This window comes from Tenrec ecaudatus, chromosome 7, assembly GCF_050624435.1.
Source record: "Tenrec ecaudatus isolate mTenEca1 chromosome 7, mTenEca1.hap1, whole genome shotgun sequence".
NCBI classification, from domain to species: domain Eukaryota; kingdom Metazoa; phylum Chordata; class Mammalia; order Afrosoricida; family Tenrecidae; genus Tenrec; species Tenrec ecaudatus.
The window spans coordinates 73,607,953-73,752,131 of record NC_134536.1 but is presented as its reverse complement, the minus strand read 5'-3'; the positions used below and the strand labels follow the sequence as shown (position 1 = coordinate 73,752,131).

General features: G+C 45.1%; 1 protein-coding gene and 1 pseudogene across 1 annotated transcript; both read right to left on the bottom strand.

Annotated features, from left to right (window-relative positions):
* Positions 1-29,821: 29,821 nt before the first annotated feature.
* LOC142452808 (geranylgeranyl transferase type-2 subunit beta pseudogene) lies at positions 29,822-31,056 on the bottom strand (annotated as a pseudogene).
* Positions 31,057-80,967: 49,911 nt separating this feature from the next.
* Positions 80,968-143,633, bottom strand: FAXC (failed axon connections homolog, metaxin like GST domain containing). Its single transcript, XM_075554747.1, has 6 exons — positions 143,353-143,633; positions 137,068-137,203; positions 127,144-127,340; positions 118,519-118,742; positions 104,450-104,566; positions 80,968-93,041 (listed from the first exon to the last, which is right to left on the bottom strand). Exons 1-6 carry the CDS (start codon positions 143,616-143,618, stop codon positions 92,752-92,754), a joined length of 1,230 nt encoding a protein of 409 aa, XP_075410862.1. The 5' UTR covers positions 143,619-143,633; the 3' UTR covers positions 80,968-92,751.
* Positions 143,634-144,179: the final 546 nt, after the last annotated feature.

Sequence of the window (144,179 nt, the reverse complement as noted above, 5' to 3'; positions counted from 1 at the left end):
GAAAATCCAAGAAATATATTCACAGATGTTCCCTTGTTTATTTGTTGACTCTGTGTAATTTGTTTGCCCTAATTTGTTTTTGTCTACCTTGGGACTTCCTTTTTTAATTTCCCTTTCTCTGTTTACCTCTCTTTGTGGAGCAGCGGTCTGTTAAGCTGTGAGAGGCACACGCCAAATTAAAAAAAAAAAAAAGCACTGCAGATTGTTTTAAGCATGGGCTGCCCCTTTGGGCCTGAAGGCCTTGCTTGGAGCCTGCACCTGCTCCTCCTCCTGAGACGCGGGGCTCCTGATCTTTATCCCTTGCCTTTAAGCTGCCTGATTCCTATTATCCAAAGTCAAACAGCGTTCTCTACATTCACGCCTCCAGCACTTGGCATGAAATTAATAAGCCTGGCTGATATATTTCCCTGGAAGCCTGCCACTCTTTAACAGTGGTGTTAGATTAAAAATTTTGGCATGGTTAATGAACAGGGAAAAGCTGCAGCCAAAGTTCCATGCAGCAATGCAAAGATTCGGGAGTTATGAAAAAATACCAACTTTCCTCATATTTTCTGAATGCCACCCTAATTGCAGGGTCAGATAACAGACACAACTAGGCAGTGGGCACTCCAAGACAGGGCGTATTCTCGGACTCTTCGCATATCTCGATAGTATCATTTGTCCTTTCAATCACGTGGCCTCCTGTTAGGATGCGTTATCTCAAATTATAATAGTAGCTATTTGTATTCTAAACAGGCCTCCCTCCTCCCAGTCACTCTTTTTCTCATTAGAGGAGCCCTGTGAATGTGCCAGGGTCAAACTTGATCTTCCTGAAGTGAAAGTCACCCCAGTAAGCAGAGGGTATTTGAACCTATTAAAGATTGAGGTCGTATTTGGCGGAGTGCCAGTTCTCATTGTTGAAGTCTGCATCCACGCTCCTCAAATCAAAAAGAGCACACCTCCCCACCTTCGGAGAAACACTTCTTACCTAAGTCCACCCCTTGGTCTTCCACTGCCTTCTAAATAAAGCACCCGGATAGAGAGAATTAGTCTCATCCAGAAGATGTAAAATCAGTGAGTCCTCATGACCCATGGTATCAGATAAGGTTTCACAAAATGTTTGACAAAATCTGGGCCCACTTTTCTGTTCCATCCAGAACCATCTGAGGACATGGAGGGAATGCAGGCAAGAAGGGCTCTGTTCTCATTCACCAGAAGTTGACTGTTGGTGCTACGTGACCAGACACCTGGGAGAGATGAAAGCAACGAGAGTGGTAGGAAGCAGAAGAGGAAGAAGCCGTGAAAAGGAAAGCTATGTCTGAGTCGTGGAAGCACGAGTGTACGCTACAGCTTTATTCTGACCTTTGACGAGTGGCTATGTGGTACAATGACTAATAAGGGTGCATGACACCCCTCAACAGAGCCTCTTGGTTCTGAGTCCCAAACACCAGGAGAACAGAAGAGGTCCTCAGTTCTTTGAACCAACAGGAGAAGCACAGGTCAAGAGCTCCAGGGGGGCTCAGATGAGCAAGTGGGAGGTCTGCTTTTCACTGGTTCAAAAGTAGAGGGTCAAGTCTATCTAAACCTGTCTATGATCCATGGGAAACCTAAAGCCAGAAGACAGTTATTCTTAGTTTCTGCTTTGTTCAATGATCAATTAAATCGGTATAAGAAAGAGCATCCTGTCAAAATTACTAACATCCACCTCAAGAGTAAAACAATGGATAAATACAATATGCTGTATCTATGCAATGGAATATTTTTTTAATATTGTGAAATAACATTATGATGTATGCTACCACATGGATGAACCTTGAAAACATTGAGCTGGGAAAAATAAGTCAAAAATAAATATATAGATATTGTATAACCCCACTTATATGAAATACTTACAATAGGGATAGAAGTTTATTAACAGTTACCAAGGGCAGCGAGAGGCACTGTGTTTCTATTTAAGGGAAGAAAACATTTGAAAGTAGATAGTGGTAATAGTTGTATAACTTGGTGAGCGGTAATTAATGCCATTAACTTAGACATTTAAAATTGTTAAGAGGGCAAAAGATACATATACTTTACCATGACCCCCCCCTGAAAATTAAAAGTAACCAAAAGTTTGCTTCCAATGAATTTTATATATATATATATATATATATATACACACACACACACACACATCCCAGAGGTAGACGCATGACGGGAATCATGCCATCACTTGTATTAGCCAATTTGACAGTCATTCTAGCATATACACCTTATTTAATCAAAGATTTTTTTAACCATTAAAAATAGGAAATGAGCTAAAATAGGAAATATGACTAATATGATCTTAGGTTATAAGAAGCAAAAGGCACAGGAAGGTGTCATCAGGAAACAGGCTTCCCCTGGGTAAAGTCAAGTCATTTCATAGCAACCCATTAGAACAGGCGTCTACTATATTCATAATTGCAGGACGCTTCGAAGCTGTTCCTCAATATAAAGAAAGTATAAAGAGATCAAAGCTCACAGCCCACCCGTAATGCAGTTGAAAGTTGTCCCAATATGTTCTCTGCCTGCAAGACAAATAAGTTAAACATATTTGCAAACGTCAACTCTGCTTCTTTTAATGTCTCTTAAATCAGGTCAGTGAGTCTGTTTGGGAACCAGAAATGGGATGACTCACAGGTCCTTCCTTGGCTCATTACCAGAGCTTACAAAACAAAGCAACTCAATTTGAAGCACTCTGGAGTGGCCTCCTATCCTCCACATCTTCAAACACTGTTCCCCTCTGACCATCTGCCTTGCCAGGCAGCCCCTTGCTCAAGGAGAAATGCAGCCGTTGTGTACTTGCGTCGTCATCATGCCACCTGGGAAAGAAAGCCCACTTCCATAAAATATGGCTCCCTTTGCTGACCCGCGTTGGCTTCTGGGCGACACTGAGAGTGTTCTTTCCTAAACTGAACTTATCTTGAATATTGAATACTCCTTTCAACAGGTGATCTGCTCCATTTTAAAGACTCATTCTCATGTGGCAATGTGTTAAGTTTGTTTTTACTCAGAGTTCTCCAGGAAATGTTGCTGGGGAAACCAATATTAGGCGTCAATGACTGACTCCATCTCTCCCAAAACAGAAAGATCTATCTTCTCTAAAAACCTGACTAGCTAGATTTTAGTCTGAACTTTTCCAAGGGCTCATTATTTGCTGAGCCTTCTGAGACTCAGATGAACTGTCTCTGATGGGAGAACTCTCTTATAATTATCCTTAGTATAGACTTTTCTCTCTTTTTTTATTTGAAAGTGAACTCAAATTACATAAGGCACAGATGTGAATTTTACTTTTTTCCTAGCTTTATCAGCAGTGAAAAAACAATCCGAAGAAAACTACAAAGAGACGTTCTCTGATCAAAAACCTTCCATGGTTCCTATTGAACTCGTCAGTCCAGCAAGCATCACCTCACCGGACTCCCTTTAGCACTTCCCACTGCCCACACTCACAGAGCCTGGTGGCTTGGCGGGTTTGGGGTGGGGCTGCTATCTGAAAGGTCAGCCATTCGAAACCACCTGTCACTCTTCAGGAGAAAGATGAGGTTTTCTACTCTTATAGTCACTGCCCCAGAAACCCCAGGGGCAGTTCTACCCTGTCCTAGAGGGTCACTGTGAGTCAGTGAGTTTGGTTGGGGGCCTCCCACTCTGGTAGCATTGGTACGGCGAACTGCTGGTTCAGTGGTTCAAATCCACCAGCCACTCTGGGAAAAAATGAAGCAATTTGCCCTTGTAAAGACTTCCCGCCTTGGAAAGCTCGCCTAATATTGTGCTGCTATTAGTCAAGTCAGTCCATGGAGTAGGTTTGGTATGGGTTGCTTGGTTTTGTTTTTGTGTTTTAGAATTACACCCAAAGGACTGAACTGAACTGAACTGAATAAACCCAGATAAATGTTCTTAGAGTACCAAGCCCTTTATCCAGAGGATCTGACACCATGAAATTTTTAAAATTTATTTATATACCCTATATACTAGTGTGTAAGCCAAGTTTTTCAGCACATTTTAAAAAATCATTTTATTAGGGGCTCATAAAACTCTTATCACAATTCATACATACATCCATTGTGTAAAGCAGATTTTTACATTCGTTGGCCTCATCATTCTCAAAGCATTTGTTCTCCACTTAAGACCTTGGTATCAGCTCCTCATTTTCCCCTTCCCTCATGAGCCCTTGATAGTTTATAAATTATTATTTTGTCATATCTTACACTGTCCGATGTCTCCCTTTACCCCCTTTTCTGTTGTCCGTCCCCCAGAGGAGGAGGTCACATGTAGATCCTTATAATCGGTTCCCCCTTTTTACCCCACTTTCCTTCCACCCTCCAGTATCACCACTCTTATCACTGGTCCTGAAGGGATCATCTCTCCTGGATTCCCTGTGTTTCCAGTTCCTATCTGGATCAGTGTACATCCTCTGGTCTAGCTGGATTTGTAAGGTAGAATTGGGATAATGATAGTGAGGGGAGGAAGATTTAAGAATCAGAGGAAAGTTGTATGTTTCATTATTGCTACACTGCACCCTGACTGCTTGTCTCCTCCCTGAGACCCTTCCGTTAGGGGGGTGTCCTGTTACCTACAGATGGTGAAGTACTTTGTTTATTGTGCCAACCTGGCCAATAAACACATATGAGGTTAATTGAAGGGTAGAGGGATAAATGGCTCGTTAAGCCACGCTTTTCTAGTTCTCAGGTCTGATGGTCGGACCAGGGTGCAGCTGCCTTAGCCAGTTCCCTGCTTTAGCTGGCAAGGCTCACTTCTTGCAAGACATCCCTGAGGAGAAGCCACATGGACCTACCCCAATGCAGCCCTGGGTGCTGGTGCTGAGATGTTTACACATTCACTGACTCGGCTTTCCTCCTGTAGTCGGCATCATTGCATCTGTTTCGTGAGATGGAGGAGGACTTTGTGGACTGGTGTTGGACATATGGGTTAATGGGTTGATGTTGGACTTGTGGGCTTGGACAGCACTGGGTTCGGATGTTTTCTTGATGCACACTTAACCTTTATATAAAACTCTCTCTTATACATGAAATTCTGTGGATTTGTTTCTCTAAGTACTAAGACTAACACAGAAGAGCTTTGGGTCTCCACTCTGCACTCCCCCTCATTGATATGTTTTTTTTCTTTGATGCCTGAGACCTGATCCCTTCGACACCTCATGGTCACACAGGCTGGTGTGCTTCTCCCATGTGGGCTTTATTGCTTCTGAGCTAGATGGCTGCTTTTTTATCTGCAAGCCTTTAAAACCCCAGATGCTATATCTTTGGATAGCCGGGCACCATTAACTTTCTTCACCACATTTGTTTATGCACCCGTTTGTCTTCAGCAATCATGTTGGGAAGGTGTGTGTCAGGGAATGTCAATTTAATAGAACAATGTGTTCTCGCATTAAGTACTTCAGTGGAGGTCCAATGTCCATCTTTCAGCGCATTTTTATACAGTTTTTGTGGTAAAATTAGGTGCCTCAGCTGATATTTGTGTCGGCTTATACGAGAGTATATATGGTAACATCTGTCAACACTGATCCTAGTCCACTGTCTGACACAGAGCAGATGCTCAATCTAAAGTTACTAAAGGAAAGAACAAATGGATGTGGCCATGACCTCCGTGCCTGTCTACTACCAGCTCACTTAGTTTCAGCTGCAGTCGCTCACGCTGTCTCCATACAGTCCAGCTTCATGGTAAAACTCAGCTTGCACCAACTCTACCTTACTAAGCCAGGAAACTGCCTCCTATGTCTCCATACGAAACAAAATCCTTAGGCAAACATGCATTGGATGATTGAATGAGTAAATAAACATGATGGCCAGTCCATTACTCGGAAGAAAAAGGAGGAAAAAACTCTTTTCATGAGGCTTCTTCTGTAAATTACAAACCTCCTGAAGCAGCTGCCAAGGCTGAACAGGACAACAAGATAGATTTCAGGGGTTCTTAATGATTTAAATGAAGACCCCAAAAGTACGTCTCGGGAGTTTACAAATGCTTCAGGGTACCATCCCTCTATCTTCCCCACCCCTTTAGCTATTGACCTAATTTAGACACATTCTGCAGAACCTTCCCAGGTGGCCATTCCCGGTAAGGTCAGCTGCTACACAGGCAGCCCATGCCAGCAGAGACTACACCCAACCTTGAGCTGGGTGGAGAGGGTCCGCTAATGCCTCTACTGGGACAGAAAGTGTGGCCATAGGAGTAGGGTACCAAGTCCCAGAAGAAAGCCTGGTCCAAGATGGAGCAGAGAAGGGATGCTCCTCAGAGCAGGTGCCAGTGAGGCGACTCATCCAGGGCTTCCCACCAGAGCACCCCGCCTCCAGGATGTCTCCTTCCCTTCTTCCCGGAAAAAAGGGTAGGGCAGTCAGTTTCTCGACACTAAGGGACTTCCCAGGTCCTTCCCATGACCCGGGCACGCCCTGAGAATGGGCAGTGTGAGACACCACAGGATGATTTACCAATTGCAAAATTCCAAACTTCATTTGGGAAACCATTTGGGTCACTTCCCTACATGTATCATGTATCCACTCCTTAAACCACCTTTGTCGGAGTCCTGGTGGCATAGTGAGTTCAGCTCGGGGCTACTAACCAAAAGGTTGATGATTCAAATCCAACAGCTGCTCCATTGGAAACGAGGCAGTCTGCTTGGGTAAGGATTTGCCGCTTGGGAAACCCTAACTGGGAGGGTCCCACACCGTTCAATAGAGTCACCACGAGTTAGGAACCAATTCAATGGCAATACTTTAGGTCTGGTTTCAGAGCCACCTTTACAGGGAGGCTGAGCTGGCACTAAAACAGTAAGAGGCATCACATGTGAGTGAGAGAAGGAGGAGACAGAGGACAGGAGACCCAACACCCACAAAGAAAACTTTGTTTCTGTCTCTCTCAGATAGCCAAAGAACCTTTTTCTGAATGTTAAGTAGGAAAGCTAACTTTTCCATTACCGTTTTCTGCTGCCACCCTTAGGGGGTAGCAGTATGGGTCGTTTAATGTCCTGTGACGAGCAGGGGTGAGATTCTTTATGGGGTAGTGTTTACCCTCACCATATGCTGTCTAGCATTGACTGAGATTGTTCATTGGTGTTTCAGGAATCAGGGGGGGGATATCAAGGGCATCTAGGGCGACCTCATCATCTCATGCCCCCTCCCCTCCATTAGTAAGTGATCACATGTCTGAACGCTCATCATTTGTGCTGATCTATTGCTTAGCCAGCAAATGGGACCCACTTGGGATGTGCTGTATGTCAACCTTAAGAGTGTTCCTGTCTTAGAAAAAGAGGAGAGGTGGGCGGGGGGGGGTGTTTTTTAAATCTGGTAGTTGCAAAGTAAAGGTGAGGGTGGCCATATGGAGGCTCAAGAATAGGAGAGGTTTTATTGGTACCTGAGTATCCTGGCTCAACCTCCTCTTCCCAGACGAATCCCTCACGCAGCCATTCTGCCCACCCTCCCATTTCCCATGCCTCATCCCACACTCACCAACCTCCCCAGGCATGGACGCCTGCCCTCCCCAGGCATGGACGCCTGCCCTCCCTAGGCATGGACACCTGCCCTCCCCGAATATGCAGGGACCCTTCCTCTCTCCCCACACCTGCCTCACTTCTTCACAAAGTTTCCAAAATACTTTTTGAACATTAAACCTCACAAAAATCAAGACACCTACCTTCAATCTACAAGCAAAGATGGAAAGTCAAAATGGAAAAGGCTCTACAACTGAGAGTGCTCAGTACAGTCAAGCTGTTTACCATGGGGATTAGTAAGTGCCAGAGATTGCAGTTCAAGGACAACTAATCTGGAAGGCAATTTGGGCAAATTATCAAGAGTTATTTCACGTGTGTGTGTGTGTGTGCGCGCGCGTGCGCGCACGCACGCGCGCACACTCTGACTCAATGATTCCTATTAGGAATTTATATTAAGGAACTAAAAAGAAATATCAGGCATTTAAGTATGTTAGCTTGGGGCTGGGGGTTATCTTGGAAACAACTTGGATGTCTCACTATAGAAAAATAGTTAAATCAATTATCTGTTCCTTAATAAAAATGTCTTAGGAAAATGGCAAAAAATATAATTTAAAGTGAAACAGCAAGGTATATTCCCAACCCAAAATTTATTTGACACATTGTATTAATAGCCAAGTTTTCCCCTAATATTTCTGACTCTTCCTGCTCTTCTTCATGATTTAGTAATTACCTCAGGGAAGAGATGACAAAGCAGAAAGTAGAAAACAAAGAAGCCGTTTCTTAGCTTTAAATGCCTTGGTCTGACAGACCAAAAAATCTAGAAAGAGGCAATGTGAAGAAGAGCAAAGTCCCCCTCACATGCCAATATAAGACATGTGGCCCCATCATGAGACACGGCATCCCCTTACTGATCCACAGCACTACGGTGGGCAGCACCGGAGACAACAGTGCAAGAACTGTGCCCAGACTGACACCCCCACACCAGGACATCACACAAAGGTAGCACAAAGAGCATCAAGGGAGACAAGCAACAAAGTCTCCGAGGAATCCTGAAAATGGACTTTGGACTCAGGGGGCAGGGCTTGGTATTGCATCAGACCTGATCAGAAAACGTTCATAAGGGTCAGCAGACACACCTGAAACTATTCATAGGCCATTTTTTAAATGTCTATCTATATAAGATAGGCAGGATAAACAATCCTGAGGAGAAAACAACGGGACCGACGGTTCCAGGGGGACAGGGAAGAGGAGGAGGTGGGGGGAAGGGGAAAGGAGAACCAACAAACCCCGGGACAAGGGAACAACAAAAGACCTAAATTCATGTCGAGTAGGGCATAGAATTCCTGGTGAGGTTTGATCAAGTGCAATGTAGCTGACAGGAAGTACAGAGAGCCGAATGAAAGTCAAACATGATAGTGAGGCAGAAGAAAATAAAAGGAAATAGAGGATAAAATTAGGAGGCAAAAGATATTTATAGAGGTATAAACATAGGCATGCACATATGTAAATATATTAATACATAACAATGGGGATAGGTCTGTGTACATATATTTATAATTACATATTAAGGTAGCAGATGGACATTGGGCCTCCACTCAAGTACTCCCTCAATGCAACAACACTTTGTTCTATTAAACTGGCATTCCATGATGCTCATCTTCCGGACAGGATCGCCGAAGACAAATGGGTGCATAAGCAAATATGGTGAAGAAAGCTGATGGTGCCCGGCTATCCAAAGATATAGCATCTGGGGTCTTAAAGGCTTGAAGGTAAACAAGTGGCCATCTAGCTCAAAAGTAACAGAGCCCACATGCATGGAAGAAGCAAACTAGCCTGTGTGATCATGATGTGTCAGGGATCAGGCATCAAAGAACAAAAATCATATCATTGTGAATGAGGGGGAGTGCAGATTGGGGACCTAAAGCCCATTTGTAGGCAACTGGACATCTCCTTACAGAAGGGTCACAGGGAGAAGACAAGTCAGACAGGGTGCAGTGTAGCAACAATGAAACATACAACTTTCCTCTAGTTCTTAAATGCTTCCTTCCCTCCACTATCATGATCCCAATTCTACCTTACAAATCCAGCTAGACCAGAGGATGTACACTGGTACAGATAGGAACTGGAAACTCAGGGAATCCAAGACAGATGATCCCTTCAGGACCAGTGCTGAGAGTGGCGATATCAGGAAGGTGGAAGGAAGGTGGAATAGAAAGGGGGAACCGATTACAAGGATCTACATATAACCTCCTCCCTGAGGGATGGATAATAGAAAAGTGGGTGAAGGGAGACATCGATGTAAGATATGACAAAATAATAATAATGTATAAATTATCAAGTGTTCATAAGGGAGGGTGGGGCAGGGAGGTATGGGGAAAATGAGGAGCTGATACCAAGGGCTCAAGTAGAAAGCAAATGTTTTGAGAATGATGAAGGCAACAAATATACAAATATGCTTGACACAATGGATGGATGTGTGGATTGTGATAAGAGTTGTATGAGCCCCCGTTAAAATTATTTTTTAAATGAGGAGCTGATACCAAGGCCTCAAGTAGAAGGCAAATGTCTTGAGAATGGTGATGGCAACAAATGTACAAATGTGCTTGACACAATGGATGGATGTATGGATTGTGATAAGAGTTGTATGAGCCTCCAATAAAATGAAAAAAAAAAAAACCAACCAACTATGGGCCAGTGTTGCTCTGTCCCAAGAGGTTGCTATGGGTTCAAAATGAACTCAGCAGCCCCTAACAACAAGAAATGCTGTGTCCCTAACAGATCATAATAGTGTCAGGCAACCCACAGCAAGTGCCACACAGCACACAAATGAGGGGGAAACATTCCAGACTGCGAGACCTGTGCTCAGATCTCCAGCTACAAAGATTCTCTGCTTTCGATGTGATCTGTTTCACTGGGTGTTGCCATCTCTGTCCTCCCCTAACAAATTGAACAAATGTGAGATGTGATTTTATGAGACACCCGAGATCTTCGCCTATGAAGAAAAGAGCCGAGGTTCAGCGTCCGTTCACCGTAAGTGCTTGCTCAGCTGCCTGGGAACATGACTGGAACCACAAGGCCAGCGGACAGTCTGTGAAGTTGGGCTCTGCGCTCCCAGACTTCCAACAGAGCAGTCGACATCAGAAAGCAGGCCTTGGCTCTGACCGAGCAGAGGGTGCCTTCAAAGGTGTGCATGTCTGTGCCTTGGCTGGAAGGGGACCCGGGTCTGCCGTTTCTGCTTGTTAAGAGTGTTTGGCTAAATAGAACAATTCAGGAGGTTTAATCAACTCAGCTGGGAAATCTTCTGAAGAGGGGCAACAGGCCTGGTTTTATGTAATGGAAGAGAAACCTATGCTCTCTGGTTCTCTCTGCTGAACGGCACATAACTTGTCCAGACGGGGAAATATGAAATCCATTCCAGCCATTGCTCAGCACCAAGGAGGTTCCACCTTGATGCTTGAAGGGAGATATGCTCCAAACCACACCCAAACCCACTCAGAACAATTCCGACTCATAGAGACCCTGTACAATGGAATAGAACTGCCCCCATAAGGTTTCCAAGACTGACATCTTTATATTGTGGAGCAGCTGGTAGTCCAAACGCCCCAGCTTTCTGATAGCAGCCGAGCGCTCTCATCGCTGCGCCACCAAGGTTTCCAGGATACACTCCAGAGCAATGAACTGTCAGCAGTCTGCCAGAGTTTGCTATTTTTCACCAGGTAAAGCCATAGAAGTTCCACTATGCCTTTCAGAATTGCTTTTTGATATTCTTGTTTCAAAAAGCTCCCATCCCAACCTGAGTTGATTTCATTTCAAAAGCTTTGTATGAGTCCTTAGTATGAGGCAGACACTGTACTAGGGCCCAGGGATATAGAAGATCAATAGGACACAGACCTGCCTTTATGAGCTCAGTACGAAGAGATACAGTTTTACTTTCTCTGCTAGGAGCCACTTGGCAGTCTGAACAGTGGCTTACAAGTCTTTTGTCAGAGGGGATTAAAAAATAATAATAATAAATTTCTCCAAACCAACTCTTTGGTTGGCAAATGAAAACACTGTATAACCGAAAATACGGAAAGATTTATTTTTAGAACCCATTAACCTCTAGTAAAGGTAACACTGAAGGCAAAAAATGAGGAGCAGATGCCAAGGACTCAAGTAGAAAACAAATGTTTTGAGAATGATGACGGCAACAAATAGACAAATGTGCTTGACACAATGGATGGATGGGTGGATTGTGATGAGTTGTAAGACCCCCCCCCAACAAAATAATTTTTTAATGAAAAGGGAGATACATGACTTCTTCTGGGGAGAATAAGATTAGCAAAGGTAATTAGAAAATACATTATAAAACTTTCTTCAGGATGAAAATGGATCTTGGCTGAAAGCAGAGTGACAGGAAGATGCTTACCTGTGTTGCATTGACTATGCAAAGGTATTGACTGTGAAGATCACAACAAATTATGTGTAACATTGGGAAGGATGGGGATTCCGGAACACTTAATCGTGCTCATGTTAGATCTGTTCACAGACCAAGAGGCAAGGAGGTAGTGAGTGGTTTAAAATCATGAAATATGTGTGAAAGGGTTTTACCCTTTCACCGTATTTATTATATCTGTTTGCTGAGCAAATAAACCAAGAACTCAGCCCCAGGCCTGGAGGAAGATTCATCAAGAACCTGCGCTACCAGAGAGGACCACATGGCGGGCCCACTACGAGACACAACGTCCCTCACTGACCATAGCACCACAGGGGACAACACTGGAGACACAGAGCGGGAATTGCACCCATCTGATCCACCACACCGAGGCAAAACAACTAAGGGCGTGCAACAGAACAGCAAGGGGAACAGAGCAAGGAAGTCCTGAGGGAATACCAAAAATAGACTTTGGGGCCAGGGTGTGGCACCCCATCGGACTCGACCAGAAAACAATCCTAAAGGTCAACAAACAGGCCTTGAACTATTTACAGGCTTTTCTCTTTTTTTGTCAGTGTTTTTGTTGTTGTTGTTGTTGTTTTCTTTTCTTTTGTTCTGTCTTACTTTGGGTGCATATTATTATCTCTGCAGGTCTAGCCAAATAAGATATGTGAGATAAACAATCTGGGGGAGAAAACAACAGACTGATAGAGATATAGGAGAAGGGGACTTGAGGGAAAAGAAATGGTATTAACAAACCCAGAGATAGGGGGAACAACAAATGATCGATCCAGAAATGATGGTGAGGAGGGTGTAAGAGGCCTGGTAGGGCTTGACCAAGGACAATGTAACTGAGAGGAATTACTGAAACCCAAATGAAAGCTGAACATAATAGTGGGACATTAGGAAAGGAAATAGAGGAAAGAGCTGGGAGGCAAAGGGCATATATAGAGGTCTAAATAAAGGCATGTACATATGTAAATATGTTTTTACATAAGTATGGGAAATAGATCTTTGTGCATATGTTTATAGGTTTAGCATTAAGGTCACAGATGGACATTGAGCCTCTACTCAACTACCCATCAATGCAAGAGCACTTTGTTCTATTAAACTGGCATTCCATGATATACACCTTCCATACAAGATTAGTGAAGACAAATGGGTACATAAGCAAATGTGATAAAGAAAGCTGATGGTGCCTGGCTATCAGAAGATATAGTGTCTGGGGTCTTAAAGGCTTGAAGATAAACAAGCGGGCATCTAGCTCAGAAGCAACATAGCCCACATGGCAGAAGCATACCAGCCAGTGTGATCACGAGGTGTCCAAGGGATCAGGGATCAGGCATCAAAGAACAAAAAAAAATCATATCATTGTGAATGAGGGGGAGTGTGGAATGGAGGCCCAAAGCCCATCTGTAGGCAACTGAACATCCCCTTACAGAAGGGTCACAGGAAGATACATGCCAGTCAAGGTGCAGTATAACACAGATGAAACATATAACTTTCCTGTAGTTCTTTAATGCTTCCTCCCCTCCACTATCATGATCCCAATTCTGCCTTACAAATCCGGCTAGACCAGGGGATGTACACTGGTACAGATAGGAAATGGAAACACAGGGAATCCAGGACAGATAAACCCCTCAGGACCAATAATGAGAGTAGCAATACCAAGAGGGGAAGGGAAAAGTGGGGGAGAAAGGGGGCACCGATCACAAGGATCTACATATTACCCCCTCCCTGGGAAATGGACAAAAGAAAAGTGGATGAAGGGAGATATCGGACAGTGTAAGATGTAAAAAAAATAATACAAATTATCAAGGGTTCATGATGGAGGCAGGGGGCGGGGGGAATGAGGAGCTGATACCAAGACTGAAGTAGAAAGAAAATATTTTGAGAATGATGATGGCAACAAATAGATAAATTGCTTGACACAATGGATGTAAGTATGGATTGTGATAAGAGTTGTATGAGCCCCAAATAAAATTATTTAAAAAACTAAAAAGAACCTGTGCTACACAGACGAGACAGCCTCACTTGCTGAAAACTAAGAGGCTCTCAAGTACCTACTGATTAACATCAGTCCTCACAACTAGACCAATAAGCAGCATCACAATAAACAAAGAAATGGCTAACGTCGACAAAGATCCTTTTACTCAGATCTACAATCAATGCCCATGGTGGCAGTAGTCAGAAATTAGACAATGTACTAGACTAGGGAAATGTGCTTCAAATTACCTCTATAAAGTCTTCAAAAGCAGAGACGTCACTTGGGAAATTAAAATGCACCTGTCCCAAGCCATAATACTTTCAGTCACCTCATATGCATGTAAGAAGTGATGCATATAACATCTGGTATTGGTAAAGAGTATCAACTGCCCCATAGACTGCCTGAAGAATGAACAAATCTGCCTTGGAATAAGTGGTCAGAAAGATTCTTAGATGGGAGAATGGTGACACTTCATCTTTTGTACTGTGGACATGTTACCAAGAGACCTGACCCTGGACAAACAGAGAGTCAGCAAAACAAAAAGAGGAAGACTTCCAATAAGGCGACTGAAAAAGTGGCTGCAACGATGCGCTCCAGCATCGTGGCAATTGTGGGGATGGTGCTGGATGAGACAGCGTTTGTTCTGTTGGACACAGAACTCCTGTGAGTTAGAGCCAACTTGGTAGGACCTAACAACAGAGCAAAGGATCATGGCAGCCTCGGTTTCTGTTTGCCCAAGTGTGGAGTTACACCTTTTCATTCCTGTCAACTGGTGATGTGGTGCTTCCAGAACCTGCTCCAGCCTCTCAGGGGCAGAATGTCTCTATTGACTATGTCCAAGTTTATGCCTTTTTGATTTTCAAGAATTATACTATCAAACCTTTCCTTCCTCCATCACCATTCATGATGGGGTGGTGGGTGGAAAGGAAATCAAATGATGGGAAAAATGACTCTCCAGTCAAGAGAATCTAGAGAAGGAGGGCCTCAGAGAGAGATAATAAATGTTCCGTGACATTGCAACACCATACACATCCTTTTCCTAACATTGTTCATAGCCAGCTGTAGGTCCTTATGTATACACACGTCTCCACCATCTGCAGTGGAAGTCCCCTGAGGCAGAGGCTGTGCTGAATTCATTTTTGTCAATGCCCCCAAATGAGGTCCGGGGAGCTGCTTGATGCATGGGCTGTGCTTGGCTTCAGCACTGTAGCAGGAACCCTGGGAGGAAGGACAGAAAGAGATGCTATAACCCTTCCTCTAGGAAGGACCGCAGAGGCAGTGTGATCCCGCAGGCCCTGAACAAGAGGGGAGGGGGGAAAAGAACCACTCCAACCTCCACACAATGCTATCACCAAGGCTGACAACAGCCCGTGGGGGCTCAGGGGAAAATGCAGGAAGCTTTGCTCCAGAAAAGATCGGGAATTTCAAGACAATGGCTGCAAAACATTGAAATAAGTTTGCGACTCTTCTGAGTGTGGTGTCCTGTGAGACCACAGCCCTGGACTCCTCCCCCAGTTATGAATCTTGCCATAAAATCATCTTCCTTAGCTCGATCTTGCTTAGGAGACTGGTGGAAAGATTAGCTGATCTTTGCTAGTTGCTTCTTTTTCAGTTTCCTTTTTTTGAAAGCACCTTTGCCAGACCCAAACTCACTGCCATTAAGCCTATTCTGGCTCTTAGCCCCCTGTAAGGCTGAGTAGAACTGTCCTTGTGGGCTCTGAGTCGGTCGTTCCTAATTGGTGCTCAGTAAACATCAACACAACAAAGGCAGCGTGCCCATTGCTGTCCAGTCACCTTGAACTCATGGTTGCCCCACGTGGGTCAACAAAGAATCGGGTTTTCCACTGTTGACTTTGTTTAAGTCCATCACCCGACCTTTCTTCCAAGACGCCTCTGGTGGACTCAAGTCTCAGCCGGTCAGTTAAAGGCAAAGCACATGAACCCTTTAGACGCTCAAGCACTCCTCGTGAAGCACAAGTTTACAGACATGCAGTGGAATGAGGTAGAACAGACTGGAATGCCAGGCCCTCGGTTGATCCTAGCCCAGGGATTCCAGGACGCTCTGATGTAAGAATCTGGGGATAGTGGTTTGCATGGGGTGGGGGTGGGGTGGGGGCGTTCCATGGGTCCATGGCTATGACCTGTTGAAAATGGAGATATAATTTGTTTTTCTCCTCTGTCCCTTCTCCCTGAACTCCAAAGCAGGTAAAGCGAGCACATGCTGGGATGCGATAGGCCTGACCAAATGGCCTTTTCTAAGTTGCGTCTGAGTACAAATATGCACTTCAGTGAAGACAACCCTCTGACCGTGATTTGCCTAATGGCCGCTCTTGACGGGAAATCCCTGCCTGTTACAGTGAGGACAGGGTCAGGCTGACTCCCTGCTCCTCCAGGCTCTCCCTGAGTTTGCACTCGTCCAGCCCCTGCCACTCCACCCCCTGCCACCACCACCATGGGGGTGCTCTCAGGAGCATGTTGGAACATTTTCACGTAAGCTTTCATTGAATCTCGCCTGTTAAGGTGTCATTGACCCCACTTGGCAGGTAGAAGGGAACATGGGAAAGTTAGCTTTCTAAGGTCGAAGAGCACGAAACCCTGACCATGTACAGGGATTACACGTTCAAACTCACTGGGGAAAAAGAGTGTTTGGATGGGCCCGCTCCAAAAGTACAGGGACGGGAGCGTGAGATGGAGATGGAAACGACTGTCTTTGATCAACGAGAACATGTTTCTGGAAATCAGCATAAGCCAGGCCATTTCATCTATTGGCCTTGACTTAAATATTTTATCCTGTCACATTCCCTGGAAACATGTGGGGTTAATGGGGAAATTATTCATATAGTAGGAGGTTTTAATAAGCCTGTTTAGATGAAGGAATCTCACAACGAGACGTTCTCTAAGCAATCTGCAGTCATTTAGTCTAGCTCTCCAGGACTGTTTGTTTCCGCTAGCTGCTGTGACAGATCACCTCCAACTGGTGGCTTAAAACAGTGCAGATGTATTATCTTCTTACAGTTCTGTAGACTGTCATGAATCAGCCCTGGGTCTCACTGGGCTAACTAACATCCAGGGTCAACAAGACTGCATCCCTTTCAGAGTTCCTTGCCCACATACCTTGGGTTGTGACCCCTTTCTCCATCTCCACAGGCAGCATGCTGTCTCTCTCCCTGGCCATTCTTCTACAGTCAAGTCTCCCTCTGTCCCCTTGAGGATTTTATACTCTTCAGGAACCATGTGATGGCATGTTTTACCTAATGGCTGCTTCTAAAAGAAAATCCATGTGAATAATCTGGGATAAACTCCCCATCTCAAACTCCATTACTGAATCCCATCTACAAAGTCACCTTTGCTGTGTTAATTTAGCATACACACAGGTTCCAGGGATGAGGATATGGAGAGGTTTAGCACCATTATGCTATCGACCAAACCTATCAAAGGAGCCCTGATGGTGTAGTGGTTACTCATTGGGCTGCTAACACAGAGTCAGCAGTTCGAAACCACCAGCTACTCCGAGGGAGAAAGATGTTCTGCACCCGTAAAGAGCTGCAGCTCAGAAACCCACAGGGGCGGTTCTACTCAGTCCTAGGGGGCGACTACAAGTCAGCGTTGCTCAGTGGCTCTGACTGGTGGCTGACTCTCAAGACGGCCCAGCAATATGGCTGTGAGACAGGCGCTGCATTGTAACAAGCTCTATCTCAGGGCCTAGAGCTTCTTATGAGCACAAAGCCTGCTTTTCAACTTCTAATCTAAATTTCTGGTTTTCAGCCTCTGGTCTGAATTTCTCTCATTACCGTACTTCAAAATTGGAGTAATCCCAGTCACCAACCCCCCACAAACTCCCAGACCAAATCTAGGCTCATTAGAATTAAGGACCTGCAAACATGATAGTGAGACAGGAGAAAAGTGAAAAGAAATAGAGGAAAGAACTAGGGGGCAAAAGAGATTTATAGAAATAGAAATACAGACCCCTAATAAAATGTTGTTTAAAAAAAGAAACACACACACACAAAAAGAAATAGAAATACAGGCATGCACATCTGCGAATATAATAATATATAACAATAAGGATATAGGTCTATGGACATATATTTAACTGTTGAGTCTTAAGGTAGCAGATGGACATTGGGCCTCTACTCAAGTAATCCCTCAATGCAAGAACACTTTGTTCTAATAACCTGGCATTCTGTGATGCTCACCTTCCCAACACCATAGCTGAAGGCAAAATGGGTGCATAAGCAAAAGCGGTGAAATAAACAGATGGTGGCTGGCAATTAAAAGATACAGCATCTGGAGTCTTCAAGGCTTAAAGTTAAGTGAGTTAAGTAATCGGCCATCTAGCAACAAAGTCCACTTAGAAGAAGCACACCAGCCTATGTGATCACAAGATGTCAACAGAATCAGGTTTCAGGCATCAGAAGTCCCAGAACAAACAAATATATGGATGCAAATGAGGGGGGTTGGAGTGGAGACCCAAAGCCCAGCTGTAGACAGTTGGACATGCCTTCACAGAAGGGTCACAAGGAAAGGACTAGTTGCCAAGGTGCAGCGTAGCACCCACAGAACACACAGCATTCCTCCAGGTCTCTAATGCTCCCTCCCCCCACTATCATGACTCCAGTTCTACCTTACAAATCAAGCTAGACGAGAGCATGTACGCACATACAGATGAGAGCTCTGGACACACGGACTCCAGGACAGATAAACCCTTCAGGAACAGTAATGGGAGTAGCACTTCCAGGAGGGCAGTGGGGAGGTAGAGGGAGAAACGGGGAACCATACCCCCTAGAAGGATGAACAATTGTAAAATATGAAAATAATAACATAATTTATCAGGGGTTCACGAGGGTGTGGGGTGGGGGAGGGAGTGAGAAAAGAGGAGCTGATACCAAGGGCTCAAGCAGAAAGAAAATGTTTTGAAAATGATGATGGATACAAATGTGTTTGATACAATGGACCTATGGATTATTATGAGCTGTAAGAGACCCCCATAAAATGATTTATTAATTTAAAAAAAGAGTTAGGGATCTTGTCAATCTGTTCATCTGAGTGTCTGACAGAAACTAAATAACAGCCACACTAGCTCGCCCATCTTCCCTCCTCTGATAGCCGCGGTGCAAAACTCAGAACTCCCTGTGTCTCCTTTCCTCGTGGATCTTTAACGGTCTCACGCAGTCCACACGTCCTACATGCCAACAGCTCAACCTTGTGCGTAGGGGCTGGGCAGCCATCCCCACAATCAGTTCAAGGGCATGTCTTCTTCCTTGTACTCCTTGTTAGCTCCCCACGTCCCACCCGCCTCCTCTGCCACGTCTCTTTGAAACTATGAATCCAGTTGCGACAGGTAACTGTCTCTACAGGTGTACTTATCCTGGGTTTCATATGCAGAAAAAACATACAAAATCAAAACAACACATAAACAAGTGTCAACAATGACAGTCTGAATCAGAGAAAAACCTCAACTGAAAACAAAGTAGAAATTTTTAAAAACTGGAACAAAGTATACATTAGATGAAGGAGATTGAATGACATGTTGTACCACGTTTTGGCTAAACTACAATTGCAGTAATCCACCCCACAATGCACTCTGATGGCAAGGCCTTTCTCATGGGGCGGGGAGGGGGTACCATCAGAGGGGATTCGCCAGAGGCTTAATCAGAATGGGGAACCATGCAACTGCGTTAGGGACTTTCACTGTCATCCATAGCCTTCTGCAAATTGGTGTTCAGAATTTAAGCTTTAATCCCATTCCCTCCTCCGGGTTTGGATTTTCTTATTTACAATTCTTGAATTACATGGGCTGGTGTGCTTCTTCCATGCTGATGCCTCACTTAGCCCCCTACATCTCCCATCTCTTTCTGTAGGAGGCTGCACTGATTTGTGGCTCCCTGTATCCGTGGAGCTGTGGATTTCCCCTGTGTTAGCTTGATCCTCTCCTGGCAGTGTAGCCCCGCGCCTGCCCTTCACTGAGTCCCACCCAGACCCACCAGGACCTGTCGCTGAGGCTCACCACGGGACACAGCCAGTGAAGGATGTGGGTAGCCTTAGTGACCCCTAAACCTGCACATCGTTCCGAACCTGAAAGACATGAATAATGTTTTCTGTACGCCCATTTTCTCATGCATAAGCATTGTAAAAGCCTAAAAGTAATAGAGATTATTTGAGATAAGTAGCATAGCTATTTTTATTGGAAACTTAAGGCAGAAAAATATGCAAATCAAACCCACAACATTTGATTAATAAGATTTTATACAAAAATAGAGCTATAACTGTATCTTCCTATCAAAATATGATTTACCTCAGTATAATTGACAGAGACCAAGAGAAATTCACAAAGCCTCTGGCTGCTCTGTGAAACATACATGCTTTTCAAAGGGCACATACATATATTATTAAAGCCAAAGAAAGAATGACAGCCAACAATATAAGCAAATTCGTCAAAGAAGAATATTCTAACCTTTCTGGGAATTAGAGACTCTTTTAAAAAAATTTTTTTAAATGTTCTCTCTCCTTGGCAGAGCAGATTTGGCTAACAAATGTTTACTTGTTGTTCATTATCTCCTGTCTCCCCACAATAATAAGTACTAAAGTTCTTTATGCAACATTCCTGTTTTTCTGCTATTAATTATATAAATGGGTTTGGGGGGGTTAGTGCTAAAACTTATAAAGTCTTTAATGTTATTATTCTGAGTCATGTGTGATGCTTGCAGGGGGATTCTCTCTTTCTTTAACTATTTCTCTCTGCTTCCTATCAGGAGGAAAAAATATGTGCATCACCATCTCCAGAAAGCAGCTGGCTTCTGAGTTTCCCCCACTCTATCTTAAATTCTCCACGTCTGGCTAAGGTGCCTGCTTCAGGTACGTTCGTCATAACTGGGGCCCTGGTGGTGAGTGGGCTGCGAACCAGAAGATCAGCCGCTGGTCTGTGGGATAATGCTCAGGCTTTCTACTCCTGTAACGCAGAAACCCCCACGGGCAGTGCTACTCTGCCCTGCAGCATCTCTCTGAGTGGGCACCGAGTTTTGGGGACCTTTCATGCACAAAGTCCATGGACTAGTTCAAAACGGGTCCCTCTCAAGCAAAGTACAGGGGTGGGAGGAGAGGGCAGCCCCAAAACCTGAGACCTAAACAGGTCAAGGAGAAGAACTTAAAAATCAACGTCTCTGCCTGTGGCTGTCCTGGACAAGTGACTGTGAAGTCATCTCCTTCTTCCTGCGTGTGCTCTTTGGGGTTCCAATCAATAGAGCGGCTAATGAATAAAATATTGTATTCATGTTAAGTATAAAACACCAGAGAGCCCTGGCAAGCCAATACACTCCAAGCACAGTTCCCTGGAGGCTTGTGTGTTGCATTGATCTGAACAGGTGTCAGCAGATCTTCCAGACTAAGATAAACCAGGAAGAAAGGCCTGGCAAAAGGCTTCCAAAAACCAGTCAATTAAAACCCCAGGGAATCACAGCATCTCAATCCCGGAAAGGACGCCAGAGCAGCGTAGGACCATTCCAATCTGTGCGAGGTCGTCAAGAGCTGGGGTCCACCCCATGCAATTCACAATAATATCGACTTCAGTTTGTTTACTGCTCACTCTAAGGTACAGAGAAAATGAGAAAGACAGTGGAAATGAGCAGGGGCAGGGGGAGCATATGAACTTCAAGTACCTTCTCTGGATCAGGTGCCTTGGTGAAATGATCTGCCATAGTCCTCCTACTTGTCCAAGGTTGCCATCCTTGTGCCCAGAGCAGGAAGGCAGTGGAGCCTAGCAACTGACGTGGACAACTGGCCCATGGTCACAGTGTACAGGTAGCAGGCTTAGTGAGTGGCCTTTCCCTGCTGGCCTGGATGGTTTTCACTCTGTAGTCCACTCTTAGCAAGCCATTAGACTGGGCAGGCACCTCCTTCCATCAGCGCCTGTGCACCCACCCCCACCCCCACCTCCCCACACCTGTTTGGGTGTGGCTTTGCCACGGGACATGGGTGACATCGCTTCTGCCACACTGGACCCTGGGGCCTCAGCAGTCCACCAACCCGCAAACATTCAAGTGGCTAAAAGTCTGAGTTGGGGCCTCCTCATCGTCTCCACAGTTCCACCACCCTGAGAAGTATCCAAGTGCCCGCACCCGCCACCCACCCCACCCCTCGGATCCCCAGTGGAGTCCTGCCCAACCCCAGCCCCCAGGGGTTCTTCAGGCTGAGATCAGACCCTGGGGCACTATCTGAGGGATTTTAAACCTTCCCTCCACGGTTCAGAGTAGTCTGAATTTGATAGGCTGCACCTTGAGTTGGTTTCCTGCATCCATGGGCAGCTGACAGCTGTCAGGGAAGCAGGCCTCCCTGTTGCCTCCGGCCAGTCCTGAGGCTCATTCCCAGAGACAGGCCCAGAGCCCACACTGACAGACCATTTTGGCAGTTTCTGTGAGGCCCCAGCAAACTGAATTTGGCTGCAAATGGCCTCTCAAGTGTGCAGACAGGCAGGCTTCCAGAATACCTTTGGATCAACTTAGATGAACGGACACTGGTCTGGACAAAGGCTCTGCTGACCCCTCCTGGAGACTGCTTTGTTCCAACCCAAGACAAGGCGTGTTTCCTTGCTGCCCGCATCTTTGAGCTCTTTCCTCGTGCTGATGGCTGTGGATCCGCCTAGACCCCTCCGAGGAGGGAAAGGCTGCCATGGACACCCTCGGTCATTCATCTACGTGTCCAGTGCTTTCGCTGGTTGAGGAGACACGACACGGGTCTACTCGGTGAAAACTCCTGCGGGCGGCACTGGGAAATAAAGCGCGTCTCCGCCTCCCTTGTCCTCAAGAGGCTTGTCTTTTAGCAGGCAGGGGAGCCCTGGGAAGAAAAGCTCTCAGTGGGATGCCCTAGAACAGAGGCTGAGCAGGCGCCCCGCAGGACTGCTCTGAGTTCAGGGGCGGAAAGACACCACGCACGCACACTTGGAGGATCGGGCAGAGGTTCGGGTTGAGTTCAGACAAAGTTTGGGAGACAGTGGTTTCCCCGAGAGGAAGAGGGGCTGAGGAAGGACAAGGGCAGAGCGGATGCTGAGTCTGAGAAGGAAGGCAAAGCAATGCGGGACATTTGAGCGATGGGTCCCCACCACACGGGGGCCTCTGAAAATGTGTTAAATGTGCGTGGAGGGGTGAGGATGACTCCGTGCCCGCCCCTCGTGATGGGGGAGCTCCTCCCTTTGTCTCCTGCAAAGCCAAGGGGCCACCTTCCAGGGAGCGAGTAGGTGTCATGCCTGGGGGGCGGGGGGCGTGGTGTTCCAGTCTGGAAGGGAGGGTAGGACAGAACTACAGGCGAGGAAACAGCCAGGACATAGGTACAAGGCCATCAAAAGAGACCAGGGAAGAAATACTTCAGCAAGTTTCTTCCACATCCACCTCGTGGGCCGCGAGGAGACGTGTGGCAGGCACTATTGTCAAGGCTCGTCAACCTTGTCGCCTGCTCTCTCTCCCCGTGTCATCTCCCACTGCACCACTGCCGGTCTGCTGTTGGGGGTCGGGTTGAAACACTGGGCGATTGTGAGTTTTAAAAGCTGGGCGTTTTTTGTGCAGTGCGGTCAGCGCTGTCGTGTTTGTGATTTTAACCAAAAATGGCCCCAAAAGGTCTTGTCCCAGGTGACTTTTTATAGGTGAATGACAAAAGGTATGACATTGCGAAAACGGGCCTCTCTTTGTTTTCTTGATCTGAAACCGAAAAACCACGGCGCCAGACGGATAATATTGAAAGGTTCATTGTCTCTCAAAATAAAAGTTCATAACTATTTCTTCGCATACATTTCTGGGCCTTCTTGGAGTTCTCTTCACAACTGAAATGCCTGCTGTTCTCCACATCACTCATTCTGATGTAACTAAACCAGCCTTTGATGGAATCAAATAGGTCAACATCCCGGACTTTTCAAAGAGAGGCCTTTGGAAAAGCAAGTAGGAAAGCCCAGTGGGAATATTTTCCGAAATTCCTACCAAAATATTCCTTTCGGCCTCTGTACAACAGTCCCCTCACTGGGACAACTGGTTTTCCATTTGCAATCACAGTCCCATGCCCGGTTCTAGTCTCAACTGGGGCAAAGTTGTGTCAGAAGCCACTCGTATACGCAGTTGGTTCTGGGTGCTTGAGAGAACTCACCTCGTTTCATCCTCGCAACACCTCCCAGGGTTAGCTAGTGTGAGCACAAGTCACAGTTAAGACAATTGAGGCTTTTGCCAAATCTCTCCCTGCTACCAGAGTTCGAACCCCAACAGGTCAATTATAAGCCTACACTGCCCCCGTGAGTTTCAGAGACAGTACATCTTTTTGGAGCGGCTGGTGGTTGGAAATGCAGACCAGGGGGTTAGCAGCCCAAGGAATGCAGGACCCCTACGCCACCAGGGCTGCGCCTCTGCACTCAAGAAACCAGCAGGAAAGTCAGAGTCAAGCTTAAGTCTGTCTGACTCCACAGCCAAGCTCCTCCCGTTGCAACACACAGACTTACCCCATTCTCGGTTGATGCAAATGCTTATCTGTGCTCTCATATATTGGCTTACCATAACCACATATTACTTTGAACATAAGAAAAATAGAGAGAAAAAAATAAATAAAAATTTTTAAAATAGAGAGAGAGACCTCTCTGGACTGACAAAGGAAACTTGAAACTTACAAGGTGCTCAGGAGTACATAAAAACCAAACCCACTGCCATTGAGTTGATCTGACTCATCCCGACCCTCCAGTAGCCCACACTGTAACGCTTTCGGGGGCGAGAGCGTCCTCTTCCTTCAGAGGAGGAACTGGCGGTTTGGAAACACTGACCATATGGCTAGCAACCCAACGCTCGCCCGACAATGCCAACCATAATTCTCCTCCTTATTTCCTTCAGTGTTAGGAGTTCCTTTTCCCCTTCCCTTTGCAGGACATGCTATTGTCAATTCTCCCGGCTACACTAGAAACTACGCGATTTCTAATCAGGCTGGACAAGGAGCATCCCACATCTTGCACTGATCTCCATTTCCTGAGGACCAACGGGAAAATAGTTTTCGTGGATGCCCTGATTTACTTAGAAAATTGCCTCAGCTTCACAGACCCCTTTATTGCTACAGCACTGACTTAAGACAATCCAGAGGCCAGAGTGCTTCCTGGGATGGAATGAACAGAAACCGCTTCTAAATTGGGGTAGGAACCTACATCATGTGGTTTTCATTGAGAGCACGCTTCCCCACCTCCTGAGAGCAGGTGGGAGTGTTCTCACCCCCAGCCCAGGCATGTCTGAACATCAGGGGGGAACAGTCTGGTGCCTCACTTTTGAAAGGTTACCAACTGATCCTCAAGAAAATTGCTTTAGTTCTCCAGTTACTGCTAGTTTGGCCCTGGTTGTCCAAGATAAAAGAAAGGCTAAGAAAAGTAAAGAGAAAGTTATGGGGGTTTTGCTTTACTTTGTTTTGTTTTTAGGGTTGGAGACTATACATCTGACAATTTCTGGGAAATGGCATATTCATTTCTTTTGGAAGTCAGCACTAAGTTGGTCTTGTGGACATGTTATTGCTGAATTTATTGCCTGACACCTCCTGTCTCTTACTGATTCTCTCTCCTTTCTTGGGATCCACACAGCCCTGGATCTGGTGCTTACAGGCAATGGGGTGGTTGTGGGTAACTAGGAATAAGCCCCCCATTGCTCTGGTCTGCACGCAGGGACCAAGGGAGGCTTGGTCTGGCCAGCCAGAGAGTGTGGAAATAGCAGAACCCAACCCAACCGTGCAGCCGGCGAGGGCAACTCAAAACAAGGTAGTTCGAGTCCCAGCGTTGATGTCTAGGAAACAATAAGCAGAGATGCACAGGTTTACACACAGAAATCAGAAACAACTTACACACCCAATAGCAAGTACCGCACAGCCCTTCAGAGCATGTTGTAGGAAGGTTTAGCAAAACTATTCTAGTCCTATATTTTGTACATATGTGTTTGTCTCTTGATTTTTATCTTTCTACAACAATGAAAGCACATTGTAAATATGACTTGTACCCTGCTTATTTCACAATAATCGTAAACGAGGAGGATATATCATCCATAATGATATATGAGGAATAGATAGGAAATTTCTTGGAAAATTTGAATTGAAAAATAATTCATCACTGAAATGAAACATTTCATTCAACTTTCAAAAAGGGGGAGGACAGGGAAAACTCCTGGGAAGTTTTATTAGTTGTTTACATTGTTAAATATTTTTTAAAATGAGGATCTGAAATATAAACTCCCACCTACCAACTCACAATGAAAAAAGGTTTTAAGATAATAGCATTTTTTCCACGAACCTTTTGAAGCCCACATTAGATGTGAAATCATCACCCACCACACGGCTCTTCCTGCGAAGACTCACTTTGAAAGGTTGTGTTGTGCCGGCGTTCGGGTCTTGACGCTGTTTCTAAGCTTCACGGTGGCACATATCACCTGTGGTGGTGAAACTTCTGGTCCGTAAATCAGTTTGGGTGGCTCTCCTTATAATCGCCCTGAGATCAATCCCTTGAGGGGCTCGAAGTCTGACAGTATGAATTTTTTAAACTTCTGATTTATATGAACCAGCTCCTTGTCAGAACCTCTGCCCATTTCTACAGTGTGCCCTCTACCCTACCCCTTGAACAGTGGTGGGCGATTTTTTTCCCCCCATTTAAGATCTTGCTGTTTGTAATTGACATTTCCTTGGTTCCTAGTCAGATGCATCAGGGTGTCCTGTGCTTTTTGGACACCTGCTTAAACATTTCTGACCTGTGTCCATGTTCTGTCTTCTGCCTGTTCATGTGCAGGAGTTCTCTATGCATTAGAACTTTCCATCCTTGGTCTCTCATACATGTTACCAATATTTTCACAGACTGTGGTTTCTTTTGAATATTGCTTAGGGTGTTTTTTACATTAGTTATAAACTGTATTCAATTCTGAAAGTGCTTTATGAACAAGGACACTTACTCCCTGTGGTCTCTAAGGTCCAGCGGTGGCAGCAAGGCAAATTGTGTTAGTCTGGGTACTTTAGAGAAACAAATCCACAGAAACTCCTATGTATTAGAGAGAGTTTTATATAAAGGGTAAGTGCAAATCAAGAAAACATCCCAACCCAGTGCCGTCCAAGCCCACAAGTCCAACATTAGGCCATATGTCTGACATCAATCCACAAAGTCCTCCTCCATCTCACAAAACACATGCAGTGATGCCGACTGCAGGAGGAAAACCAAGCCAGTGAATGTGTAAGCATCTCAGTGCTGGCAGGGGTCTCCACATGGCTGCTTCAGGACCCAGGGCTACATCACAGTAGGTCCATGCAGTTTCTCCTCAGGGATGTCCTGCAGGAAGTGAGCCTTGCCAGCTGAAGCAGGGAACTGACTAAGGCTGAAAATCACCAGAAAGCAAGAGACCCAAGAACTAGAAAGGCGAGCCTCGCCGAGCCATTTATCTCTCCACCCTTCAATTAACCCCACGTGTGTTTGTCAGCCAGGTTGGCACAATAAACTTTAACTATTTCACAAATATTTGTGATAAAGGGACAGATAGTAAAGAATTTAGACTTTGTTTCTCTCACAACCCACCCAACGGTGCTAAGCATGATACATACACAAATGCCATGATTTTGTTCAAATAAAGCTTTATTGACAAAACACTAAAATCTGAATTTCATGTCATTTTCATGCATCCCAAAATGTTATTTCCTTTGGCTTTTTTTCCAACTTTTCAAAAAATTTCAATACCAATCTTAGCCTATAGGTCATACATAAACAGACCTGCAGACCACATTTGGCCATGAACATGACTTTGCTGATGTAGGATGAATAGCAGGAGTCCACAAAGCTCACTAGAGAAGTATAGGAAAGAGGCCTGTTCTTTGTGAGAAGAAGTGGTGTGGTGTGTGTGTGTGTGTGTGTGTGTCATTTCCAACCATCACGTGTCCACACCGTATTATCTTTTCCTCTACCCCAAGCTAGTCAACCTGAATGAGAAATAGACCTCTGTTGATAGACATCACCACGGCTTGATGATTCTTTTGTTACTACACATCCCTTAGCTGATGCTGACTGATGCATACCTGGATGGGTTCTTTTCTATTTGTCCTTATTTGGCTCCTGTAGGTAGTTGAGTTTTGTTTTGTTAGTCATTCTATTGTGGGGCTCTTATAAAAGGTATTTGCGTTTTAAAGTTTTTAGTTGAGCCTCAATTTCTTCACAAATCAATTGACAAGACTATGCAGTCTCGTAAGGTTGTGAGGAGGATTGAAATTGGGCGATAATGCTAAAAACGTCTTCATATATTGCAAAGCACCTAAAAAGGTTCTGGTTATAATATAGCCAGAGTCTGCAAAGCCCTTCCACAGAAGTCAGAGGTACTGTGGGGAGGTGGGGGCGGGACTCCGAGTAGCTCAGCTCCTTCCGGTCTTCGGGAGATGGTGGCATGGCACTGTTCCTGGCGGTCGGCCGCAGGCAAGCGGAAACACACACAGCAGAGGAGCACAGGCTCACTGGGCACAGCCTATAGTGGCCTTACTTGCCGCCCTTGTCCTCAGACCAGTGTCTGATCATCAAATTGTGGAGGGGAAAGTGCTCTTACAGGTAAACAGTCTCTTCTAGAAGGGGACTTGGAAAGGTTCGTTCTGAAATTTTGTTATATTTTAAATTATTTCATTTCAACAGGCAACCCACAGGAGTTGGTAACATAATTGCTCTTTGACCATCCCAAAACACCCTTCGCACATTTCATTATTCCATAATGACTTATACTTATAGCCCAGTGTGGAAATTATATGTGGATTATCGATCTTCATAATGAATATAAAAGAAACCAGTCGTTCCTCTCTGTCCCCAGAAGATCTCCTCCCCTTCTAAGGAGGACAAGCAGCCCTCTCAGAGCGAAAAGGAAAATTTAGGGACAGGCCTGGAGGGCAGAAGGGCCGTAGCTGAGAGCTTGGAGACCGAGGTACAAAATGCTCACAAATTTCACCTTCAGCGTATCATTCCCAGATTTGCAAATCACAAGACACCAGCTATTCAGTTAGCAAAGCTCCTACAAACCTCAAATGTTGTGAAAGTCAAAAGCATTCAGGTCCAGACTAGCAACCTCAGTGATGGAAATAAGCATGAGCTACTGAACTGTTAGCTCTCCCCTGACTAGCTAACCAGCAACACGGCACCTTGCCATTTATTTTTTTAAAAATCATTTTATTGGGGGCTCATACAACTCTTATCATAATCCATACATCAATTGAATCAATTGAATGTATGTTTGTACATATGTTGCCCTCATTCTTTTCTAGACATTTATTTTCTATTGAGCCCTTGGTATCAGCTCTTTTTCCCTCCTCCCTACCCCACCCACATAACCCCCTGATAGATTGTACATTGTTATTATTGGAACCTTTTCCTTTTACGTCGGGAAGCATGCTTCCGACCTGTAGCCTCTGCATTTAGGCTTCAGACACTCAGTTGTCAAGGAGTCCGATCTATAAAGGCCCATGCCAGTCCAATTGGAAATGTGCTCCTCAGGGTTCTTCAGAAGGGGGTCGCCAAGCCTTTCTTCTGAGGTGCTGCTAAGTGGCCCGGCACCACCAGCCTTTCCGATGGCGGTCAAGTGTGTGACCTGTCCACACCCGGCAGGGGATTAGGGCTAGAAAGCAACTAATGGGAGATGACATTGAAACACTGCTGTGGCGAAAGCTGATGGCATTAGGAATCCTATGTTCACCAAATTGGTGCAAGGAAAACTGAAAAATACTCTGCTCGCAGCTCCTGCTGCTCCCCGGGTCGACTCGGATCTGAGACGAGCACAGACTGGCACTGCGTGCTTACCGGAACAATTTTTTTTAATAATGTGCAACTTTTAATAATCACTGTGGAGTCATTGTTAACAGGCAACATTCATGACACAAACCAGTGTATGCAGTATATGAAAGGAACACATTAAGAATCAGACACTCAAAAGTGCTTTAAGCTCTTAAAATTGTTCACTATTAGATATACAAGAAAATACTACAAAATAAAATTCAATCTCTAATGATTAATGTTGGCAGAACTTAAAGTGAATTCTACTCAGAACAGTGCTTCAGCAAACAAAAGTTAAATATAGGATAAAAGATCTGTATTTTACAGTAATTACATAATTAAATACATATATAAAATATTAACAAATATGACATACTTATTTTTAAAGTCTGATGATCACTCAAATAACAAATGTGAAATGGCCAATGTATACTGACAATCTTTGCCATTAATGACTCTAGCTCACTAGTTCAGGCGGAACATTCATCCTCCGAAGAACTTCTTCAGGCATACAAAAAACAGGATTAACAGGCACAATCTGTTCGTCTCCCAAAAGTGATAGTCCAGCAATTCCAAATAATGTGTAAAAGGATCAACCATATCTCCTGGTCTGTCTGCAAACCCCCCTGTTTCCTCATCTTGACATGCTAACATGAAACTACGCAGCTTCTCTCTGTCAATCCAATGAAGCCTTCCGATGATCTTCAGGGAAGCCAACATCCACCAGGAGTAGCAGACATCTGGTAACTTCTCTGGCCTTCCATTGAGTCCACCTGATGGCAACTGCCGTTCACAAAGCCACCAACCAAGTAAGTCAGAGTTTACTTGATGCAACTGACTAGTAATAGCAAGGAATCCTGTCCAGCATGAGATTCAGACCCTGGTCTGCAACCAAATCCACCATCAAAGTTCATACACGACAAAACAAATTCTATTGCCTTTTCCATATTAATAGCATCCAGCTTCCCCAATAAAGCCAAGGTTGCCACCGCACAGAACGAAAATCTTGTGTCAATTTCTCCCCAAATGTCTCCAGCAAAAGAACCATCATCTTTCTGTAGACTCTGAACATATTCCACAACTTTATTTACATCAATAGCATTAATGCTATCATACAGAGTAAGACTCTGAACAGCACTAAGAGTGTACAAAAGATGTGGGTCATGTCCAATACTAGCACTTATTCCACCAGATTCATGTTGACATGACTAAATAAACTTCAGTATTTCTTCTCTGTTCATGCGATGGAGTTGTCCCATGAGATCCATTACCGTCAGACCCCAATAGATGCCACTCATTCTTAAGTATTCAGACATACAGTACTCATAATCATCTTTCTTTGAGCCATATGACACTATGTAATCTGCATGTTTCTCCAGCAACAGAGTATTCAGTGCATCTGACTTGATAACAACATCCTTTTGTGGTGTGCCCATGTCTGAAAAGGGAAAGAGGCTTACCGGAACAATTTAAGGAGAGTCTTTTTTGCGGAAGACCAGTATGGTGTTAGAGGGGGAAGTGGCTACTGTCCTTTGTCCACATGTGGGTATGGTATTAAATCCAAACCTTACCGATTCCATTAGATCTGGTAAGCTTCCCAACTGCCCGAAAGAACAACACTTTGTCCTTTGGTCTCTTTCTAGAATCAACTAGCTCAAAACAAAGCTCTCCGTCACTTAGTCCTTCCGTCTCTCTTGCGGGAAGAGCACTATGGTTAGACAACGCCTCTGGTCTCCTGAAGTTTGCCTTCTAGTTAGAAATCAAGACATGGATTAAAACCCGGCCCAAGATTTGAGTTCCTGTACAAAGTACTGTCAAGGCTGTACAAGCATGAAGGAGAAACACGGGGCAGTTCTTCAAGAATTCAGAGCACGAGAGAATAACTATGGCCTGACATGAGGATGGATACCTGGGGTGAGGTGAGACCTGATGTAAGGATGGATAGAATGTTGTTTTCCTTGGTGCAAAGAAAGGAAACAGCATTCCCAACTAATGGACACACTAAGCTTCTCCAAGGAGAAATGTGAATAGGGAGTTCAGTGACAGACAGTGAGACAAGCTACATCCAAGAGCCCAAAGGCAAGTCATGCTAGATAGGACTAAAAAGACAAGTGGTAAGGGAACTGCGAGAGTCCCGGATAACACACTGCCGAGTCGAGAGGCCCATTTAAGTGTCAGCTGGGAGCATGAGCTTGGGTCTGTAACACAGGGTAGTGGCTAAGAACCCAGCTTCAGTGTATCAGCCAAGAATGAAATGTGTATGTGGTATGCATGTGGTATTGTGTATGTCTGGTGCATGTATCTGTGGTACTGCGGTGTGTGTGATGTGGGTGGTGTGTTTGTGTGTGTTGCTTAAAATAATCTGCTTAGCATAAGCGCTATGTGTTGTTGTTAGGTGAGATCTCGTTGGTTCTTACTCATGGTTACCGTTTGTACAACAGAATGAGGCAGTGCTCCGTCCTGCCCCATCCTCACGATGGTTAGGCCTGAGCCCATTGTTTGGGGCCATGTGTTCATCCACCTCTTTGACAGTCTCCCTCTTGCTCACAGGCCCTCTCCTTTATCAAGCATGCTGTCCTTTTCCAGGGACTGGCCTCTCCTGGTCGTGTGTCCAACTACGTGAGACAAGGTCTCTCCAGCCTCACTTCCAAGCAGTCTTCTGATTATTCTAGGTGCAAACTAGGTATTAGTATTTTTGTCATATTCCATCATCTTTGCTAAGGGGTTTCATGGCCCTCGACATGGCTGGGCAAGAATAAGAATGATCCTTTTCACCCCACAACAACTAGGAACCTATTTCACAGCTGCACCCCAAATGGAACAAAGGCCCTGAATCCGAGGTCCTGTGAGTCCCAGGCCAGTGCGAAGTCTGTTTCTCACAGAGCTGTCCCCTGGCACCTGGGAATTGAGAGTCCTGCCCATTAGAGCCCCAGAAACAGTGATTAAGATGGACATCTTCTGAAACGAACCGGAAACTTTTTTTAAAAGGGGAAAAAGGCTAAACTTCCCCAGTATAAATATTACTAGATGGCCCCGGGCTCAGATGCCATTCGCAAACTCCTCAAGCTGCGCGCTCGCCGTTTATGACATTTAGCAGAAGCCCTGGAGAGCGCCGCGGTCCGGCCTTCACTCCAGAGCCAAATATTAGCCTGCCTGTGTTAATGAGGCCAAGTCAGGGAAGAGCACAACGGAGATCATTTGAGTGATTTTGCTTGTTAACTTTCAGCCGGCTCCTCTCCCCGCCCCCTCCCTCCTCGGGGGCTCCCCAGAGAAAGCTGGGAGTCATCTGGAGGCTGGATGCTTTCCCTCCACCCGGAACCAGGGCTGGAAAGGGAACACGCCTCATCCCCCGAAAATCCAGGTAAGCACGGGCTTGCTGTGCTTACTCACTCATCAGTCATAATAGTTCCACAGATGATGAAAAATGCATAGGAAATTGTTCATGACAGATCAGGGAGTAAGCACAGGTCAGCCGTGCTTACCTTGCCTTTTGGGCAAATCCAACCCTGAAAGTCACCCCAATTGTCATGGGCTGCTCAATCGCAGGACGGCTGCAGGGAAGGGAAGTGGGTAGACACACGGGGCGGAGGGGGGGCGGGCTGCGCAAACAGGAGCATGGCGGGTGGGGGTATCTGGTTCTTTTATGCCACATACCTGCTCTGCCAGTCTATTCCCACCCACAGAGACCCAACAGAAAAGAGTAAGGGTCCCAATGCTGTCAATCTTTCCTTTTTTTTTAAAAAAAAGATCATTTTATTGGGGGCTCCTCCACTACAGCTCTTATAACAACCCAACCATCAATTGCATCAAGCATATCAGTACATATGTTCCCGTCACTGTGCTTTTTTTAAATCATTTTATTAGGGGCTCATACAACCCTTATCATAATCCAGACATCCATCCATTGTGTGAAGCACATTTGTACATTTGTTGCCATCATCATTCTCAAACATTTGCTTTCTACTTCAGTCCTTGATATCAGCTCCTCATTTCCCCACTTCCTCCTCGCTCCCCCCTCCCTCATGAACCCTTGATAATTTATAAATTATTATTTTGTCATATCTTACACTGTCTGATGTCTCCCTTCACCCACTTTTCTGTTGTCCATCCCTCAGAGAGGAGGTTATATGTAGATCCCTGTAATCGGTTCCCCCTTTCTACCCCACCCTCCTGGTATTATCACTCTTAGCACGGGTCCTGGAGGGTTCAACTTTGAGCCCTTGGAAGGCTGTCATTCTCTCTCTTTTTTTTTCCATTCTGATCATTTTATTTTATTGTGTGTGTGTGTGTGTTTCATCGATACTTTTTTTTAAAACATTTTATTAGGGGCTCATACAACTCTTATCACAATCCATACATATACATACATGGATTGTATAAAGCACATCTGTAAATTCTTTGCCCTAATCATTTTCTTTCTTTTTTTTTCTTACGTTTTATTAGGGGCTCATACAACTCTTTTCACAATCCAATCATATACATACATCAATTGTATAAAGCACGTCCATACATTCTTTGCCCTAATCATTTTCAAAGCATTTGCTCTCCATTTAAGCCCTTTGCATCAGGTCCTCTTTTTTTTCCCCTTCCTCATGAGCCCTTGATAATGTGTAGATTGTTATTTTGTTGGAAGGCTGTCATTCTTAATGAAGACAGACAGGCCCCTCTTCCTCCTGCAGAGTGGCTAGAGAGTTAGCACCTGAGGGTTTTAACCAGTGCTCCCGTATGCAACCTTATCAGGCCAACACCCACTTTTGGATAGGAGACTGACTGGTCATTTAAACTAGCTCCCCGCCCTGCCCACTATGATTCTCTGCCCTGAGCCCCACTTGGGCAGGGCACTGGGGTGTATCTAAAGGATGGTCGGTATGACATCCTGTGCCCTGAGCGCCACTTGGATGTGGGACAGTGAGGGGAGGTGTCACTGGACACTTTGTATCAGCTACCCAGTGGTGGTGTCCATAACCAGCTGTGAGAGATCTGTATTCAGCAATTTCAAACTAATGCTTCCGTACGTGAGGCCCCCACGCATCAAAGCAGGCTGCTTGGTCTTGTAATACAGAAATGAAAACTTTAGGAAAAAATTACTCTGAGCCCATCACAGACCAATTTTCTGCGGTGAAAGCAAGGAAGATGTAATTCTCCTGTGGTGCCATGATGTGTTAACTAAAATATTAATGCACTTGACCTGTTTTTTTAGGTGGTATTATGATTAAGTTTTCTAAAAGATGATGTCAGATGCTTGGATAGGAGCACAATGTTGGCCCTTGCCAAAGATGTGCCTCTGACAGGGCAGTTTTCTAGGTCTAGGGTTACCATATTTAACACACACACACACACACACACACAAATACATACAGGCAGGAAGGGGTTAAAAAGAGAAGCTGACACCGAGGGCTCAATAAAAAGTAAAGGTTTAGAAAATAATGATGGCAACATATGTACAAATAAATCTTGATGTATGGGCTGTTATAAGAGCTGTAAAAGCCCCCAATAAAATGATCTTTTAATTAAAAAAAACATATACATATGTGTATGTATTACCATAAGTGTGCTTCACGCAACCTGCTTATATGTAAATATTTTTATTTGAATTTAAATTTGATTGAGAATTCTGTAGGTTAACTGGCATTCTATCTGGGCCTCAGTTTCCTGATTTATACATGTGATATTCAACTACATCAGCCATCAGCAATCGTCAAACTTTTTAAGGGTTTTTGGGATTTCTGAGATTGTAAAATTTACAGGAACAGACAGCCTAATCTTCCTCCTTCTGAGTGGGGTCAGAGGTGATCTGCTGACTGGGCAGTTAGCAGCCCCACCCCTCGCCCACAGAGCCATCAGGGGTCCTTTAAATATGCAAACTAAAAAAAATTAGACCACTGGTTCCTTAGGGAAAATGGCAGGAGATGGGAAAGGGAAAGGTTACCAAGAGGCGCAAGGACATTTTGTTGATGATGAGTCTGTCCACTATCTTAATTTTGGTGATGTTGTCAGAAAGTGTATGTAAGTGAAAGCATCAAGTTATAAAAATGTGTTGTTTGTGGACTGTCAATTAAATCTTAGCAAAATAAATAAACACACAAACAAAACACCTTCAAGTGTTAGAAATCAATACGCAGATGTGACTATTGCTATTATTGTGCTTATTTGTATGCTGTCAGAAAAATGTGGCAGCTAGCAATGACTTCTGGGTTTGAGGGTTATCGTTTTCTCCCTCGAGCCAAGTGCAGTTCTTAAAATAAAGTTTCATACTGTGTCGTTCTGTCGATGCCCAAGGCTCATGGAATGTCATCACCTCAGGGGTACAAAGAATGTGTTCATAATCTAGGCCAACCCTCTACCGAAGGCACCCTGACTCCTCCTCCTGGTCCAATCCTGTTGAGTCTCTCTCCTACTCATTTCCACATCTCAGTACATTTCTCTATCTCACTGGCCTCAACTGGCCAGACACTACCACGTCGAATCTCCCCTGGACTCTGAACGTTTCCTTCTGGTCTTTGCATACACTAATTTTGCTCCTCTGCTAACAAATCATTATCCATTCTTGAGCTAAAGGGGTCTTTAAAAATGCAAATACAAGTATAATCATCCTTACTGCTCAAATCTGTGTGACAGGTTGCCATTGCCCTTGAGTGGGGGGAATCCCTACCATGGCTGACAGGACTCCCACGACAGAGTCCCTGGCCAGCCATACCCTGTGCCACTCTTGCTTGCTCTGCTGCAGGCTGGCTTCTTGCAATATGCCGTGTAGCTCAACTCTAGACTTCCCCGGATTCTCACAAGTTAGTCACTCTCCCTAAACTATTTCTTCCCTGGCCTCTCTCCCCTTGCTAATTCATCTTTTGGGTTTCAGCAGAAACACTATATTCTCAGAGAAGTTTTAATAAATTCTCTAAGCCAAGTCTGGTCCCCCTACTTCATCTCTCCAATTCATGGTGCTTTCATTTAGATAATACATAATATCTATCTTCCTATTTTAAGAAAGACCACAGGAATCATGTCTGTCTTATTATACCTGACATATCATACACACACACACACACACACACAAACATAGTGCCTTATCCATAGTAGGTACTTGAAAAATTATTGTTGAATAAATGAAAAGCTTTCTGTCAGTGTAAGGTAGTATTGTAATGCATGCACCATGTAAAGGCCTTCAAAGTTCAGAATCCAAATTTCCATGGATTTTGGAAGTGATCTTTTACTCTATAAGCCAGGTTCACCTGTGGCAAGTCTTGAAAACAATCTGAAGAACTTTGTTAATGGTAATTATAATTATGGCTCTATAATTCCAAGGTAATAGTTCATCTGTTAGATTGGCAGGGATTTAAAAGACATGCTTCATGCTGATGAAAATGGAGGGAAGCAAGCTCACTCAATCACTGTCAGTGGGACTATCAAGGCACATAAATTTTGGGTGACTCACTTGACAATATATATTTATATTCAAAATGAAAAAAGCATTGCTGCATTGCTTGTAAAAGCAAGGGATTAAAAACAAATCAGATATCCATCAAGAGAGGACAGGTTAAGCAAAGTATGGTATAACCCTCAACTAGACCCTGTGGAAAGGATGAGAAGTTGATACCAAGGGCTCAAGTAGAAAGAAAATGTTTTGAGAATGATGATGGCAACAAATGTACAAATATGCTTGACACAATGGATGGATGGATGGATGGATTGTGATAAGAGTTGTACTAGCCCCCAATAAAATGATATTTTTAAGTATGGTGCCATTTATCAATTAGGTAGTAACAACAACAATATGTCGTGATAAGGAAAAATGTCCAACATATAGTACCAAATATAAAAATAAGAAGCTCATAGTAGATACAATTTTGTGAAGTAGATATTAGTAGTTCATGGGAGGATGCCTAGAAAACATGTAAATTGGGAAAGACAGATGGGGATAGTTTCCCCTTTTTTACATTATTAGTTGGTATTTTTGTTTTAATTTTCACATAGATAGACATTAGCTTTGAGAGCACTAAAGCAATAGTGGGTTTGGTTTTGTTTTAAAGACACTTAGAGATGATCTTAACCAACTCTGTTATGTTCTCATTGAGGAAACGGAAGCCCAGAGAATCCCCCAACGAATGGGCACTGTCTTCCACGGCAGTTATTTTTCAGTTGGTCCTCCAACTTTGTCCTTGGGTGGCTTTCTTTCTCTTTGGTGGGGCTTTCAGACAAAGCTGTGGGAGGAGGGAATTCTACCTAGCCAATCACGCTACACCAACCCCCAGGACAGAAAGCTTGGTCCAGGAAGGCGCATGCGAACAGAAACACCATTGACTGGAATCATTTGTAGGAAGTGGTATGCACAGTTGGGCAAAGTGTCATAGGTTGACCTTGGACTGCTATTTTTGAGGAATGTCCACACTTAGAATTAGTGAGCATATCTTTTGCTACAACGTGGAAATTTTCCACCCAAAAAATAATCCAAGCAGACACAAGAGAAACTGGGGGAGATGCCAATGACCCCTGGACATCTGAAGAGGCGATGGGCTCAATTGTGACTGTGGCCTGCTCCATCTTCTTGGAATGCCTATTGTTTTGGTCTAGTTTGTTTTTCCCCAGGGAATGACAGCCACCAGTCATGGCCAAGGTGGCATAGCAGGGAGAGGGTGGGGCTGGGATAACTCCCAGCTGACCAGCACCTGTCCTGACGCCTCCCTCACAGCCCTGCAGGGGCAGTTGGTGCTCAAATGCTACCTCTCTGGTGCAACTGCACAACTGCACAACCTTGCTGGAAAGCAAATGCGCAATATGCATCCTGAGCCTCCCTGCGATCTGTACTTCCGGATGGCCAGGACTGAATGTGTTGATGAGTGAGTGGTCTTTCTGAAAGTTTCTCTTTCTTTCTGTAAATGACTGTCTTTTTCATTGTGTTTCAATGTTTCTACTCCTTGACTCACTCTCTCCACTTAGGAAATAAATCCTGAGGAAATTATACAAATTATAAACAAAAGGTTTCCAGGAGAAAAAAAAAAGATGTCCATTTAAGACAGGGGTTAAAAAGTTAAGTCTACAAAAGTTTAGCCAAGGAAATTATGATCGATCCAGAGAATGGAATATTAAACAGCAGTTTTTCAAAGTTGTTGCATATGTATGGTTTTCAATGGCAGGAAAAACACTTCCGTTTAAATGAAAAAGCTAAAGTTTACTGCACCTATCCTGTTTTAATACATCGAATATATCTTAGGAATATTCCACTGAAAACATCTCTAATTTGGGAAGGAAACTGACACAAGGCAGCCAAGAGTTAGAGTTGTGGGAGAGAATTACAGGGGCAGATCATTATTATGATTATTTAGTTGAAGTAAATATCAGTACATACATATACATCATTGAACATATTTCTAGTCAGAACAAATATCCCTCATAGCCAGCTGCCTGAGTCTCCATGAACTGCTTGCACACAACCTTGGAGCAAGCAGCCCGAGCACGATGCCCTTGAGGCAAACAAAGGAGTAGAGAGACAAGGAGGCTTGTAGAATAACGGAGGGAGGCTCCCCCACAGGCAATTTTGGTTCCTCCAGACTAGAAATCAGGCAGAGTACCCCCCACTTAACTACTTGAGGATAGCTCCTCTTTGAAATGAATATTCAACCTATCCCTGGGACTCACGCCTCTTCCAAAGGGAAGTTTCTGTCCTGCCCCCAGCTTGTGCCTGAAAAACAACTCTCAGCCTTACTGGGTTTCTCCGTCATGAACAACGTATTTTACCAATCTTTCCTTGAATGGTACTCTTGATAAATAGAGTTAAGAACGTTATTATTTGGGTAGCGTTTGGAAAAGTACTGTTTATTCTGGTTTATTGTTTAAAAACAAACAAACACCCATACCTCTAAAAGACAAAGACCTCCAAGGGGGTCGTCAAAAAAAAAAGTGCCTGGGAAAATCCAGTCTCTTCTAACACTTTTAATTATCATTTAAATCCTTCCATTACACATCTTTTAACTTAATTTTTTCCCAGGCAATTTTTAAGCCCACTTGTACAGTTAGGAGCCCTTCGGGGTTACAGAAAGAGTTTGTGTTTGGGAGTAACCAGAGATTCAAATTCTGACTGGGCCTTTTTTGAGATGGTTAACCTGCCCAGGCCGCAATTTCCTTGTAAAATCATGCTAAAATACCACACATCAAAACGCACTGCCATCAAGTCGATTCTTGCTCACAGAGACCTTACAAGACAGGGCCGAACTGCACCCTGAGGGTCTCAGAGACTGTAACTCTTTATGGGAAGAGAAAGCCTCATCTCTCTCCCAAGAAGCAGCTGGTGGTTTCAAGGGGCTACTTTTGCAGTTAGCAGCCCAACGCGGAAGCACTCCACCTGGGGGCTCCTCATCCCTTGTCTGAGGAGGGGTCCTCGGAAGCCTGGGGCAATGTCCACAGCGCTCCGTGTGAGAAAGATGTGCTGTGTGCATTCATAAAAAGGAGAGCCTTGGACCCTGGGGGGCAATTCTACTCTATCCTTTAGGGTGGCCAGGAGTCCAAATTGACTTGATGGCAACAGGTAATCAATTGTTTATGAATGAATGGTTCTTGAGTGCTCAGCAGGGGGCCATCAATATCTATCAGGGCGTTTTAAATTTTAAAGTGCATACGAATGCATCTTGAGATCTTGATAAAATACAGGTTGTGATTCAGTAGGACTGGGGCCGGACTCAAGGGTTTCGACATGCACCCAGCTTATGCCAATACTACTAGTCCACAGCCCAAGCTTTGGTTAGAGGTTTTATTTACAACACTGGTTCTCAATGTTTCCTGTGTCTTGGACTTAAGCAATCATGAGGATGCTAAGTGAGTCCCAGAGTTTCTGATTTAATGAGTCTGAGGGTGGCCTGGCCATTAGGATTTTTGAAAGGTCCTGAGGTGACTGGTAGGTGTATCCAAGTTTGAAGACCACTGTTCCCTGTGCAGCTGTTAGCTGGTCCCCAACTCGTGGGGACTCTGTGCACAACAGAATGAAAAACTCGTGGGCCAGTCCTGCTCCGGTGCTGTGATGTCCTACAGACAGGACTGTTCTGCGCCACAGGGTTTTCGCTGGCTGATTTTCAAAAATAGGTCAGTAGCCCTTTCCTCCCAGGGTGTCTTACTCTGGAAGCTCCCCACACACAGCCTCATCATAGGATTCTCGATTCTTGAGCTGCTACTGACCCCCAGGAGGTGGCCACGCCCGAGGGATACTGGCCCAGAGTCAAACCAAGATCTCTTGCATGGAAAGCAAGGATTCTCCCACTGCGCTCTGCCCCCCAACTGTTTCTTGTAATGTGTGCTTAATAAGTAGAACACAATGTAATTATGGAGCTGATGAGGGCCCAAATGAGTGCCATCATGTTTAAATAACACCGATCATGCCGGAAACCCTTATAAACAGCAAATACCATATCGTAACACGGGCAGAGGGAAGGGCTGTATTGCTTACTAGGTAGGTCGCAGCTAAGTGATTCGCCAGAAAGCAGAAGAGAATGAATCGATCAGGATTTACAGTTATCTAAGCTTTGGATTTAATTACTTTAAACGAATGGATATGCAATGTTTTAAAGGAGTGCGCTTCCCCCCTTTTCCCCCAAGGGTGTCCCTTCAGATGTCTGGCACATGTTGTGGAGGGGGGGGGGGTTCTATCCCATCTTGAGTGTTTAGGGACCTTTTAACTGTGTATTCGCCTCTCCAATGGAGAGCGGAAGCGCCAGGCCCGGGATCCAATAGGGGAAACATGGAGGCAGCATTTTCAAACATAATCAGCCAAATGCGAAGGGACGCGTGGTTCAGAAGGAACAGCGTGGGATGACACAGCGAGGGGAGCGGAGAGCAGGTGACGCAATCGGATGTGACGCTGACATGCCAAATCAAAGAGTGCATCGGGAGAGGAACATTTCATTTGGGAATCACAGAATTGCTATAAAGTTAAGAGAGAGAAAGTAGAACTGTGAAGATAACGGGACTGGCTTGCAGCCACCACTTCTAAGGACTTTGCCCAGAGGAATTCTTCAAGTGCTCCCTCGCAGCGCACTGCCTGGAAGCTTACAAGAAAAGGAACCGGAGACGTTTGCTTGTCTTTAAATGTCTCCACCCTAATTCAGGGACCTCTGACCTTCCAGAGCATGTCACCCAGATTCCAACGAGCTTCCTCAGAAAGGACGGGACCCCTCTCTGAGATCCTTCTGCATTCTACCAGCCGCTGACTTTCACATTGAATTTGCCTGCGCCACTTGAACTCTATCTACTAACTTATTGTACATGGCACTGTTGATTAATAATAAAAATTCCCTCACCAGAGTTTTAGGGTATTGAATGCATTTCATACTCCTTCAAACCAAATTTTAAAGTAGTAAGAAATAATAAAAAGTTAAATTAATTAAAATTTTAAAAGAAATAATGAAAATGATATTTTATCATTTCCTCACTTTTCAGAACACACCCCTCACTTCGCGGTGACGAGGCGGCGCAGTGCTTTGCAGCGCTGCACAGTAATCACCTACCAGCCGCTGAAGAAAGCACAGATGTCTGCTTCTCTGCTCCGACGGTCCCTCCGTGCGGCCGTGCCTGCGTGGCATCGAGGCCGAGCTGTTGTTTTGACTTGAGTCCACTTCATTTTTTTCGGAGTGGTCTGCACTGGAAAAAACAGGTTTTTGTTTGTTTGTTTTTCACTCATAATCACCTTGAAAACACAAACACTTTTGACAAAATAGTCCAACATGTCTCAGAAGGACCTAACGTCAAAACAAACGGAACAGGAGGGTTAACACGAGTTCACTGTACAACTGAGAAGGAATCTGGATCCCCGAGACCATGGAGTCATTCTCTGTACTCGCCAGCTCCTGCGTCTTAGTAAACAAAGTGCAAGGAGATACCATATAGATAATATTTTAGTCTAAAATGTGCATCCAACTGTCTCCATAGCCAGAGTCACACACAAAAATACGAGCAAAAAGTTGAATTGAAGATGCTACCATACATATGTGGCCAAATAAGAAATGTCAGTAAACAAAGAAAGAGCAGCTGCAAGGGTTTGAGATGATAGAAGAATGTTCTATGCCTGGACCCGCCGAGAGGGGTTTAAGCACTGGGAGAAAACTCAGCCTGCAGGTGAAGCATGGCCTCTGAAGAGGACAGTCACGGGAGATGATGCCCACCACACCGGGGGAGCTACATACCTACTAGATGGATGCATGGGTGTGTGGACAGAGGGGCGGGTAGACGGATGGATGGATAGATGGATGGATGGATGGATGGATGGATGGTGTGAGCCCTTAGTGTTAGAATCCAAAAGGAGATATCATGTTACTCATAAAAGGCAGAACATCAAAGGGTCTGAGAGATTCAGGAGAATCCCCACAGCCCCAGCAAAGAGGCAGCCATCCAGGAAACCATCAGCCTTTGGAAGGTAGGATGGGAATAGGGTCAGACACAGAGCATTGTAAAGTCAATGATGGCAGATGTAGTTAAGCTAAAGTCTAACACCATATCCTTTGATCTCCCTTTTCACTCATTTTAAAGTTTTTTCCATTTTGAATGTTTTCTGCTTTCGCTTTGGTTAAGGTTTTTGTTTTGTCATTGTTGCTAGTCATTTGTTTGTTTTCTGTTGGTGTTCTGTATGGTGTTCTGTACATGAAATCTGAGAGAGGTACCTCAGGGCAAGGCAGTGGAGGTTGGGGAGAAATGGGATGCTAACAAGTATGAGAAGAAAATGTTCTGAAATGGACAGTGGTGTATGATTAATCAACTCTTCTTTTTATGATTGAACAATTTCACTGTGTGATTTGTGAACTGTATGCCAATCAAACTTTTCTTTTTTTTTAAGAAAGAAAAGAGAGACTCTAACAGAAGCAGAACTCTCACCTAGAGGAACAGTGTAAATGGAAGACCGTTCAAACCATCCTTTGCACACAAGGAAATAACCCCAAGACTGAGCTCTGCAAGGAGAAGGCAGTATCAACGAGCAGCGGGTCTCACAGGCTCGACAGAACCTCGGGCCGAGAGGGCGAGATCATCTCAGAACCAGCACACAGCTCCCGCTCCCAGAATCGGGGCATGAGGTCCACCGGCTGCACTAGCAGCAAGGAGCGCTGGATGCGGAACCTTAGGGCCTCCTTAGATTTCTCCCGACCCCTCGCAGTATTAGTCCCAGAGCCCAGGGCAGAGCTGAGGATGCAGGTTCAGTCAGAAGCAGCTGGTCTTGGGAAGAGAAGACCACAGAAGCTGGCAGCCAGAAATCTGGGAAGAAACCAGAACCTCTCCAGAGATGGAGATGAGCTTCCAGAAAAACACAAACTACAAATCCTCTGGACCATTTACCACAGCCACCTGACAGAGAACGGGTCTGCCCCACAGACAAAATGGTCAGGGACTAGGGCCCACTTTACCAGCCCCGCCCCCAGTTACAGTAGGAACCTACCAACCCTCAACTCTCCCAGACTCCTTCCAGGCAAAGGGCCCTGCCACGGGATGCAGTCAGGAAAGAGGACTCCTGGGATTTCAAACATCAAGCTGACAAGAATGCTGAGGCTGAGCAAAGACTGGGTGGAAACTACCCATGGATTTCTTTTGCCCAAAGGAAATAAAGACCATTCAACCAAGTAGCATGGATGCTTCTGTCTATCAGAAGGGTCTGGAAGGGGCCCGTTGGGCTCATGGGAATTCTGCTTGCTGAGTGGGCAGAAGACACTTGGCTTGCCAATCACCTCCAGACCTTCTACACCCTCTTCCCGGGAAGCACAGACCACGTGGTAGAGCTGAAGTCACTGGCAGGGTGCCCCAGTTGGCTCGCATGAAAACAAGCCCCTTTGAAAGAGGGACCAGACTTCAACCCAGTGCTCCAAGATGTGAATTCAACGTGCTGGCATGGAGTAGGGAACCAGTGGAGAGGTTTCAGGGGCTGGCCTCAATCCCAACTATGTGGACACCTGGCCCTCCCCCAAAAGAATGTATCTCAGAGGATAGCACTGAATCTGCAGCTCCAGGAGAGGGATGTGTCTGATCAGAGCACATGGGAGCAAATGAAGGGGGAGGAAGAGAGAGTGGAGCACATCCTGACCCATCAAACCTTGACAAAGAGATTCCCGCTCAGAGCAGCCAATCCACAGAGAAGACCATATGGCCGGCCTCACTATGAAACACGACATCCCTCATTGACCCATAGCCCTACAGGAAACAATACTGGAGACACAGTGTGGGAATTCTGCCCAATTTGATCCCACCATGCCGAGGCAAAACACTAAGGGCATGCAACAGAACAGCAAGGGGAACAGAGCAACGAAGTCCCCAGGGAATACCAAAAATAGACTTTGGGGCCAGGGCTTGGCACCCCATCAGACGTGACCGGAAAACACTCCTAAAGGCCAACAAACAGTCCTTGAACTAACTACAAGATTTTCTTTCTTGTTGTTGTATTTTGTTTTTTGTCATAGGCTTGTTGGTGTTGTTGTTTTGTTGTATATTGTTGCTTGGTTTTGCTCTGTCTTGTTTTTGTGCATGTTATTATCTCTGCAGGTCTGTCTAAATAAGATAGGCTGGATGAACAATCTGGAGGAGAAAGCAACAGGACTGATAGTTCCGGGGTGGGGGGGGGACATGGGAGACGGGGAGGTGGGGGTAGGAGGAAGTGATGATATTAACAAACCTAGGGACAAAGGAACAATAAGTGATCCAAATCGGTGGTGAGGAGGGTGTAGGAGGCCTGGTAGAATGTGATCAAGGGTAATGTAATCAAGAGGCATTACTGAAACCCTGGTGGGGACTGAGCATGATAGTGGGACAAGAGGAAGGTAAAAGGAAATAGAGGAAAGAGCTCAGAGGCAAAGGGCATTTATAGAGGTTCAAATAAAGACATGTACATATGTAAATATCTTTACATATGAGGATGTTAAAAACAGATCTATGTGATATATGTATAGGTTTAGTATTAAGGTAGCAGATGGAAATTGGGTCTCCACTCAAGCACGCCCTCAATGCAAGAATACTTTGTTCTATTAAATTGACATTCCATGATGCTCACCTTCCCGACACATACACAGAAGACAAACTGGGTGTATAAGCAAATGTGGTGAAGAAAGCTAATGGTGCCCAGCTATCAAAAGATATAGTATCTGGGGTCTTAAAGGCTTGCAGGTAAAAAAAGCAGCCATCTAGCTCAGAAGCAACAAAGCCCACATGGAAGAAGCACACCAGCCTGTGCAAACATGAGGTGTCAAAGAGATCATGTATCAGGCATCATCAGAACAAAAATCATATCATTGTGTATGAGGGGGAGTGTGGCATAGAGAGCCAAAGCCAATCTGTAGTCAACTGTACACCCCCTTACAGAAAGGTCTCAGGGAGGATATGAGCCAGTCAGGGTGCAGTGTAGCAATAATGAAACATACAACTTTTCTCTAGTCCCTAATTGCTTCCTTCCCACCTACTATCATGTTCCCAATTCTACCTTACAAATCGGCTAGACCAGAGAGTGTACACTGGTACAGATAAGAACTGAAAACACAGGGAAACCAGGATGGATGATCCCTTCAGGACCAGTGGTGAGAATGGCGATACCACGAGGGTAGAGGGAGGGTGGGGTAGATAGGGGGAACCGATTACAAGAATCTACATATAACCTCCTCCCTAGGGGATGGACAACAGAAAAGTGGGTGAAGGGAGACATCAGACAATGTAAGATATGACAAAATAATAACTTATAAATTATCAAGGGAGTGGGGAGTGGGGAGGGAGGGAAATGAGGAGCTGATGCCAGGGTATTAAGTAGAGAACAAATGTTTTGAGAATGATGAGGGCAATGAATGTACAAATGTTGTATGTATGATTGTAGTAAGAGTTATATGATCCCCTAATAAAATGATTTTTTTTTAAAGAAAAAGAAAGCAAGCCCCTTCTCTCACTCCATCCACGCTACGCTGCCCCTAAGGAGCCACCTGCCCCACAGAGTATTCAGAAGGGTCCCTCTGCAGAGACAGTGGCGGTGTGGCAGTTGCCTACTGATGTTTGCTGGGAGCGTCAGCAAGATGTGATGGTGCAGCGTCTGCTTAGCAAATAAACCCAACTTCAAAGAAGAGAGAAGAGCTGCCCTGCCAGGGCTGTTTTGGAAGTTTCCAGAAGGGAGGTTTAGCTTTTCAGAACCGAAGGCCGGTGGTGGTGCAGCCTCCCCCAGCTTTGGGAAGCACCAAGCAGCAACAGCCTCATCCCTGGGGCAGAGCCTAGATTCAACAGGGAAAAAGAAGGGCTTCCCACAAAGTCTGGCTCCCTGTTCTGAAAAACAGGAAAGACCACAGCCCTCTGGGTGTTAGTCAGTGGGCTCTGTCTGGAAGGCACCTGTGGCACCCTTGGGTGGTGCTGGCAGTGGTATCCAGAACAGCTCAGCCCCGGTGTCCCATCCTCTTTGTACCCACGCCCCCCACCCCCCCCCCCCCCCGCAGCTGCTTGCATCTCTTTCCCCTGAAACTCCTCGGCTGTGTCAGACACTCTAATGTGCTCAGAGGAGAGCGACTGTATTCCACTTGCCTGACCTTTTTTATAATATGGCATTTTATTGGGGCTCCTACAGTTCTTATCACACTCCCTATGTCAATTGTACATAAGTTGCCATCATCATTCTCAAAATATTTTCTTTCTACTTGAGTGCTTGGTATCAGCTCCTCTTTTTTCCCTCCCTCACCCACCCTCCCACCCTCATGAATCCTTGATAAATCATAAATTATTATTATTTCATATCTTATAATATCTGCTGTCTCCCTTCACCCACATTTCTGTTGTCCGTCCCCCTGGCGGGGAGAGGAGTGTTATATGAGAATCAGCCACCTTCCCCCTACCCTCATGGTAAGGCTACTCCTATTATTGTTTCTGAGGGGTTTATCTGTCCTGCATTCCATGTGTCAAGAGTTCTCGTCTGTACCCGTGTACATGCTCCAGTATAGCCGGATTTGTAAGGTAGAACTGGGGTCATGATAGTGGGGGCGGGGGGGTGGGTAACATTAAAGACCAAGAGGAAAGTTGTAGGTTTCTTCGGTGCTATACTGCATCCTGGCTGGTTCGTTCCTTCCTTGTGACCCTTCTGTGAGAGGATGTCCAATTGTCTGCAGATGGGCTTTGCGTCTCCACTCCAACGCTCCCTGTTTGAATTGATATGATTGTGTGTTTTGGGTCTTAGATGCCTGATACCTGATCCTGTCAACACCTCGTGGTCACACAGGCTGGTGTGCTTCTTCCATGTGGACTCCGCCTTCCCTTCCCTTTCCCAAGGAAAACTCTGTGCTTTCCCTCGCTTGAATCACTGACGCTATCCCACCCGTACCCCCCTTTTTTCCTGCTCCTTCGCCTTTCTCTCCTTTGACCCTCCCTGTCTCCCACACTGCTCAGAAAAGTAAGGTCAAAGTAGAAGGAAGCAAAGAGATAAAAGCGGGGGACAAGGCTGGGTCTGGCAACCATGCCAAGTAACTCTTCGTCTTTGGTAATAAGAGTTTTACCAAACTCTTTGGTATCTGGGTCCGTACACGCCATCCTTGCAGAAAGATGAAGCCCCCTCTTCTCCGAGTCTCAGTTTCCTCCACTGTGAAATGAGAAAATTCGTGTCTCCCTTGCAGAACCGCTGAAGGGCACCAATAAGACGAAGTGCCTAGCACACAGGTGGCTGACGTAATGGTGGGAGCCATCATCGTCTCCTCCGCTGACAAGTCACGTACTTGTCTGCCGCTGTCGCTTTCTCTACCACTGCCTGGGCACACGGTGTACCACACAGAGCCCAACTCTGAGACCAATGCAGCCGGGACCCCGCCTGTCTGCCTTGGCTGTGGCCCCTCAAAGGCAAGCAAATTTTCATCGGGTCTGAGTGCGCCCCGGAGGACAGACTAAGCTTGCCATCAGAGGAGACTGACCTTCAAACTCTAATGGAAATGGAATAAAAATTATTTTGAAAGTTCAAAACATGCATGTACCTCTCTTTCTCCATTTCATAACCCTGCCCAGTATTTGCAATCACAGGCTGGCTTCAGAGAGCAATATTGTAGTTCTGCAGAAAGACGGTATCCATATTTCTGATCTACCTGAAATTATGTAAGTGCCCGGGAAAATCTCAGACCCGGTAAGATTTACAGACCAATTTTCTCAGCCAAAGTGGTTTGCATAGGCTCTGGATAGAAATCTGAAATCATGTTTCCTTATCTAAACTGGCCCACTTGCAAAGAAGAAGACACAAGATTAGCTTTCCGGGAAGTGGTTTGCAGCCACACAAGACCAAGGAAAACAATTATCTAGACAACAAGGGTTGAAAATCAATTGCCGCCACACAGAAGAGACGTGACACCACACTTCATAGGGCCTGGGTGCGCACACCTGAAATAAACACCAGGAAACAAAAACCGCCAATTGAACTTGAGTTGTATCATTTATTTGGACCCTGACTACTCTCTTCTAGGTTATGACAGGGACGTGATAAGAGGAGATACTGGCAATGTAAACGCTGACTGGGGCTGACCTGGCCGGAGGGGCTGGGGGTGTCGTAAATCTTCAGAGGTGTTAACCTTCCATTACTGCCTACACACAGGCCTCGGCATGGAAGTAATGATGGTCCTGGGGCCCGTCTATTGCAGATATAAGGAAAACACGGATCTCTGTTTAGCTATAGCAAAGGCCAGAAGTTTCTTTGGTATAAGCTCCTATCATTCCATTAGTATTGAGTGTCCGTAGGAGAAACAAAGGAGCTATGGGATACACATTGGATCATTAACCATAAGGTTGGTGGTTCAAACTCACCAGACACTCCACAGGAAAAATAATGAGGTTGCCTGTTCCCATCAAGATGTTCAGCCTTGAAAACACAGAGTAGAGCAGTTCTACTCTGTCCTGTAGGGATACTATGAATCAGAAATTACTTAATAGTAGTGAGTGGTGGTGAGTAAGATAAACAGATTATTAGTGGGAGCCTAGAGGCATACACTTAGAACTAGAAATTACTCCACACTACTTAGAATGGTTGCTACATTGAACTGAGAAAACAAAAACCTTGCCGTGGTAGCACATAATCTGTTGTCAATTTGAGACTTAAGAGTGAAGGGGTGGAGTTTATCTGTCATCAGGTAGTAGCTTGATGGCCTCATTTGAAGGCACTAGGAGATATGAATAGCTCGCAGGAGGAGGGACACTCACTCAGTCTCTGTGAGACATTCTTGTGGACAAGCCACGTGGAGACAGGCTAATGGCAGCCAGAGCCCTGGAGCTGGAGAAGCCACGCAGAGACCCCTGCCAGTGCTGAGATGCTTACAATGCTACTGGATCCACAAGACTTCCCACTCACTGGCCTGTGATTTTCCTGCATTTGGCATCATTGAATGTGTTTTGTGAATCTGAAGAGGACTTTATAGATTGGTTATCGGACATACGGGCTAATATCAAACTTATGGGCTTGATCTGGACTGGGCTTGGGTATTTTCTCAATATTCAATTGTTCTTGTATATAAAGCTCTTTCTACTGCACATGTGAGTGTCTATGAATTTGTTTCTCTAGTCTACCCAGACTAACACACTTGCCATGAAAACAAATGGTGACTGGAGATGCCTCAGTGATACACCTGAATTAATGGCTACAAAATAACTGGTGGCCGATCCCTTTGGGGCACCCCTGTGGTAAAGTAGTCAAAGTACTGGGCTGCCAACCACAAGATACATGGTTCAAACCCACAAGGCACTCCACAGTTGAAAGATGTGACAGTCTGCTTTCATACAGACTCACAGGCTAGGAAGCACTATGAGGCCGTTCTACCCCATCCTGTGGGGTCACTATCAGTTAGAATTGACTTGATGGCAGCAGATATGGCTTTCTGGTAATCCATTGTTGGCAATGCCCTAGAGCAAAACGTCTGTTTTAACAACTGCACGATGCTCTCACCAACTAAATTCAGGGAGTAAGAAGAGGGCTGATGGTATTGGACAGTAATGGAATGCTGCCATTACAATTGTTTAGAATATTGATGTCATGGTCCATGTTCAGAATACAGTGCTCCACACTGAGGGCACTGCTGGCCACTGCCTCACCTCTGTGTTCCACGATGCCTCACCTTGAGAGGGAGGTGACAGCACAATGCGCTGTGCATTTTGGCACACAGGCAGGCTTCCTCACACGCTAACATCCCCAGGGGAACAACCGTAACGCAGGGTACGTTATCATCACTTTGAAAACCCTTCTTTCTGCTTTCTTGCATAGAGGGACCCAAAATGATGATGCATCTTAGACTGGCTTAGGTAGGACCGACCTGGCTGGGTGGCTATACGGCTTACACATGCAAATGCATGTTGGAAAGCATTCAGCAGAACCTCACAGCGGCAATTCCTACACGCTATCATAACTGGGATCCGATGGGTATTGGTTTTCCACATGGGTATTCACTCTGACCCAAGTCCCTGGGTGGCAAACATGATTAAACACTGGACTACTAACTGAAAGGTTGGTGGTTCAAACCGACCAGGAAGTGCCTTGAAAGGAAGGCCTGGTGACCTGCTTCCAAAAGGTCACAGCCTTGCAAACCCTAGGAAGAGGAGACCCACTCTGCCCCCAGGGGCCCCGTGAACGGGAGTCCTCTGGACCGAGACTAGCAACAGAAACAGACGAGCACCTGCTGGAGAGTGGGAACCAATGTGACAGGCAAACAACAACAACAACAAAAAAACCCACCGCTATCAAGTTGATTCTGACTCATGGTGACCCGATAGGACAAGGTAGAACTGCCCCTGTGGGTTTTTGAGACTGTAACTCTTTAAGGGAGTAGAAAGCTTTGTCTTTCTCTCTCAGAACCTCTGGTGGTTTTGAACTGCTGACCTTGTGGTTAGCAACCCAACGCACTACCACTCCATCAACAGGGCACCTCTCTTAGGGGGAACCGATTACAAGGATCTACATATAACCTCCTTCCTGGGGGACGGACAACAGAAAAGTGAGTGAAGGGAGATATCAAACACTAAGATATGCAAAATAATAATAATTTATAAATTGTCAAGGGTTCATGAGGGAGGGGGGAGTGGATTGGGAGGGGGAAAATGAGGAGCTGATTCATGTTTTGAGAATGTTAAGGGCAACAAATGTGCTTTACACAATTGGTGTAGGTATGGATTGTGATAAGAGTTGTATGAGCCCCCAATACCATGATTTAAAACAAAAACAAAACAAATAAACCTCAGAACATAATAGATAAAGAAGGGATGTTGAAAGAAGAGAATATGCGTAAATTAACTACTAAGGCCACGCTGCGGTGTTTTTCTGGGGACTGAGCCCTGACCTTGCAGGCCCTGCGAACAGACCGTGATCTCCAGCCCGCGGGCGGCGACTTCCAGCGACCCGCTGTGCGAACAAGGACGCGCAGGAACGCACCGAGCCGGCATCCAAAGCGTCGGTCGGCGCCAGCAGCGCCAGCGGGGAAGCAGCACCCGCTTCCGGAAGGACGCGGAAGCCGAAAGGAGGTCGTCTGGCGCCCTCTTGTGGCTTCCGGCCGCCGGCGCCCCGGACGGGGAGGGGATTTCGGGGCCCACCGGCGCGCACGCCCAGCGGGAGCCTGGAAAGCGCGCTCCCCTTCCTCCCCCGGACGCGGGCCCCTCCGCGCTGCCTTGAGATCTAGAAGAGACCAAAACAACACGAAACGCACGCCACTCCTAGCGAGCCTGCACGGCCGGGCGGACCGGCCCCGTGGTCCCCGGACTGAAACGGCACGGGAGTAGAAAGCCCGTCCGAAGCCCCGCGGAGTGGCTTCGAACTGCTGACCTTGCGGATCGCAGCCCAACGATGTAAGGATTGTATTCTTAGCTTTGAGAAAAACCGGAAAGAGCGGAAACAACAAAATGTCTTCGCTTGCCATCCATGCCACTGCGTCAGTTTCGACTGGTTTCAGCCTTCAGGGGAGCGCACAGGACCTGCTTTGTCCCAGGAGAGGCCGGTGGGTTTCACCCGTCCGCCTTGCAGGTAGCAGCCGGTGCCTATCCCGCAGCGCCCCAGAACCCTTCCACTTGACGTGGTCTTCCTCATTTCTCTGTGCTACAAATACAGATTTGGACCACTGGGGAGATGTTTGTGTCAAGGAACTGGTCAATGAGGTACCCCAGGGCGAATCTTTAGGGTCGCATCTCCTCTGGAAGAGCTGGGGTCAGTCAGGGACTTGGAGCGATTATGAAATCTATGAATCCAACAAGCCCCAGGGAACAGAGCCAGCAGTGTGCTCCTCGGAGATTTCCACGGCTGGTTTTCCCAAAGCCTATGTCCTGGTCTTCTAAGGAGCTACCTCGAGTGGACTTTCTGTTAGCGGGCAAGCCTGTCAGTGGCCTGGACTAGCCAGGGACTCTAAGGACCCAAGGGGAAGGCCAAGTGACACTGGACTCCAGCGAGGTAGGTCCTGTGGGCCTTACCACCGCTTTATCCCGGGTGGACCAAATAAAGCGTCCGTCCTTCCCGCGCAAAATGAATTGTTTTCTGTTTTTGAGGAATGGTGCAAGACAGCCTCCCTAACTTGGGACCTATCCAGAGTGTTGGTGGGAGTCTCTCCCAGGCTCTCTGGAGACCACCCTGTGCTGATGGAAGATTTCAGATTCCCCGGTTTAGCTGCCACATCATTTGCAACTTAACGTGGCAGATAAATGAACCAGAATGGATTTTTAAATTATTGTGTGTGTGTATGTATATATATATATATATATATATACAAGAGGACAAGCTATTGCTTAACCCTGTGCCATACTCATAGTTGTTGCTAGGTTTGAACCCATTGTTGAGCCACTTTGTCAGTCACCTCATTGATGTTCTCCCTCTTTTTCAGTGACCACTACTTTGCCAGGCACGATGTCCCCCTCCAAGGCTTGGAGGGCCAAAGCATGGGAGCCAAGGTCTCACATCCTCCATTCTAAGGAGCATTCCGGACAGTCCGATTTGTTTAGTCTTCTGGCAATTCTTAGAATCTTCAATGTTCTTCCCCAACACCATACTTCAAATGCATCATTTCTTCTTTGGCCTTCTGGATTCATTGTCCAGTTTGCACATGTATATGAGGGGAAGGAAAATGCCATGGTTGGGTCAGGCACATCTTAGTCCTTTCTAAACACTTTACGGAGGTTCTTTTGTAGCAGGTTAGTCCGGTGGAATACATCATTCGATGTCTTGGCAACTGTTTTTGCGTGTTGACTGCGGACCCAAGTAAATCTAGATCCTTCAGAAGGTCAACACTTTTGTTTATCATAGCATTGCTTATTGGTCCAGTTGTAAGGATTTTTGTTTTCTTTGTGTTGAAGTGCAATCCATACATGGATGTAGTCTTTTATCTTCATCAGTTAAGTGCATCAAGCCCTCTTTATTTTCAGTAGAGTTGTGTTAGCTGCAAATTACAGGTTGTTAATGAGTCTTCCTCCGAGCCTAATTTAGCATTCTTTTCCATATAACCCAGCTTCTTAGGTTATTTGCTCAGATTGGATAAGTATAGTGAAAAGATCCAACCCTGACATACATCTTTCCTGTTCAAGCAACTGCCTCTTGGTCTATGCACGGGTTCCACGTCAGCTCAATCAAGTGTTCTGGAATCCCACTCTTTGCCATGTGAGCCATATTTGCTTTGATTCACACACCTGAATGCCTTTGGATAGTCAGTAAAGCACAAGTAAGCATCTTTCAGGCATTCTCTGCTTTTAATCTAGATCCATTTGACGTCAGCAATGATATCCCTTGTTCCCTGTCCTCCTTTGTATCTAGCTTAAATTTTGAGGAAGAAATTATCTTTTTTGTTTGGTTGTTTCCTTGACTAGTGTGTGTTCATGCACACACTAAAAGACTAATATTAAAAGAAGAGGATTATGTCTGTCTAATTCAGAGTGGTATCTCCAGTCCCTGGGATAATGATTGACACATGCTAAACACATAATAAATATTGATAAATTAATGAATAATTGAAGCAGAATAAACCCTACAGTATATCTGTGTTTTGTAGTATTTTTTAAATTCTTGCTATACATTTGTTTGCCGGTCAGTATTGTGTAGCTATTTCAGAAAATCTTTTTCGTGTCCTGGAACTGCTCTTTTCTACTCCAATAAGGCCATATTCCTCCAAGGTGCATTAACCATGGTATGGCACTCACTTTACACTACGCCGTGGCTTTAGTCAGAGCCCTGGTGGTACAAAGATTAAGAACTGGCTTGCTAGCCAAAAGGTTGCCTAATCAAACCCGCCCTTAGACTATGGCCCCTAGTCACCCTTCAGGCCTTGAACTGAACTCATTTCTATGCCTCGACTTTCAGCCAAACAATAGACAGATGAGCCAGAACACCAAGAGGTGCACACTCCTGAACTCTATCTTTTCTGCAGCATTTGCACAGTGACAAAGTTCAGAAGGCAGGAAAGGAGGACAGAGGGAAAGACAAAAGGAAACAGGGTGGCAATAGGATGCGTGCTGTTACGCAGTGGGACTGTAATCAATGGCATGAAATAAAATGGGACTAAACGGTCCAATGGAAAAGCTATTTTCTCTATAAACTCACAATGAAAAGTTTTTGAAACTTTTTAAAAGAGTTCAGCCTAGAAGCAATTGTACTCTGTCACCAGGGTCACGATGAGTCAAGGTTGGCTCTCTGGCACCCAACAGCATGTTAGGTCTCACTGGAGTTGGAAGGAGGGGCTGCTTACCTCCTCTTCACTGAAGTCCAGAACACGGGAGCTGAATCTCAGTGATTCTGTGCGGTGCATAACACAATTCTGACTTTATGCCCCCTCACAGTGAGGCAAACAAAATTGGGGGTGACAGAAACTAAAACAGCCCCAGGGACCTGAGGAACATCCAATTCCAAGGAATCAGGTCATATCTCTGAGTGTGTTGAAACTTAGTGTGGAGAAAGAGTGTGGGTTCACCAATATCTAGGGGCAAAACTGCTATGAATTCTCACCACAGAATTATCCCTGATGAAATTTGGTTATCCTAGTCATCCTCTAACTTTGTTAAATATGACAGGGCTCTTCTGATTGGTTCGTGTTGCTTGTAATCAAATCAAGATTAACCAATGCAAGATAAAGTAAATTCTGTTCCACTCTAGCATGTAACTGGGTCACTTACATTTGCTTGTAGATAGGCCTATAATGGTATGGACACCATTATAGTGAAACTAAATGTATACATTGATCGAAGCTGGCTGTAGACCCATGGGAAGCCCTCCATGAATTGTAATAAGCAGAAAACCATTGTACTGTAAAGGGCAAAAAGCTACCAACCTAGAGAGAGGCCATATTTCTGAGAAAATTGAGCAAAGCCAAAATGACAGAAATTTCCAAGAAGGACTATTAAGACAATGTTATAATAATCTAATGATAAGATCTGGAAAGATCTGTCTTGTTGTCATGGAAAGTGAAGAGATCTGAGATTTGCACATGACCCTCAGGATGAGTCAATAACCGAACTAAAGTGTACCTACTTTCATAAAGTCAGTTCTGATTCATGCGAGCTGAGCCGATGGGCTGCAGTAATTCACTGATACAATGGCCAGATTAGCACAGCTAAAAATGACTCTGCCATCTGTGTCTACTAAATACTATTTAAATTGTCAAAATCCCTTGATGATGCTGACGAGAAACCATCTAGGGAAGGGCTCTAAGGTGATGAGTGTGTGAACCATGTGACAGGAACATGCACAAAGCTGGGGATGTTTGCCTTAGGAAAGGTAACGTCTGAGAACATGTCATTGCTTTGTCACTTAAAAAACAAGCACCTGAAAGGGTTCATTGCAACTCTGAGAAAAGTCAAACAAAAGTCAAATCCATGAAAGAAAGTTTGGAGGATCAGATTTTTTTAAAACATTTTATTAGGGGCTCATACAACTCCTATCATAATCCATACATACATCAATTGTGTAAAGCACATCTGTACATTCATTGCCCTCATCATTGTCAAAACATTTGCTCTCCACTTAAGCCCTTGGCACCAGGTCCTCTGGGTCTTCTGTCATAATTCCCATAACTATAATAATGCATGTAACCAGAAAGTGAATACTCTCCCTGGAAATATGAATATTCTCCAAAAGGCTAAGTTCATTTCTCTTGGGTTTTTCAGCCTCACCTACAGTGGTCTTCAAAAGTTGATGATCAACACCAGAGACAGGGGAATTAAAATCAACAATGCTGGGTGGGGTGAAGCAACAGCAATCTAGCTGAGAGGAATTACTAAGAGGCAGAAGATGGGCAGGCATGATGGTGAGAAAGGAGGAAGGTAAAATGAAACAAGAAAGATCTAGGAAGCAAAGCTATAGATAAAGGTATAAACATAGGTATGCACTTATGTAAACATATTAATTCATAAAAACAGAGGTATTGGCATAGATACATATATTTATATGGCAATACATTGAGAAAGTGGATGGTCTTTGGACCTCTGCTCAAGCCATCCCTCAACGCAAGAACACTTTGTTCCAACAACCTGGCATTCTGTGATGCTCACCTTCCAGGCATAATCGCTAAAGACAAAATGGGTGCAGCAAATGAAGCAAATGTGGTGAGGAAAGCTGATGGTGCCCAGCTATCAAAAGATAAAGCATCTGGGGTCTTAAAGGCTTGAAGGTAAACAAGCGGCCATCTGGCAAAGAAGCAACAAACCCACATGGAAGAAGCATACCAGCCTGTGCCACCATGAGGTGTTGACAGAATCAGTAACAGGCAGCAGGTAGGGAACGAGTGGAGAGGTCTGAGGAGCCAGCCGCAATCCCAACTACATCGACACCTGCCCTTCCCCCCAGAGGAATGTATCTCAGAGGACAGCACTGAAGCTGCAGTTCAGGGAGAGGGACATGTGTGATCAGAGCACCCAGCAGCAAATGAAGAGGGAGGAAGAGAGAGTGGAGCACATCCTGGCCCACCAAGCCCTGAGGATGATATTCCCACTCAGAGCACCCACACAGAGAAGACAATATGGCCAGTCCCACTAAGAGACAAGACATCCCTCACTGACCCACAGCCCTACAGGGGACAACACTGGAGACAGTATGGGAAATGCGCCCAATCTGACATCACCACACCGAGGCAAAACACTAAGGGTGTGCAACAGAGCAGCAAGGGGAACAGAGCAACGAAGTCCCCAGGAAATACCAAAAAAGAGACTTTGGGACCGGGACTTGGCACCCCATCAGACGTGACCAGAAAACATTTCTAAAGGCCAACAAACAGTCTTATAACTAACTACAGGCTTTTCTTTTTTGTTGTTGTGTTTTTTGTCATTGGGTTTTTGTTGTTGTTGTTTTGCTTTCTTTTGTTGCTTGGTTTTACTCTGTCTTGTTTTTGTGCATGTTATTATCTGCGGGTCTGTCTATATAAGATAGGTTGGATGAACAATCTGGAGGAGAAAACAACGGGACCAATGGTTCTGGGGGAATATGGGAGAGGGAGAGGTCTAGGGAAAGGTATTAAATAAAGGTATTAATAAAGGTATTAACAAACCCAGAGACAAGGGAAATACAAGTGATCCAAATTGGTGATGAGGAGAGTGTAGGAGACCTGGTAGGGCATGATCAAGGGTAATGTAACCAAGAGGAATTACGGAAACCCAAATGAAGGCTGAGCATGATAGTGGGACAAGAGGAAAGTAAAAGGAAATAGAGGAAATAACTAGGAGACAAAGGTTATTTATAGAGGTCTAAATATAGGCATGTATGTATGTAAATATATTTTTATATGATGATGGGGAAATAGATCCATGTGCATACATTTATAGGTTTAGTATTAAGGTAGCAGATGGACATTGGGCCTCCACTCAAGTATTCCCAATGCAAGATTATTTTGTTCTATTAAATTGGCATTCCATGATGCTCACCTTCCCAGCAAGACTGCTGACGACAAAGCAGGTGCATAAGCAAATGTAGTGAATAAAGCTGATGGTGCCAGCTATCAAAAGATATAGCATCTGGGGGTCTTGAAAGCTTGAAGGTAAACAAGCAGCCATCTAGCTCAGAAGCAACAAAGCCCACATGGAAGAAGCACAGCAGCCTGTGTGATCAAAAGGTGCCAAAGGGATCAGGTAGCAGGCATCAAAGAACAAAAATATCATGTCATTGTGAATGAGGGGGAGTGCAGATTGGGGACCCAATGCCTATCTGTAGGCAACTGGACATCCCCTTACAGAAGGGTCATGGGGAGGAGATGAGCCAGTCAGTGTGCAGTGTAGCAACAATGAAACATACAACTTTCCTCTAGTTCCTAAATGCTTCCTCCTCCCCCACTATCATGTTTCCAATTCTACCTTACAAATCTGGCTAGACCAGAGAGTGAACACTGGTACAGATAAGAACTGAAAACACAGAATCCAGGATGGATGATCCTTTCAGGACAAGTGCTGAGAGTGGAGATACTAGGAGAGTGGAGGGAAGGCAGGGTGGAAATGGGGAACTGATTACAAGGCTCTCCATATAACCTCCTCCCTTAGGAATGGACAAAAGAAAAGCGGGTGAAGGGAGACATCCAATAGTGTAAAATATAACAAAATAGTAATTTATAAATTATCAAGGGTCTATGAAGGAGGGAAGAGAGGGGATGAAGGGGAAAAATGAGGAGCTGATGCCAAGGGCCTAAGTGGAGAGCAAATGTTTTGAGAATGATTAGGGCAATGAATGTACAAATGTGCTTTACACAATTGATGCATGTATGGATTGTGATAAGGTTGTACGAGCCCCCAATAAAATTATTTTATAAAAACATGTATCAGAAGACCCAAAACAAACAAATATATTGTTGAGAATGAGGCGGGTCAGAGCAGAGACCCCCAAACCAATCTGTAGACAGTGGGACATCTCCTCACAGAAGAGTCACAAGCAAGGGATGAGTCAACCAGGGTACAGTATGGCCCTGATGAAATACACAATGTTCCTCTGGTTCCTTGAGGCTTCCTCATCCCCACTATCATGACGCCAGTCCTGCCTTTCAGTTCTGGCTAGATTGGAGCATGCACACTGCTACAGATAAATACTGAGGACACACAGAATCCAGGTCAGATAAACCCTCAGGAACATAAATGTGAGTAGCAATACCAGGAGGGCAGGGGGAAGGAGGGGAGAGGATGGGGGGAAGAAACTATGATGGAAGGGAGACAGTGGTCCATATAAGATATGAAAATAATAATAATTTATCAAGGGATCATAAAGGTAGGAGGGGAGAGGAAGGGGGAAAAGAGGAGGTGGTACCAAGGGTTCAAAGAGAAAGTAAATGTTTAGAAAATAATGATGGCAACATGTACAAATATGCTTGATACAAGTGATTGTTATAAGAGCTGTAAGGGCCCCCAATAAAATTATCTTTAAATTTTTTTTTAACCAAAAACTTTTTTTTAAGTTGATGAAAAATTCCATTACCCTTTCATTCCATTTTTCCACAAACTTTTTGAAGCCCTCTCAAATAAGAATAGGAAACTATATTGATCTTCTCAAGGTCCCTCATATTACAAAATTCCACAACTTACAATAGGGTATCTGAGTTCGAGGACGGCGAGGTGCACACAGAATATGGGGCAGGGGAGAAGGGAGTCTGTACGTAAAGGAAAGAAGAAAAGTCGATGAAACAGCAGTGTAAATAAAAATTGTTAAGAAGGGGAAAGAGATATTATAAATAGAATCATATAAGAGGAAAGAAAAGAATGAACAAGAGGAGCAAACAGTGGGTGAGATAAGAGGAACGTTCTGCCTTTCCCCAGCACTTCCTTGGACTTTTTAATAGCGCCACCTCCACCTTCTTCGTAGCTATTTTGATCAGCATCAACTGGAAGTAATGTGAAGTGTGCTGTTACTACCTTGGTTTTAACTTCAGCTGAATATCATTACCAAAAGCATCCTTTTCCCAAACAAGGATTTTCCAGAGACCCATTGCATCTTTCCTTTGTATTCCTCACATATTACAGGGGCCCCTTAAAGTCCCCATTTATGCTGGTACTCCCATTTGGTATGCCGAAGGAACTTCATTGCCATTTGTCATGAATGAGCTACAAGAGGATTGCAACGGCACTCAGCAAACAGCTCCTGACTTTCAGGTGTCGTTACGTGCGCGTTCAACTAAATGGATGAATTTTTAGCAGGAATAATGTAGTTCATGTTGACATTATTCAGAGCTTCCCCAAGAATACAGCTATTAATCAGACAACACTGGTATAGGTCTCAGTATATAAATATTTGGGCATCTGGCTAAACGGTGCCCTAACCTTTAAAAGGCATATAGACCTTATGCTTTAAATAGGATCATCAGCATAAAGGGCAATTTAAGATAAATACCAGGAAGTACTTCTTCTCACAGGAGTACAGAGGCATATGGAACCCAGTATCTCAAGAGTATGAACAGCACAAAAATAAAATAAGTCTAAGAAAGATTTAGATAAGTCACGAATCAGAAATATCTGTGATTTCTTCCTTGAAAGTTACACATAGGCCTATCTTTGACCATTTATTACCACTTGCCCATTTTGGAAAACTTATAATTATTGAGCCCTAGGGGGAAATAAAAAGAAATACAAGAATGCAGGTATTTTTTTCTGGAAGTTTATGATATATAAAATAGGATATGATCTGCAAAAAAGGATGAATAGAAAATCAGCTAGGCACATGAGAGATTCTAAATGGCCAGGTAAACCCTAACTGCTTCAGAAATTAGGAAGAGACGATCTTTCAGGGCAGAAAGGCTTCCTGGAGGATGAACTTGTATTTGGCCTTCATATATATGTTTGTTGGCTGCCTGAATATCTTCCTTGATGAAATTTCTGTTAATGTCCTCATGTTCTTGGATCATCTTTTTGTTGTTGTTGGGGTGTTGAAATTGTCTATACATTTTAGAGATTAATACCTTGTTGGATATGTCATTGCCAAAATTGTTTTCCAAGTCTGTAAATTCTGTTTTTAATATTTTGGTGACATCTTTGGATGCACAACAGTATCTAATTTTTCTGAGATAATCTATTTTGGCTTCTGCAGTGTGTATATTTTTCATTAGGTTTGATAGTGTGTTTATGGCATGTATTATAGTCCCTATTTCTTCCTTGATGATTTTTATGGTTATAGGTTTTACATCTAGGTCTTTAATCCATCTTTAGTTGGTTTTTGTATATGCTGTGAGATATAGATCCTGTTTCATTCTTCTGCAAATGAAGATCCATTTGTGAGGGACTTTCTCTTCTCCCTTTCATGTTTCAGTCCTGTGCCAAAGTTCAAATTCTGTTCCACTGTATGTATCTATGTCTGTCTATGTGTTGTATGCCTATGTATCCATCACTAGGGTGTTTTAACTGCTGTGATCAAATCTACTGCAGTCTTCTTGATTAGTGCATCATTTATCTGGGTCTCTTTCTTTTCCATATAAAGACGGTGATTAGTTTTTCCATCTCTAACAAAGAACATTAGAATTTGGACCAGGACTGCATCATATCCGTACATTACTTTGGGTAGCATTGATGTTTTCACATTGTTAAGTTTTCCTATACATGAGCATGGTACATTCCTCCATTTGCTTTCTTGTAGTAGTGTTTGTAGTTTTCTTTGTACAAGTCTTTTGTTTAATCTGGCTACATTTATCATTAAGAGTTTCCCTGTTGTTTTTTATTATTATTATTTTAATAAGTCGTTTTATTGGGGGTTCTTACAACTCTTATAACAATGCATACATCCATTGTATCAAGCACATTTGGACATATATTGCCATCATCCTTTTCAAAACATTTTCTTTCTACTTGAGCCCTTGGTATCAGCTCCTCTTTTTTCCGTCCACCCTCATGAACCCTTGATAAATCATAAATTATTCTTACTTTCATACCTTACACCGTCCGCTGTCTCCCTTCATCCATGTTTCTATTGTTCGTCCCCCTGGGTGGGGGTTATATGTCAATCATTGTGATCCTTTACCCTGTCTCTCCCACCTTCCCCCTACCTTCAGGGTATCTCTACTCCCATTACTGTTCCTGAGGGATTTATTCTTGCCTGGATTCCATGTGTCAAGAGCTCTCATTTGTACCAGTGTACATCTGGTCTAGCCAGATTTGTAAGGTAGAACTGGGTCATGATATTTGGGAGGGATTAAGAACTAGAGAAATGTATGTTTCGTTGATGCTATACTGCATCCTGGCTGGCTTGTCCCTTCTGTGAGGGAATGTCCAATTATCTACAGATGGACTTTGGGTCTCCACTCCAGCCTCCCTCCTTTGCATCGATATGATTGTTTGTTTTGGGTCTTCTGATGCCTATTACCTGATCCTGTTGACACCTCATGATCACACAGGCTAATGTTCTTCTTCCATGTGTGCTTTGTTGCTTCTCAGCTAGATGGTCGCTTGGTTATCTTCAAGTCTTTAAGACCTCAGCCACTATGTCTTTTAATAGGCCGGCACCATCAACTTTCTTCACCACATTTGCTTATGCACCCATTTTGCCTTCAGTGACTGTGTCAGGAAGGTGATCATCGCAGAATGCCAAGTTATTAGAACAAAATGTTCTTGCATTGAGAGAATACTTGAGTAGAGGCCCAATGTTCATCTGCTACCTTAACACTAAACCTATAAATATATGTACATAGACATAAATGTATGTAGACCTCTATAAATGCCTTTTGCCTCCTACTTCTTTCCTCTATTTCTTTTTACTTTCCTCCTGTCCCACTATCATGTTTGACCTTCATTAAGCTCTCAGTAATTCCTCTTGGCTACATTGCACTTGATCAAACCCCACCAGCCATTCTACTCCCTCCTTGCCATCGATTTTACATCACTTGTTGTTCCTTTGTTCCCTGGGTTTGTTAGCTTCCCATGTCACCCCAGAATCATTGGTCCCATTGTTTTTTCCTTGGGATTGTTTATCCTGCCTATCTTATACAGATATATTTTTTTTTAATTTTTTAATCCTATAAATATTTCCAGGTCAGTCTGTTGACCCTTATGAATGTTTTCCGATCGAGTCTGATGAGGTCCCAAGTTCTGGCCCAGAAGTGTATTTCTGAAATTCCTCAAGGATAGGTGGCTACTGTAAATGATATTGTTTTCTTGATTTCTTTTTCAGAGTTTTCTTTGTTATTATAAAGGAATTTGATTGATTTTTGCATGTTGATCCATTGCTGAATTTTTTAAGTAGTTCCAACAATTTCTTGTCAAGTATTTGGAATTTTTTATATATGGAAGGAATCATATCATCTGTAATAGAAAGATTTTAACTTCTTTGACAATTTTTATGCCTTTAATTCCTTTGTTGTCCAATAGCATGGGCTAAGTCTTCCAGCACACTATTAAATAATAATAATATATAATAAATTAAGGGTCCATGGGGATGGTAGGATGGGGGAGGGAGGGGATCAAAGAATTCAAGAAGAAAGAAAACGTATTGAAAATGATGATGACATCAATTGTACAATTCTACTTGATCTAAAAGAACTATGGATTGTAATAATATCTGTAATAGCTCCTAAATAAAATGTTAAAAAACAAAAGAGTGGTGATGACAGCAACCTCACCTGGTTCCCATATGCAAGCAGAATATTTTCAGTTTTTCTCTATTGAACATAATGTTGACTGATGGATTTGTGTATATGCATTTTATTGTGTTGAAGAATTTCACTTGTCCCTAATTCCCTGACAGTTTTTATTAGTAATGGGTGTTGGATTCTGTCAACTCTCTTTTCTTTGTTGATTGATGTGATCATGTCGATTTCTCCTTTAGTGATATGACAGCTTATGTTGTTTTCTAATGTTGAACCATCCATGCATAATTAGCATGGATCCACCTAGTTGTAATGCATTGTTTGTTATTTGGTTTTGTTTTGTTTTTTGGGAAATACATTGTTGGATTGGCAAGGATTTTGTTGAGAATTTTTTGCATCTGTGTCCATGAGGGCTATTGGTCTATAATTTTGTTTTTTAGTGATGTCTTGCCCAATTTTGGTATCAGAGTTATTCTTGTTTTAAAAAATGAATTCAGGAGTTTTCCATCCTTTTATATACTCTGGAATAATTTGAGTTGAATTGGTGTCAGCTCTTCTTTGGATGTTTTGGTAGAACTCACTGATGAAGTTGTCTTGGATTGGACTGGTTTTGTTTTGGATTTTTTTATCATTTTATTGGGGGCTCTTACAGAACTTATAGCATTTCGTACATCAATTAAATCAAGCATATTTGTACATATATATTTCCATCATCGTTTTATAAACATTTACTTTCTATTTGAACCCTTGGTATCAGCTCCTCTTTTTTCCTCCCTCCCCACCCTGATTCCCACCCTCTCGACCCCTTGATAAATTATAAATTATTACTGTTTTTATATCTTGTGTAAAGCACAATTGTACATTCATTGCCCTCATCATTCTAGAAACATTTGCTCTCCACATAAGACCCTGGCATCAGCTCCCTATTTTTCCCCTCCCTCCCCACTTCCCTCTCCCTCATGAACCCTTGATAATTTATAAATTATTAATTTGTTATATCTTACACTATCTGACATCACCCTTCACCCACTTTTCTGTTGTCCACCCCCAGGGAGGAGGTTATATGTAGATCCCTGTAATCAGTTCCCCCTCTCAACCCCACTCTCCCAGCATCGCCACCCTCACCACTGTTCCTGAAGGGATCACCCACCCTGGATTCCCTGTGTTTCCAGTTCCTATCTGTACCAGTGTACATCCCCTGGTCTAGCCAGATTTTTAAGATAGAATTGAGATCATGATAGTTGGGGGTGGGGAGGAAGCATTCAGGAATTAGAGGAAAGTTTTGTTTCATCATTGCTACACTGCACCCTGACTGGCTCATCGCCCACCCATGACCCTTACATAAGGGGATGTCCAGTTGCCTACAGGTGGGCTTTAGGTCTCCACTCCACACTGCCCCTTATTCACAATGATTTTTTTTGTTGTGATGATGCATGATACCTGATCCCTTCGACACCTCATGATCACACAGGCTGTTGTGCTTCTTCCATGTGGGCTTTGTTGCTTCTGAGTTAGATGGCTGTTTGTTTACCTTCAAGCCTTTAAGACCCTTATCTTTAGGTAGCCGGGCACCATCAACTTTCTTTAACACATTTGCTTATGTACCCGCTTTGTCTTCAGCGATGCGTCAGGAAGGTGAGCATCATGGAATGCCAGTTTAATAGAACAAAGTGTTCCTGCATTGAGGGAGTACTTGAGGGGAGGCTCAATGTCCATCTGCTACCTTAATACTAAACCTATAAATATATGCACATAGATCTATTTCCCCATCCTCATATATAAATATATTGACATGCCTTTATTTAGACGTCTATATATGCCCTTTGCCTCCCAGCTCTTTGCTCTATTTCCTTTTACCTTCCTCTTGTCCCACTATCATGGTCAGCATTCATTTGGGTTTCAGTAATTCCTCTCGGTTACAGTACCCTTGATCACGCCCTACCAGGCCTTGTACACCCTCCTCACCACCGATTTGGATCACTTGTTGTTCCCTTGTCCCTGGGTTTGTAAACACCACTTCCTTTCCAGCAACCTCCCCCTCTCCCATGTCCTCCAAGAACTGTCAGTCCCGTTTTTTTCTCCTCCAGATTGTTCATCCAGCCTATCTTATTTAGACAGACCTGCAGAGGTAATAACATGCACAAAAACAAGACAGGGCAAAACCAAGCAACAAAAGAAAACAACAAGCTAATGACAAAAAAAACACAACTACAAGAAAGAAAAGCTTATAGTTAGTTCAAGACTGTTTGTTGGCCTTTAGGAGTGTTTTCTGGTGGAGTCTGATGTGGTGCCAAGCCCTGGCCCCAAAGTCTATTTTTGGTATTCTCTGGGGACTTCGTTCTTCTGTTCCCCTTGCTGTACTTTTGCACATCCTTAGTGTTTTACCTCGTTGTGGTGGGATCAGATCAGGCGGAATTCCCACACTGTGTCTCCCATGTTGTCCCCTGTAGGGCTATGGGTCAGTGAGGGATGTCGTGTATCATAGTGGGGCAGGCCATTCTCTGTAGATTGGCTGCTCTGAGTGGGAATATCATCCTCAAGGCTTGGTGGTCCAGTATATGCTCCACTCTCTTCCCCCCCCCCCCTTCATTTGCTCCCATGTGCTCTTATCAGACATGTCCCTCTCCTGGAGCTACAAATTCAGTGCTGTCCTCTGAGATACATTCCTCTGGGGGGAAGGGCAGGTGTAGATGTAGTTGGGATTGGGGCCGGCCCCTCAGACCTCTCCACTGGTTCCCTACTCCCTGCCAGTATGTTGCATTGACATCGTGGAGCACTGTGTTCAAGTCTGGTTCCTCTTTCCCTGTGGAGAAATAAACAATACCCACCCCTGTGCCCCCGCAACCCATCTTAAGCCACTTTTTGCATTTTTTTTAAAGCTTACCTCAGCAGATTCATGTTGTACTTGTCCTTTTGTGCTTGGCTTGCTTTGATAAGCATGATTTCCTCCAGTTCTTCCCATGCAGCAATGTGCTTCATACATTCATCACTGCTTTTTAGCGATGCATACTACTCCATTGTATGTATATGCCACAGTTTTTTATTCCACTCGTCAGTTGATGGAAATTTGGGTGTTTCCAACTCCTTGCAATTGTGAACTGTGCCGCAATGAACATTGGAGCACAGATTTCTGGCCTTGGTTTGTTTTTTGCCTCTTCTGGGTATATGCCCAGTAGGGGGATTGCTGGGTCGTATGGTAACTCGATTTCCATCTGTTTTAGATATCGCCAGATTGATTTCCATAGTGGCTGTACATACTTACAGGTCCACCAGCAATGGATGAGAGTTCCTGTCTCCCCACGGCCCCTCCAACACTTTTTGCTTTCTGATTTTTTGAATTGGGCTACCTTTGAGGGTACCTCATTGTTGTTTTAATTTGCATTTCTCTTATGGCTAAAGATCGGGAACATTTTCTCATATGCTTATTGGCCATTCGGATTTCTTCCCTGTGAAACTTCTGGTCAGATCCTTTGTCCACCTTCTCAGTGGGCAGTTTTTTTCTTTTGGGAAGCTAGCAGAGTATTGTAGATTTTTATAGTAAGGCCTTTGGTGTGTCATTGCTAAAGATGTTTTCCCAGTCTGTGGACTCTCTTATTACTCGCTTGGTGATTTTTTTAGATGTACACGGGTGCTTTATCTTCAGTATATCCCATTTGTCAATTTGTGCCTCCTCTGCATTTGTGTGGTTCCCTATTTCTGATACACTATGTATTCCCTGCGCCAAAGTTCTCAAGTTGGTCCCAATTCCCTCATTGATGGCCCTAATAGTTTGGGGCTTAACTTCAAGGTCTGTGATCCACCTTGAGTTTATTCTTGTGCATGCAGTGATTTAAGGGTCTTGCTTCATTTTTCTGCAGGTAAATATCCATGTTTTCCAGCACCATTTGTTAAAGAGGGTATCTGCTTCCCATTGGATATTTTTGGGGCCCTTATCAAAGATCAGTTTTCTGTATCCTGATGATTTTATTTCTGGGTTTCCAGTTCTTTTCCATTGTTCTGAGTAACTGTCACTGTGCCAATACCATGTGGTTTTGACAACTTTGGCTGTAAAGTATGTACTGAAGTCAGGTAAAGCAAGCCCTCCCACTGTGTCCTTCTTGAGGAGTTCTCTGCTATTCTGGGCTTCTTCCCTCTCCATATGAAGTTGGTCATCAGTTTTTCCATTTCTTTGAAGAAAGATGAGGGTCATTGTATCGGGAGTGCATTCAATTTATATAGTGCCTTGGGCAGACCTGTCATCTTTACAGTATTGACCCTTCCAGTACACGAGCATTTCCATTTGTTGAGGTCACTCTTGGTTTCTTCTAATAGTGTTCTGTAGTTTTCCTCATATAGCTCTTTTGTTCTTTTAGTCAGGTGTATCCCTAGATATTTCAATTTGTGCTTGACTATTGTGAAGGGTACCACCTTTTTAATCTCCTCTTCTGTGGTCTTATCCAATGTGTATAGCAGTCTGATGGACTTATGTTTGTTAATCTTGCATCCTGCCACTCTGCCAAACTCCTCTATTGCTTTCAGTAGTCCCCTTGTGGAGCTTTTGGCATTTTCCATATATAAAATCATATCATCTGCAAATAACGATAGTTTCATCTCTTCCTTCCCCAGATGAATACCTTTGATGTCTTTTCTTTGCCTATGCTGTTAGCTAAAGCCTCCAGTATGATGTTAAATAAGATTATGGACAAGGGGCATCCTTGTCTGGTTCCCTTTTTCAGTGGGATTGTGTTAGTCTTTTCTCCACTGACTACCACGTTGGATGTGGGTTTTTCATATATAGCTTGTATTGTCTTGAGGAATTTTCCTTCCATTCCTATTTTTTCACGTGTCTTAAAAAGGAATTGGTATTGGATGTTGTTGAATGCTTTTTCTGCATCTATCAATATTATCATGTGGTTCTTATAGTTTTTCATGTCAATGTGGTGAATGATACTAATGTTCTTTTGTATGTTGTACCATCCCTGCATTCCTAGTATGAATCCCACTTGGTCATGGTGAATTATTTGTTTTATATACTTTTATATTCTATTGGCCAGTATTTTGTTAAGGATTTTTGCATCAATGTTCATTAGGGATATTGGTCTGTAGTTCTCAATTTTTGTGGGATCCTTGCCCAGTTTTGGTATCAGAGTGATACTAGCTTCTTAGAAGGAGTTCGGGTGTTTGCCATCTTTTTCTATGTTCTGGAAGAGTTTGTGTAGGACTGGTGTTAGCTCTTCCCTAAATGCTTGGTAGAATTCTCCTGTGAAGCCATCTGGTCCAGAGGATTTTATTGTTGATAATCCCTTGATCACCTTGTCTATTCCTTCTATTACTATGGGTCTGTTAAGATTCTTGGGATTGTCTAGGGAGGGATTGTTTTTCCAAGAATTTTTCCATGTCTTCCAAGTTGTTGAATTCATTGGAGTACAATACTTCGTAGTACTGTGTAATTATTCTTTGGTTACATTGGGGTGTGTTGTAATGTCCCCTCTTTTATCCCTTATTCTTGCTATTGAAATGTGTTAACCTCCTTTCTTTGGTTAGGTTTACCAGCAGACTGTCAATTCTGTTTATCCTTTCAAAGAACCAACTTTTAGCAGCATTCATTTTTTTCCATAGTTTTCTTATTTTCCCTCACCTGAATCTCAGCCCTGATTTTTATTACTTCTTTTCTTTTGCTATTAATGGTATTTTCCTGCTGACTCTACTCTAGTTGTTATAAATTTTGTGCTACATATCAATCATGAGTCTCTCTTCCCTTTTTCAGGTGTGCATGTATTGCTGAAACTTCCTCTGATAACTGCCTTTGCTGTGTCCCACAAGTTTTGGTACGTTGTGTTCTCATTCTCGTTGGTTTCTAGAAATTTCCTAATTACATCTCTGATCTGTGTTGGTACATGTTCCTTTTGCAATAGAGTTATTCATCCTCCAATTGTTTGCTCTTGTTTTCTTAGTCTTCCTTTTGTTGATTTCCAGCCTTATGGCACAGTGGAGAGAGAGAGAGAGAGAGAGAGCTGCATGATATCAATGTGCTTAAATTTATTTAGATTCGCCTTATGCCCCAGCATGTGGTCTATCTTTAAATATGTGCCATGTAAGCTTGAAAGAATATTAATTTTTTTGCATTTGGATTAAAAAAACTCTGTAAATGTCTATCAGGTCAAATTGTATAATTTTAGTATTTAGATCTATAGCCTCCTTTTTGAGTTTCTTTCCCTGTGATCTACTTTTCTCAGAGAGCAGTGTATTGAAGTCACCCACTAAAATGTTGAGGCTGTGATTTGTTTTTTAATCTTTTGGAGTGTTTGGTTGACATTTTCAGCGTGTCTCTCATTCGGGGAATATATGTTTACAATGCTTAATGGTTCTTTGTCTACCGTTCCCTTGAGCATTATATAGTGTCGCTACTTAGCTCTTTTTATGGTTTGAACTTTGAGGTCAACTTTATCCGAGATTAGGATTGCAACCCCTGCTTTTTGTGTATTGCTGTTTGCTTGGTATGACTTTCTCCAGCCTTTAATTCTCAGCCTATTTTTGTCTGTAACCTTGAGATGTGTTTCCTGTAGGCAGCAGATTGATGGGTTGTGTTTTCTAAGCCAGTTTGCAATCCTCAGTCTTTTAATGCCTGAGTTCAGGCCATTGATATTCAGGGTTATTATCTCCATCTGCAGACTCTGTGATGTCGTCTTATACCTTTTGTGTTGGGTGTTTTCCTACCTTTCTTCTTATTAGTGTGTTGTGCATGTGTGTGTATCATTCTTGACTTCTTTTCATCCTTAAGCCAATACTACTTTGGGGTCTGTTTTCTCTTTGTTGCCCTCTGGGTAAACTTGTTCTATGTGGTGGTCTCTTATTTATGCTTGATGAGTGTTGTTCTTCTGCCCATACTGGGTCTGCAAGGATCTTTTGTAGGGCTGGGTTTCTTCTAACATATTCTTTGAATTTTTCCTTGTGTGGGAAGACTCTTACTTCTCAATCTATCTTGATCAATAATTTGGCTGGGCAGAGTATTCTTGGGCTTGTGTTGGTTTCCTTCTATTTTTGGAATATGTTACTCCATTCTCTCCTCTTCATAGTTTCTGCTGATAGATCTGAGCATATTCTCATTTGGGAACCTTTATATGTGATTGCTTGTTTTTCCCTAGCTGGTCTCATTATTTTCTCCCTTTCTTCAAAGTTGGATAGTTTAACTATTATGTGCCTTGGTGACTTCTTTGGATTCAGTCTACCTGGAGTTCTTTCAGCCTCCTGAATGGTTGCCTGCTTTTCATTCATTAAGCTGGGGACGTTTTCCTCCAAGAATTCTCTCACTATTGTTGCAGATGACTTCTTTGTTGTGTCTTCCTCCAGTAATCAAAAAAATTCTAATGTTATTCCTCTTCATAGCATCAGACATAGCTCTTAGGTTTTCTTCAGCTTCTCTGATGATCTTATTAGATTTTTTTGTTTGTGTTTGTCAGCTTTTGTCATCTCCTCCCTAAGTTCTTGCATTTCCCTTTGGTGTATGGACTTTGTCTCCTCTCTCATTTCATCTTTTTTTCTGTATTGTTTCCCTTATATCTTGTATAACTCCGAGCAGCATTCTGAAAAGTTCTCTCTGTGGCAGATCAATGTCTGCTTCATCTATGCACGTTGTTAAGTTCAGGACATCTGCCATTGCCTTTTGTTTCTCCTGTTTTTTTCAATGAGGTCATTGGGCCTGATTGCTTCTTGCATTGTGTTGTTTTACAGGAGCCAGGTGCCATTTTCCAGGGAGTTGAGAGCACTGGCTCTCTCTGGGAGACTTGTATGAATTCTTTAACTGCGTACAGCTAATTTCACTATGGAATTAACCTACAACTTTGTCCTCCTGTGGCTTCCCTCTCAGGGAGTACCCCAGAAGGCTGGTGGTTGCGTACCTTGGTGTAGAACACAGTGAATGGTGGGCGGAATTGCCCTCACCAGGTAGATCACTGCAGAGGTTGGGCAGAGGTTCCTGCAGCAGCTTGGAACATTGGCAAGTATTGGCAGGGCGTATTTAGGCTATGCGAGGCACTAAGGTAGGCGGGAGGAAGTTCCCTCAGTCATGTGGGACAAGAGGCAAAATAGGAGCTCCCCCAGGCACACAGGCAGGAATTCCCTGGTAAGAAGTTGGGGCTGGGCTTTCCCCAGCCTCGGGCTACACTGCACAGGGTGGATCTTACCTGACTGGGTGGGGGGAAAGCATAAATGCCCTAGGCTAAGAGGAGTGATCTGGAGGTGGGCTGTGAAGGGTGAGAGAACAGGGAACAGACAAAAGAGGAGAATTAAAAAAACTAAACCCACTGAGACTGTGGGGGGGAGGGGGATAGAGATTAGAGAGGGAAACAAAAGTAACAATATAACTGAGCCATAATCCCTGCCCATGGGGCTGCAAGGGTTTAATCCCTGCCCTGAAGCAGCGACAAACTGTGGCTGTATTGAGATTAAGCCCCTGCACTGGCTCTAAATGGTCTCAGCTCCAGCTGAGACAGTGGCGGGGCTAAAGTCAAATCCTAGCCAGCCTCCACTGAGGTAAGCCAAAAGCCCCCATCCCCTCAAAACCTTGTGGATCTGTGCCTACTTATCTTTTCGATGCTCCTCCTGCGATCCAGCAGTGTTTAATTTCCTTCTTAGCAACTATCCTGAGCTGATTTCTGCAGAGTCCCTCTGGTGTGTGTACTCAGTCGCCATCTTCCCGGAAGTCCTGCCCCTAGTTTTTAAAGTACCTGATCAATTTCTTCTTTGTTATGGGTCTGCTCAGGTTTTAGACTTTAGTTTGTGTCAGTTTAGGTAAGCAGTGTTTCTAGAAATTTCTTAATTTCTTATAGGTTTTCAATTTTGTAGAATTACAGTTCTTTATTACATTTTAGTGTCCCTTTTTATTTACTTTGGTTTCTTATGATAGCACTCATTTCATCTTTTATTCATGTTATTTTTTATCTTCTCTTTTTTGTTAGTGTTGCTAATGGTTTGTCAGTTTGTTAATCCTTGCAAAGAACCAACTTCTTGCCTGTTGATTCTATAGATTTTTGTTTTGTTTTCTGTTTCATTTCTGCTCTAATTTTATTTTCTTCTGGTGCCTGTTTTTCTTAATTGTTGGAGTGGTTAAGATGTTGACTCCAGCTTTTTTAGGATGTGTTTGCTGCTACAAATTGTCCTCTGAAAACGGCTTTTGCTAAATCCCTATGGTTTTGGTGTGTTATGTTTTCATTCTCATATGAATATATTAATATATATATATTCTATTACACAGTAGCTTTTAAGTTTCCAAGTATTTGATTTTCCCCCATGATCTTCCTATTGTTGGCTATTAATTTTATAGCATTGTGGTTTGAGAAGATGCTTTGTCATATCTCAATGTTTTTTTTTTGTTTTCATCTCAATATTTTATAACTTGAGATATGCTTTGTGATGACATGTCGTCTATTTTGGAGAATGATCCATTGCACTGGGGGAAAATTGTGTATCGTGTTGTTGTTTTTGGATGTAGTGTTCTATGTACATCTATGAGGTCAAGTCAATTGTGTTTTTTAGCTCTTTTTTGTCTTTGTTGAATTTCTTTATACTGGTATTATCCTTCATTGAAAGTGATATATTAAAATCTACCATTATTACAGAGTTGTCTATTTCTCTCTTAATTCTCTAAGAGTTTGATTAATGTACTTTGAGTCTTTTACAGGGTGCATATGTATATTTAATTGGTTATGTCCTCCTGTTCAATTGACCCTTAATATGACATAGTGCCCTTTTTGTCTCTTATGCTTAACTTTATCTTAAAGTCTATTTTATCAGAAATTAATATTGCCACCCCTGCTCTGTTTCAATTGCCCTTAGTTTGATATTTTCCCCATCTTTTGATTTTTTTTTAGTCTATTTTTTGTCTTTGTGTCTCTTGTAGACAGTATGTGTCTCGTGACTGATGAATTTAATCCATATACATTCAGTGTAAATATTGATAGGTGGCATCATTTTGCTGTGTTTTTTTGTGTGTGTGATATTGTTGACTTCTTTATTCCACATAAATATCTGTGCTGAGTTAACCCTATAATCTTAATTTCAGGGAAAAAATTTTGTTTACTTTATTCTTTACTTTCATATTATCTATATATATTAATATACCCATTTAATTAAATGTTACAAAAACATCACACTCAGGGATATAGGGTTAACTTTGCTCTTGTATTTTCTTCATTGTTGTTTTAGTGTTTAACAAATCTTCATAATTTTGCTCTTTTTTATTTTAATAAAATGTATTCATTTTCTTTGAAGTTATCCTATAATTTGTTAAATAGAAGTGAAGTCCCGTTATATATTACAACATGGATATATGTTGAAGATATTATGCTGAAAAATGAAATCAAATAAAGAGAAATATTTTATAAGTTCACTTACATAAAAAGATAAGAATACACATATAGAGAGAGAGACCAGAGTTTATTACTTGTTACTGTGAGTGGAGCATAAGATTACTTCTTTGGAAGCCCTGAGTTTGGGTTTACAGTGATGGTAAAATTACATTAATTAAAAGCAAAGATTCCATAGCCAATTAATGTAATTGACATAAAAAGATGAGCTGGCAAATGTGTGATACACACACACATATATTTAAAACAACAACACAAAGAATAGTTGCTGAGGTTGCTTGTGTACAAGCAAACACCTTATGGAATCTAGTCTCTTGGTTTGGGTTTCAAGGAACATCTCAATTAATTGGCCCATTATCATATTTAATGCTGTTCTCTCTACTAGTTCTCTACAAAGTGCATAGGGGGTCTTAAAAGTTTGCAAGTTTCCAAGGTACAGCAATTGGTCTCTATTCATCTGAAACAAAGGGGGAAGAAGGAGAGTCAGAAATAGGAGGAAGGTGTGGAGTGAGGAGCTAATGATCTCCATGAACAATGGCCTTCTTTTTCATGAGACTGGAATAAATGGGTGGTGCCCAGCTACCATTACTGAAGGTTTTATTAAGAAATTTTTTAGAGAAATCTTGATGAAAGGCAGGGAAATGCATAAAGGAATTTCAAATTCTCAAGGAATCCAGACTTTCTGAAGTGATGGAGTCTGTGTGAACCCCTAAAATGAGTACCCTGAAATAATCTTTAAGTCTTGAGCATTAAACCAAAAACAATTCCTAAAATCTTCTTTAAACCAAGCAGTTTAGCTTAACTAATAAATAATATCTGCCTAGAGCATTATACTCTTTCAAGAACTATCCTCAGGGTATCAAACTGACAATCGCCACTTAAAAGATTCCATAAGGAACTGAAGGGACAGTAAACTGATGTTAATGGTTGAGGAACAATTTGTACAAGGAAGATGAGAATGGATACACAACTTGAGGAATGTATCAATGTCATTGAATGAACATGAGGAAATTGTTGAATTGGTATATGTATATATTTTCAATAAGAACAAGTGTTTTTTAATTGACCTTCAGTTTGAGCTTTTAAAATCAATTTTTTGTTTGTTTTTGTTTTGTCGTTGTTGTTTTTAAATCATTTTATTGGGGGCTCATACAACTCTTATCACAATCCATACATACATCCATGTGTCAAGCACATTTGTACATTTGTTGCCATCATTCTCAAATCATTTGCTTTCTACTTTAAATTCAAGTTTTTAAACTAATCCTTCCCCTAAAATTCACTTACTTTCTGTAAGGCCTGGGGTGCCTCCTCATCTCGCTAAGCTAGGTCTTCTTGCCCACTTCCTAGATATACTTTCATATGTACATAATTCTATTGTGTCATATAGATTTTGGTCTTAAATATTCCCTTCAAATTCCCTAGCACAGAACAGAGCATGAATGACAGCCAATATCTATTGATTGATTCATCATGATTTTCTTTTTAAATACTTCCTAGGTTTTAGTTTTACTTTGGGTTTAGAAATATTCCTACGCTGAGGGATTAACTGCAAAATACCTTGGCATCCTACTTCGGAAACAAAACACAGGGCTAGAGCAAGCAGATAGTAGAAATAATGGGAGCATTTTTATTCTCTTATTTTGCGATGATAAAGGAAGCAATAGGAGTGAGTCAGAGGAGCGGGAAAGTGGATGTACTGGGAGCAGAGCCTGTGGTGAGTGTCTCCCACATCAAGCTGGAAGAGATGAGAAGCCAGCCATGCCCCTTTAAGTGAAGCCATCCCCGGCTCACTTAAAAAAATGGCTTCATTCTCTTTTACATGAAGAAGCTTCATTTCATGAAATATAAAACGGGAACTCTTCCCTCCCTCACCTTTAACTGAGGCCCCAAGGTAATAGGTGCCAATAATCCCATGCTTCACAATGGGGTCTTAGACAACATAAGCAGCTCTAGCATGTGGGGATAAGAACTAGAAAAGTGAGCAGACTTGGTGGAGAACAGGACCCTTCTACCCAATGGTCAAAGATAATAGCAACATCTTAAAGAGACTTTGCCCGCGAGAACTTTTAATATCTTAAAGAGACTTTGCCTACGAGAACTTTTAGAAGAACGGTAGAATTCCAACCAAGAAAGTTCTGGAAATAGAATGCCAACAACTGAAAACAGAGTGATGAGGGTTTGGACAGAGAACACTGTCTACAAGAAGGGAACTTCCAGGAAAGATATTCCCAGTTGTATCAAAGTCTCCAAGGGCTTATCAATATTTCCCTGAGAAGAAAGAGTCATCTTTAAGGATCTGCAAATACATGCAACCATTTTGGTGGCAATCAAATTAGACACATCCCTTCACTCTTCTCTCTTCCACTGCTCTACCTCTGGAAAGATCAGGAACTGTGGCTCGCCAAGGTATCCCTAAAAAGGGATGGGGTGAGGGAGGTAGAAACTGATTTTTTTAATTAATAAATAAAAATAAATGTATCGGGTCTTCCTTCTGAAAGAGACCTAAGCAAAGCAGAGAATCAGCTTCTATGTTTAATGCAATTCAGAGTTTTCAGTAGACTTGGTAGATTAAGAACAGAACTGTATTAGTGTTAAGGGACTAAAGAGATCACTGGCTTGTCAACATCTAAGAATAAACAGATAAACAATGAGGTTTGCCTGAAATTCAGTCAGCATTCATGGGAGAGCCTAGCCGGATAGAGTGATTTTTCAGAGATAATTATTTAAAAAAAAACAATAAGTTATAGTTGTTCTTGACATGTCAATTTTAAAAGTACTAGAAAATTTTAAATAAACAAAGCAAAACAAACCTGTACAACAAACCCCACGTGGAAGAAGCACATCAGCATGTGTGATCAAGTATCAGGCATCAGAAGATCCAAAACAAACAATCACATTGATGCAAACAAGGAAGGTCAGAGTGGATGGAGATCTAAAGCCCATCTGTAGACAACTGGACATCCCCTCACAGAAGGGTCACAAGAAAGGGAGGAGCCATCCAGGGTGCAGTATAGCACCAACAAAACACACAACATTCCTCTAGTTCTTTAATGCTCCCCCCTCCTGCCCCCACTATCATGACCCCAGTTCTACTTTACAAATATGGCTAGACCTGAGCATGTACATTGGTAAAGATAAGAGCTCTCAATACATGAAATCCAGGACAGATAAACCCCTTAGGTACAGTAACGGTAGTAGTGATACCATGAGGCGGTAAGAAGGGGAGAAAGGGGAAACCGATCGCAATAATCGACATATAACACACACACACAAGGAGGATGAACAACAAAAACATGGGTGAATGGAGTCAGCAGACAGTGTAAGATATGAAAGTAACAATTATTTATAACTTATCAGGGGTTCATGAGGTGGGGGAGGGAGAGAAAAAAGAGGAGCTGATTCCAAAGACTCAAGTAGAAAGCAAATGTTTTGAAAATGATGATGGCATCATATGTACAAATGTGACTGATACAATGGATTATGAATTGTTATAAGAGCTGTAAGAGCCCCCAATAAAACAATTTATTTAAAATTATTTATTTAATAAAATAAAACCTACAATGATCCTATGGGACAATGTAGAAATGCCCTTTGAGTTTCCAAAACTGTCCATCTGTCCAGAAGTAGCCTTTCTTCTGTGGAGTCTCAACCTTTCGGTTAGCAGCCAAGTACTTCACCAGTGGCCACCACGGCTCCTTTTAAAGATACTCACTGCCATCAAATTGATTTCGACTGATAGTGACCATATAGAACAGAGTAGAACTTTCCGTGTGGGTTTCCAAGACTGTAAATATTTACAGGAATAGAAACCTCCTCTTTCCCTCACAGAGCTGCTGGTGGTCTCAAACTGCTGACCTTGCAGTGAGCAGACCAATACTCAACCCACTACACCACCAGAGCTCTTTCTTTAAAGGTACTAGTTATATGTATATATACATGGTTACAGCTAGACATAACAGCATAGTTATAATGGTGTGTGTATATATCTATAGATCAATATAACATCCAAAAAGTTCAGGGACAATTCCATTCTTCCAACAACATTGTGAAGCCTCTATGAATTTAAATCCCTATTATCAAGAAAGAGTTTCGGCAGGAAGAAAATATAAAAGAAGATGACTTACCTCCTTGCCTACAGGAATTTCTTCCTCCGTGTTCAGAGAACAAACTAAGCTCATACATGTCAAGTTCACACTGACGGCAAGAAGGCATCACTCCCTGGACAGCTCAGTGGGGTACGCTTCCAAGCACCAGAGTCATATAAAAAGTTCAGTGCAGGGTATCACTCAGACTAATGCAGTCCAACAAAGAAGCCCTGCCGGTGAGTTGTTTCCTATAGAACTGCCCTGGTGCTGGTGAACTTGAACCCCTGAGCTTGCAGTTCAGTTAGCAACCCACCGCTTACCCCACAACGCCAGAGGCAATATGGGGGTGGGTGGGGCCTTCAAAAAGTTCACAGAAAAAGAATTGAAGGATAATAGACCGTAGGAGCCTTTTGTTAAACATTAAAAAAAAAAAAAGGTGAGTGCATTTAACACTAGCAACTCCAACAAAAGAATTTGGGGAGGACAAAAGGAGCATGTGGGGCTGGGGGATGGGAGGAAAATGTAGCAGTAACTATGGCAGGATTTGGGAATTCAATTCCACAGTATATGTGCATCACGGGAACAGGAGCGATTTGAATTATGGGGCTATAATTCCATCGAGGGATGCTGGGACAGCATAAACCACTTGAGCCTCCAGAAATTACTGCCTCATATTTCAGTCACCTATGGTTTGTGCTAGGGAGTAATTTACTGGCTGCCTGTGCACAGTGTGTGGTGTGAAGCCTCAAACTTTGGATATTTCTTTGCAATGTGATTTGTCTGTTACCGGAGAGTCTGTCCACCCCTGTAACAAATCTTTATTGAGCATTTACTACATATACCATGCAGTGGGCAGGAGTGGATTATACAGTTCCCTTTGGGCCTCCAGCTGCTGCAGGATTTAAATTGTAAAGGTATTCAATACCAGAAGCCAGCCACCCTCCAGCCAGCTAGTGAGTCCATCAACACTGAGGAACAATAAAACAGACATGTTTAATGCAGAGACGAGCGCAATGTCATTGGGCGGGGTTCCCTCTATACACCGAGAACGCTAAGAAAATCCTGGGGCTACCAGTGAGGAAGGGCCCTCCCTGCCTGCAGCCCATGCCCCGACATGGACGTCTGACATCCCCAACTGCTGAACTCCACTTGTGTGTCCTTAAAGTGACACACGTGGTATTTTGTTATGACACGTCTAGAAAATGAAGGTCGCTGCAAATAACACAAACCAGGTCCCTGGGGTGCACTGGGCAACTGTGCTACAGTAGGTACCAAGAGGGGGGAAGGGGGCTCGCTTTGCTTTCCAAACTTCTCTTCATCCAGAGGATCAGCTCCTTGAACCTTGGCAGTTTTTTAAGGAAAACCCTGGTGCTAATGGGAACCAGCCCAGCTGGAAAGCGTTTAATGGGTGAGCAGCGGCAATGTCTACAAACAAAGCAGACGGCCCCTGAGAGAGCAGGCAGACCAACGGTTCTGCCTCTCCTCTTAAAAGATGGAAGGGCACATTTTTAAAAGAAAGAAAAATCGAGTCATGGAGTATTCTGTGAAACCACAGCAAAACCTTTGTCTCCTCCTGTCGGCTGGTTCACATTGGAAAGGAAAACAACTCCCTTGAAGGTGTTTAAAAGCAAGGAGAGCAAGGGATCAGAGGAACTGACATTGACATTGAGGTAAATGCAGATTTGTCCCAGAGCGCTTTGGTGATGGTCCTTGCCTATCAGCATTTTGAGGATTACAAACCAGACTCGGCTCAGAAAGGTCAGCTGAGAGGAGTCTCATCTTCATAGGACTTCCCGTGGAGGGGGGGAAGGAGGGGGCACAGCTTGGAGTGGGGGCTGTGTTCCCTGACTGCAATATTCTCAAAATAGTCAAGGGTTCAGATTTGAAAATTAGTTGGCCAAATTCTATGGTAGGATTTCAAACACCTTGAATGCCTTTGTATATTAATGTGTCAAGTCTCTGGTAAGAGGATTTGTCATCCCCAAACCTGCCAGGGAACCTCTGACCCCAAAGCATGAGTTAAGGATGCCTTCACCCCAGTGGGGTGTGTCAGCCAGTCTATTCTGACTCAGAGCGACCTGGGACAGAGCAGAACTGCCTCCGGGGTTTGCTGGGCTGTAGTCCTCTTTTCTTGGGTTGGGGTTCTATGGAATAGTCTTTATGGGAGAAGATCCCCAGGTTTTTCTCCCAGCTCCTTGACAGGTTTGAACCCATGTCTTTGGTCAACAAGCCAACACAGCAGGGCCTCCCCAAGCAAATTTATCTCTCGGGCTTCTTTCTTTCCACCTGCAGCATGGGAATCCTAATGATTTCATTGAACAGGTGTGAAAATAAACAGACGATAATTATAACATGAGAAAATATCTTTTCTAGGCCTGGCCAGCGTGAATCACTTGGCATGTGTTCCTATCCCTCCCTCTCCTCCTTTTCTTCCCCTGGCTGGCGGATATACTGGCGAAAGAAGTGAACTGGAATAAAGACATGCACAGCAAGCTATTTCATACCCATTAGTTGTCATTTACATATCAAATACATACAGCATTAAGACCAAATGTACAGATTTTCCACATTTATATACAATAATCAACATAGTGCACAATTCAAATCTATCTTACAATCAAATGTACAGGTTTAAATATGGCTTTATAAACTACTAACAATAACGGTGCTAAAGGAACTCCTAGGTCCAGACTCAACACTGGAACGCTGCCTCTGCAGGAGGACGATGCCACTATTTTTCAGGGGACAAGCGATTCCAGGCAATGTCCACCCAACAGCTGAAATGTACATTCAAATTATACCAATGTTGGCCCTTCGTAGCTCAGCCAACTGAACATAAGTATGTTGGTGACACTAAGACATACATACAATCGGTAAGATGGTGATAACCAGCAATGATCAAAACATGCTTTTCACATGGGTGCTGCTTCTCAGAGAATACATCCTACATCCGCATCATTTGGGGTTTCCCCTTTCCTCTTCACCTGCTGGCTTGTTTAGATTACTGTACTAGGAATCTCCGAGGAGCCTTCAAGCCAGTCTGGATCCAGTGGGCCCAGAATATTGAAGAGTGCTGCTGCAGATAAGAGAACAGCAAACCATTTGCCCTTCTCTGGCTCTAACCAGAAACATCTGTTTTGAATTAAAATTAGTCACTTGACCTAAAAAGGATGCTTGCATATTTTATAGTCTGCTTGCCACAAACGTTACACACATGTTCTCTGATAAATCAGGCTTCTAGATGCTATCCTGAAGTGCCCTTTGCCCCATTCTCCAAGTTCTATTGCTCACAGGAGAATCTTCTTTTACAAATTTATGTATGCTACATGTTTCAGGGACAATGGTGTGTGTGTATGTGTGTGTGTGTGTGTGTGTGTGTGTGTACAGGAGGACATGCTCAGGAAGCTTTTAATGATGGGAAGACCTAACTAAATGGTTAGGTTAATTCTGAATAGATATCCTTTGAGTGTCTCCAAACCTTTAAACAAGTTCTCTAAATTTATAAAATAGAAAAAGATCTGAGGTGGCATTTTTGAAAAGTCAGAAAGAAGTTCCAGAATCAAAGAATTATGTTTCAACTCAAGACGTGGAAACCAGTCCCTCCAAGTTGTCTCCCCAAGACCACACAGAGCTCCAGGTGGGGCCGCTGAGACCATCGAGTAGATTCCAACTCATTGCAGCCCTGTAGGAGAAGGGAAAGCTACGCACAGGTTCCCAAGACTGTAATCTTCATGAACAGACTGTCGCACCTTCCTCCTGTGGAGCAATTGAAACCGCCAATCTTTCTGTCAGCAGCCAAGGGCTCCTGGCAGCCCGGGCACTAAAGCTGAAGCAAGCATTACGACAGGTCTTCCTGCACAGGTCACGCAGACATAATCCTTCCTTTCCTACATCACTTCTTTTAATGTCTAAACCTGGACTTATTTTTTTTTTTTTTGCTAAAGTACCAACATCTAGGAAGCATACCATGTGGGATAGAGAACACGCCCAGAGGGTCTGCTGCCTGAAGCCCAGCATCTTGCATTGTTTCCTTCTCTCCGAACCAACTTAGTGGAAGTAGACTGCCACCACAACGAAGGACTCGGGCTCCCAATGCCCAAGAAAGTGTCACCCTCATCTACATCTGAGCTGTCAGGCATTCTGCACGATGCAGAGCACCGTGAACACCACAGGCTTACAGTCAGCATGACCCCACCTGAGACACAGTGATTCTGACAGGAGCAACACAAGCACAGCCCCTCAACGGAAGCAGAGGTCTCTCAGAAGCGTGAGCACTGCCTTTCTTCTGATTGCTGTAGGACACTTCAGACACAGTTCTCCAGAGGTGCAAATGCGGCCGTCGGACACAGCTTGTGACTTACCAGGTCAGACTGACCTCTTGTGGAGGGTGGAAGCAAACATGAGTGAGCACCTGGAAACAGTTATCAAAGGAAGCGCCTCGATTTAAAGAAAAAACAATAACAAACGAGTGGCGAGATCGCCGCGGCATTCCTCCTGCCTCGCCCTCCAAAGGACAGTTATATGACAAACTCTCTGCGGCCGCTTAGTCGCCGCGAATGCACATGGCGATGTAAAGAGCTGGACGCTGAGTTTGTGAAAGCCAGAGTAACTTTTTTAAAGGTACTAAAGGATGCTCAAGGTAGATAGCTCCCTAGTAAATGAAAGTTACTCTATTCCAGAGCCACAGTGTTAAAAATAAAAGCTGAGGAAGGTCAGGAATGAATTACTACACATTTAGAAACACTTCTCCCAACTATGTGGACCCCCAACCCCCCCCCTCCGAAGAATGCACCTCAGAGGACAGCACTGAAGCTACAGCTTGGGGAGAGGGGCACGTCTGATTAGAGCACACGGGAGAAACAAAGAGGGATGGAGAGGGAGGGGGAACACCACCAGGCCCCAAGGGTGATATTCCTGCTCAGAGCAGGCAATGCACACAGAGGACTAGAGGGCCAGCCCCACCATGTGACTCAACGTCCCTCACTGACCCATAGTGCGACAGGGGGACAACACTGAAGACACACTGGCAATTGTGCCAAATCTGACCCCAGCACACTGGTGTGAAACACTAAGGGCATGCAACAGAGCAGCAAGGGGAGCAAAGTGATTAAGTCCCTGAGGAATACCAAAAATAGACTTTGGAGACAAGAGTGTGGCTCCCCATCAGACTCGACTGGAAAACACTCCTAAAGGCCAACAAACAGACCTTGAACTATAGGCTTTGCCATTTTTGTCAGCGGCTTTCTTTTTGTTGTTATTTTATTTTGGGGTGCTTTTGGTTATTGTTTTGTTGGTTTTGACTTCCTTTGTTTTGTTTGCCTTTGCCTGGTTTTTGCGCTTCTTAATGTCTCTGCATGTCTATCTAGATAAGATAGATGGGATAAACAATTTGGAGACGAAGAGAATGGAACTGATGGTTCCAGAGGGATACAGGAGAAGGGGAGGTGGGAGAAAGGAAGTGAGGGGTGGGGGAAACAACTGAGGGACAAGGGAACACAAGTGATCTAAAACCAATAGCAAGAAGGGCGTAGGATGCCTAGCGAGGCTCAATCAAGGACGATGTAGCAGAGAGGAATTACTAAACCCGAATGAAGGCCAAACATCATGGTGGGACAAGAGGGAAGTAAAAGGAAATAGAAGAAAGAACCAGGAGGCAAAAGACATTTATAGAGGCCTAAGTACAGGCATGTACATATGTAAATATATTTATATATAACGAGAGGGCAATAGATCTATATGTTAAGAATTATATGTTAAGAATTAAGGTTGCAGATGGACATTGGGCCTTGACTCAAGTACTCCCTCAACACAAGAACACTGTTCTAATAATCTGGCATTCTGTGATACTCACCTTCCTGACATGAGCGCTGAAGACAAATGGGTACATAAGCAAACGTGGTGAAGAAAGCTGATGGTGCCCAGCTATCAAAAGATATAGCATCTGGGGCCTTAAAGGCTTGAAAATAAACAAGCATGAAAGAAGCACACCAGCCTGTGTGATCCTGAGGTGTTGATGGGATCAGGTATCGGGCATCAGGCATCTAAGACCCATCTGTAGACAATTGGACTTCCCCTCATAGAAGTGTCACAAGGAAGAAGAGATGAGTCAGTCAGGGTGCAGTATAGCACTGATGAAACACACAACTTTCCTCTAGTTCTTTAATGCTTCCTTCCCCCCACTATCATGATCTCAATTCTACCTTACAAATCGGATTAGACCAGAGCATGCACAGTGCTACAGATAAGACCGAAACACAGAGAATCCAGGACAGATAAACCCCTTAGGGCCAACAATGAGAACAGAAATACCAGGAGGATTAGGGGAAGGTGGGGGGAGAAAGGGGAATTTAATCACAAGGATCGACATATAACCCTCTCCCAGAGGGACAAACAGAAAAGTGGGTGAAAGGCAATGGAGGACAATGTAAGATATGAAAATAATAATCTATAACTTATCAAGGGTTCATGAAGGAGGGGGAAAATGAGGAGCTGGTATCAAGGGCTCAAGTAGAAGGAAAATGCTTAGAAAATGATGATGGCATGTGTACATTTGTGCTCGACACAATGGATGACTGGATGGATTGTGATGAGATGTAAGAGCCCCCCAATAAAAGTATTTAATAAAAAAATACTTTTCATAAAATTAACTGATTATAATAAGCATTGCACTGAAATTAGTAGATTGTTTCAAAACATAGGAGACTTTAAAAAGCTTTTGAGAAAAAAAGATTAAAGAGTTTGTGAGAAAGTTCCATTATCTTTTAGTTGCACTTTTCCATGAACTTTGTAAAGCACCCTCACAGTATTTCAATGCTAGGTTGAGAGATAGCACTGAAAAGAAGGGGGAAAGCCAAGCAGAAATGGAGGTCATGCATTTAATTGCCGAAATTGTGTACAATACACCAAAGAACTAGGTTGATCTTCCACTCCTCAGTAACTTCTTGTTTGCCCCACTGAAATGATTAGGAGGCTGGTGCCGGGGAGATCATGTCTGTCCATTAAGTTATTTATTTTTATCTACACAGTCGCCAGTTTTGGGCAAAGTCTCCGTGAAGTTGCACAGCCTAGACTGTGGCAGGCATTCCAGGGAGCCTAAATCTGGTGTCAATTTCCTTCAATGCCAAGAGGCATTCAATGCCAAGAGGTTGAGGTTATGCTCTCAGCCAATCAAGCCTGTGCTTCAAGCTATTTCTCAGTCCCTCCTATAACACTATCAGTCTGATTCCATCCATTTTAACTTAAAATATGAATGAATTTTAAATGGATTTAAGATATTCTTCAAAATTAGCAACCAAACTCATCTCAAATGTGGAAAACCTCTCCAGTCTGTTGGCATCTGCCCTGGCACTAACGGTTCTGCAGACAAGAGGCACCTCCCCACTTTCTGGGGGGATCCTTATGAACTTTGAAAGTTCATCCAGCCCACTGGCAGAAAATGAATAACCAGCACAGCCAATGGACCCCCAGCCATGTGACTGCCTCTAAAGCTCCGCTTGTAGTCTTAGAATGACTGATCATTGAAGGCACTCTGAGCAGTAATTGTCTGCTTATACAGTATTGCACATAAAGGAAAGCACATGATCGCAGGGGCCACCCTGTCTTTTTTTAAAGTAATATAACCTGAGTTAGTCTATGTCAACCAAAGGCACCATCCTTTAATCAAAAGTACACGCATGAACAAACCAAAGAAGGAGTTCATGACCACAGAGTAAAAACCCTAACTGTACAGACAGTCAAGGGCAGACTACCCTGGACAGGAAAAGCCAGACTCGTCCCACCTTCAACCCCAGGCAGGGGCTCTACCCTTGCAGAGTCGGCGGTTTGGGAAGAAACAAAGTTCAGGTGGCCCTGATTTTGATCAACCAGTTTTTTAGGTGTCAAAAGATAAATGACAATGATAACAGCAAAACTCTGTCATTTCCAAAATGCCAAACCTATCAAAACAGAAATCGTACTCAAGTGGAAAGAAAATGTTTTAGAAATGATGATGGCAACATGCTTGATACAATTGATGTATGGGTTGCTTGTTATCAGGGCTGTAAGAGCCCCAGTAAAATGATTAAAATAAAATTTTAAACCAGAAATTTTTTCTCAAAGAATGTTAAGATAGCTCTCCCTGCTCCCTTCCCTGTCATTCAGCACATGCTAAACATGGACAAAAGAGAAGTGACCCAGGTTTGCACAGCCCTTGCCAGTGTTTCTTCCCTCTAGGAATGTCAGAGGCAAAAACGAACACTAACAGCAGGACTTTTAGACTCTTCAGAACAAGACTCTTCTGTGGCATTCTCAGAACCCTACAGAATCCATGGATGATTTCGGGCCTCTAACTCACCTAAGTTTGCAAGTATTTGTCTGCAAATAGAGTGTAAGACTTTGGTTAGATTTTCAATGGCATCCATAATACAAAAAGTTGTCAAATCACCACTTTACAGCGCATGTGACCTATCAGCTGAGCATGCCTTTCACATGCAGCTTCTGGGGCTTAGTATTGAACTTTTAGAGAGCCTGATGAGTGGTGAAGTCGTCATGCAGAACCAACTGAAATGGGCCCCTAAGAATGGGTATAGTCAGTATCGAGGAGGAGCAGGGCATTTCAGGAACAAGAGAAAGGATGGCCTAAGTAGAGTCACAGAGGTGGGGGGACATGGGTCATGTAAGATAATGACAAATAAATCAAGAGGGCTAGATTGAATGGTCCCATAAAGGAGTTATGGGTGACACAATCCATGAAAACAGGAGGTAAGACTCAAGTACTTGCTCAATGCAAGAACACTGGCATTCCAAGATGCTCACCTTCCTGACACAATCACTGAAGACAAAGGTGTGCATAAGCAAAGGGGGTGAAGAAAGCTGATGGTGGCTGGCTATCAACAGATATAGCATCTGGGGTCTTAAAGGCTTGAAGGTAAACAAGCAGCCACCTGAGAAGCAACAAAGCCCACATGGAAGAAGCACACCAGCCTGTGTGATCACGAAGTGTCCAAGGGTAACAGGCAGCAAGGTAACAGGCAGCAAAGAACAAAAAATCACTGTGAATGAGGAGGTGCATGGTGTGGAGACCCAAAGCCTATCTGCAGGCAACTGGACATCCCCTTACAGAAGGGTCTCAGGGAGGAGACAAGCCAGTCAGGGTGCGATGTAGCAACAATGAAACACAACTTTCCTCTAGTTTTTAAATGCTTCCTCCCCCCCACTATCATGATCCCAATTCTACCTTACAAATCCAGCTAGACCAGAGGATGTACACTGGTAAAGATAGGAACTGGAAACACAGGGAATCCAGCAAAGATGATCCCTTCAGGACCAGTGGTGAAAGTGGTAATACTGGAAGGGTGGAGGGAAGATGGGGTAGAAAGGGGGAACTGATTACAAGAATCTACATATAACCTCCTCCCTGGGGGACGGACAACAGAAAAGTGGGTGAAGGGAGACGTTGGACAGTATTAGATACGACAAAACAGTAATTTATAAATTATCAAGGGTTCATGAGGGTGGGAAGGGAGGGGAAAATTAGGAGCTGATACCAAGGGCTCAAGTAGAAAGTAAATGTTTTGAGAATGATGCGGGCAACAAATGTACAAATGTGCTTGACACAATGGATGGATGGATGGATAGTGATAAGAGCTGTACTAGCCCCCAATAAAATGATTTGAAAAGGAAAGAAAACAGGAGGCGAGAATACTAGCTACTACGGAATGGTCGTGCTGAATGTGACAACACGAAGATCAGCCAGCGGCAATGGACAGGCTGGCTCACAGTGGCAACCACATGCGTGAAGGAGGCTATTGTAGACGTTCAGGCAAAAGAGAATGGCCCGAAGTCGGAGTGCCATGTCTGTCCCGTTCACTTCTGTCTCCCCAGAGTAGACTGCTGGCTGGGCCTGGCACAGTACAGGTGCTCTGCAGATAACGAGGGAGGAAGGAGAGAAGAAGGGAGAGAGGGGGTATCAGAGTTCTTTATGGTTCACAGAGCCTAGGAGTGCTCTGCACAGAGTAGATCCCGGAGAAGGAACGTTCCCTTGGACTGACCTGGACAGGGCGAATGGCCATGTGTGGGTAAAAGAACTGAGAGAGGCTGCGAAGGTGCTGGTTCCGTAAACATAAGTGATTTCTCAGAGCCTACATTTTAAAAAGAAACCAAGTCAAGGTGGCCTAACAGGAAGAGCCAGCCCAGGGCAAGGTGAAAGACCTCACTCAGCTCCAGGCCCTGCCCTTCATTAATTATGTCCCCACAGAGGGCCACCAACCATCCCTAGCGCTTTCTTATAAAGGGGTTTCCCGCCCTGGCTTTTCATTCTTGATTCTACATCCTGTCAAACAAATGTGTACAACACCTGTTTATCATTGGGGAACACATGAATCTGGGGAGTGGAAGAATGAAGCACATAAAACTAAAACTCTCACACTAAAAAGTGTAGTTATTAGACTGCATCATAATCGTCGTGGTCAATTTGTTTTTATAACACAGCTGGGAAATCAAGCCTGCATATATTCTAGAATTCCAAATGAAGTTTCCATCAAGAAAACACAGATTCAGCATACACCAACAGCAGCTCTGAAGCTGAAAACCTATTGCTTCCTTTTCCGGAACCTTCCCTGTTTGAACATAGGGTGTGCACAGGCAGGGCTCGTTTGAGTGTTCGACTGCTGTTAGGGTTCAAATCCAAGTGGTTCTAGTCTGTGATCAGTCTTAGGGCCTTAACCGTGATACTGTTCACAACTGACTGTGTTAACCACCAGATGGTTAACGCTCACAATCGTTTCTTTCTGCAGAAATTGACACAGTCCCTGTGTCCTCTCTAAGACTGGAAGTAAGACCTACTGTAGCTGCTCGTTAATCCTGATGGGCTACGGGGAGGGGGAGGGGGAGGAAGAAGCAAAGAGCATGTGAAAGAGGAGCACGGTGTCTTTTACAACACGCCCCTGGGCTTCTGTCCAACCACAAGCATCTGCGAACATTAAAGGTCACACCTCCGTAAGTTACTAGGCAGCAAAAATGAGACGGAGAAGAGGATAAATGAGCCAAGTTACCAAAATGACCCCTAGTTTCTTACTGTTGTTCTTGTAAGTAGCACCTGTTCATCAGACCGAGGAACAATTTTAATCCAGGTACCTTATGAAGCACGTAAAATACAAACCCTACAGTACAGGCTGCAGAAGTCACACGCACCACACTGGTTCTTTATCTTGTCCATCTTGTTGTCATTACCCGCCTGGGGAGAGTAAAACCTGAGTCCTGATATTAGTGTTCCAAATCAGCTGCACCCCACTGAGTATCTTCATAAGCTGTCAAGGGAGTACTCAAGACTCCGGACGGCAGTGTCTAATCAAACCCCCGTGGGAGGGAGATGGAGTCATGGCCACTGAGTGGATTTCTACTCACAGAAACCTTTACCGGGTTACCAAAACTGAATATCCTTTACAAGGGCAGACAGCCTCATCTTTCTCCCAGGGAGCGGTTGGGGGTTTGAACCACCAATCTTGTGGCTAGCAGCCCAGTGCTTAGCCCACAGTGCCACCAAAACCCCTTTACAATTTGACTTTGAACATTGATTCTCCATGTTCTTATCCTCTAAGGCATGGGTTCTCAAACAGGGGGCCAGTTCACTGTCCCTCAGACCCGTTGGAGGGCCAGACTATAGTTTAAAAAAAAACTATGAACAAATTCCTATGCACACTGTACATATCTTATTTTGAAGTAAAAAACAAAACGGGGCAAAAACATCCGGCGGACTGGATAAAAGTCCTCGGTGGGCCGCATGTGGCCCGCGGGCCGTAGTTTGTGGACCACTGCTCTAAAGAATGCGCCCAGCTAGCAATCAATGGGGGGGGGAGGTAGAATGTAAATCTACATCTTCATATCTGTCTTAGATCAAAACTACATCACATCTGGTACTACACTGCCAGAGAAACTTGTTTGCACTCAATGTCAAATCCATCTCTTCTCAGTCAAGGCTAAGGAAAAGGCAACCCGTTTTTGTAGAGAGAAGTCCATGATCCACCTATTCGTTACAGCTAGGACTTTCCCTGGTTACACAGAACTGCTGCTGACTGGCCTTAGAGCTCCTTGTTGGAACACAGGTAAACGGTTCCCCCACACAACTCAAAAGAATTAAAATAGACTTATCTACTCATAAGGAGCCCTGGTGACATAGTGGGTGATGTGTTGGGACTGGTAACCCCACGGTCAGTACTTTAAAGCCACCAGCTGCTCTGCAGGACCAAGCTGAGGCTGTCTATTCCCGTCAAGAGTTCCAGTGTTGGAAACGCACACGGGCAGTTCTACCCTGTCCTCCTATGAGGTCAGAGTCAGAATGGGCCTGACGGCAGTGAGTCCTCTCAAGTACAAGTGGTTCCAACATGAAACAAACCTCTGAGTTTCCTGTGGAATGAGAATTTCTGACTATGGTGTCCTGACATTGATTGCCAAGTTCCATGGGTGCACCTCGTTGCTTGGTTGGTGTCAAACATCCTAGAACTAGCCTCAAAAACTCTTCCTCTTCGCCAATTCCTGAATCCACAACAGTCTTTTAAGGTTGGTTTGCCAAAACTCTATTCTGAGAGTGAGTTTTTCAATAGAAGCACATGAGCTTCGCAGAAAAGATAAAGTCCTTTAAGAAATGCTCCTTAACTGCCTAAGAGTAACCCTAACCCAGTCAATCAGTCGAGGCTGGAAACCAAGCAGCTGCTTGAAGATGTACCGTATATACTCGTGTGTACGCCAAGTTTTTCAGCACATTTTTAATGCGTTTTCTGTGGTAAAATTAGGTACCTCGAGGGGCTGATACTTGGGTCGGCTTATACTTGAGTATATACGGTAAATCCTTAACCTTGGCTCTCCTAGCCCAAACCCCCAGCTATCACTCAATATCTTTGCCCCAGGCGTCCCTGAAAAAATGTTCTAAGTCAACCAAACTTGGACTACAGAGACCAAGAGCTTCAGTGCGACAGCTGGTGTGCTCCACTGGAGAAAGAGAAAGTGCAGGGAGGGGATGGGTGTCTTCAAGTGCTGCCCGCCTCCTCTCAAGGTGCAAGAGTGTAACTGCATCGTCCACCACCGGGACCAAGAGCTTCCTCCTCCTCTTCTTCGATGCAACGCGCGAGTTTTGTTTTCAGAAGGGCATTGCAGGCTGGCAAGCTTCTGCCTACAAAAATCAGTCTGAGGTGTTCACCTCTATGAACCCCGCCCTATTCCTGAGCTTTATTTCCCATAACATAAATATAACAAGGGCAACTTAACGCTCTGGGGTCAACAAAGGACAGCATCCCGAGGGAAAGCCTTTGCTGGAAAAAACAGCAGAGCTTCAGACTGTCTCTAAGCTGCCAATGATCTGTAACAACATTTCCCAGGTTCTCCAGACAGAACATGTCAATTCAAGCAGGGTCCCGACCAGCCTTAACCATGCCTTGGTGTGTGTTTCACTGCGTGACGTTTGCCACTGACCGTGTGTGCCTGGGTATGGGGTTCCCTTGCCCTCAAATCTTCACACCTACGAAAGCACAACAAAGAATAAAAAAATTTATGTCAAACCTCTCCTCCAAGAGGTTTAAAGCGCCTTACGAATGTTTCCACATGAGTCCTCACAACATCCCTGTGAGGTAGGTAGGTGGAGAGTTAGTATTATCCCCACTTGACGGGTGGGGGAAATGAGGCACACGAGAGTTAAGGGACCGGCCCCAAATCACACAGCTAGTCACTGGCAGAGCTTAGAATAAAACGTGTACTGATGAGCACCTAGCCAGTGCTGTGCACATAGTAGGTGCTCACTGAATGTCTCGTGAATGTTATTTTGACTTCCGTCTCAACATACAATGTACACACATAAAATACAAGCAGCCACCACAGAACACGTATCTCCTATACTTTTTTCTGATGGTGCCTCCCATGACTTTGGATCCTGGTGGATGAAGGATGTTCGAGGAGCCCACTGGCCACTGAGTCTCACCGGGAAGAGGATCAGCACTCACACCACCTGCTGGCAAGCAGGCTCTCTCGTCTGCTTGGCTGCATTCATCTGGATTCGTCATGAAAACAAAAAATGATTTTCAGGAACCATACTCTTTTTGTTTGCTTGCTTCTGATTGTTCACTGTAAATGAAGCCATCTGAATGGTTCCGTGTTTATTCTTCCAAAAAAAAGAAAGACAAGAAAGAAGGCGGCGATAGTCCAGTTAGCATGTGAACACTGTGCCGACCACAGTGGTCTCGTCCCAGCTCAAATGAGGGTCTTCCTGGGAAAACGGCACCAAGCCCAGGCACTGGGGCTCACCGGCAGAGGGTCAGTGAAGCCTGGCCTCACTTGCACTGTTCGTGGTCTGTGTAGTCATCCATGTCCACGTCAGAATCAAAGAGCGAGTGTCCAGTGAAATCCGTGTCTGGGGTTCGGGAAAAGCTGTTCTCTGCCCCCTCGTCTTCAAAGGTCTCTGTCCTCGAGTAAAAGCTGAAATCCAGCAAGGGCGTGTGGCTTTTGGAGGCCTCGCTGCTCTCCCCCGACTCGTAGACTGTGTTGTCGTCCTCATGCTGCCACTCGGGCCAGAACTTCCTTCTGATCCTATCGCAGTACATGGCCAGGTTCATCAGCTCACCTGCAGCGTGTGAAGAAAAGCAAGAGTCAGTCCTCAGAGCCCGCAATCAAGCAGCCACTCAGAGCCCTGGGAGAACGTTCCCGTGCTTTCCACTCTCTCCATCTGGGGACACATCATAACAGGGGACATCAACCCAAGGGGCCCACAGTGAACGCGTCAGGCTCCTTCCTCTCGGTCTTCCCCATCACTGTGAGCCTCATCACAAGCACGTTCTCGGGTCGCTGACATGATCGCTGAAAAGCTGAACTTGGAGAGAAACTCAGGAGAGGCAGAGGGACTGCTGATCCAAAATGGTACAGACGCTCCCCCGTGACGAGGGAGTGTCTCATGATTTTAGGCTGGCAGGCCAAATGCAATGTTTTGATCTGCTTGTATTTAAATCCATGTCTCTGCCATGAAAAGACATCCACTGCTGGAGGAAGTCACTCAGGAGTACTGAGCGCGTTATGCCTTCGTTCCACAAACGTGTGCAGTGGGTGCGACAGCCGGCCGAGCTGCTCTGTCATGGAGTCCGGAGAAGTTTGGGGACATGAGCGCACGGCCAAATCATGAAACAAGGAGGAGGAGGTCTTCACATACACCTACCGAAATAGCGCTTTTTTAACTTCGACTTGAAAGCCTGTACCCACAATTGGGTTCAGGCTTAAGTTGGTGCTTCTCTTTCATGTGAGCTAAAGGAATCCTCTTGCTAAATCTCTACAGCCGGCTGGGCATCTGGCTAAAGCATAGTAGGGCTGGGCTTTCCATGAGTGATTCCAAGAGACAGGGTGAGTTTATCCCTTTGATCCACCAGGTGGCAACATTGCTTATCAATACAAGACCACGTTTGGCATCATCGGCAGAACTTTCTCATCCTTATGAATAATCTATCTGTGTATGTGTATTTTCTTTTGTTTTTTAAACGTTTTATTAGGGGCTCATACAACTCTTATCACAATCCATACTGTATGTGTATTTTCAAGTTACATAAACATCCACTTACTCTGTAAGTAGTCCCTGTTTTGTTGCAGAATAAGTAGAAAATACAGAAAAGCAAAAAAAGAAATAATAAGTATCCTGTTCTCCATAACATTTTAGTTTATATTCTTCCAGAGATGTATATAGTTATACAGGTCATACATTTTTCTATATTACACTAAATGTATAGGATTTAATCTGTTTATTTCTAACCTACCTTTTCCCACTTAACATGTACCCAAAACCGTTCCCTATCAACAAACGCTCTGCTTCCAATGACGTCTTAGATTTACCTGGCATTTCTTTCTAGGGATGCCTCCATTTCTAGTTTGTTTTCACCAATCTTGACTGCAGGCCACTTAGGTTGTTTCTATATTAAAACTCTGTTTATTATAATATGTAACTACTTTTATTTTGCTCCTAAAGAGAATAACCTATTTTTGGGGGGGGGGAATATTTAGGAACTGTGTAAGGATACAAAGAAAAACACAAAGCACCTAAGCGCCCATCGATTCGAGAGAATCACAATGAGCACTCCAGGATCTCTCTCAGTGTTCCTTCTACTGATATTTCTCACCTCTCTATCATCATAACTGGCACATGTAACATGATGGTATTTTCTCATGACACGGAAATTTTCACAAACAGATGGTTCTTTTGCTTAAATGAAAAACAACCCTTAGAAATACAACCAGCAAGTGTCCCTGCTTCAGGGCTCCTACGCCAGCGGAACCACACCGACTCCAGGTCACCACTTCCAGGGCTCTCATTCACACTGCAGACACGTCCACTCGGACTGCCCTCGGCCCAGAGACACTGATGGTCAAGCTCAGCAGCCAGAAGTTCATAAGCCAACATCAGTCACTCCTTTCGGGAAGATGCCTGGGGACTCCTGTCAAGAACCACTTCTCCAGGCACTGCTCTCAATCACATGCATCGGATAAAGATGTGCAGGAAGAAGCAGCAAGAAGGCGAAAAAGGATCTGATAACACATCACAGGCGAATTAACATCACTTCACAGTCCAGGCTGAGACAAGCTTGAGGCCGTTCCCTGGAAACTCCTGCTATCCTACACCCAGTCTTCCATCAGCAACACGTACAACTACACGCAAACCGCCGCAGTGGGGGCCCTGAACCCGCCCGCTGTAGGAGGAACTGTGATCGTCAGTACAATAATATATCGGGGACCATGTTGTTAGGTGACAATGAGGCTTCAATGAGTCCCTACAAGAATGGCCATGGTTTTCGTCACCTTGTTCCCATTCTGTGTGTTTCACGTGGTCTGTCTCCACCGTTGGCCCTGAGATCGTGAATGCTTATATTTCACTTGTGTGAATGCTTGCAGGAAAAGTCACACCGCGTGGGTTTGGGTCCCTGCTGTAAGAGTAACACACAGTGTGACCTTTACAAATGATGTCACCCACTTCACCTTCCAGTTTCTCACGTGGAAAACCGTGCAGGCAGGGACAGGGCAGGGGCGTGACTTCCAATCCTGGTGGCCTTTTAGAATCACTTGAGACTTTAAAAATACCAATGCCCAAGCCTCACCCACAGAAAATCTGAGCTCAGCAATCTGGAATGGAGCCGGTCATAGACAGATGTTAAAAGCTTCACTGGTGATTCTAATGTGCAGCTTCTTTTGACAATCACTGAACTAGAGAAGTCTCTCAAATCCCTATTGACCAAGGTCTTAAAACCTCCTGAGCAGCCATCTGAGGTGCCACTGTTAGTCTCTCCCTGTCTGGAGGGAAGATGAATAAAGAAGGTGGATGGTACGATTGGTTCAATGGACTCATGAGCAAAGCAAACGTCGGTCTCCATGGCCTTGAGCCTAGAAAAGCTACATAGTGCCCAATTGTTGCTACCAACTGCTCTGAAATGGATTGCATTAGGAGGTCCCAAATAACACGGAGAACATGTGGAACAAAAGTCAAAATCATACCAGAAAGACCAAGCTTGCTGGTCAGATAGGGCTGGTGGAATGCCTGAGACTATTGCCCGTAGCCACCCTTTGGTCTGGAAATGAACTCACTCCTGTGGCTCAATCTCCATTTAAGCTGTCCACAGCCCAACGGCTCTGGCAAGGCACACACACCTTTGAATAAGCAACCATTTGAGGTGGAATGACAGCATTTACACAAAGGCAAAGTTCAGAAGGGTGAGGTACGGCGGAGGAATGGAATGGGAAACAGTAGGAAGGAAGTGGCGAAGTGATGTCCCATTGGAGCGATTGCAATCAAAGACATGAACAAAATGGGTATGGGTTGCTGACTGTAATACTAATCTGCTCTGTAACATTCACAATAAAAACATTTTTTAATGTGAGGGCTTTATTCTTAGCTTATTCTCCACTTAAGTCTATATATGCCTGTGGTGGTTACATAATTTTTTGTCAACTTGAGCGAAGGGGTGGGGTCTAGCCTGTCAATCAGGTCATCACCAATAAGACCTCTGTGTGGGCATGGCCTTCTCCTCAGGATTCTGGGAACTCCGGTCTTCCTCCCTGGGGGCGGGGGAAACACACACTCTCTGAGAGACATTCTTGTTAGCAGGTCACATGGAGCTATGGTGATGGAGCCAGAGCCCTGGAGTTGGAGAAGCCACATGGAGACCCACATCTCCATGTTACCTTGGGAGGGGGGCACTAGAGAAACACATCATGAAGATGGAGGGTGGATGCTTGCTCGACCTCCGCCTCGTGGTAGTTTTTCTTCTCTGGCTAGCCGGAGGTCGGCTATGGCCATGCAGTTTACTGGGATGTTTTCTAGAAAGAATATGGGAAGCTACAGATGTGATTTTTTTTGTTTGGTTTTTGTCTTTGGTTATTCCTCTTTGAATTGGCGAAAATAAATATGATTAACGTATATTTTGAGCTCAGGGGATTAAAAATCACCCCTTGAATTTCTCAGAGACCATGCTGCTTAGTGAAAATGTCTGAAAGAGGTCAAAATGGCTGACAGAAAGCCTGGCTCTGGCTTGATTTAGTTAGGCCATATTTTGAATCAATGAAATAATGTAGGTAAGGATTGAACTTGACTTTTATGAATTGAGTTTATTCTACTTTGTTTATACTGATTTCTTCTGTTTATTATTGTTGATAGAAATTATTATTGTTAATAGAAATTATTATTGGAGAGCATGAAAATAGAGAGCTTGTAAGCCCACTTGTCTTCAGCCATTAAAAATTGGAACTTTAAATGGGTTTGGGACATACCTGCAAGAAGGCTCAGACAAGATAAATCCCACCCAGTGTCTTGAGTGCACAGGACATTTGAAGGTGAAGACATTTGTCTTCTAGGAGGCTGTTGACAGATTGAAGGGAAGACCAGGAACCCTTTGGATTTTTAAACTTTGAACTATTGGTTTGTATCAGAAGCTGGAAAAAAATTGGAACTATGAAGAAACTCTCTCCTCTCTAGGGCTGAACATTAAAGGGAGCCTGAAATGCTTGCTAGATGACCATCTGGATCCACTTGTTGAGTGGAAGTGGGAGAAAAGCAGCAATAAAGACACGGGTTCAGTCTGGCCACTGACAACTGTGGACCAGGTTCACAGGGACTGGAGGAAAAGACAAGCGTGGGTTGACTGGTCTGAAGTTCATGACATAGCACAAGGGGGCTAGGCTTGTTGAGAATGTGTGACAGTGCCCATAGTCTAAAGGCAAGGTGACCAAATGCCACCCTGATGAGGCTAAGTGAGGCAGCGCAAATTGAGTTGACCAGCACCAGAGCAGAGGAAGAGAAGATATTTGAGCCTGTGAATTGGTGCATATTGCTGCTGACTTTGTGGATAGCCTGTCCTGATTTGACTTTGCTTATGGACTTCACAAGGTTCCAACTGGAATGAACATTCTCCATATCAAGGAATATGATTGTCTCCTCAGAGCACTGAGTTGATGTAAGTGGGCAGTATAGAAATTGGATACCCAAAACTGGGAAGATAAAGGAATGAACTGTCTGGCTTACAAACTCTCATAGTTATGGCGAATATATTCATAGGGTTGCAGGATCAAAGTGTTAGGTGTTACTTCACTGCAATTGTTAGGCTTAGAACACTGTTGTGTTGATCGCTTGTAGAATATTATGTTTACAAGCGGGAGAAGAAACGCTTGAAAACGGAAAAGAAGCCATTGGCTGCCCTTGCCCTTGCGTCTCAGGAAAACAGCCGTGCTCCTGAGGAGTGTGCGGTCCCTGGGCAGGAGACCCACGGGGAAAGGCCCAAAAGGAAGAACAAGCAGAGGGCCCAGGAGGCTCCGCAGGGAAATGGATTTGAAGAATCCATTCAGCTATCTCTGCTCTTCCCAAACCCAAGACAAAGAGATCGAAGGAGGAGCTGGTCAGCAGGGATCCAGAAGGGGCGCCTCTCCCCAAGAGGAAGAAACTGAAACCTCTCCCCAAAGAGGAGCCTGCACGTGACCCTCAGGAGGCAGCAAATGGCGGGACCATCCAAAGACAAAGAAGCAGCTCCCCGCGAAGGGGGAGCCCGGCAGTAGTGGACCCCAGAAGGCGGCTGCTAGCAGCAAGAGCAACAGCACTAAGAAAAAGGAAAAAATTAAGAAACCAGCCCAGGAAGATTAAAATGGACGTTCCCTGGTGCGCCCCAACCCTCTCAAAAAAGAAACAACTCCACAACAACAACAACAAAAGAATATTATGCCTAAATGAGGCTTTGGCCTATATTGAATGGTATGCATTTTAGTTTTACCATGTTAGGTATAAATCTGATTTTATTATTGTTTTGTTAAAAATGATGTAGAACTAAGGAGTTGTGTAAAAGGGTCAAGTTGACAAGGGGTGGTCTGTGGCAGTTCCATCATCTCCTGCCAATTTGTGAAGGGGCAGAGTTTAGCCGGTTAATCAGGTTACAGCTTGATGACCTCATTTGGGAGGCACAAAGGGAGATCAATAGCTCACTGGAGGCCAGATACACGCTCACTCCCTGTGAAATATTCCTGCTGACAAGTCAGATGGAGACCCCTGATGGAACCAGAGCGCTGGAGATGGAGGAGCCATGTGGAGACCCACGCCAGCACTGGGGTGCTTCCACCACCACTGCATCCACAAGACTTCCCACACACTGGCCTGTGATCTTCCTGTATTCAGTGTCATGACGTGTTGTGGGAGTCTGAAGAGGGAATGATAAACTGTATCAGACATATGGGCTAATATCAGATTTATGCTCTTGATCTGGACTGGGCTGGGATGTTTTCTTGATGTACAATTGCTCTTTTATATAAAACTTTCTTATATACAAATGATTTGTTTCTACAGTCAACCGGGACGAACACAATGCCTTAAGCTCTTGCTTCACCCTCAAAGAAGAAACAGGTGCACTGTGGTGATGGGAAAAACTTCCTCAGTGCTATTTTCCTGGCCTTATTCTCACCCATATGGTTTTTTTTTAATTTCCTTAAAATGTCTTCTTAGTAAGTCCCAGTGATGGTCTTGTGCCCTTTGAAAAAATCTCTCGATTACCCCTTTGAAAGCCAAAAACACTGCTGCCACAACCTTCTGGGCCAGCTGACTACCTTGCTCATCTCTGAGTCTTCCCGGACTGCCTTAAAATATCTGAAAATCGTTGTACTACGTGAGGCAGCACCCATATGCTTGTTGTAAAGATTAAATGATCTGGAAAGAGGAATTTTGATAAAATTTGATATTAGCCCTGAGCTCAAAATATTTTTTCATAATGACAACAAAATAAAAAACAAAGAAAACAAAGAAAAGTCACTGCCATCACCAACTCTGACTCATAAGAGCCTTATTGTGTGGTGATGATTGTACAAAAATATCTCTTTTAAGGCACTTCAATGAACCCGAGACAAGTGTGTGACTGGGAGAACTTGTCTGCAGCCATTCAGCACTCACAGGGATAAGTTCAACTATGCTTTGTTTGGTGAAGCCCGTGCATGTGTATACAAAGTGGGACCCGCCTAGCAATACACTTGGACTTCGCCTTTGTTTTCACTTGAGAGCTTGTAAGCCACAGGCAGAATGTCCTTTTTAAACAGTGGTAGAAAAATTGGATCTCCACCTGCAAAAGAATTGAGCAAGATACATACCTCACAGCACATATAAAAGCAAACTCAGGAAGGATTAAAGACAAACACGAACACTAGAACTATCACTGTCATCCATTAAGATGGAGGTAACAATAGTACTAGCCTCATAGGCCTCTTGTAAGGATCAAGGGAGTTTAATCCAACGCCCGAGCGTGGTCACTAGTACACTGCGAGGACTGTTTATTCCTGGTGATTAGGATGATAGCTGTGGGATACCGAGGCAGTATTAATGTCCTAGAGTTACAAAGAGGGCCTCTCCTCTGGAGGAGAGCACAAACTCAAGATTCTAGAAAGAAAAGCCATAAAAAAGTAGATAGAGTCATAGATCCCATGGATTCCCTGGATCCTGGCCAATAGAATCCGAGTTTCTATCTGGTTCTAACTTCGTAGACAGGAATAGTTATACCCACTTTGATCTAATAATGAGTTAAACTTCCCAAACCACTCATGCACATTGGACTGAGTCCTTGAAACCATACAGGATATTTTTGAAGGTCTTCGTAAAGTCCTGTCTTGATGGCCTTGACCTGGGTGGGGGCTTTGCAGTCTTCGTTACTGACGTGTGGGGTAGTCACAGTACTCGGCAGCACTCTGCTCTCACAGGGCATCACCAATGAGAGATGACCCCGGGAAGGAGAGTGAACACTGGATCCCAGAAAAATTGAAGCTCATTTTATTAAAATATTTATCTTTGCTTTTAATTTAAAATATCAGTAAATAGTGTAATGCTTCATCTTTTCCAATCTGGCTGGCTTTGGTTTCTTTTTCATGCCTAGTAGTTCTGGCTAAGACTTCCTGGGCTACATATTAAATAAGATTAGTTCCCCGTCAGAAGGAGAATGCTTGCAGTTTCTCTCCGCTGAGTGAAACGCTGGCTGTTGGTTTGAGTAGATGGCCTGTCTATTGCTGAGGAACGTCCATTCTATTCCTATTTTGCTGAGCGTTTTTATCCAGATGGATGCTGAATTTTATCAAACGTCTTTTCTGCATCAATTGATATAATCGTATAATTCTATACTGTGGATAACACTGGTTGTTTTTCTAATATTGAACCATCCTTACACAAATGAAATAAATTGGAAATAAATATTTTAAATGCTGCATTTGTGTTAATATTCTATTTAGATAATTTAGAGTATATCCCAAGTTAAGAAAGATCTTTCTGCTGTTTTCTCAGAAAGTTATACTTTGTGAGAACGATCCTAACCTCACTCAGCTGAAGTTCTGGAAGACTTTAAACACAGTTTCAGCCTGATCCACTCTACCCAAGTCTAGTAATGTACTGGAATCCCAGCCCCACTAACCCTGCGGCCCTGAGCCTACTGTGACCTCCTGGGAGTGTGCGGGAAGGGACACGCATAGCTACAGTTTTCCACAGCCTTCCCACCCTACCATTCATGAATACCACACACGACTTCTCGCCTTTCAGTTTCTTGTCCGACTCTGCCTTGACTGGTTCTATCCGTACCAAAATCAAACATTTACTGAGTGCATTCTATGTACTATTCACTAACGAGTTCACATATACCTTCAACTTGCTTGTACCAAAATCAAACATTTACTGAGTGCATTCTATGTACTATTCACTAACGAGTTCACATATACCTTCAACTTGCTTGTACCAAAATCAAACATTTACTGAGTGCATTCTATGTACTATTCACTAACGAGTTCACATATACCTTCAACTTGCTTGTACCAAAATCAAACATTTACTGAGTGCATTCTATGTACTATTCACTAACGAGTTCACATATACCTTCAACTTGCTTGGTTAGGACCTGAAGACCTTGAACAGTAAGCTTTGCCGATTCTGTTTCCAAATCAATCCCGTAAATTTTGATCACCACACACCCTCGGTCCCAAGGGACGTGCTTAAGTACTGCCTCCAACTAGATCTGACTTCAAACATCTCCTATCCAGCTATGCAGAGAAAGTCTCTCAATGGCCCTACTGCCATGAACCTCCTACTACATAGCACACACACACAAGATCAAGTCCTTTGACACCACATAACTTTCCCCTCAACCCTTGTCCAACATGAAGTTTACTCTTGGCTACTATCCCACTTCCCCACCACATACACACATCTATGTTCATTTCCGTTTCTGGCTCCATTCATCCCTCACTGTCTTTTCCTCACCAATGTACAATTCTAAGTCTCATAAAGCATAAGGCCTAAGTCACACAGTAATGAAACAGAGATGGTGCTTCTTTGCTCAAGAGGCACATGTAATAATAATACTGAACAGTAATCATACTTCACAAATCATTTGTTGAGACTTAATTCACTTTCTCACAACCTTAAACTTTACTCTTCTCACTGTGCATCCAACAGCATTTCACTAGAAGACAGCAGAAATGTCTTGAATTCAACGGCACAGAATCACAAGCTCACATACCTTCATGGGAAAGATCTAAGATCTTTCAAACTCACAAAGAAGATCACAGACGGGCAGTTCACCAGCCCTGCACCTTTGAATATACTAGGACGTGGTCAGTTGCCAAAAACCCCCAGAAATTAAGAAAACAAACAAAACAGGGCCACTAAGTGGAAACCAAGCTCTGCTTCAGCAACAATTACAGGAGAACCCCGGACCTCCATGCTAATCCATTCTAGAGGGAGCGTCGAGATGCAATTTAATCCTGCTCCGAATCAGCTTTCCTATGAGAAATAACTGAAAATGAATCAGTCCATTCTCAACCACCAAGGTTTTGCACCAACCTTGCCTTTTTATACAAAACATTACACAGAAATTTCAAAGTAAATAAGTTCAGAGTAAAATAATATAACTTAAATAAGAAACACAACATTTTAAAAGTTTTTAACAGCTACAGTATGGCCAATGCCTTGGGATTGATGTGGATCTGGATCTGTGGACACGATGTGGAGAGAGGCAAGGAGAGAGTGTCGTTGTTTGGAAGGGGATCCCCTTCCATAAATTCAACTGATAGCTGCTTCTCAGGAGTTTTCCCTTCTTTGCCTTCTTCCACTAGGACCTGGCTGGCTCTCTCTAAAAAAAATAAAAGTCTATCTAATGTGGTCTGCCATTGGCATTTCCTTAACTGTTTTCTAAAAGGGTTTACTAAATTATCGTACACAATATTGATAACACGGTTAACCAGTTCCTTGTTATGATGATTCTTTAAAAAAAAACTCCCTTAGCACCCATGCTTTTTATCTAAAAACAGTACAAAAAGCCACAAAAACTAAGAAAATTGTAGCAAAACGCTTGGAACACAGGTTTAAACGAATGTGTACTAACAACGCCAACTAATGCCAAGTGACCGAAATACAAACTGCTTTTGTTTACAAAAACCACGTGTGTCGGGTTGGAGTCCAATGCTCTGTTCGAGTTTCAATGCAAAATTTTCTCGACATTTCATATCAAATCCGATCATGTCGAGGACTGCTGCAGTGTCCAGTTGTACTGTATTATGTTCCACTCTCTCAGGAATTGAAAAAAGTCCTGGTACAAAACATGCCAGGACTTGTGTCCGAGTTGCTGAAAACATAGTCTAGGTAAGGTGGCAGGTGTCTCCTACAGCCCTATGTGTCCTGAGTACAGAGACCAACCCAACCTTGGCCTGAGATGTTGTAGCCTGTGAACTCAATAAAGCACAACCAGACTTGAGGCCCTGGCACAGAAGTCCCCATTGTGCCACCCCTCGCACCCCAATGACTTCCTGTTCTGTCATATGCAACACTCTCTACTTTCAAGCCGGGTACTATAATTAACTGCAATGACCATGCAGAATTTACAGAGAAAACACACAATGATGGGGGTTTAAGGGGGGAAGTTAGCAGGTTGCCACCAGGCAGGATCAGTAAGCTTAAGGACATAGTCATTGGTGCATAACAGTTCCTTTCCTCAGCCAAGACTCCTGTTCTTTCACCTCTCAGCCACATGGCCCCTTGACTTCTATCTCCATGGTTCAGGAAGCCCGCCTGCTGCTCTGCCTCACAGGCTCACAGTGTCTGTACTGCTCCTCAGCTCTGTCCGTGGTGTCTGGTGCCACGGCCTCTAGTACCTCCGGTCTTGGTCTTCTTCACTTCAGGCAGAGATCTCTATTGACGGCTTCTCTGATGATCCTGGGATTTCTCTCTCTGTTCTTCATGCTGAGGTGGCTCTTGCACTGAGCATTAGCTCTGATGGAGATGCGGGGTTTCTCTGTTTTGTTTTGTCTCTCAGCAAACCATACCCCAAGGAAACAAACACTCTCTAAAATGGAGACTTAATCCAACATTAATTTTGTCCATTAGCATAGCAGAGAGCTCCCTCCAACATGGGATCACAGTCAGTTAGGGTAGAAGGGATTATAGCCTGGATGGCCTTATCAATTGACTACATCTCACCACTCAAACCTGAAAAGGCTTGTAGCACTTACCTTTGATCAGCCTCTCAGGTCTCGTCCCTGGTAAGGTCCACATTGCCTGGGCCAAATGCCCAAAGACAGTGGCATCAAGAGTAGAGAGCTTAGGTCCCATGATGTACTTCTTATCACCTGCGGCAGAAACAGAACAGAGGTCAGTGGGCTGACCCACACTTCCCTGGGTGATCACACCTAGTGAATTGTGCATCCTGAAACTTCACAGGGTCAAAGTGCATGCACTCCTCTTTCGTAAAAAAGAAAGAAAGAAAACCTTAGAAATAACGTAAAATAATTCTCTGATAATCAACCCATACAGCGGCAAAGCAAATCAGTCACTAGGAACACACCCAAGCAGGTTAACCAAAATAGCAGTGTTCCTGTACAGCCTTCAACCAGTTTCCCTGCCACACACAAGCACGGAACATTCACCCAAACTAGGAAACCAGCCTTGACAGAACTGTATTCAACTTTCAGGAGTGTTTGCAGCTAATGTCCTTTGTCTGCCTCGGGAGCCGATGCAGTATCGCACATTGTGTTTAGCTGTCATGTCTCCTTTGTGCCCTTCCACTTGTGGCCATCTCTCCTTCTGTGTCTCTCCTGGGGTTTGTCAAAGATTTTCTTACGATTCCTGATGTTACGCAGTAGGGGACAAGAACAGCACCGAAGTAACCATGTGCCCTTCTCAGGATGTTGTCTTAGGGGCTGCTCATGGGGCTACGAGGTTTCAAAAAGTTCCATTATCTTTGCATTCCGTTTTCCCATGAACTTTTTGAAGGGTATGTCATCTTACATTAAATCAGTAAAGCCAATGTCTGCCAGCTTTCTTCACTATAAAATTACTGGTTTTCCTTGCAGTCATCTGGAGAGAGATCCCCTGACTGAACAAATATCTTGTGTCTGCTCAAATCCTGGCCTACTGGTTTTAATGTCTATCGGTGGATGTGGCTCCCGCAATTAGTACTGTGGTATCTGCCGAACGGTGATTTTCTATTTCCCTGGTTCCTTCCACATTGGTTGATTGGAATCCTACTGTCCTTCCATCCCCATCTACGAACTTTTTCAATTATTTATGGAAGTATGCACTCATGATCATTTACTTTATTCTATGGGTTATAATCCAACATTTGCACGACTGATCTTGCTGCTCAAATGGCTCGAGCGCTGGCCTTTGGGAATTTGGCAGGAAGCACTGTTATGATGGATATCGCATGCAGATGTGACTCTCCATGGTGTCAAAGAGGTCACGCTAACGGACTCGGTCGACAGTCAGTACTCCCGGGTGTCACTAGGAGGTTCTGAAGCTCATGAGCACAGGGTGAAACAAAACCACAAGCAAACATTGAGGGCCCTGAAGGAGCAGGCTTGGATAATGATGTTCCTTGAGCTTTGTTTCTAGCAAGTAACCCCCCCCCCCACCACCACCTATGCTGTGGGCTGGACAGAAGCAGCTGAGGGTTCGGTCCGGATCTGCAAGTCCCTCACTAGGCTCCAGGGTAAGAGCGTGAACCTTCGGTGAGAACAAATGAAGGTTGAAAACATGCATCCTAACTGGGAGGGGTCCAGGATACATCAGGCCTTTGAGGAATGCACCACCAGAGCCAGCTGCCAACGAACACCCTGATGCCTCCTCCAGGGTGCTGAGCCCTCCAGACTGTGAAGGCCGTGGCGGAGGCCGTGGGATTTCTAGGTGCACGCGGTGTGTGGCAGCTAGATCATCTCATGTCAACCTGAGGACATGAAGAGTGGATGGGGTGGAGGTCAGTCCGCCTGATGGTGTCTCTTTGTGGGGGTGGCCTTCTCGTGAGGATTCTGGGAACCTCCTCTCTTGATATAGCCAGGACTCTCTCTGCTTTCATCTTCCTGGGGACAAGCCATGTGGAGCGACGCTGCGACCTGAGCGAGCCAGGCGGTGGGGACCTGCAGAGGCAGCCCTGGGTGGCTTCCACTGCCATGGGATCCACAAGAGTTTGCACCCCACGGCCTGTGACCTTCCTGCATTCGGCATCATTGCCGCTGGCAACATGAGTCTGAAAAGGCATTTATGGACATATGGGCTAATATCGGATTTATGGACTCCATCTGGACTGGGCTGGGGCGCTTTCTCGCTATCTACTGGCTTTTTGATACAAAGCTCTCTCTGGCACCTACATGAGTGGCCCTGGATTTGTTTCTCTGGGCAGCCCTGTCTAACAGGGTGACTTCACAGACCTCTGTGGTCGGTCTACCAGTAGCCTTAGGGAGCAGGGTCAGTGAGCTAACACAGCTCTCCTGAGGAATGGGGAACGACAGCCGGTCCTCTGAGTCTCCAGACTCTGATCACCCCTCTCCCAGGAGGCGCAGGTGGCTGCTCTCCGTGAGGGCTGCCTTGGTGTAGATGTAAGAGCCACGGGGCTACCTGAGGAAGCTCAAACGCCGAGTGGGGAGTTCGGAGTCACGCACAACAAAATGTCCGAGAGGTCCGGCAAATAGCCGCTCTTTGTCCCCCGAGCTGGAGCTCACCGGTTTGACTTTTTCAGAAACAGTACTAGGACCTCCCATGGCTGCTTTAACCCACTGTTCGCCCTGACCTCCAGCTCACCGGCCTCCGGTGACTAGGAGACAGACACCAGGATGCAACACAGGAGAAAGTTCCTGGCCCAGGGGCCATCGTGCAGTTGGGCAGGGCCTCCCTGCCCACACAGAGAGCCCTGGGGCCACAGAGGAGACGCCTCGGGCTGCTGTCCAGTGTGCACCCACCCGCCGCTGGTGGGGGCAGGGAGGGGAAGAGCCGGCCTCTCCACGTCCAGCGAGAGCAACAGGCTGGCAAACCCACGGGAACATTCTAATTCTACCGTGTCCATAGGGTCGCGAAGTCTGAATGGATTCGACGGCGTGGAGACAGAGTGACCTACCCACAGCCACCCATCAGTGCTGATGAGATGGTGATGCGAGGTACGAGGGGAGGACGAATATGAAGGGTAGAGCCACACAGTTTGGGGGGCCTTTCCAGGAAGAGCTACACCAACAGAGTTAGCAAAGACTGCCCAGAAGTCACGCGCGGTGACTCAAGCCGCGCTGTTAGCATGCAAGCTGCATAACTGCAGCAAGCAGGGGAAGCCCGGTCCTATGAGAAGGCAGGCAGACGCCTGTGGTCTGAAAAGCAGGCACCAGAGGGGAGGCGCTCATACAGAGCAACCGAGGACGTGCTCCTGACCCTGACTGTCTACCAGATGCCCCAGCCAAGCCTCTCCTTGGGGGCGGTGGGGAAGGGCTACCTCGACGGCAGTCCTCTATGCCTGGAAGAACGTCCACCTCCTCCACTCCCTGGAGCGTCCACTGGGCCCCTCATGCTAAACTGCCCACTCCTCGGCTGGCCCGCAAAGGCACAGACGACAAACTCAGAGCAGAGCTCCTCAGGAGATCAGCACCCTGTGGGGCAGTGGTGACAGCGCCGCCCTGCTGGCCGAAAAGTCGGTGGCTTGAGCCCACCAGTCGCTCAGCGGGAAGAAGAGGTGGCAGTCGGCTTCTCAGAATCCTTACAGGTCACTGATTTTCAAACCCTGTGGTTGTTGGGTGCTGTCCAGTCCCTATCGACTCTAAGGGACCTCAGGTGAAAGAGTGAAGTGCCCCACGCTTTTCTTGGGCGTCACTTTCGCTGAAGCAGACCGCCAGCGCTCCCTGCACAGGTATGAGGAGCCTGTGCCCCGAACCTTCTCTTTGCTGCTGTCCCAGCTCCTGCAAGCGGTGGGCGCTGTGCCTACAGCTAGGACTGGAGCGATCCCTGACGAGGCGGGCAGGCTGGCACTTGCTCTCCAGTGTCTCAGCCCTCTTCGTAAAGTGGCTGGGCCCACTCTGAACTCTGCACCCTCAAAGCAACTGTGGGTGCAGCAGCGGGGTCCTTTCTTCCTCTTCCTGTAAAGTACACAAAGAACAGCCTGTCCATTCAACACTTTCCAGGTGTACAATCTAGTAACACCCATCACATCATGTTGTTGTTTTAGGAAACCTGGAGGCCAGGAGTCGAGAAGTGGTGGGAAAACTTCACACAAGGAAATCTAGATTAGAGAGGCGTTTCCTGGAGGAGACACTTGCTTGTTCAGACTCACTGTTCATTGTAACACCACTCAGCAGCCGCTCCAGGTGTCTGCCATGAAGTCGCTGTTGGTGATGCATTCATCCCCTCTCTCTTAAAGTCGCTGCAAAACTGTTGTTTTTGAGTTTTATTACACACTCCACTCAGTTAGCAAGACTTGACAGGTCTGAAGTTACTTGGGTCTCTCCAATTCAGCTTTCCCATATGTACCTTCTGATCACTCAACTAAAACTCCATTCTCCGAAGTTTCTCGCTGGCTTGCCAGTGGGTACTCACTGCACTGCACACTGCGAAGATCAGCAGTTCGAAACTACCACCCACTTCACGAGAAACATGGGGCTTTTGACTGTCTTACATAGGCTAGGAAACCCACAGGGGCAGTTCGACCCTGACCTGTAAGAATTGACTTGATGGTAGTTTGTTTTCTGTTTGAGGTTTTTTTTTTTTAGGGAGGCAGGGGTGCCCCCTCCACATCTATGATTGGGCAACCAAAGGAACCAGCTATTCTAGCTCTTTATATAATGATGGCCCCCCAATTCTGGATTCGTTATTGAAACAATTCATCAGGCAGAACATCAATTCCAGTTGAAATGTAACTTCAAATCCTTTCATCAGAAACAATACTCAGCTGAGCAGATGGAGGAAGTTCTCCACGTGGCCAGGCGGTCCTCCAGGAGCCCCTCGGCAGCCGACCCCCCTCCGCCTGCAGGGCCCTCCTTCTTCATGCGATGTGCGCCTTAGTGGGAATCTGTGACACAACTGAGCTCTCACCAGCACCGGGAAAGAGTTTTTGCCATCAGAGCTGGTTAGGGCCTGCCCCAAGCAGCGGGCTTTACTCTACCCAAGTCAACAGAGAGAGTGTCTTGGTATAAAACCACCCCCGTACAGAGTTCTACCCTGTCCCATAGGGTGTCTATGAGTCACAAGCGACTCGACGGCAGGGAATGAGTTCACCTTTACAAATGGAACTCCTGCGCCTTTTCCGGGGATAGAATTATCAGCGTGCTGAACATCACATCAGAATTCCATGGGAATCTTCTTGGCAAGAGCCGCACTGAGTCTTCACCTCCTGTTCCAGGATTTCCCTAGAGATGGCCCTTTCTCCTGACCACTAGATGGTGACGAGTGGCCGGGCGAGCCTTTCCTCCAGGCACATCACTTCCGCAGGGCTTACCGGATCCTGACAGGAGCCGCCCGTGCCAAGCACTACCAACTTGGAACAGATGCCAAGTTTCTTCAAAGCCAAGATGAGATCGTCCTATTAGAATCAGAATGGTAATAATAACAGTCTCTAGAGAGGCTGCAAGATAAAATCCTACTTCTCAGAGATGTAAAAACTTTTTATCTAAATCACCTGAGGCCACTGAGATCAGATCCTGCCCACCCATCTCAGGCAGGGCATGGAGCCCCTCTGCCCAGTCTGGCCTTGCCCTTCGCAGCTCGGCGGCGGCGGACGGAAGCACGGATGGCTTGTGAATCGGGGTTGAGTCCATGGCACAGCTGTTAAGCACTCAACTTCTAGCCAGAAGGTTGGTGGTTCAAAACCACCCAAAGGTGCTTCTGAAGGCAGGCCTGGGCAGCCTGCCTCCAAAGGGTTTTCCCACCAGGGGTGGTCATTTGTCAGAATCAACTCAACAGTAGGTGACAAGGTGCATTCTTATTGCTAGATGCTTAAAAAAATTACCCTAAAACTTAGCATCTTAAAACAACAAATGTAAAAAGAAAACAAATGTTTTTTCTCAGTCTCTCTGGGACCAGAATACAGGTGAGAACAAGCCCGGCAGTCTTAAAATAAGCAAATAGTCATAAGAAAAAGATGCTTCTGAATTTGTTTAAAAGACATATTGCATGTGGGGACTTTCCACGTGTTCCTGTGATGTGTTTAGATAAATATAAAATGCTTTCTAAAAATGTTATATTTTAACACACTTCAATTTCCTTAAAAAATAATCCAGGTGGGTTTATGAGTGCGTCTGGCTCAGTCTCTCATGAGCTGTCAGCCATCCAAGGGAGTCAGTGAGATGAAAACGTATATCCACGGAAAACCCGCACACAAATGTTTATAGCAGCCTTATGCGTAAGTAGCAAATGGACTAAACAGACTGGGGCACTTCCATCGACGACATTCATTACAGGAGTGAAAAGAATCACATAGTGATAGACGTGCTCTCAAGCCACAAAAAGACACGGAGGAATTGCAAGTACATATTGGTAAGCAAACTCACCAGTTTGGAGACACGACATACTGTACGATTCCTCCAGGTTATGGGTTGTACTGCTAACCGCAAGGTCAACGGTTTGCTCCTCGGGAGAGGGACGAGGCTTTCTGCACCCGTAAAGATTTATAGCCTCCGCAATCCAAAGGAGCCATTCTACACTAGCCTGGGGGTCTCTGTAAGCTGGAGGCAACTCAGTAGGAGGGGCTTCCCGTTTCCTGGTTTGGGTGGGTGAAGTGGGGGCTGATTGCAATGATCTGACCTTCTGGAAATGGCCAGGATGAAAGTGATCAGGCTGATAGCAGCTCAGGTGGAGTGGGAAGGGATGAACAGGTGGAACACAATGCCTTTTCAGGGCAGGGAATCAGTTCTGTACAACGCTATAATGTGGGCGCATGACAGCTGTCGAAGCCCACAGAATTCTACAATACAAGGAGGGAACCCCAATGTGAAAATGGCCCTTGGTTAATAAGACATCCACATGGGTTTGTCCGTGGGACAAAGACCACAAGATGCAAGACTCTAACAGCAGAAACAAGATGCAGGGGAAGGAGGAGGTGAACAGAAACTTGGTACTTTCTGCACGTTTTTCTGTAAACCTAAAATGTTTCTCAAAAATAGTCTACCAAATAATAATAATGAAGATTTAAAAAAATATGCCAGCCAGGGCTACAAGCGTCTCGGTGCTCAGCTGGAAGAGGAGCTGCTTTCAAACTCACTCCAGTGGCTGTCGGCAGGCTCAGGGCCCCTCTGGTTGTTAGAGAGACGCAGCTGAGGATTATCTGTCGGAGGGGTCTCTCCACAGAGCAGATCACAACAGGCAGACAGCGCCCCCCCCCCTCCCTCACCCCCTACAGAACCACAGAGAAAGAAGATGGCAAAAGTGCCAGGATTCCCACAACAGAAAACGATAGTCTTTATAGATCCTACCCTCAGAGGAACACCATATCCCTTCTGCTAGAATTCCTCCAAGGAGCTGTAAAATGTCATGGAACGGTGGAACTGTCCCACAAACGGTTGGAAATTAAATTCTAAAACAGTGGTGTTTTCCCACAAACTATTTGAAATCCTTTGGTGTTTGTTAGAAGCAAGTCAGTCAATCTAAACAAGGCTCGAGGCCAAGGGATGACACAAGCAGATGAGCCCCAGGAGACAGGGATGAGGCCCCTCTCAGAGGCTGCCAGCCACTGGAGAGAAATCCCTTCCTGATGCACAGGGTTAGCAAGTTCAGCTGCTCACCCAGCGGTCATGATTCATGTTGGAGTCCATTCACAGGGACCTCTGGGAAAAGGCCTAGGGCTCTGCTCCCCCCGGTGCAGGCAATGGAAGGCCCAGGGAGCACAAGCCCACTCCAACACCCAAACGGTTGCCAAGAGTGGGAATCAACTCGATGGCAACTGCTTGTTTGGATTTTTGGTTTTGTGGAGTTGGGCTGTTGTTTTGGCTGTAGGAGGAATAGATGCCCGTTTCTCAGAGCTTCATTCCGAAGAATTTGGAGGTCAACGGTATGATATTTGTATTTACTTTGAAACACTTTCATGAAGAAGTTTTTTTTAAAGGCAAACAAATGTAGCAAATATGGAAAAATACTAACAGCTTCAAATCTAGGTGACAAGATAGGTTCATTGTACTAGTCATGCGTTTGAAATTTTTCATAGTAAAAAAATGCAATGCCTTATCTTATTCACTAATTGAGATACACTCAATTAATATGACCTTTCTAGCCATAATCCCTGTAGCCGCTGCTTGTGGTTAGAGCAGCTGTTCTCAACGTGTGGGTCGCGACCCCTTTGGGGGTTGAACGACCCTTCACAGGGGTTGCTCGATTCATAAGAAGAGCAAAATTACAGTTATGAAGTAGCAACAAAAATAATTTCCTGGTTGAGGTCACCACAATATGAGGAACTGTCTGAAAGGGTCGTGGCCGTAGGAAGGTTGAGAACCACTGGGTTAGAGTTAAGGTGGATGTACCTTAAGTTTCCATTTTACTAGAGAGTGTGACGTAAGTCATCACCCTGTTTTCTTTAGGGTAGTCTGCTGAAAGACAAAACCACACCCTATCAAAACCACTCATCTGTGTATAAGAGCCATCTCAGAGGAGGAAAACACAGGGTAATCCCGGGACCACTGATACGGGAGCATGTTAAGTGATTTGTTGGAAGTGGCAGAGACTGAGACCTGGGCACCAGAGGCTGCAGCATCGGACTGCAGGGTAGAGCAGGCTGAGACCAGAGGCTATATGTCCCATCTGAAGAACACAAATCTATCCTGATACATTTCCCCTTGACCTTCACTGCTGAAAAGTTCTAAGTATAACTGTACTTAATTCCAAGAATAAATAAATTCATTCTATGACCATAATGAACATAATTGGTTTCTTACATTTTTGTATTCATGCTGACTATGTCACATTGCCCTGTCCGATGTATTCAAACATTGTGAACTGCTCCAAATTCCGTTTAGAGGTTCATATTCATTCAACAAAGGACTACTGAGTGCCAGTTTATTTACCCGACTCTCTGCTAGATGCCAGGGTTAGAGGGAAAATAAGATAAAGAAATAAATTCATCAGCAAATTCCTTGAAAAGGAAAACGTCCACCAGGCAAAGTTGGGGATAAGTTAGGACAGGAAAGAGGGGCGCATGAAGCACCCAGACCAGTACAATACAGCTCGTCCATCACAGTGTTATTACAATAGCAAAGAGATGGAAACAGACAAATATATATATATATATGATAAATAGTCTTTTGGATGCACACCAGTCATTTATAGGTATGACTGTGGAAATTTCTACAAATTCATAAATGTTGCACATATTTTAAAAGCACATAGTGGAACAGTTATACAAATTACTTACATATTGGGACTGATTTACTGGGCTTGAAGGTTAAGAACTGTAATCTCAAGGAGAAAACTAGGTCAACTGGCAAAACACAGTTCAGTAATATAATGTTCTATATCCTAATCTGGCGAGTAGTGTCTGGGGTCTTAGAAGCTAGTTAAGTGGCCAGTTAAGAAGCAATTATTTATCTCTTCCCACCCAGAGCATCAGAGAATGAAGAAAATTGAAGTACCAAAGAAGCAATCGGTTGGTACAAAGGACTCATGGCCACATGAACCATTATCACCACCACTGTCAACTCACAGCAACACTACACCAACTCATGGTACCTAGCAAGCCAACAGGATCCTCACACACCAACTGCATGGTACCTAGCAAGCCAACAGAATCCTCACACACCAACTTCAGAGTATCTAACAACCCAACAGGATCCTCACACACCAACTCCAGAGTATCTAACAACAGGATCCTCACACACCAACTCCATGGTATCTAACAACCCAACAGGATCCTCACACACCAACTGCATGGTATCTAACAACCCAACAGGATCCTCACACACCAACTGCATGGTATCTAACAACCCAACAGGATCCTCACACACCAACTGCATGGTATCTAGCAACCCAACAGGATCCTCACACACCAACTGCATGGTATCTAACAACCCAACAGGATCCTCACACACCAACTGCATGGTATCTAACAACCCAACAGGATCCTCACACACCAACTGCATGGTATCTAACAACCCAACAGGATCCTCACACACCAACTGCATGGTATCTAACAACTACAACAGGGTCTTTACAAGGGCAGAGCCGCATCTTTTCTCCTTCAGAGTGGCAAATGGGCTCCATCTGCTGACCTCCAGCGAGCAGTGGGGAGCTGAAGCGCTGTGCCGCCAGGGCTGCCCTGAAACACTTCAGGTAGGCTTTTCTCTTCCTTCTGCTGTCTCCAACCTTCAGCCACCACCGCTGTCAACTCAAAGCAGCCCTAGACCAAGTCTAGCCCTTACTTCCCTTTCCCTACCCTGCCTGCCACACTAGCTTGCTGATAAAGGTGGGTTTTTATTCGGTTCTTTGGCAGCCCATCACACTGGGGGCATACACTGCACTGAAATGACCTAAAACCCTTACGCCTTTTCCACATATCTCTTTTCACCTGGTACTTGTGGCATTAGATTTGGGGCCTAAATTAAGAATTTGACATTTGTTCCTCTTGGAGTCCCTCTTGTACGGATGAAACCTCTGATTCCTGATTCTCCTTTTCAAATTCTTAGCCATCCTCCTGCGTGAAGTCATTCAAAACCCATAAAGCAGGCCTTTGAAGGTGTCTACGGGTCCCTGAGAAAAGCACCCAATGGGCAAGGTCAAAAACAGAGTCCCTATAAGTCCCTCTTGGTTTGCTATTGATCCATTGAACCAGTAACCGACACTGTGAGGGAGCTGTTACTCAAGCAGCCACAGATCCACCACAGTCCAATCCTGAGATTTCCGGCTGTTTTTCTCTAAGAAAGGAAATCATCTGTCACACGGGACCCAACTGCATACCAACATAGAAACAGATTTTAAAACAGGAAGCACCTCTAGGTGAAGTAGAAGAAGGAAAAGGCTCCTCCTCTTCCTCCTTACCCTGCACTCAAAGGACCTTGGAGTAACCTTGGGGCCCCTCTGAAAATCGGACATGGTGGGCACCACTATATGAATGGGATCCTAGGGCTTCATGGAACCAAGAGATGATCTGTTCAACTAGTAAGTCCAGCAAGTTCAAAGATACAGTAGTTACTTCTGGTAGGATTTTTGTACCACTGATAGCCCTTCATGAAGTCCAAGCACATACTCAATCATTCATTCTGACATTTCATTTCCCTATTTGAATCTACTACTTCTAGCTCTTTTGAAATAGGACAATTTACTATTTCCAACGTCCACCATGTTTCCTATTCTCTCCACTTCTGAATGATTTACAAAAGGAGCCCCAAGATCACCAGTTTAATTTTCTACATCCTGTGATATCATTTGCTTGGACCTAGAAACTTACGCAATACTAGACTATATACTTCTTGAGAGTAGGGCCCATTCTTACTCATTTTGTTTCCCAAGAGCCTAGAATAGCACCTGGGGCAGACATGAAAAAATCACACTCACTGCCATGAAGTCAGTGCTGACTCCCATCTGAGACTGTACCTCTTCAGGGATGTAGCAAGCCTTGTCTTTCTCTCTCAGAGCCGGCTGGTGATTTTGAACTAACCTTGCAGTTAGTAGCTCAATGTGCAAAGACACAAAATTAAGATCCAAATAGTTTGCTAATTAGACTAGTAGTCGTGTAAAACAAAGTTATCTTGCTATCTTCTCACCTGGTTTGGATTTCAATTCAATTTACCTACATGGAAATAAATTATGTTTCAACTTTCTCCCTGTTCTTACTTAATTATGTACCATTAAAAAACAGAACAGAATAAAAGCCTTTAACTCTTCCAAGTGGCCTTACACAGTGATGTTTGCCAGGCTCACTCTCCTGACACCTACCCTGCTCAGAGGATCTTTGCTATAATGATGCTGTCTTTAGTTGTGTCTGGAGCCAAAGAAAACCAACCCAACTCACTGATGGCAATCCCAATTCATAGAGACCCTGCATGGTTGCCGAGGCTGTAAATCTTTATGGGAGCAGAAAGCCTCATCGTTCTCTCATGGCGTGGCTGATGGGTTTGAACGATCAACCTTGTGGTTAGTAGCCCAATGCTTGGCCCACTGTGCCACCACAGAGACATAAGTAGGTATCGGCCATCCATAGGAGTAAAATGTGCATCACTCCCAAAGAGCCACACTGACCACCTGAAGATATACTAATTTTATTGGGGCATGGGGGAGGAACAAAGAAAATAAAGAGCGGAAAGTGTCCAGAGTACCCTGTTTCCAGTTCACACTTCAAACAAACAAAACGCAAGCACTTCATCACTGGACCGCCCTTTTAACCACTGTACAAGGTCAATGTTCCAGTATCATAAGCTTAGGAATCTTGATTTTTCTTAGGAAAACATACAAATCTTGAACTGTTTTAATTTTGAAACTGTGAAACTCATCTTTAGAAAGTATGTATTAATTTATACTCCTACCAGCTGAAAATATTAGTGTCACTTCCATATTCCTGCTGACTTTGATTTAAAAGAAGAAAAATTTTGCCAGTTTGTTTGACAGACTCATGCCACATGTTTTTACTTGAATTTCTCAGATGACAAAAGAGATTGAACATTTTTCATGTATTTCTTCATCATTTATCATTTTTATGAGTGGTCAATTAAATGTCTTTTGCTTAATTTTCCCCTTTGATAAATTAATTTTTTCATTGACTAGTTATAGAAGCTCTTCATTTATTGAATAACATGAATACATTTGTCACATGTTACAAACATTCACCCAGCGGCCTGATTTCATATTTACTTCTGGTGATGGTTAACATACAGGTGGTTTGCTTTGTTTTCCTTTGCCACGTAATTAAACCTACACAATCGCTCTTCTAGAGTTTCCCTCTTTGGTACCACGTTCAAAAAAACTCTCCCAGGTCCGAGATTATATAAAAGTTTACTGTTACCTTTATGTTCCATTGTTTTTACGTCTCAATGCTTAATCCATTTAGAAATTATTCAGATTGGCTTCACATCTAGTCAAGATTATATTTATCTTTTTCCAGATTGTTAGGCAGATGTCCCAACATCATTTATTGCATTCATTTGTCTTTTCTCCGATGAATTGAAGGACTGGCTTTATCACATCCTAAATCTCAACCCTCTGTCTCCCCACAGGTTTCTCAAACTCAGTCTTCCCAGGGAGCTCACACTCAGTACATCCACATCTAGAATTCATGATCTCCCTCTGATCTTCCCAACCCTATGAATGGCTATGTCATCCACGATGTTTTCCTGGCAAGAACTTGGTTATTTCTGACTCCTGCCCTCTCCATCACCACACACACACACACACACACACACACACACACACAAAATCCCTAGTTCCAGCCCACATGGCCCACAGTTCCTACAGCACCAGGGGGGTTTCCACAAAACAAATTCAAACTCGACTTCCGAGAAGCAACGAGACCCAGTGTGCTCCAAAATGGGGTGAGGGTGAGTCTGCAAGGGCCCGCCATCAAGCGAGAGTCAGTGAAAAGCCACCTTCCCCAGATGACACTGGCCCAGTTGACGGGCTGGGTCTTAAGTCTCCATTGGCTGTCACATGGAGGACCCTGGATATAAGGTGTCCCCAGAAGAGGCCATCATTTCATGTGTAGTAGCTCCTAAATTCAAATCCTGTTTTCAAATGATCCAAGTCAAGTGTCACCGTGTCAGCCTAGGCCACCTCCAGCCAAACAGAGCAGCAAGAGCATGTCATGCTTCTGTCACCCATCCCCGCCAGTATCGGGATGCTCTCAGAGGGGTGTCCCAAACAAAATTAAACCCGAAGTGCTAAATGTGTGGTAAAGCTAGTAGCAGGCAGTGCTACGACATGGCAGTGAGATGACGGCTAAGATCACCAATGGAAATGGAAGGGTGAGAGAATGTGTGAGATGCATCTCAGCCCCCAGCGCCTCTCTCAAACACTACTTGATGTGGGCAGTGCACAGGTGTAGGTAAGTAGCCTTCTGACCCTACTCTGTTTCTGAACAGGACATCTGCCTGCCTCAAACTGGCCCCTTGCTCACCACATGTTCAGCCACGCCAGCGTCACTCATGCTCCGCACTCTTCCCCAGGGTCTGGCCACATGGGAAACTGTCACATGCAAGGAATTAAGAAGAGAAACACAGGCTCCCGAGGATTGAGAGGATTTGGTTAAACAGTGGGATTGTGACCCAGCAGTGAAAGCAAAGACATCACTCCAAATAACACGTCAAGCGGTAAAAAGCAGCAGTGCTTCGCTGATCATGCAGAAAGAACGGAAGGCGTGGTACATTACCCAAAAGCCCCGCTAATGACCGCATGTCCTTCTCCATCAGCCTGTAAATCTCTTCCTCGGAGAAGCGGCCAATGCCGTGGCCGTGCATCTCGCGCTTCACAATTCCTCTGGTTATGTGGCACACGACCCACCTCAGCAGGTTACTGAAGGGACCACCACCACAAAGAGAGAGCATCTTCCGGGTCTCATTGAGATTGTCCACCCACTGGCAATAAGCTAGCGTCCTGGAATTGTGTGGAAACAGGTTACGACTGTGCGTCAGGTACATTTCACCTCAGAGTCACTTTTCAACGAAGCATTCAGATTTTAATGCACCCGACCGGAACTGAGTACTTGCAAGACAAAAAGCAAGGTGCGGGGCAGATACACGACAGCAGGCTCAAGACAAAGCCTAGACCTGGGAGACACTGTAAGATATCCAGACAATGACACTATGTGATACAACGCCACCAGCCCTCTCCCAGTACACTCCCCTCAGACTCCTCCCCACGCTCCACTGAAGACAGGTAGAAGCCTGCTTTTGCACGTCTGATGGCTGGGACATGAGTGTTTGTGGGGAAGAGGAAAGGAGGAGGCAACAACTGGGGTGCCGGGGTCATTCTCTTCCTTGACCTAAGTGATGGTTACACCAAGATGGGGTTCGTGCTTGTTAGTGAAGCTGCACGATTTTGTGCTGCCTATTTTGTATATGATCTTATATTTCATCATCAAAAATATTTCTTAGAACAAAACGTTGTGACTTTTTGACAAGGATTAGGGAATGGATACACGTGTCCAAAGTCAACTCTCTGCTGCTTCAGTCACTCAAGAACTCAACGGAGGTAGGGGGAGGGCGCGGGGGCAGGACAGCCACCAAAGGAACTTGGTGGAATCATTTCCCATCCTGCTGCAAACTCATCCACCCCAGTGGACCGTTAGACGAGTCGTGTCTAAGAGTCGTGTGTTCTGTTGGCCACAATATCCAGGTTTGGGCTGGTTTTGTTTGATCAAAGTGCGCTATTGCAGGAACGTTCTTAAAGCCAATCATTCTGGTAGATACAAATTCAAAGGGTTCTGAGAAGAACATCATGGGGCAGCCCTGGCATAGGATAGTTTAGCAGGTTTCCCATTTAAGGGTCCACAAAAGGTCCTGGGGGTCACTTCTACCACGGTGGTGGCTGACACACTGGTAACAGCCACTCTGGAACAGCAGGTGAAGAGGAAGCAGACACGGGGTAGGGAAAACACCGTGTCAATGCTAGACTCCTCGTACCACAAGGACAAAACACACGGGGAAAGAAAGGGGCCGTGGCTGTTTATCGCTTTAGGGGTCTATTCTTTCTTTTTAGGGTTCTCACCTTTGAAAATAGAACCTGAAAAAGAAGCAGACGATAATTCAAAAGCTTCAAAGCAATTCTGATTTTCCCTGAAAAGCCCTATAATTAGTTCCGACATAGCCTCCAGGGGCTGCAACCACGCCTCTTCTTCAAGTACGTCTACACGTCGTTGGGAAGGTGGGAAAGCGTTCTTCGTTGGCGACCTCTCTCTATGCAGTGCCCAGGAGTCAAGAAGGGAGTTTTGCTGAAGAAGCAACGTGTGCCTCCGTGGGGATTACTAAGTGTGTACAGGCAGCTGTCAGAGTCCCATGGCTCTTCTGATCTGAAATACTGCATGTGAATTTTAATCGTACATTCTATAAAAACATGCAAACTGCAGGTCCTACTTGCTCTTCTCCTCACACCCACAGTTAGGGCCGATGTCCACATTGCAGCAGAGCAATGCAGCACGCTCGTTCTGATTGAACTAGGTCTGTGAGGGAGCAAGAGGAGGGTGACACCATCCTTGATTACTTGGGCGGTCAACGGCCTCAGGATGAAACCGAATTGCCCAGAGTTGAGCATTGACCCAATAATAATAACATCCAAGAAGCATCCCAAGACCAGAGGACGGTGCTGGCTCTAACTGGTGGAGGTGTGTGGGGGATGGAGGAGGGCGGGGGGTCGGCGGGGAATTCTTTGTCGACAAATTACGTGGGACTTTAAAATAGAGGCTTTCTACTCTCGCGAACATTCGCAGTCTCAGAAACCCACTGGGGCAGGCCTACTCTGTTCTACAGTCACTGTGAGTCCGAATGGACTCAGTGGCGGTGAGCTTTCAGTTTCCATGAATACAATGGATCTTGGAGGGTGGGCAGAACTTCAGGGGGCGGAGTAGAGGGAGAAGGCATGTGTATGAAGAGCACCGGCTGGTTGGGGAACTGCAAGAACCTCCGTCAGGCTGAGTCGGGTGTGGGACACCCACAGGGCTCTTTGTGAGAAAGGAGGCTAAGCGTGTCGGGAGAGTTGATCACAAGGGTAATGGAACTTATTCTACAGGCAACGGTGAACCACTGCAAGGAGACAAGTGACATAACCTGCTTTGCGGTATGTGAATGAAAGAAGTACTGAAAGCTGGAGAAACTGAGGCTAAGAAAGCCAGACAGAAGACCAAGCAAGACATGATGCGATGCACTAAGACAATGGCGAGGGGCTGGTGAAGCAAGGGACACATAGAAGGAAGACTGATAGAGGAGAAACAGGCTCTATGGCCAAGGTGCATTAAATATTAGGGGAAATTGAGTGTTTGCTCCTACATCGGTAGATAATGAGTGGATCGCCTGCTAGGTTGAAGGAACGATAACACCATTAACCAAACTAGCAAAACTCGCCTCTGGGTAATCAGAGATCAGAGTTACTCCCTTGCATGTGAAGCCTCCATGGAAACACAAGTGTGAGTTCGGAATTCATTGAGAATTTCGGAGACAGAATTCAGAAAAAAGAAGTGGCAGGTAGCGGCATGTTTGTGATAGTTTTAAACCTATCAGAGGAGAGAAGGCCACCTAAAGAAGATTCTAGAAACAATAAACATCATTGTAAGAGCATCAGCACTTTCCAGAGTGAGTGGTGTTGAGGATCCCCAAGTGAAGGGCAAGTCAGAGATGAGAGGGCAAGGCACAAAGGGCCGAGCTGCTGAACGGGGACACCTCTTTCTCTGAGTGGCATGCAGGAGGAGGCTGCAAAGATGCTGAGCTGCTGACTGACAGTGCACTCCCTGTCCTCTGAAGAGCAAGAATGAGGCCAGGCCCAGAAGATGAACGTGTGAGTGCAGGAGAGTAAGGTTGGTTGGTTCGGAGTAGAAGGTTAGAATGGGGGAGAAGGGGCGTTTCAGAAGGGGTGGTGGTGCAGGCACTAAGCAAGACAAGGAGGAGATTCCATCCTCACAACATGGCTACGTTTCTCTACCTGCATCAACAGGTCAACCAGAGGCACACGAGAAAGAAAAGAGTTGATTCAGAATTTCCCGGTTGGAAGAAACTCTTTTTTCTGTTCTCCCTGCTTCTGAGTTCCCTTCCCCGCATTCCTTCCCTGTACCCAATACTATGTGGACCTGATCCAAGGAAAGCAAGCAAATGAGGCTACATGGTTGTCTTCAAGGGTCAAGTTCACTGAAGTGTTTATATGGTCTGTGCTTGAAATGAAAGCTTTATTCTTCCTCCTTTCTTCTGCTCCAAACTTTAATACCAGAAGGAACAGGAGCTTCACGAATCCCTAACCCACCGGCGACAAAGGCATCAGAGCACATTCCACACCGTTACAGCCAAGTATCCACCTCCTGTCACAGCCAAGTTGTCCCAGTGGGATGCTCGAAGCCCCACCACTTCACCTCCACCACTCTAGCCCAAGTCAGCAATCACTCCCTTGTTGCAAAATCCAAAGAAACCTTTTTCTGTTTGTAGCTTCCCTGACTTCTCGGCAGCACCCGGCTGGCACTACGAATTTCCTTATTGCATCTCCTCCTGACCATTTATCCTCCTCGGGTTCCCGCCACCTCTCAGGATCCCCTCAGCCTGGCGCCTTTTCTCCTCACTCTTACACGTTCTCCGGACCGCTACCCGGCTTCCTCCTTTCTGCACACTCCACACTCAGTGGTCTGTAAGATGGTGACTTCCAAATCTACATGCCGCCCAGACTTCTGCCCTGAGAGCTGTGGATCCCACGTGCCCGATCCTCTGAAACTGCCAACCAACATTTCCGAAAGGGCCCGTCACTTTCTCCCCCTTCAGCCCGGCTTCTCCCGTCTCTGCAGGACGCTGGCCATGACACTGACCTGCCCGTCTACCTGGCCCTGTTCTCCGACTCCACTGACACTGTCCTTCCGCTGGGATCACTCCTCACCGACGGCGACAGTCGCCTCCGGAACCTCCTTCTAGCCCCTTCGGAAACGTGCTTGTCTGAGGACAAGCGCTAAGGGCTTCCTAAATCACAAATGCAGCCGGTGCCGCGGGCGAGCTTCTGCGAGTCCTTTACTCCCGGCCCCGGGCTCCTCCGCTTGGCACACGCCCATGAGCAGCTCCTGGCCGGACCCCTCGCGGTCGGCCCTGCTCCAGGGCCACATGCCAGCAGAGAGAACTGCATCTATTTGTCAGCCTCCTTTTTTGCCTCTACACTTGGATTTGCTCTTCCCTCAGCCCGGATGATATCCTACCCTTTCCTCCCGCCGGGGCCTTCGCTCACCACTGACTACCCCTGGGTGCCTCGCTCCAGTGGGCGCTGGCTGCCCTTCACCAGCCTTCCCACTCTCCCCAGCTCTGGCCAGCACCAGCCGGGGAGGACAGGGACACTCTTTTTGCCTCGCTTCCCCCAAATCCAGGGCACTCCCTGGCCACTAGTAGCTACTCAACAAGTTCTCTGAAAGAATGAATTATTGATCGAAAGAAAAAAGGCTTTGCTTTGGAGCCAACTACTGCTAAGTAGTGTTCCTAGGAGATGACACATTTAAGCAGGAAAATGGAAAGCCAAAGCATCGACGAGAACAGCGCAGGGCTGCACTGGTCTCGCTGGCTCCAGGGCTCTTCCCGCTCCCCTGGGAAAGGCCTTCTGCACAGGCTTGTGGATTCTTCGCTGGAGAGCGCGGGCAGAGCCAACTTGGAAACTGGCCTTGGCTACACGATTAAAATGATCTGTGATTCCCAGGGAAGGAGGGTGCAGTGGTTAAGCATTCGGCTACTAACCAAAAGATTGGCGGTTCAAACCCATCAGCTATCTCATGGGAGACAGGCGTCGGTCTGAAACGTACAGCCTTGGAAGCCCCCAGGCGCCGGTCCGCTCTGTCATGGAGGATGGCTATGGGTCGGTCAACGTGACGGCCCTGATTCGGCTTGGGGCAATCACTCTGAGAGTCTGTTTCAGGAAACTGAGCTACTCCTTTCCTTCCCTTGGTATATCTGATATCTGTCGAAATAACTGATCTCTTCTACACAGTGGGGTCCAAGACTTCAAAAGTCACAACAAATCGAGATTATCTTAGTCATCGATTCAACAGAGTAGTCCCCGCCCCAAACAATCTTAAAGGTGCTGAAGAAGGCAGGCCCTTGATCTTTTCGTGACAAAATCTCTTGTTAGCCCCTAACCTGATGTCTCACAGTAGAAACAAACACTAATAGGCGGGGTGCCAGCGCAGACTACTGCTAATGACCGAGTCTTCCTGGGTGGCTTCCAAATCATGAGCATGCCCGGCCACATGCTCAACACCTTCTGCTTGCCTTCAACACTGGCAACCTCTCCACCTTCCAAGAGCTTTAGCTCAGCCTCTCTAGGCAGGAGCCCTGGGAGAAGACGGGAAGAACACATCAGCTGGATTGGGGAGAGTCTCCTGGCTTTCAGAAAAAAACCCACCCCTACGCCCACCCCTCTATTCACCAAAACATCTCCAAAAGTCAAGGTTACAACTCAAAACCCATGACCAGCCTGGAAGTAAACTTGATTCACTGTTCTAATGCTTACACTGGGATGCATGAACACGTTACTAGATTGTCTCCCTTCCCTGGGTTAGAAGGCTCTTAAGACACCCCCTGGTTGTCCACACGAGGTCAGTATGACATCCTGTAGAAGCCACCCTATCCGTTCTCTAAAGCCCGTTTCACTGAAGTAATCTGAGCCTGTCTCTCTTACAGCCCTCAGTTTAACAAAGGAAATATAAAACTGCCTCCTTCATCCTCAGCTTTTATAAATAAAAGATGTACAGAATAACAGAGAAACCACTATGTAAACTGAGTGGGCCTATCTGAACAAGCCTGAAGGAGATTCCGAGTTAAGTGATATTACAGATTAGTGCTTTCTCTAGCTTCTGCTGTTCACAAAATCACACCTGAAATGGAACCGTTTTAAGAGTTTCCAGACCAGAACAAACATATACAAAACCCCCCAGAAAATCATCCCCCTGGATTTCCTCTTCCACTTCTGTGAGCACAACAAACACAGCCTAGGGGCTTCGTGTCACGCACGGTGATGGCCAGAACGTAAGAGGGCTCATGGGAAGATCGCACCTGCACTGTAGGTCACACCTGCATATGCCAGTATGCAGGTGCCCATGGGGGCTATGATCTCAGGACCACGGAGGAGAAGATGGGGAGGGAACGGGCTGGGATTCACTGCCTGAGGCTTCTCCATCCCTGAGTGGGGAGGAAGTGCCTTTTCTCTGTGATGCAAAGAAAACCCAGGCCGGATCCCTCCCAACAAGACATGGGCTGGAGGGTTGGGAGCCTTTGTGACTCATTCAGGGAAGGGTTTGCCTTTCCTTCTGCTATTTGGGATTACAGATAGAAATGTCCACTCCAGAGAGGCCTTTGCTCACAGCTTCCGACATTATTCCCTCCAATGAATCCATCAGTAAAGACAGATTAGAAGTCATGGCTGACAACAACAACAACAACAACAAGTGGTTTTCAACTTAAGGAGTAGGTTATGGGAATAAAGTATCACAGAGAAACGCCTGCTACAAAGGAAAGAACACTGGTGGCGCAATGGTAAAGTGCTCCCTCAACAACCAACAAGTTGACAGGGTGGACCAAGCAGCGGCTCTCTGGAATATGCTGCCGTGAGTTCCACACTAGAACCCCACTGTGTGGGAGCCATTCTGACTCACATGACCAGCCCTGTGGAGAATTGCTGGGACTGTGGACCCTGATGGGAGCAGGCAGCCTCATCTTTTCCCTGCTGAGTAGTTGGTGGGTTTCACCAACATCGCTGATGGCAGCCCAATGCCAATACGTGACTGCAGCCGGGCAAGCAAGGCTTCTCCCACAAGCTAATCAACACGCCACACCATACATCGTCACGAATTTCCCGACACACGACAAGCCTGCCCGCGTTGAGCTCAGCGCCCAGCAGGTCTCCGTGCACATTTTGAGAAGGCCTGGGTTCATGCTGAGAAGCCTGTTTCCATCGGCTCCTACTTCCCGCCTTGCGCCTTGCTCCCACACTCCCTCCCTCTCCCACGATGGACGCTGGGAGAAAGTCACGGCTCCAGCAAGAAATGAAAGCAAAAAGAAGAGACAAAACACCAAGGGTCCAGATAGAAACTGCACATTTTGCATGAAAGGAAGAGCTGTGTTGGGGGATGAAATAGAGAGACGAGCAAGATCTGAACCTTGATGTGTGTCGTGCTGTGGCAGGACCGGGAATACCAGCACCCAGGCACACCACCCCCACCCCCGCTGCCGCCCCCGTATAACAACCAGTGCTGACAAAGTGGGTTTAATTCTGAAGGAAATCTTCAAGTTTGCAGAAACAGGGAGAAAAAGTCCTCTCACCCCTGGGAGAGAGAAAAGATGCCCACACTCCAGAAAAGAAATGGAGGGAAAAGGAAAATGCCCACGTGAGAATGAACTTCCAAAGGCAGGGCTGGCCTTCTCTGCTGACCTCACACCGTGTCCCCGCCAGAAAACGCCCCAGAACTGGGCCACACACTTAGCCAAGGGAGGGGACACAGTCTAGAAGCCAGGCCATCAAGCCAAGACACCTCAGAAAAGAGCAGCCTGTTGCTACTGAAAACAGGGCGCCTGGCAATCATTTACAGGGACATGTGCCCTTGACTCGTGTAGGAATTCTACCCTGTTTTCTGCTTGCTACTTCAATTCAGCAGTTTGTGAACATTCCTGAGCCCATCAGCTGAAGTATCTCCCCGTCTCCCTGAGACCCAGTCTAGATGTCTCACTGGTGTCTACCTGGGGCGGACTCCCAGCGACTCTCCAAGACAGGGTGGACTGTCCCTCCGGGTTTCCAAGACTGTGACTCTTTCTGGGAGTAGAAAGCCCTGTCTTGCTCCCGCAGAGCTGCTGATGGTTTCGAACTGCTGACCCTGCGGATCACAGCACCAAGGCTCCTTCCGTCAAGACCAGGGATCAGCAAACTAAAGCCCACAGGCTAAAGAAGCTTTTATATTTTCAACTGGTTGGGAGAAAACCAATCAAAAGTAGAATGGAATTCCAAATAAAAATTCAAGTTTCAGTGTCCACTTCCAGCCACCCTCCGTGCTTATCCATTTCCATGCTGTCTATGAGCACTGTGCTGCGGCAGTGGCTGCACATGAGGGCACGTGGTCAACAATGGCGGAAATGGTGGTGATCAGACCCCTCATCTCCATCCCGAGCAACTTACCGGTCTTCACTTTGACTTGACGCCTTCTTGTCCCAAAGTGTTAACATGGAAATGTGTTTCTTTTTTAATGGGGAGGAGTGTCTCAAACGTAAACAGAACTTGGGGTTCCCTGGAAAGTCTGTGGACAGGAGGTGTACCAGGCCCGCCCCTGAGCCCGGGGAAGACTCACCAGTAGAAATGCTCCTCCACCATTTTGGTCACGGCTCTGGAAATGGCTCTTTCCTGAGGGCCGAGGTTTTTGTTTAAGTTCACTCCAAGTTTCTCTTCCAAAAAGTCGATTATGAACTCTGTGCCAGAAACTTTTTCATTGTTATATTCGATCCAAGGCATCTTCCCTTGAGCAGACAGTTTTCCTCCGAAATAGTTCTAAGCAGAGTGAATTGTCGCAAGAGAAAAACAATGTTTTATTTCTATTTCACCACATGGCTAACGGAAACAAACATGACAACCTTATGCTCTTAACTAGTCCAGCGCCCGAAGTCAGCGCATGCACTCTGAAGGACTAGCGAGCTGATGGGGAGATGCATGACCTCACAGGAAGAAAGAGCACTTTGCTCCCAAAGATTTTCTCTCCAGCTCTGCCTTATGGGAAAATAGAGACCGTCAGCCCCCAACCCTTAAGAGAAGAAGGTGTTCAATGATCTTGATAATAGTCAGTCTAGTTATTACGTGTAAACCATCCCCCAAATGAAATTAAACCATGACTTATACTGATGAGGCTGTTAACCAAAGACCTCACTTTAAAAGTTCAGTCTTTTGCACTTGAATAATGCTTGATTTAAGACTACACTTTAAACAAGTGGTTCCAGAAACTGTAACACCTGTGTGTGAAATAAGTACCATATATATTCAAGTATAAGCAGACCCAAATAGCAGCTGAGGCACCTAATTTTACCACAAAAACTGCATGAAAAATGTGCTGAAAAACTCAGCTTACACATGAGTACATGCATCAGACTGAACCACCAAAACCACACTCAGGTCATTGAGTGGATGCAGACTCATCGCATGCTCCCAGGACAGGGAGGAGCGGCTCCTGTGGACTTCCATGGCTGTGACTCTGCGGGACCCCCATCTTCCTCCCTCAGAGCAGCTGAAGGTTCCCAACCGCTGACCTTGCAGTCAGCTGCCTGCTAAAAACACAAATTCCTCGGGCCTGGCCTCACCCTCTGGATCAGAATCCCGTTTCTGATCAGTTCCCCCGATGATCCATACACAGACTGCAAGTTTATAGCGTTTCAGACAACCTTGATTCCAGAAAGGGGTGGGGGTGGGGGCTCATACAATCTAAGAATAATTACAATTACAGAGCTGACACTTGATGCCTACTGTACAAATGAGCCCTGTAGGCACTTTCAGGCAAGCAGTGGACTGCTAACCACAAAGTCAGTGGTTCTAGCTCAGCCTCTCTGCAGGAGAAAGATGACACCGTGTGCTCCGATCAAGGTTCGCGCCCTTGGCAACCCTATCTAGAGTCACGATGGGTCAGAACGACTCGATGGCAGTGGGTAGATATAAAACAACAAAGGAGCCCTGGTGGTCTCGTGGGCCAGGCTGCAAACAGTAAGGTTGGTGGTTTGGTGGTTCAAACCCACGAGCACATTTGTGGAATGAAGATGAGGCTCTTTGCTCCTGAAACAATTTACAGTCTCATAAATCCTACATATAGTAATCATAGTTAAAAAGAAGAACCAAGCAGGAGCTCTAGCACTGCCTGACCTATCTAAAAACCTCCTACATTGCCACAGTGGCCAAAACAGCCTGGTACTGGTACAAGGAGAGGTACAAGGACCAATGGATCAGAACAGAAAATGCAGACACAAATGCATCAGCCTACAGGCATCTAATCTTTAACAAAGGACCTAGAAATATTCCATGGGAGAAAGACTGTCTCTTCAACAATCGTTGTTGAACAAACTGGATTTCCATATGCAGAAAAATAAAACAAGAGCCATACTTCTCCCCATTCACAAAAACGAACTCAAGGTGGATGAAAGGCCTAAATGTAAACCCCAAAGCTCTCAGGATCATCAATGAGAAGCTGAAACTAACCTTTGGGCCCTATAGCAGGGCCCACCGAGACTACCAAGTATAAAGGAGGAGGCGCATTCAGCAGGAGACAAGATAGACGAGTGGGACATGCTGGAGTTACATCACCTGTGCACATCATAGGACTTCATCGGGGAAGAAGGGGAAAGACTTCATCAGGAAAGTGAAAAGAAAGCCCACAGATTGGAAACATTTTTTACTAGCAGCACATCGGACAAAGGGCTAATTCCCAAAATATACAGAACTCTACAACAACTCAATAAGAAAATAACAGGCGACCCAATTAAGAAATGGGAAAAAGACATGAATAGACAGTTCACCAAAAATGAAGTACAAATAGCTAACAAATACATGAAAACCGCTCATGATCACTAGCCATCAGGGAGATGCAAATTAAAACCGCAGTGAGATACCACTTTACACCTACAATGCTAGCCCAAGTCAGAAACACAGAAAACAGACGCGAGAGAGGATGTGGAAAGATCGCAATGCGTATGGTGCCGGACTTGTAAATCCATGCAGCCACTGTGGAAAACGATATGGCAATATTTAAAGCAACTGGAAATTGAAATCCCCAGCAATACCACTTATGAGGCATACACTCTAAAGAAATGAGAGACACGACACAAGTGGAGGTGTGCTCTCCCACGTCAGAGCAGCACAGTTCACAATAGCGAGAAGTTGGAAGCAGCCCAGATGCCCAAAAGAGGAAGGGATGGTAAAGAAACTGTGGTGCGTACCCGCCATGGCAGACCGTGCACCTCTAAAACCAGCGACGAAAGCATGACACACCGCACGACATCGAAGTACCTGGAGACCATTACGCTAAGTGAATTAAGTGAATCTCCGGAGGACAAGTGTTGTATGAGTCCACCTCTAGAAGAAGAAACACCTATCACACAGATCCTAGGAACGAATTCCTGAACAAAAGGAGAGAAGGCTGCCTACCGGCCATGGCCCACACGTCACCCCCCTTTTGCGCACTTCACAAGAGCTGATGTGGAGGAGTCCCAACGTTGCCTGGGGTCACTCCTTCAAGGGGGAGGAATTGAGAGATGAGCATCCTCTTGTGGCTTTACAACAAGGCTGGGGCAAATCAATGGGCCCCCACAGGAATGAAAGGAGGAGCTTTCCGGAAATTCAAGCCAAGACCAGGAGAGGGGACCATCTCCATTGTGGAGGAGACGCTGGTAGTTCTGCTGGTGAGTGTGGTGGGTGAGGGGGGAGAACTCGCCTCAGAGCAGGAAGGGATGCTACACAATGAGTGTAGGGAACCCAGGAGGGGAGCGGCCGATTTCAGGTTCTTAGGGAGAAACTACGAGTTTGGTTCTACCCAACCTTCAGTGAATCACACCACGGACTAAGCACCAGGCTGCTCACAGAAGCTGACTTGGCAGGCAGCATGGACACTCCAGGGGCTACCCCAGAAGGACTTAACATAGAGCACCCACTGAATGAACTGAACCCTGCCTCGAAGCTGCCTGCACCCCTGGACTGAGGGCTGGGGTACTCAGATGGGGGGAAGTAGAGTGGTTGCCCCAGGAATGTGGACGTGGTGGTCACTGGACCTTGGGGGGAACCCCAGCTTGGTGGGTGTCCAATGGAAAGGGACCCAGGACCGCCATACAAGTAGTACCTGAATACCCACCCTGCAGAGACCCAACAAGTTGTGATCCGTTGAGCAGGGACCTACACTTGAAAGAATTAATCCAGGAAGGTCCCTCCTGGCATCGGTCCCCACATTAAGGTCAACAGAGCCCAGTGGAATGAGAGATTGAACTCTGTGGGACAAAACTTGTGGGGCTGTACTCACATAGCCTCTTCGTATCAAGTGTCTAGAGTGCTGGGTCATTGGGAATATTGATGATGGTAAAAATGCCATCGACTTATACACCAGGGGGTGACTGACCATGCTGTACTTCTTTGTTTATATGGATTTTTGCTTTCCTGGTTGTAGCTTGCTTTATTTATCTTCCTTTCTTTCTTGTCTTCTTTTTGGGTGTGTGGATTATCTGGTTGCTGGTTGGCTTATGGCTTCTGTGGACACACTTGGTCTTATACGGTTTTGATTTTGTCATATTATGGCCACCAAAGTAAACCTGAGACGTGTGAGCCCCATGGATGATCAGATGGAGCCCCCTATAGACCCAACCTGAATTGGTTCTGGGTACAAGTGTCTCTTACTTGTTCCAGGACAGAAAGTTCTTCCCTGGCTTTTTGAATGTTGATGGAGGTCTTTTCTTTCTTCCTCTTTCTTTGTATTTTGGCCTTTACAGTATTACTATTTTATCCTTACCACCTTATTTCGCTTTTGTTTTTTATTGTGTCTGTTGGGTTTCCCAGTGTGTGAAGCACAGGAGGAGTGGGTGCACAGTGAGAATAACTGATATACGGCTGGATAGGGGATGCAGGGGTGGGAAATGGGCAATAGGGAGGGAAGGGGGATTTCAGGACTAAGCAATGAAGGTGGGAGGGCAGGGAGCACTAGAACTGACTGCAAAGCACAGCTCAGTTTAAAGGTGATTTAACCATCGGGGCAGAGGAATGTTCTAGAATTGATGTGGTGATGATTGTACAGTGACTGAAGGACTTGATATGACTGAAGGACTGAACAATTACATTATATGATATATACATTATGTGCCAATAAAACTGTTAAAAAGGTAATCAGAGTGGGTTACTGTGAGCTAGAATTGACTTGATGGGAGTGGGTTTCGCTGTTGTTTTGTATAAAAATAGTCAAGATCTTAGCCTCAGTGATGGGAGGATTCTGTGGGAATAGAACAATTTATGCAATCACTTTTCTCAGTAAAAGTTGGATCACTTATTAATTGATTTTTAAATAGAATCAATTCTCTTAGTGGTCTATATAGGCTAAATTAGCCAGATTACAAAAGCTTCTTCATACTTCAGATAAGTAGATATTTCGGACACTGCTGGATAATAGCAAGAAATGCTTACGCTAGCTAGCAGATTGTCAGGCGATTGTTATTTTCCATTTGTACTTTTGTATCATATGAAATTTTTATAAGGTCCATGTGACATTTATATATGATCAGGGAAGGGAAAAGGCATTTATCTGCTTATTTTTGAATGAAGCATATCCATAGAACCTCCCTGAACCGTTTGTGGAACTTCCAGTGATTCTATAATCGTTACCTAAAAAAGGGTGTTTTTTAAATGAGCTACCAGCATTAGTATCTTGATGTTTTTATTTTTCAAAATAACTGTCCAATGCATTGGGGTTGAAAAAAATACTTAAGAGTTCCGACTAATGGTCATCAAATATTCATTCCAGTCTCACTTAGGTTAAAAAATAAAGAAGTTTCCAGGATGAGAGCACGGTCCTAGAAACAAAGGCATTTTTTTTTTAAGGTACAAGGCAAAGAAAGGGGAGGCAGACGGGACTCCTTGGATCTAGAACAAAACCCTTCTCTACAGATCCAGCCGGGGCGCAGGGCTCCCCCAGCACTTCCTCTGGCCCACACAGATGCAGGCAGCCCGGCAGCCTGGCACCCCAGCACCCCGGCAGCCTGCGAGGGCGCTGAGCTTGTCTCGTGAAACACAGAGCCTTTAACTTCACATCTCTGCCACCTCCAGAACAGCCTCTCCACTCCTCTCTCACGGACCCCAAGAAGGAAACACACCCATGGGGACTCTTGTAACACACAGGCCTACCAGCAGCGATGATGCTCGAAGGGATAGGATCCCTCACCCTTCTCAGGCCACCTCTGCCTCGCTGGGGGCCGTGAGGGCCAGAGCAGAGGTTTGGGCCTTTCTTCCCAAGTGCCTCTGGGTGGGCTTGAACTGCCAACTTTGGGTTAGCTGTGGTGGGAGGGGGCGTGGCTCCTCTCCTCCTAGAAGACTCTTTACTTGTGAGGCAAGCTCCTGCGGCTGCAGCTGAGGTGGCAGAAGGTAAAGGTTCTTGGGGGGGGGGGGGCGAACTGGTAAAGCAGGTCCAAGGAAGGGGAAGCACACAGAAGGGGCACTTCCCATGGGGCGTGTGCGCGCTGGACACAAGACTGCCCCAAAGCTGTCAGATCTGACAGAGCATTAGTCTGGGGCAGAGAGAGTGCCAGTTCAGGGCGCAATCCCTTCCTTCAATTTGGGCCTCTCAGTGACACATGCCTTCTGGAGCTGCCTGGCCAGTGAGCTTCCAAATCTAATCCCTCAAGCTCTGTGGTTAGAGCTATTTACTGGTTTCTCCTGCAGTCCTGGCTTAATACATCCTAAGTGATCTCCTTGTTCTCTCTTTCCATCACCTTTGTACTTCAGTTTCCAGTCAGAAGAACCCCTTTCTGTTCATGAAACACCCCAGCTATAGCCCCTGATCCCTCAGCCCCGATGCAGTGGCACTCCACCGTATTCCCAGAGGTCTCCTGCAGCAGCAGCACTTAGCAAACCCAAGAGGATGTGATCTACCCCATCCCTCCCCAGAAAGAAACTGGCCCGGGAAGCACAGGCCCTGGGAAGCCAGGAATCAGGAGTGTTCATGATCTGGCCAGGCCAAAGCTTGGCTGGGTGAGGAGCCTGCCTGGTCCTTCTCATCTCCGAGCTGGTCTGCAATCATCTACGAAGGTGACCTCTTCCCAACGCTGTGCTTTGCAAGCACGCGAGGATGAAGTCGGAGGACAGGAGACACTTGGAGAAGGGGCAGCCACCCGGATGAACCGCAGGGGTTCGGGAATGGGTGGGATTCGCTCACTGTCTTTTTAAAACTCTCTCAGAGGGACACAAGTGAGGGCCTCACCTTTAGTCCTTGCACAGTGTAAATTTGCAGGCAGGGGAGCTGATGGCCCGGAAGTGGAAGCTCTGAGAGCAGAAGAAGCAGACACTTGGAAAGTACAACTACTATAGGGAGAAAGTAACAGGCTCAATGAACAGGACATGAAGCCGAATTACTGGGGCAAACAAAGGTTTATAGTTAGCAAAATAAATATCCTCCTAGAGATAAAGGAAAAGATTTGTAACACTTGTCATACAAGTAGAAATAGTAAGACGAAATACATGGAACCACAAAGGCAGAACAGGTGCAGTACGGAAAGGAATATGCGAGAGGGCAGAACAGTGCAATGGACGCTCAGACAGGAATTCTCCCAGAGGAAGCAGGGAAAAATTAAGGAACAGAATTCAGAGAGACAGAAGATAAAAGCAGACATACCAGTATTGCTGATAATAAGAAAGGGGGAAGGAGAGAGAAACAAATATTCATACAAGAAGAAATATATGAAGAAAATTAATAATTCTCCAGAAATACAAACAGATGGCAGTCTGAGGATTGAAAGAGTTTATAAAGAACCAAACGAAATGCCTGAAGACCCATACCGACAAACACCACAGTGTCAGTTAGGGGTAATGACATTAAAACCACTCCACAAGCTCCCAGAGAGAAAGAGGGATGGTACTACCATTGGATTTTTTATACTGCAGCACTGATGTGCAAAGACGATGGAGTAATAGTCTTAAAGCACTGAGTGAAAAGAACTTTGAACTTCAACTGACCCGAAATGAGGGCCTAATAAAGATACTAGCAGGCACGGGTTGAATATATGGTTAAAAAGATAGCATTAAATCCCAATAAAACGGTAATTACAACAAATATAAATGGCCTAAACGCACCAATTAAAGAACTCTCCTACTGGATAAAATTACAGTGTTGCCTACAAGAGACAATATATATAACAAAATAGAGAAGAGCTGAAAAGAAAAGTGGAAAAAAGTATCTCAGAGGGAGTGGGGAGAGGGGAGGGAGGGGGAAAAAAAGAGGACCTGATGCGGGGGGCTTAAGTGGAGAGCAAATGCTTTGAGAATGACTGGGGCAGGGAATGTATGGATGTGCTTTATACAATTGATGTATGTATATGTATGGATTGTGATAAGAGTTGTATGAGTCCCTAATAAAATGTAAAAAAAGAAAAGAGGAGAAAAAATGATTAGGGCAAAGAATGTACAGATGTGCTTTATACAATTGATGTATGTATATGTATGGACTGTGATAAGAGCTGTATGAGCCCCTAATAAAATGTTAAAAGAAAAAAAAAAGTATCTCAAATTAACATGAACCAAAAGAAAACTAGAGAAGCAATCCCAGTATCTGATAACACAGAATTCAAGGGCTAAAAACATAAGAGACAAAAAGGGATGCTATACCCTGGAAAGAGGAACAAAAGTAAAAGATATCAAGAGAAAAAGGGCTAAGCTTCCATGTTCTACCAAACTCATTCACTACATCAACTTAACGTTGGCTCATAGCAGCCTGGAGCACAGGGAAGAACGGCTCCCTTTGAGATTTCAAGACTGTAACCATTAGTGAGTAGAAAACCTCTTTCTCCGTCCGGAGAATCGGCTGGTGATTTCAAACTGCCATCCTTTCGGATCGCAGCCCAATATATAATCACTACACCACTAGGACAGCATGTCACAAACGCATCATTTCAAATATATAAACATGCTTATCTAAAGCAAGAGCTATGAGAATGACAGACAAAAGAGATAGGTTGACAAATACACTTGAATATTTTAATATACTCCTTTAGAAGCTGCTAGAACAACAGACACAAAGTAAGCAGAGATATAGAAGATCTAAATAGGACACTGATCAAGCCCTGGTGAGAGTGGCTACACAATAGGCTGGGATCTGCCTGGTCGACAGTTCGAATCACCAGCAGCTTCCAGGGAGGAAGACTGGGCTTTCTCTCCCCGTAAGCAGTCACAGTCTCTGAAGCCCATAGGAGGTTGCTATGAGTCAGCTTTGACCTAATGCAGTGAGAAACATGCTCAGGCAAGTAGACAGAGTGCTCTACGCCCAGGTAGAGAATATGTAATTGATGATACAATAGGCGAAAGAATTAGTAAATTACAAGGAATCAGTAACACAGCGTCTAATTTCTCTGACCATGAATTAGAAATCAATAACAAAACCAAAGCTTTAAAAAACATTCCATCTATTGGACCTCTGTTTAAAAACAAAGTAAGAATTTTTTTAAAACATTCAGAAATGAATGACAATGAAAACCCAACATATCAAATCTGTAAAACACACATAAATCATGACAGAGCGAGAACTGTTTATCTTTAAATATATTTCCAAATGCGCTGTTCAATGCTGAAACGAGGAAGTGTCTCCAGTGTTCAAATAGAACTTGGAGCACTGTGTGGAAAAGCTCCCACAAAAATCTACAAATATCTGTCCAGTGGCTTGCTGGGGCCTCTGCCCCTGGGGGTTGAGGAGAGATAAAATATAGTGCTATCAATAAATAAATACCTAAAGGAAAAGAGACATCAGGAAATGCTACTTTCATTTTCAATTACAGCAGTGGTTCTCAACCTTCCTAATGCCGGGACCCTCTAATAGAGTTCCTCGTGTTGAGGTGACCCCCCAACCGTAAAGTCATTGTCATTGCTACTTCACAACAGTCATTTTGGTAGTTATGTTTTCCGATGGTCTTGGGCGACCCCTGTGAAAGGATGATTTGACCCCCAGAGGGATCACGGCCCCCAGGTCAGCCTCTCCAGGCAGCAGAGGTCATGAGAATGGAGCAAGGCCTGCCCTACGTGGGCTTCCTGTGAGCTGGACCACCTAGCAACAAGAGGCTTCTCCAGGAGGTGTCAGGTGACACAAACTAGTGTCTTACTAAGAGTCAAAGATGGCAGTTTGACCCCACCCATAGGCATCTCAGAAGTGGCCAAAGATGCTTCCAAAAGGTCACAGCTTTGAAATGCCTACGACTAAGTAGTTCTGTCTGCACGCATGGAGTCCCCATCATCCTGCATCAACGCAACAGCAACATGGACAGCAGGCCTATCCATGCTTTCCACCAAAACCCTCTGTGTCTGATAGACGACGTGGCCCTGGAGACCCTCAACATTCTTCGTCGGTGCAACGGCCCAGGCGTCCATGCTTCGTCGTACTAAGGGCTGGGTGCTGCTGCCTTCATCCCCCCGCTGACACTGACCGCATGCACGGTCCCCGCTGTGAGTGAAACTGTCCCTCCTCGGATGGAGACGACTGTCATGGGAACGACACACATCTGCACATAAGTACCTGATAGGGTAAGTCAGCCATCCTTAAATAGGTTTCCATTTTCAGACAGAAAGGAGATAAACTTGGGACACCATTGTTAGGTCTTGCAAACTGATGCAAAATAATAGCATCTTTGGAGTCAATCTCTTGCTGTTTCCTGCCAAAAAAATCAAAAGAGAAATAAGGAACAATCCGTGTGGCATATATTAAGTTCCCTTCGTAGCAGAAAAGAATCTGCTGCGCTAGTACCCCTCAATGAACAACCAGATCTGTTGTGGACCTCATCCAGAAACTCTTACAGAAGGCAAGCTTAATGAAACCCCATCTGCCTCGATCTATACGGGCAGGAGAGTCACGAATAAGAAGAGCATATGAGTGATTAATTGCCCTTGTGAGTACCTGCCTCTTCCTGTCAGGAGACCAGAAGGCCTGTACGGTGCCTTGTTACCATTACTGAACATTTTCATCAACACTTCTATAGAACATTGGCCAAAGGAGAGAAAATGTTGAGCATATTGACTAATTCTTATGCAATTCAGATTTTCTGGACCCTTGGATGAGCCCCCCAAAACCATTGGCCTAAACATCTTTAGACCTTACACCAAAAATATACTCTGAAGTCATCTCAAAACCCAACAATAATTTTAAAGAATGTCTGCTTTGAGCACTGTCCTCCTTTAAGATCTATCTGTATGGGATCAAATTAACAGCAGCTACTTGATGGATGGGGAAACATGGGGGCCGTGACTTTATGTTCAGGGAGAGGAAAAGATCAGAAAAAGTGAAAATGATTGTTCAACTTGAAGAATCTACTCAATGTCACTGATTCGTAGATGTATGTAGAAATTTCTAAACTTGTGTTCTGCTATTCTCAAGAACAGAAAAATAAACTACTAAATACGCACACGAGACAATCTTTAAAACTCTGATCGTGCCATGACCACAGAGCTGGGGGAAATAACTACATGCCAGCCTCATCTGTTACCTGCAGCCTACGGGCCAGAAGAATAGTTTGGGGTACAGGTCTACTCTCTTCTCCAGTCAGCTCTGCTTACCTGACAGAAGAGAAGGTGGGAGATAAAGATGCTATTTTGACCTGCACGTGGCCGCATTCTATAGGCATGTTCTCATTCAGTTCTCGCAAAGGCACCTATACGGATAGGAACTCAGACTCAGAGGAATAACTTGCCCAGAGTCGCACTGCTAGTAAATGGCAGGACCTGAATGAGCCAGGCAGTCGTAGTCTTCCTTCTTGACCACTAGGCTGTGCCACACAATCGTCTATTTGTCCATCAATCACAGTGCAGGTGTGTTCTGCCATGAATGCCATGATTGAGCATTCTGGTCCCCAGTCCAAACTGCTTATGTCTTTATCTGGCCTTTCACCTTTGGAGACTTCTGGCCTTCCGCTCTCACACCTCTGCCTTCCCAGGGCTCCCTCTTCCCCCCACAGCCTATATCTCAGTGCTCCCACCTATTTCCTGGTCTTCCATCTCAGCCACACAGCCACCCTTTCCTTTAGTTACTTTTTTTTTTTTTTTGGCATGGGTACCATTTGTCAGAAGCCACCTTGCTAGAACGAGAGAGTCTAGACGCCTGGTGTCAAGTCTAAGTCCCACTGCTCACAGGTCATGTTACTCTGAACCACCCCTCCTTCCAAGTCTGCACTGAGGATGGAAAGGATTAAATAGGGTATTACCTGTAAATATTTGGTGAGCTATCTGCATTCTGTAAGAGTGGCAAAGTTGATTCTCATGGCTCATCATTTCCATAGCCTCATTTAACCTTCACCCCTCCTGCAGCTCTCCAGGTCAAATACAACTCCCTCTTCCCCTTGATCTTCCTGGACCTCAGGCTCCCGGACATCATTCCCAGTGTAAATTCACACCAACTTTCACCCAAGCAAGGGCAAGCCTTTAACCATCACCCAGTATATTCAGTTACTAAAGCATTCTTATTTAGTAAAAGATACTCCTTGGGAAACGATTACTACCTGAATGACTTTTCAACCAAAAGAATTGACAAATGACTTAGAGAGTTTAAACATTTAAACAATATCTATCCTCTCAAGTCAAATTTTAAAACATTTGGTGCTTTCTGACAATACACACTATAAAATAAAGGTTTCCGTTCCAATAGTAATGTTGGGTGGCCAGGTAATACCACCCAGTCAAGAACAAAGGAACCTGCTTAGAATTAGGTTCCTACTGAGCACAACAATCGATATGATAATTCATGAATTTTATCTGCCCAAATAATTCAACTCACACAGGGGTATTTGCATGCAAAATTTCCAAGAAATAAATTGAAGCACTGAAAGGAGAGAATTAGCATAAAAGCCTCCTGCTCCATTGGCCAGAAGAGCAATCTAATCCTATTGGTTCATTTGGGTCATGTCATAATGAGAATGGAGGCTAGCTGGTGTCAAACATTTACCAATTCGTTTGTACACATTCTACATATTAACTTATATCATTCTGACAATAACGCTAGAGAGTATTGTTATAGTTCAGATTTAGTATGCTAAATACTTCATGATTTTACAGTCGGCAAGGAAACGAAGCTCAAAGAGATTAACTAACTTGCCCCAGGAATACCAGCTCAAGAGGCATGTACTCATTCAATCCTCACAAAGGCATATGGATAGGAACCGTTGCTCTCCGTGTTTCCTAAAGGAGGAACCTGAGACACAGAGGAATACCTTGCCCAGAGTCACACGGCTGGTAAATGGCAGAACCAAAATGAGCAATTTCTCAGTTAATTTTATTAACGGTTGACTCAGACCACTCAAGCCTTGGAGGGCTGGCTGGTGAAAGTGTTAATAGCTACTGATGCCCAATCTTTTTTTTTTTTAATTTTATTTATTTATTTATTTATTTATAAAATTTTAACAATTTATTAGGGGCTCATACAATTCTTATCACAGTTCATACATATACATACATCAATTGTATAAAGCACATCTGTACAGTCTTTGCCCTAATCATTTTTTTCTCCTCTTTTCTTTTTTTACATTTTATTAGGGACTCATACAACTCTTATCACCATCCATACATATACATACATCAATTGTATAAAGCACATCCATACATTCCCTGCCCCAATCATTCTCAAGGCATTTGCTCTCCACTTAAGCCCCTTGCTGATGCCCAATCTTGATTGAGGGCTCACTGCGTGCCAATCGCTAACCATTTCCCATGTGTTAACTCTTGTTATCAATGCCATCAGGAAAATTACTTTGATTATCCCCATTTTACAGATAATGAAACTGAGTAACCAAGAGAGTTTGATTATGGTATCCAGGGTTACATGATCGGCTAAAGGCAGAGCTTGAATTTGAACCCAGATAAACTGGCTCCAGAGACCCCTCCACATGTTGGGAACCTCTAGCTTAGGTCAAAGGCCCAGGTGAGCTGTTACCTATAAAGCTACTGTTTATAAAGTGGGCTGATACTGAGATTTATGAGAGAGAATCCCTGTAAAGCACCAGCCTAGCCTTTACCCTCGTGGCTAAGGACAGCACAGTTGACTGTGCGTTTGGATCTGGCTGATGAGCTGTTAAGGATCCCTGGTGGCGTAGTGGTTATGAGTTGGGCTGCTAACTGCAAGGTCAGCAGTTCAAAACCATCAGCTGCTCTACTCTCCAGGAGAAGAGTTAGAGTCCTGGAAACTCACAGGGGCAGTCCCACCTTGTCCTAGAGGCTCAATGGCAGCGAGTGATGAGCTGTCAGTGTATGGAAACCTGATGATGGCCCCTGGGCTGCTCTGGTCCCTGGCTGGGGTCCCTAGGATGGGCTCAGCCTTGTGCCAACAGAGCAAACGAACTCCTGATGGCAGTCGGCACATAGTCTTTCAATTTAGAAATGGCGACCTGCACAACATGTGTCCCTTTGAAAAGCATTGCGAATGGAAAATCCATGCATAAAATCCAAAAAACCTACCTTGATATAGTCATTCATTAAACTTCCTAAATATTTTCACCTGTCAGCTTTACTGTCCACTGTGTAGACATAGCCACAGCTAAGGTTAAGTCTACACAGTACAAAAAGCAAGTGGGAACGTTAGCAAGGGAATTCTGACACTATAGGACACATCGTTCAGATTTGTTGGGGGTGGGGGTGTTGCTTGCTTGTGGCCCGAACGACACCAACAATTGAAGCTTAGATTTCATCCTTAGGGGCAACCATCATCATGTAACCTCCTCAGTCCTCTCCAGGGTCCTCTTCCCTCATTATGCTGCATCCCTGGAGATCTGTGAGCAACTCCGCCCCGCCGCCGCCACCTCCCCCGAGCAATGCCTCCCTCCCATTTCCCTTCCTCCCCCACAAAAAAAATTTACTTCAGATGGGTTCTTCCTAGGAGGCAGTGGCAAACAAGCGGCAACTGCACTCACCAGGAAAACCCTGACTCTGGATTCTACTTGTGCACTCATGTGTGGTATTGGGCAGCTTGTCTAACCTTCCTCAGCCTCAGTTTCCTTATAATGTGGAGACCACCCTCCAAGGATGGCTGTGAGGCATACAAGCAACAATACAGGTAAAGCACTTAGAAGTAGAGGGCTGCAAGGTGCTCAAAGACCAGCAGCATTGTTATATTTGTACTCTGCCAAGGTTTTCCCGCTCAAATAACAAATGACCCAAGAGCTTAAACCACCTCAATATTGAGGCTTCATGTGCTAAATGAGAAAGGAGGTATCTGTGGGCAGAGGGCTGTCTATCTACAACCCCATCTCCCAGGGCGTGGCCTGCTCCGGGGCATGCTCTGCACTCCGCACTATTTCTGCAAGGTCATTTCTGGCCCCTTTGACACTGGTCCTGTAGGTCTAGGCCTTCCCTCCCTCCACAAAGCAGAGAAGTGGTGAGCCGCCTCATGGTTGCGGAGCCTCGGAAAGCTGTGCGCTGGGATCTAACTGATGGACAACAGGGCCAACATTTAAGTGAATGCACAGATATGCTGGCCTCTCCCATACCTTGAACCCTAACTTGAAACAAAGTGCGAAACTAGCATGTATACAACCAAGAGAGAGCATACCATTTTAAAGGAGTTATTTGGTTCCACAAGATTCAAGGCACCCTGCTATGTGGGAGAACCAAAGGCAATTCACTTAAAATAAAGCTTCCTAAGTATGGATAAAGACTATAAAGGCCAATACATTTCTCCAAACCTCTAAGAAACCCTCTGTCTCAAAACACTCAATGTACCTGGCACAGGCCGGCCTGTGCCCTCTTGAAATCCTAGCCAGCCTGTGAAAGGTCACCTATCCCTTTGTTTACAGCCTAGTGTGAAGATTCCCCCACTGGGAAGAGGCAGTGTGGACACAGGTCTCTATCCTTGGAAAATACAGGCCAAAAGGGACATTGTGAGCTATTGAAAACCGCTGGGCTTCTGGTAATCTTTCAGAGACGAAAGACTTAACCCTAAATTAATGCACCGATTAGTTAAGCCATCTTCCCTACCCCCTCTGGTACTACCCTACTCAAACAAAGCTCTCACGGCCAGCTGGCTGTACCAGCAGCAGGGGCCTCCATTTTCTGAAATTTCCGAGTCAACCCTGTAAACATTCTGCGGCACTGGGCGAGCCCCGTTATGTCAAACACGCCCATGTGCTAGTCCTGTCCTCCCAAGATCACCCACTGCTCGCACAACAAGACGTTCAAACCCCAGGCTCGACCGCCTAGGCAACCCACAACCAGGTTAGCACTGCATCAAAGCGGCACACCAGACACTCGACCATTCCTACATCCTGGGGGGGTGGGGGCGAGGGGGGGAGGACCTGCAGCCCGCTGGGGCTTTTGCAATCCCAGTCACTTGAGGATGTTGACAATTGGTGAGGGGTAGTGAAGAACTAGCATTTACCATTTACGTAAAAGATGAGGTTAGTAAATTAATATTCCACCACTAACTGTAAACAAACAAGGCATTTTCATAAACGTGAGACTTAGCATTTCAACAGAGCACACTTCTGTGTCTTGTGGTAAACACAGGGCACTCGGACTTTTACTAAGGATCTTTCAGAATAGACGATCTTGCTGATACTGACTAGTGACCCTAAGTCTTTTTGCGTGCAGCATCCAGAGGTGGGGAGACAAATGCATTTCCCTCCCGGTGCGGGTTTCATTCTCCTGTTAACTCTAAACCGGCCCTCGCGGCACAAAACCACCAAGTGCACTGGGGGAACGGCAAGGGCGAGGTGTTGGGGCATTTGGGCGGCGTGACCGAGCGGCTGGCACAGGTCCCCCTCGCGCCTGCCCAGCCCGGGCCAAGCGCCCCTCGACGCCCCTGCGCGGGGCCCTTTCTCCGGCTCACCTAATGACCAGGAGTTCGTGGAGCAGATACGCAGCCGCGGCCAGCAACGCTCCCCCGGTCAAGTAAAGGGTTTTCTTCCACCAGGGATCGGAGCCCAGCCCTGCCATGGTCCCACCGTAATCCTGCAAAGGGAAAGCGATGATGTCCCCATAAAAGGAGAAGGGGTCCTCGGACCCGGCCCACCAGCCGAAGAAGGAGACGCTCGGGTTCCGGCTCAGCTCCACCACGCACGGCCGGGACGAGGCAAAGCCAACCCCCCAGTGCATGCTGCGCGGCTGGCTGCGGGCGCCCCTCCCAGGGCCCGCGCGCCCGCACGGGAAGGGGCCGGCGGCCGGGCGCGGGCTCAGCGGCGCGCCCAGGGCGCGGGCGGCGGCGGCGGCGGCGGCGGAGGCAGGGCGCGGGCCGCGGGCGGAGGGCCTGGCCGGCGGGGCGCCGGGGCCCTGGGCGGCAGCGGCAGCCGCCGGCTCCCCGCGCAGCGGCCTCTCCGCGCCGCTCTTTGTGTCGGCGCCGGGAGAAGGCCGCGTGATGTCATTGCTCCCCGGGGCAGGGAAACAGAGGCGGGATAAAGTCACCTACCCCGCGCCCTGCCCCCGCCCCGCATCTCCGCGGTCCGGCAGCCTCCGCCCCGGCGGGGCTGCAGCGCTGGGGCGCGCCGGGTGGGCTCCGCGCCTCCGGGCGGCACGCCCTGGGACGCTCGCGGACCGCGGCGAGAGCGGCGGAGGGGCCGGCAAAGACGGCTGCCCGCAGAGCGAGCGGCCGCCAGGGGCCCGGATCTCGCCCCCCCTCCTGCCCCCCTCCCTGCGCCGGCGCCGCCACCCCTCCCGCCC

Bases quoted from the DNA above. Each gene is read 5' to 3' on its own strand.
- FAXC (XM_075554747.1), bottom strand. From the start codon at position 143,618: ATGCACTGGGGGGTTGGCTTTGCCTCGTCCCGGCCGTGCGTGGTGGAG. The intron at 137,204-143,352 runs GTGAGCCGGAGA...TTTTTTTGGCAG, and splicing joins CACGAACTCCTGGTCATTAG to GAAACAGCAAGAGATTGACT. The intron at 118,743-127,143 runs GTGAGTCTTCCC...ACACAATTCCAG, and splicing joins GTGGAGGAGCATTTCTACTG to GACGCTAGCTTATTGCCAGT.